Genomic DNA, 144,179 nt, shown 5'->3' with positions numbered 1-144,179 from the left:
ACATGGATTTCCAGGCCAAGGAGAAAGCCTGGCTTTCACATATCGACCAGGTGTTTGGGGGAGAAGGGTCCAACATACAGCAGAGCAGTGATGGGAAATGGGATGATCGTACGGTGGTACTACAAAACATGGTAGTCAAAAGAACTAAACTGTGGTGGGACCGCACATTTTTGGAGAAATATTTGAATAAGAAAATTATCCCTAGGGGCCTGCGAGTCAGGGTTATCCCTACGTTTCCGGTGGAGGACAGTGGATTTGTGTCTCGGTGGGAAGATGTATGCAATGAATGTTCTAGATCTCTTATGCAACTTCTAAGCGAGCATAACACTAAAATTATTACTCAATGGGTCAGATGGGTCTATTCAAAATCTTGAAGAAGAACTCAAATCTATTGGTACGGTTGAAAAATTGAAAACCTTTCATAGTAATATGGATAAGACTTTGGAAACTGTTGTAAAGAAGATACAGGCCACACAGTTGAATAAAATTAATCGTGATCGTCGTGATTACGAAAATAATACAGTGTATTTATGGAGGAAGTTTCCATCACATGGCCAGCAATTAGGTCGTACTCCATCCCAAACGTCAGTCTCATCTTTAAGCGACATGTCAGAAAGATCAGGGTCATCTATGATTACTGGATCAGGATTGATGAGACGGAATCAAAGAGAACGCACGTTTCATCCATATAGACGTCATGATCGCTCTCCCGTATCTACTAGATATGGTAACAAGGTAATTAACCTTAGTGATCATAAATTTACTGTGACTGATTTGAAGTTATTGGAGAAGGGCCTTTCATTTTCTCCATCTGCATCCTTTGATGCATTTTTGGCAATTAAGGACTTACATCTATTTGCCCGCTCATTGATCTATAAAAAACATTTTTTTGATGGCAACCTCTCCAATTTATTTCCCACAGAGGAAGAACAAATAGCGTTGCAGACATTGGAGGATTTAGCCGCCGAACACAGTGTTCCAGAGGGAGGTAAGGTTCCACCCTCGATACGGCCCAAATCTAAGAGGTTTCCCCTTATATCATCATGTCCCAGTGTGGACTTATTTGTACAAATTGTAAGTAAAGAATTTTTGGAAATTCCAAAATATATTCGTGGTGATAACCTTACAAAAGAAGAACGGGAACGTCTGCGTGTCCTTCAGGACTTAAGGGATGTAGTTTTTAAACCGGCGGACAAGGGGAGTAATGTAGTAGTTTGGCCAAAGGTGTTATATGAAAAAGAAGCCTTTCGCCAGTTAGATAATAAAATCTGCTATAAAAAACTCACATTTAACCCCTTGTCCGCCTATTCCCTACAACTACATACTATTATTAATAAAGCAAGGGAAGCAGGAAGCATCACTAAGGAGCTGGCTGATGCCCTGATGGTTGTGGAACCAACTATCCCGACCTTTTATTTACTCCCTAAGGTCCACAAGGACGCGCAGACGCCCCCAGGCCGGCCCATTATATCGGGTAGAGGTAATTACCTGGAGCATGTAAATAGGTGGATAGACTCCAAACTGCAACCGCTAGTGGAGGGGTTGCCATCATTTCTTAAAGATACGGGTGAGCTGTTGAGACGTGTAGATGGCTTGCATTTGGAAGATGACATGATGCTGGTGACAGGAGATGTTGAATCCCTGTACACCAGCATCAGACATGAGGATGGCATTAGGGCTACAACATTTTTTCTTGGTATGTCCAATTTACCTACGGAGATTAAAGAGTTGGTGATCGAGTTATTGCGTTTTACATTGAAGCGTTAACTTTTTTGTTTTTAAGGGGTCTTTCTTCCTACAGCTCCAGGGAACAGCTATGGGGGCATCTTTTGCCCCTGCTTACGCTAACCTGTTCCTGGGGCTGTGGGAGAGGGACCTCTCCCTGCCAGATCAGCAGATGCCGATGTGCCGCGTCCTCTCCTGGACGCGGTACATCGATGACATACTGCTGATCTGGCAGGGGTCTAGAGATGATCTGGAGTCCTTTATGCTATCCTTAAATAATAATGATTTAAATATCTACATCACCTACAAATATGATCCGGTATCAATAGATTTCCTAGATATAGTCTTGAAGAAAGATCATAGGGGTGAGATACAAATGGATATTTTCCGTAAGCCAACTGCTACCAATATGTTGCTCCATGCATCATCTTCCCATCCAGGACATATGGTCCAGTCGGTTCCCACCGGACAATTCCTGCGATTACGCAGGTTGTGCTCGACCAATGAAGACTTTTTCAGGCAGGCGGAAGATTTAAAGGAAAGGCTGCTTGAACGTGGTTTTAGTAACCGAATGATCAAAAAGGCATTTAATAGGGCCAGATACTCGTCAAGAGACACACTTCTATATGGTACAAAATCCAGTAAAGAATCGGGTAAAGTGAGGTTTGTTACCAATTATCATTCACACTTCCCACGTATGCGTAAGATTCTGGATAAATCTTGGCACATATTAAAGGCGGATCCGGTCTTGTCGAGTCTCCTGCCAGATAGGGCTGCTGTCGCGGCCAGAAGATCAAGAAATTTGCGTGACAAGTTGGTGCAAAGCCACTATGTGGGTGAGCCAATGGTCACCTTCTTAGATCAAATGGCTGGTCGTTGTGGTAGTACTCCGTGCGGTCGCTGCGTCGCTTGCCCAAACATTGATCGCACAGAAGTCTTTGTTACCCAAAATGGATCTCGGGAGTTTAAAATAAAAAAATATATTACATGTACCAGTAAAAATGTAATATATTATGCTGTCTGCCCATGTAATATGATCTACGTGGGTATGACTACTAGACAGCTAAAGGTTAGAGTGCGGGAACATGTTCTGGGCATAGAGGCAGCAGCGACCGCGGAGGATATAACATCATTAAAGACCATTCCACACCATTTTCGGAGATATCATGGCTGCGATGGCAGCCTTCTTAGGGTGAGGGGTATCGACATGGTTGAGACAGGAATCCGTGGAGGTGGGATTTCCAAGAAGTTGGCCCAACTTGAGTCCAGATGGATATGGACAATTGGATCAGTCCATCCATCTGGACTCAATGAAAACATCAGTTATGCCCCATTCTTATGAACACTGCTCTGTGGGTAAACATCGCCTATGATGTGTGATATCACCATTTTAATTTTTTTCTTTTAATGTTTTATTCCATTATTTTAGTGTTGGGATCTATAAGGACGGACAAAGTGAACTTTATATATATGGACATCATAGATAATCTAGCCCCTTGTGGGTGAACAATTGTTGCCAAGAAATGAAGAAGTCCAAGAATCAGGATGTTTATATTATATATATCCTTAGGTTAATAATGATATGCAATGATTATTGTTTATGGTGCAATAGCTGTTATATCTCATAAAAAATATATATGGTAGTATCCTTATAGATGTTTGTTGGTCCTTTGTATAATTGATAGTATGTATATATTATAATAAATATGCTTTTTGTATATTTTCCGTGTAGTTGTGGGTTGATGCCAGCGGCTCTGTACGCGCCTGTCCCCTTGTCACCGCTGCCCCTGTCCGCATGTGGCGTCTCTACATGGTGGGGTTGGCCCGCCCCGGCCACTCCCACTGTGTGACGCCGGTGCTGACTGGTGTTGTGGTTGCCTCGGTGACAGAGCGCGTCATTTCCGGGCCGCTGACATCACTTCCGGTAACGCCGACCTCGCGGCATCCGGGCACACTATTTAAGGACGCTGGTGTACATACCGGTCAGGCCCCTTGAAAAAGGCAGGTCCGAAACGCGCATCGGGGCGGACGCGCTACCCAGGCACCTGTTCACCTCCTGACCACCACTGCCGGTAATAATTAATTTAATATGGACCGTAAACTATATATGTGGCGGCCATTGCTGATAATGGCCATTATGGTGTGAAGTGATTTTTTGTACACAGCGGCTATTGCTGGTGATAATCACTACGGCATGTCTAGTGGCCACTTGTTGGCGGTATTGTAGATAACATTATGGGTGATTAGCCAGGATAGTGGCTACATCTAGGTACCACACCATAAAAGGTTTATTGTTATAAGTGATTACGCCCTTTGTATATATAGCGGTTAGTTTCTCGGTGGTGGAGGCATGATATAATAGTCATTCAATATGAATTTTCTAAATTGGCTGTAGGATATGAGGACATAATATTGTAGTGTCCATTCTGAGATTGATGTACTATTTTTCAGCAAAATTGTTAATTGTGGATAGTTATATAATTGGAGGTGTATAGGTTATACCTTCAGGTGCTGGTTATGTGCGTCTTTTTAGATGTGTAATCACATTATACATATGTGTATGTTTACTTCCCCTTAATCCCCTAATTGGTGATATGTAATATTTTATCTGTAGTTCTAAATAATAAAGTTTCTCTTACATTAGTGTTAAAAGCCTTTTAATCATCGTTCTTTTCCGTTCGATATGCTATATTTGATGATAGGCATAACTAATCCGAGTGGACACATGGGGACTTAAACTAATTATATGTAATGACTATTACCATGTGTCCTAGTCATACTTGGTATATTTACCTGAACCATTGAAGCAAGACGACGGAGAACCCATCTCAGAGAAAGTACTAGAATCTGTGGACTCTCCTCTGGCTGTGTATGCAGGCGAGGCAGACCAGATAGAGGATGTTTTAGAAATGCCTGATCTTGAGGTGGCCCGTGGTAAGTTCGGGACCGCTCAGCACCAGGATCCTACTCTAGCAAGGACGTGGGAAAACGTAAAGGTCTCCGAGGGAAGACCATTGTACCCAGGGGCTCAAAACGAGTTCCTACACATGGCAGTGCAGCAGGATATGCTGTATCACATAGACAAGGTGCGAGGAGTGGTGGTAGAACAACTAGTGGTACCTAAGTCCTTTCGCCAGGTAGTTTTGGAGTTGGCACATAAACATCCCTTGGGAGGACACCTGGCGGTAGAAAAGACAAAACACCGTATTCTGCAACGTTTCTTTTGGCCGCGTCTGGTGGGAGACGTGACCCAGTACTGTCGGTCTTGTCCTACGTGTCAATTGACCGCACCTATGTCACATTTTAGAAGCCCTTTAGTGCCCTTACCAATAATAGAGGTGCCCTTCGAGAGGATAGCAATGGATATAGTCGGTCCGTTAGTTAAATCTGCCAGGGGTCATCAGTACATTTTGGTAGTATTGGATTATGCCACGCGTTATCCCGAAGCAGTGCCCTTGCGGAATGCCAATGCGAAATCAATTTCAAAGGAGCTGGTTAACATGTTTTCCCGCACCGGCATTCCGAAAGAGATACTTACGGATCAAGGGACCCCCTTTATGTCTCGTATACTTAAGGATTTATGTAAACTACTAAAAATCTCCCATTTGCGTACCTCAGTATATCACCCTGAGACTGACGGTTTGGTGGAGCGCTTTAACAAAACCCTAAAGGGAATGTTGAAAAGAGTGGTGGATAAGGACGGGAGAGATTGGGATGCCCTACTACCATACCTCCTGTTCGCTATACGTGAGCTACCCCAATCCTCCACAGGCTTTTCACCTTTTGAGTTGGTTTATGGGCGGTGTCCTAGAGGCCTGTTAGATATTGCCAAGGAGACTTGGGAACAAGAGGTGACTCCTTATCGCAGTGTAATTGAACACATAACACTTATGCAGGACCGAATTGCAGCAGTTTGCCAATAGTTAAAGAGTGTTTAGAGCGCACACAACATGCCCAAAGCACGGTATACAACCGAGCGGCTAAAACACGAGTCTTTCAACCCGGAGACAGGGTGTTGGTATTGGTACCTACCGTAGAAAATAAATTTCTTGCGAAATGGCAGGGACCATACGAAGTACTGGAACGAATAGGTGAAGTAAATTATAAGATACACCAACCAGACAAGAGAAAGCCCAAACAAATATACCACATAAACTTGCTTAAGGCCTGGCGGGACAGGGAGAGTCTGGTGGCAGGAGCTGCCCTTGAGGATGGGCCTCGAGGGGCACCACCTTCTAAGGTAAAGGACCCCCAGGTAGCTCTGCCAGAAGTGGGTATTGCAGACACGCTATCCGAAAGCCAAAAACGAGAGACCAGGGAGTTCATACAGAGGAACGCAGATGTTTTCTCGGAACTTCCTGGCCGGACTCACCTAATTAAACATGACATTGTTACTGATCCACAGGCGCGGGTACGGCTAAAACCATATCGAATTCCGGAGGCTCGGAGACAAGCCATTGCCCAGGAAGTGAAGAAGATGTTAGAGCTCGGGGTCATTGAGGAGTCCCGGAGTGATTGGGCTAGCCCTATCGTACTGGTGCCCAAACCCGATGGGACTATCCGATTTTGTAATGATTTTCGGAAAGTAAATGAAGTATCGAAATTCGATGCCTACCCGATGCCAAGAGTCGATGAACTGATAGACTGGGTTCGGCCAGGTACATATCCACTATTGACTTAACAAAAGGTTATTGGCAGATTCCCCTCACGGAATCAGCCAAAGAGAAAACTGCCTTTGTTACACCCCAGGGATTATTCCAGTACCGAGATATGCCATTTGGGTTGCAATGGTGCCGCAGCCACCTTCCAACGTCTAATGGATATTGTCCTAAAACCCCATGGCCAGTATGCGTCCGCATACTTGGACGACATCATTATCTTTAGCGATGACTGGGACACGCATTGGTCAAAAGTACAAGCCGTCTTAGACTCCCTAAAAACAGCTGGGTTGACTGCCAATCCCAAGAAATGTACGTTGGGATTGGAAGAGGCTCGCTATCTGGGATATAGCATAGGGAGAGGCATCGTGAAGCCTCAAGCCAATAAAGTGGACGCCATTCAAAATTGTCCACGACCGGTAACCAAAAAACAGGTTGGAGCTTTTTTAGGGATCGGTTATTATAGGCAGTTCATCAAACATTTTGCGACCATCGCAGCTCCTCTCACAGATCTGACAAAGGGGTCGAAATTAGAGTTGAGCGAAACGGGTCGAAAAATTTCAAAAGTCGCCGACTTTTGGCAAAGTCGGGTTTCATGAAACGAAACCCGACCCTAGGATGAGGTCGGCCACGAAAGTCGCGTTTCAAAAGTTTGTTTTGCGCTCTTTTTCAGCCAATCAGGATCCACGGACACTGTGGGCAACGTGATGACATAGGCAGGGGTCACCACCATCTTTCAGAAGGGCATGCAAGTGATTGGCTTGCTTTGGTGGGCGTCACAGGGGTTATAAAAGGGCGTGCATGCCGACCGCCATCTTACTTCTGCCGATCTTAGCATAGGGAGAGGTTGCTGATTCTGTAGGGAGAGCGTTAGGCAGGGAAGAAGAAAAAAAAATTGCTTCTGCTGCTAGCTATTTTGCCTGTACAACACACCAGTCACTGTGTGTGCAGTGCAAGGGGAGGCTATATTGTGGTGGATCAGCGGTGTTGGTTGTTAGGCTGCCTTCTAAGGCTTCCTGACAGCTGCATTGCTGTTTACCCACTGCTCTGCAAACTACTTTTTTAAAAGCAATCCCAATTTTTTTTTTTGTCCTGCTGAGGTACTGAGCGTGCATTTTTTCACACCATACAGCGTCAGTGGGCCTCACACAATCCAAAAGTGTCCAGTGTCCACTAGTGTCTGCAGAAATTCAAAATCTCCCTTATCCTGTAGTCACTGTTTTCACACCTGTGCCATCGAGCCTGTGACATAGCGCTCTGATATTCAGTGGGCCTCACACAATCCAAAAGTGTCCAGTGTCCACTAGTGTCTGCAGAAATTCAAAATCTCCCTTATCCTGTAGTCCCTTTTTTCACACCTGTGCCATCGAGCCTGTGACATAGCGCTCTGATATTCAGTGGGCCTCACACAATCCAAAAGTGTCCAGTGTCCACTAGTGTCTGCAGAAATTCAAAATCTCCCTTATCCTGTAGTCCCTTTTTTCACACCTGTGCCATCGAGCCTGTGACATAGCGCTCTGATATTCAGTGGGCCTCACACAATCCAAAAGTGTCCAGTGTCCACTAGTGTCTGCAGAAATTCAAAATCTCCCTTATCCAGTAGTCCCTTTTTTCACACCTGTGCCATCGAGCCTGTGACATAGCGCTCTGATATTCAGTGGGCCTCACACAATCCAAAAGTGTCCAGTGTCCACTAGTGTCTGCAGAAATTCAAAATCTCCCTTATCCTGTAGTCACTGTTTTCACACCTGTGCCATCGAGCCTGTGACATAGCGCTTTGATATTCAGTGGCCTCACACAATCCAAAAGTGTCCAGTGTCCACTAGCGTCTGCAGAAATTCAAAATCTCCCTTATCCTGTAGTCCCTTTTTTCACACCTGTGCCATCGAGCCTGTGACATAGCGCTCTGATATTCAGTGGGCCTCACACAATCCAAAAGTGTCCAGTGTCCACTAGTGTCTGCCGAAATTCAAAATCTCCCTTATCCTGTAGTCCCTTTTTTCACACCTGTGCCATCGAGCCAGTGACATAGCGCTCTGATATTCAGTGGGCCTCACACAATCCAAAAGTGTCCAGTGTCCACTAGTGTCTGCAGAAATTCAAAATCTCCCTTATCCTGTAGTCACTGTTTTCACACCTGTGCCATCGAGCCTGTGACATAGCGCTCTGATATTCAGTGGGCCTCACACAATCCAAAAGTGTCCAGTGTCCACTAGTGTCTGCCGAAATTCAAAATCTCCCTTATCCTGTAGTCCCTTTTTTCACACCTGTGCCATCGAGCCTGTGACATAGCGCTCTGATATTCAGTGGGCCTCACACAATCCAAAAGTGTCCAGTGTCCACTAGTGTCTGCAGAAATTCAAAATCTCCCTTATCCTGTAGTCCCTTTTTTCACACCTGTGCCATCGAGCCTGTGACATAGCGCTCTGATATTCAGTGGGCCTCACACAATCCAAAAGTGTCCAGTGTCCACTAGTGTCTGCAGAAATTCAAAATCTCCCTTATCCTGTAGTCCCTTTTTTCACACCTGTGCCATCGAGCCTGTGACATAGCGCTCTGATATTCAGTGGGCCTCACACAATCCAAAAGTGTCCAGTGTCCACTAGTGTCTGCAGAAATTCAAAATCTCCCTTATCCTGTAGTCCCTTTTTTCACACCTGTGCCATCGAGCCTGTGACATAGCGCTCTGATATTCAGTGGGCCTCACACAATCCAAAAGTGTCCAGTGTCCACTAGTGTCTGCAGAAATTCAAAATCTCCCTTATCCTGTAGTCCCTTTTTTCACACCTGTGCCATCGAGCCTGTGACATAGCGCTCTGATATTCAGTGGGCCTCACACAATCCAAAAGTGTCCAGTGTCCACTAGTGTCTGCAGAAATTCAAAATCTCCCTTATCCTGTAGTCCCTTTTTTCACACCTGTGCCATCGAGCCTGTGACATAGCGCTCTGATATTCAGTGGGCCTCACACAATCCAAAAGTGTCCAGTGTCCACTAGTGTCTGCAGAAATTCAAAATCTCCCTTATCCTGTAGTCACTGTTTTCACACCTATGCCATCGAGCCTGTGACATAGCGCTCTGATATTCAGTGGGCCTCACACAATCCAAAAGTGTCCAGTGTCCACTAGTGTCTGCAGAAATTCAAAATCTCCCTTATCCTGTAGTCCCTTTTTTCACACCTGTGCCATCGAGCCTGTGACATAGCGCTCTGATATTCAGTGGGCCTCACACAATCCAAAAGTGTCCAGTGTCCACTAGTGTCTGCAGAAATTCAAAATCTCCCTTATCCTGTAGTCCCTTTTTTCACACCTGTGCCATCGAGCCTGTGACATAGCGCTGTGATATTCAGTGGGCCTCACACAATCCAAAAGTGTCCAGTGTCCACTAGTGTCTGCAGAAATTCAAAATCTCCCTTATCCTGTAGTCACTGTTTTCACACCTGTGCCATCGAGCCTGTGACATAGCGCTCTGATATTCAGTGGGTCTCACACAATCCAAAAGTGTCCAGTGTCCACTAGTGTCTGCAGAAATTCAAAATCTCCCTTATCCTGTAGTCCCTTTTTTCACACCTGTGCCATCGAGCCTGTGACATAGCGCTCTGATATTCAGTGGGCCTCACACAATCCAAAAGTGTCCAGTGTCCACTAGTGTCTGCAGAAATTCAAAATCTCCCTTATCCTGTAGTCACTGTTTTCACACCTGTGCCATCGAGCCTGTGACATAGCGCTCTGATATTCAGTGGGCCTCACACAATCCAAAAGTGTCCAGTGTCCACTAGTGTCTGCAGAAATTCAAAATCTCCCTTATCCTGTAGTCCCTTTTTTCACACCTGTGCCATCGAGCCTGTGACATAGCGCTCTGATATTCAGTGGGCCTCACACAATCCAAAAGTGTCCAGTGTCCACTAGTGTCTGCAGAAATTCAAAATCTCCCTTATCCTGTAGTCACTGTTTTCACACCTGTGCCATCGAGCCTGTGACATAGCGCTCTGATAGTCAGTGGGCCTCACACAATCCAAAAGTGTCCAGTGTCCACTAATGTCTGCAGAAATTCAAAAACTCCCTTATCCTGTAGTCCCTTTTTTCACACCTGTGCCATCGAGCCTGTGACATAGCGCTCTGATATTCAGTGGGCCTCACACAATCCAAAAGTGTCCAGTGTCCACTAGTGTCTGCAGAAATTCAAAATCTCCCTTATCCTGTAGTCACTGTTTTCACACCTGTGCCATCGAGCCTGTGACATAGCGCTCTGATATTCAGTGGGCCTCACACAATCCAAAAGTGTCCAGTGTCCACTAGTGTCTGCAGAAATTCAAAATCTCCCTTATCCTGTAGTCCCTTTTTTCACACCTGTGCCATCGAGCCTGTGACATAGCGCTCTGATATTCAGTGGGCCTCACACAATCCAAAAGTGTCCAGTGTCCACTAGTGTCTGCAGAAATTCAAAATCTCCCTTATCCTGTAGTCACTGTTTTCACACCTGTGCCATCGAGCCTGTGACATAGCGCTCTGATATTCAGTGGGCCTCACACAATCCAAAAGTGTCCAGTGTCCACTAGTGTCTGCAGAAATTCAAAATCTCCCTTATCCTGTAGTCCCTTTTTTCACACCTGTGCCATCGAGCCTGTGACATAGCGCTCTGATATTCAGTGGGCCTTACACAATCCAAAAGTGTCCAGTGTCTGCAGAAATTCAAAATCTCCCTTATCCTGTAGTCACTGTTTTCACACCTGTGCCATCGAGCCTGTGACATAGCGCTCTGATATTCAGTGGGCCTCACACAATCCAAAAGTGTCCAGTGTCCACTAGTGTCTGCAGAAATTCAAAATCTCCCTTATCCTGTAGTCCCTTTTTTCACACCTGTGCCATCGAGCGGTGACAGCGCTCTGATATTCAGTGGGCCTCACACAATCCAAAAGTGTCCAGTGTCCACTAGTGTCTGCAGAAATTCAAAATCTCCCTTATCCTGTAGTCCCTTTTTTCACACCTGTGCCATCGAGCCTGTGACATAGCGCTCTGATATTCAGTGGGCCTCACACAATCCAAAAGTGTCCAGTGTCCACTAGTGTCTGCAGAAATTCAAAATCTCCCTTATCCTGTAGTCACTGTTTTCACACCTATGCCATCGAGCCTGTGACATAGCGCTCTGATATTCAGTGGGCCTCACACAATCCAAAAGTGTCCAGTGTCCACTAGTGTCTGCAGAAATTCAAAATCTCCCTTATCCTGTAGTCCCTTTTTTCACACCTGTGCCATCGAGCCTGTGACATAGCGCTCTGATATTCAGTGGGCCTCACACAATCCAAAAGTGTCCAGTGTCCACTAGTGTCTGCAGAAATTCAAAATCTCCCTTATCCTGTAGTCCCTTTTTTCACACCTGTGCCATCGAGCCTGTGACATAGCGCTCTGATATTCAGTGGGCCTCACACAATCCAAAAGTGTCCAGTGTCCACTAGTGTCTGCAGAAATTCAAAATCTCCCTTATCCTGTAGTCACTGTTTTCACACCTGTGCCATCGAGCCTGTGACATAGCGCTCTGATATTCAGTGGGTCTCACACAATCCAAAAGTGTCCAGTGTCCACTAGTGTCTGCAGAAATTCAAAATCTCCCTTATCCTGTAGTCCCTTTTTTCACACCTGTGCCATCGAGCCTGTGACATAGCGCTCTGATATTCAGTGGGCCTCACACAATCCAAAAGTGTCCAGTGTCCACTAGTGTCTGCAGAAATTCAAAATCTCCCTTATCCTGTAGTCACTGTTTTCACACCTGTGCCATCGAGCCTGTGACATAGCGCTCTGATATTCAGTGGGCCTCACACAATCCAAAAGTGTCCAGTGTCCACTAGTGTCTGCAGAAATTCAAAATCTCCCTTATCCTGTAGTCCCTTTTTTCACACCTGTGCCATCGAGCCTGTGACATAGCGCTCTGATATTCAGTGGGCCTCACACAATCCAAAAGTGTCCAGTGTCCACTAGTGTCTGCAGAAATTCAAAATCTCCCTTATCCTGTAGTCACTGTTTTCACACCTGTGCCATCGAGCCTGTGACATAGCGCTCTGATAGTCAGTGGGCCTCACACAATCCAAAAGTGTCCAGTGTCCACTAATGTCTGCAGAAATTCAAAAACTCCCTTATCCTGTAGTCCCTTTTTTCAGACCTGTGCCATCGAGCCTGTGACATAGCGCTCTGATATTCAGTGGGCCTCACACAATCCAAAAGTGTCCAGTGTCCACTAATGTCTGCAGAAATTCAAAATCTCCCTTATCCTGTAGTCACTGTTTTCACACCTGTGCCATCGAGCCTGTGACATAGCGCTCTGATATTCAGTGGGCCTCACACAATCCAAAAGTGTCCAGTGTCCACTAGTGTCTGCAGAAATTCAAAATCTCCCTTATCCTGTAGTCCCTTTTGTCACACCTGTGCCATCGAGCCTGTGACATAGCGCTCTGATATTCAGTGGGCCTCACACAATCCAAAAGTGTCCAGTGTCCACTAGTGTCTGCAGAAATTCAAAATCTCCCTTATCCTGTAGTCACTGTTTTCACACCTGTGCCATCGAGCCTGTGACATAGCGCTCTGATATTCAGTGGGCCTCACACAATCCAAAAGTGTCCAGTGTCCACTAGTGTCTGCAGAAATTCAAAATCTCCCTTATCCTGTAGTCCCTTTTTTCACACCTGTGCCATCGAGCCTGTGACATAGCGCTCTGATATTCAGTGGGCCTTACACAATCCAAAAGTGTCCAGTGTCTGCAGAAATTCAAAATCTCCCTTATCCTGTAGTCACTGTTTTCACACCTGTGCCATCGAGCCTGTGACATAGCGCTCTGATATTCAGTGGGCCTCACACAATCCAAAAGTGTCCAATGTCCACTATTGTCTGCAAAAATTCAAAATCTCCCTTATCCTGTAGTCCCTTTTTTCACACCTGTGCCATCGAGCGGTGACAGCGCTCTGATATTCAGTGGGCCTCACACAATCCAAAAGTGTCCAGTGTCCACTAGTGTCTGCAGAAATTCAAAATCTCCCTTATCCTGTAGTCCCTTTTTTCACACCTGTGCCATCGAGCCTGTGACATAGCGCTCTGATATTCAGTGGGCCTCACACAATCAAAAAGTGTCCAGTGTCTGCAGAAATTCAAAATCTCCCTTATCCTGTAGTCACTGTTTTCACACCTGTGCCATCGAGCCTGTGACATAGCGCTCTGATATTCAGTGGGCCTCACACAATCCAAAAGTGTCCAGTGTCCACTAGTGTCTGCAGAAATTCAAAATCTCCCTTATCCTGTAGTCCCTTTTTTCACACCTGTGCCATCGAGCCTGTGACATAGCGCTCTGATATTCAGTGGGCCTCACACAATCCAAAAGTGTCCAGTGTCCACTAGTGTCTGCAGAAATTCAAAATCTCCCTTATCCTGTAGTCACTGTTTTCACACCTGTGCCATCGAGCCTGTGACATAGCGCTCTGATATTCAGTGGGCCTCACACAATCCAAAAGTGTCCAGTGTCCACTAGTGTCTGCAGAAATTCAAAATCTCCCCTGTGCTATAGACACCTTGTACCTTGTTTTACATTATGTGAGAATCATGTGGGAATAGTGGATGAGGGCAGGTATATCTCGCCCAGATTCCTTTCCTATGTGGCCTAGTCTGGTCAGTATCGCACCTGCTTACTAATGGATAATGGGAGGTGGATATAAAAGGATGCAAGGTGGTTGTGTGAGTGTCTCAGCCTGGGAACACAGAGAGCCTGTCTGTGTGAGAGACACACGTGAGTGGAAGCAGTGCCCACTGCAACTGTGGTTTGGCTGGACGGGAGAAGCCCGCCAGTTGGTAGTTAGGTTGTCCATTGTTTAGTTAGTGCCGGACAGGCAAGGATTTGTTTTATGTTTTATTTCCTTTTGCATTGCTTTCACCGTTAATAAACCTGACCCAGGGTCAGTTATACACGAATCCCAGCTCTGCGCCTGAGTTTCATGCTGAATGCACGTGACCTTTGACCCCAGCAAAGGCGATCCCGGAGTGTTTTATCACATTGTGGTGGAGAACGCGGGCATCACGTTGCAAGCATGAGCATGGAGGACGTGGTGAAAGCGCTGGTACAGTCCAGCAAGAAGCTAATCGGGTGATGATGGCCCAGCTGAAGGAGTTGGTGGACATGACAGTTACCGATCGTTCGCTTCTCCAGCAGGTGGCGCAGCGCTTGGCAAGCTTACCTGAGCTTAACCTGGAAGCCGAGTCGAGAGTGATTCACGTGAGTCGGTACTGGCAGAAGATGACGACCGAAGATGACGTCGAGGCATACCTGACCACGTTTGAACGGACGGCGGTGAGAGAAAAATGGCCGAAGGCACGATGGGCCGGCCTGATTGCCCCGTTTCTTTCCGGTGAGGCCCAAATGGCTTATTATGACTTAGAACCTGAAGCTGCGCAGGACTTTGACAAATTGAAATCCGAGATCTTGGCCCGGCTGGGAGTGACGACCGCTGTCCGTGCACAGAGAGTGCATCAATGGACTTATCAACCGGATAAACCACCGCGGTCACAGATGTTCGACCTGATCCACGTGACGAAGAAGTGGCTACAACCCGAGGTGTTGACAGCGCCAGAGATAATTCAGAGAGTCGTCATGGACAAGTACCTGAGAGCTCTACCGCCAGCCCTGAGGAAGTGGGTAAGCCATGGAAATCCTACGACGGCAGATCAACTGGTGGATCTGGTTTAACGTTACTCCGTGGCGGAAGGACGCCGAGACGACGCTACCCCACCTCGTTCTTCATCATCTCCACGGGGAACCGGTAAGACTGTTCCAGGGAGTAGGGGAGATGGAAAAATCCCTAAGACAGTGGGGGAGGAAAACGGGACTGCCCGCACTGCGAGTCCGAGAGTAACGAACTATGGTCTAAGCAAGGGGCCCGTTAGGTGTTTCCGCTGCCAAGAGATGGGACATATTGCTGCGAACTGTCCGGTCACTACTGAACCCATGCAGTGCGACGTCACAGACTCTAAAAACCGCATGTCTATGGTTGCACGGGTAGTGAGTGTGAATGCCGGTCAAAAGGATGTGGAAAAACACTTGTGTGATTTAACTGTTAATGGCAAAAATGTGGTGGCATTGTTAGACTCGGGAAGTGTGGTGACTCTGGTGAAGGCCAGTCTGGTGTCCATCAGACAAATTTTCTGTAACGTGTGTGCATGGAGACACCTGTTCGTACCTCACCGCGGTCATATGCATTTCTACTTCCTATGGGTCTGTGCAACATAAAGTGGGACTCGTCCCGGCGTTATTGCATGATGTTATCCTGGGCCGGGATTTTCCCCACTTCTGGCAATTGTGGGAGAATCAGTTGATGCCCTCGGGTAATAGTGTACATGATTCTTCTCCCAGGGCGCGTGTGGGTCCCGAACCCCTGGAAGAGGTCTCCCCGGAAGACTCGGGGGAAGAGTCTGCTGGAAATGACCTACAGTTCCCGTTTTCAGTCATGGCGGGTGATACGGAGGAGACCGGGGAAGAGGAGGAGGCCGACAGCCGTCCACCTCCCCGTTTGCCGGATTTGGAAGTTCAGAAAGATGACTTCCAAAGTGAGCAAATAAAGGATCCTACCCTTTCTCAGGCTAGGACAAATGTAAAAGTGATAAATGGGGTACCCGTTGAACCTGGCTCTAGGCTGGCATATCCTTACATGGTTCTGGAGAATGATTTACTCTATCAGATAGAGAAAAAGGGGGAAGATACGGTGCAACTATTAGTCGTGCCAATACCCTACCGGCGGCAGGTGCTGGACCTGGCCCACGGACATGTGATGGGAGGTCACCTGGGAGTCCAGAAAACCACCGAAAGGATATTACACTGTTTTGTTTGGCCAGGCATGCATCACGATATTCGAGTATATTGCGAGTCTTGTCCTGACTGCCAAGCCTCTGCACCTAAGCCCCGGTTCTGTAGCCCTTTGGTACCCCTACCTATTATTGAAGTCCCGTTTGAGAGGATTGGGATGGATTTAGTTGGGCCCCTTCCACGGTCTGCACGTGGACACCAACATATCCTGGTCATCTTGGATTATGCCACTCGTTACCCGGAGGCCATCCCTTTGCGTAACACGGCCACCAAGACGATTGCCAAGGAACTGGTGCATGTGTTTAGTCGGGTCGGTATACCAAAACAGATACTCACCGACCAGGGGACCCCCTTTATGTCCAGGGTAATGAAGGAGCTCTGCCGATTGTTACAAATTGAACCGTTACGCACATCCGTGTATCACCCTCAAACAGACGGGTTGGTCGAACGGTTCAATAAAACTCTGAAGCAGATGCTGAGAAAGGTGATAGACAAGGATGGGAAGAACTGGGACTATTTACTTCCGTATTTGCTTTTTGCCATCAGGGAAGTACCCCAGTCTTCCACGGGATTCTCGCCTTTCGAGTTATTGTACGCCCGACGTCCTCGCGGACTGTTAGACGTTGCAAAGGAAACCTGGGAGGGTCAGGTCACTCCGTTTAAAACAGTGATAGATCACGTCACACAAATGCAGGACCGTATTGCGGCTGTTATGCCTATCGTCAAAGAACATATGTTACAGGCTCAAGGAGCCCAAAAAAGAATCTATGATAGGGGCGCCAAGATCCGTACGTTTGCACCCGGAGATAGGGTGTTGATCCTGGTCCCCACGGTGGACAGTAAGTTCCTGGCAAAGTGGCAGGGCCCCTTTGAGATCAAGGAAAGAGTTGGTGAAGTAAACTACAAAGTATACCAGGCAGGTAAACGGAAACCTGAACAGATTTATCATGTAAATCTGATAAAGCCCTGGAAGGATCGGTCTGCCTTGTCAGCGGAGCTGGCCCGTCCTGTCTGCTCGCATACCGTACCGGAGGTACGGGTTGCAGAGACTCTCTCGGAGCGGCAAAAGACGGAAGTCAGGCAGTTTCTACTTCACAACCAAAAGTTTTTCTCAGAAAAACCCGGGCAGACTATGCTAATGAAACATGACATCGTAACGGAACCTGGTGTCACAGTTCACGTAAAGCCCTACCGAATCCCGGAAGCGCGCCGTGAAGCCGTTTCCCGAGAAGTGAAGGCAATGTTAGAGTTAGGAGTCATTGAGGAATCGCACAGTGCGTGGTCCAGCCCGATTGTGCTAATTCCTAAACCGGACGGCACCATCCGCTTCTGCAATGACTTCAGGAAACTGAATGCGGTCTCAAAATTTGATGCCTACCCCATGCCCCGGGTCGACGAATTGATAGATCGGTTAGGAAAAGCCCGGTATATTATGACCCTAGACCTAACAAAGGGGTATTGGCAGATCCCTCTGGTGGAGGCTGCCAGAGAAAAGACAGCATTTGCTACGCCGGAAGGTTTATTTCAGTATGTGTATATGCCGTTTGGACTGCACGGGGCACCGGCGACCTTCCAGAGACTGATGGATCGAGTCTTGAGGCCACATAGGCGGTATGCTTCGGCCTATTTGGATGACATTGTCATTTACAGCTTGGACTGGGAGACTCATCTCCAGAAAGTACAAGCTGTGATTGACGACCTGTGGGAGGCAGGTCTAACCGCGAACCCCAAGAAATGTCACATCGGGCTAGAAGAAGCCCGGTATTTGGGGTATGTAATTGGGAGGGGTGTTGTTAAACCCCAGGTTGATAAGATTCAGGCGGTTCAGGACTGGCCACAACCTGTCAACAAGAAGCAGGTGCAAGCCTTCCTGGGGATCGCCGGTTATTATCGCCGGTTCATACCCAATTTTGCAGCCATCGCTACCCCCCTGACGGATCTTACAAAAGGGAAAGACTCCGTCATGATTAAATGGAGTTTAGCGGCTGAAGAAGCCTTCCATAGCCTAAAACGGGCACTTTGCTCTCAGCCCGTACTGGTGACTCCGGACTTCCGCAGTGAGTTTGTGGTACAAACGGATGCCTCTGATACCGGTATCGGGGCTGTACTCTCACAAGTGAGGGACAGAGTGGAACACCCAGTCCTCTATCTCAGCAGGAAGCTGAATAAACATGAGCAAAGGTATGCAGTCGTAGAAAAAGAGTGCCTCGCCATTAAGTGGGCTCTAGAGGCCCTCAAATATTACCTGGTGGGCCGAAAGTTCAGGCTGATCACTGACCATGCCCCTCTCAAGTGGATGCACTTGAACAAGGAACGGAATAGCCGGGTGACCCGGTGGTTCCTTGCCCTGCAGGCCTACACTTTTACGGTGGAGCACCGCCCAGGGGTACAGATGGGAAATTCAGATGCCCTGTCCCGAGTGCACTGTTTGGCGGGTGTCATTGCTCGACCGGAGTGGTCTGAGCAGAAGGGGGGGATATGTGAGAATCATGTGGGAATAGTGGATGAGGGCAGGTATATCTCGCCCAGATTCCTTTCCTATGTGGCCTAGTCTGGTCAGTATCACACCTGCTTACTAATGGATAATGGGAGGTGGATATAAAAGGATGCAAGGTGGTTGTGTGAGTGTCTCAGCCTGGGAACACAGAGAGCCTGTCTGTGTGAGAGACACACACGTGAGTGGAAGCAGTGCCCACTGCAACTGTGGTTTGGCTGGACGGGAGAAGCCCGCCAGTTGGTAGTTAGGTTGTCCATTGTTTAGTTAGTGCCGGACAGGCAAGGATTTGTTTTATGTTTTATTTCCTTTTGCATTGCTTTCACCGTTAATAAACCTGACCCAGGGTCAGTTATACACGAATCCCAGCTCTGCGCCTGAGTTTCATGCTGAATGCACGTGACCTTTGACCCCAGCAAAGGCGATCCCGGAGTGTTTTATCACAATTACTATATAGTTTGTTGGATTTTGTCTACATTTCTACAAAAAATGAGGAAGGCTGGTGGAAGAGGCCGTGGAATTGGGCAGCGGTTGGCAGCTGGTAATGATGGTGTTGGTGGTGGATCTGATGGTAGTGGCAAGAGCAAAATAGGACCGAATGCAGGAGGTGTTGAGCCTGCGTCATCGTCTGGCTCCATAAGGCTTCGAAGGCTTAGTTTTCTAGGAGTTGGCAAATCGCTTTTAAAGCCAGAGCATCAGAAAAAAGTTTTGTCTTACATTGCTGACTCAGCCTCCAGCTCTATCGCCTCCTCTTCTGAAGTTGTAAAAAGTAAAAGCACTGAGTCGTCATTGGAGGCTCGTGTTCATGAACCACACCTTTCCTTGTGTCCTTCACCCCAACCAAGATTGAAGGATGACGCAGGCCATACTACTGATTACTCCATGGAGCTGTTTTCACATACCATGCCTGGATTATCAAGTGAAATGGTGAATTACCCAGGCCAAGATGAATCTGACATGGAGTGCACTGATGCACAGCCGCTGATAGATGATTCTGCTGGTACATTCACTCAGAGCACTACATTGTCCTCGCAGTGTACAGAGCCAGATTCTGACCCTGATGAGACTCAGGTGCCCCTTCCCGCACACTATACCACCATACACGGTGACACAGAGGAAGGTGCACATGACATTGAAGAGGAGGTGATGGATGACCCAGTTGTTGACCCAGATTGGCATCCATTGGGGGAAGAGGGTGCTGCTTCCAATAGCTCAGATGAGGAGGAGCATCCACAGCAGACATCGACATCGCAACAGCTGTTATCTGGCAGGCCCGGAGCACTCCAAAGACAGGTTCCAAAAATCAAAAGAGTTGCTGGACAGCTTGTCCAGACGGTCAAAAGATCACAGCGTGCTAGGCCGCAAAATGTCTGCCAAAGTAGGAAGAGTGCAGTGTGGCACTTTTTTGAACAAAATCCTCATGATCAGGCCAAGGTTATCTGTAAGAAGTGCGCAAAGACCTTTAGCCAAGGGAAAAATCTGAAAAATTTGAATACCAGTTGCATGCTTAGACATTTAACCAGCATGCACTTGCAAGCGTGGACACAACACCAAACCTCAAGTGCCACATGTGCAACTGATCACAAAGAAGGTAGTCAACAACGCTACATTGTTTCCCCCACTGTAAGCCCACCGGTTAGCACAGCAGCAAATGTTGAGGTGTCGTTGCAAGGCCGCAGCAGTCAGGGAATCCCACTGTTATATCAACGAAATACTGAATCTAGGCCATCAGAAAGAACACCAACTCCATCACCATCATCAACCCTCTCTCAGTCCGCCCTGTCCACCGCTACTTCCACCATATGCAGCTCTCAAGTCCAGCTCACCCACCCAGACACTATGAGTAGGTCAAGAAAGTACTCAGTCTCTCATCCGCGTACACTGGGTTTGAACGCCCACATTGCCAAACTAATCTCATTTAAGATGATGCCCTATCGGTTGGTGGAAAGCGCAGCTTTCCGCGAACTCATGGCCTATGCAGTACCACGCTATGACCTACCCAGTCGCCACTTCTCTCGCAAAGCCATCCCAGCCCTCCACCATCATGTAAAAGACCGCATTATCCATGCACTCAAGCAGTCAGTGAGTGGAAAGATGCACCTCACAACTGATGCATGGTCCAGTCGGCATGGCCAGGGCCGTTACGTGTCCATCACTGCGCACTGGGTTAATGTGGTGGATGCAGGGTCCACAGGGGACAGCGGTGGTGGGACAGTGCTGCCTAGCCCACGGTATAGGAAACAGTTGGCTGTAGGCGTTCGACCCTCCTCCTCCTCCTCCTCCAGAAGCGAAAGCTCGTCCACAGAGCGCAGTCATACGAGCACTCCATCTGCAGCTGCCACTGTTGCACACGAGGTGTCCCCCTATCGAGCAGCTAGTGGAAAGCGTCAGCAGGCTGTGTTGCAGATGATGTGTTTGGGCGACAGACACACCGCCGAGGTGCTGGCCGAGTACTTGAAGCGACAAACTGAGTCATGGCTGGGCAGTGTACATCTTGAGGCAGGCAAGGTAGTTAGTGATAACGGCCGTAATTTTGTGGCAGCCATAGCCCTTTCAAAACTCAGCCACATACCTTGCTTGGCTCACACCTTGAACCTGGTGGTGCAGTGCTTCCTCAAAAATTATCCGGAGTTAACAGCCCTGCTCCAGAAGGTGAGAAGACTGTGCGCGCACATCCGCCGGTCGCCTGTACACTCCGTTCGTATGCAGAAGCTGCAGCGATTGCTCCACCTTCCCAACCACCGCCTCATTATCGACATTGCAACAAGGTGGAACTCCACCCTGCACATGGTGGAGCGGCTGTGCGAGCAGAGGCAGGCCTTAATGCATTTGTGGGAGGATACACGGCCAGGCACTTTGAGAGCAGACATGGAGTTGACAGGTGTGCAGTGGTCGAAGCTGAAAGACCTCTGTAAAGTCCTTCAGTGTTTTGAGGAATGCGCACGGCTGGTAAGCGCAGACGACGCCATCCTAAGCATGAGCATCCCACTTATGCGTCTGCTCATGCAAACTTTGACACACCTTAAGGAGCAGGCGTCTGCAGCCAATGTTGATGAGGAGGAAGAGGAGGAGGGAATCCTTGATGACATTCAGCCATTGTCTGCTCAGGGACCTCTCCTGGACGAGGTGGAGGAAGAAGAGGAGGAGGATGATGAAGATGGGGATGATTACTTAGGGGAGGAGGATGCATCTCGTGGGGCAAGTGAAAATGTTGGCGTGGCAAGGTCTGGTGCAGGGTTTGTGCGTGACTGGAGGGATGTGGATTTGCCAGAAAGTGCTCCTCCACCCAGCACTCGCAGTGCATCATTGACACCGGGAACATTGGCCCTCATGTCAGATTATGCCTTGCAGATCCTAAAAAGGGACCCCCGCATTGCCAAAATGATGAACGATGACGACTACTGGTTGGCCAGCATCCTGGATCCACGCTATAAAGGCAAATTACAAAACATCATGCCACAGGAGAACCTTGACCTAATATTGGCTAATAAACAAGCAACTCTGGTAAATCGGTTGCTTGAGGCATTCCCAGCACACAGCAGCGGTGATGGTTCTCACACGAGCCGTACGGGCCGGGGGCAGCTTGGCAGAGGTGTTCATGGTGCACACAGCAGAAGTGGCGTTGGAGACAGGGGTTTCATGACAATGTTGTGGACTGATTTTTCAAGTACCGCTCACACAACTGGTAATACTGCATCGATGGAAAGTGACAGGAGACAGCAGTTGTCAACTATGGTTACAAACTACTTTTCCTCCCATATCGATGTTCTCCCACACAGGTCATTCCCCTTTGACTATTGGGCCGCTAAACTGGACACCTGCCTGAATTGGCACAATATGCCTTACAGGAGCTCGCTTGCCCAGCTGCAAGTGTGCTATCGGAAAGAGTCTTCAGTGCAGCTGGATCAATCCTGACAGAAAAAAGGACCTGTCTGTCAACCCAAAATGTGGATGATCTAACCTTCATTAAAATGAACCATGCATGGGTTTCCAAGGATTTTGTCCCACCTTCCCCTGATGACACATAGGGTGACAGAAAAATGGCTTGCTTTGGTCCACCTCTTTCTGGGACTTGACCTATTTCGCCTTTTGCATCAGCTGAATGTCCAACATCAACATATGCCACTTTCTAAAACTCCCTAACTGTGCTGCCTCCCCCCCCATGGCCGGGGTCACCACCTAGCGCACGACACCGTGCGAGTGCTGTTGCCCTGGACAGGTGGGTAGGCCGACTCTTGGGCGAGGGCACTGGCACAGGGTCCCTCATAGTGCAATCAAGTGTCTCTGACGGTGGTGGTGCACACCCGCCGTCAGACACACCGCCGTACTATGAGGGGCCCAGTGCCAGTACCGACGCCCACGAGTGGGCCCCCCTTGCTTGGGCAGGGCCCCAGCATTTGCAATCTTTACCTCTCCCTGCTCCTCCGCTGTGTAGTCTGGGTCGTCAAATCCATACTGGGCCTGACACCGTCTGAGCCTGCCTCCTGATGTATAGACATATATTTTGAATGTGTACGCTATCCATACATGTTATCCGGGGATACGGTACCCTTTCTCACCTTTGTGCAATCACGTGCAAGCCATACTGGGCCTAACACCGTCTGAGCCTGCCTCCTGATGTATAGACATATATTTTGAATGTGTACGCTATCCATACATGTTATCCGGGGATACGGTACCCTTTCTCACCTTTGTGCAATCATGTGCAAGCCATACTGGGCCTAACACCATCTGAGCCTGCCTCCTGATGTATAGACATATATTTTGAATGTGTACGCTATCCATACATGTTATCCGGGGATACGGTACCCTTTCTCACCTTTGTGCAATCACGTGCAAGCCATACTGGGCCTAACACCATCTGAGCCTGCCTCCTGATGTATATAGACATATATTTTGAATGTGTACGCTATCCATACATGTTATCCGGGGATACGGTACCCTTTCTCACCTTTGTGCAATCACGTGCAAGCCATACTGGGCCTAACACCGTCTGAGCCTGCCTCCTGATGTATATAGACATATATTTTGAATGTGTACGCTATCCATACATGTTATCCGGGGATGCGGTACCCTTTCTCACCTTTGTGCAATCACGTGCAAGCCATACTGGGCCTAGCACCGTCTGAGCCTGCCTCCTGATGTATATAGACATATATTTTGAATGTGTACGCTATCCATACATGTTATCCTGGGATACGGTACCCTTTCTCACCTTTGTGCAATCACGTGCAAGCCATACTGGGCCTAACACCGTCTGAGCCTGCCTCCTGATGTATAGACATATATTTTGAATGTGTACGCTATCCATACATGTTATCCGGGGATACGGTACCCTTTCTCACCTTTGTGCAATCACGTGTAATCCATACTGGGTGTGAGAACGGCTGGCGAGCTGTTAAGCAAGCTACAGCACCTGTGGTTTGCACACGTAAGTTTTTCATTTTTTCAGGAATGACTGTTAGGCCTAATTCCGGAACTGCGGTTGACCTGCACTTACTGGGAAATCATCGTTCGCGGGTAATAATTTTAATAATCAGTGATCCACATCACTAACGTTGTTCAGCGGGTTATCTGCACCTGTAAGCGACAAACGCTGGCCTTTTCAGTGTAGCGCACATGCAGCCACGGACATGTAAGGGCATGACACACCAGTTATTGGCCAATCTCATGTGCCAGAGCCTCACGTGTCCCTCTAGTAAGCCGGACTCGGACCGCGGGGCATGACGGAGTCTCGTTCGTTAACGGAATTAAGCTTGCAATGTGTGCATCTGTTCTGTAGCTGGCATGGTTGAGGTTTCCCAGGTGGAGTCGAATTTAACCGTAGGCTCCACTCCTGGTGGTGCCCTTCTGGACATTCCTTTAAGGTTCAGCTTTGCAACCATACTGCCCACGTAAAACAAACACTTTGCCTTCATGAACGCTGTTTGGAGGGTCATGACCCGTGGGAATAACGCCGCCCAATCTGTTAACCTGCTAGAGAGATCCTTCGTTGCTCCCAAGAATGACATCACACTCCCTAGGAGGAAGGTAATGCCACTGTGGCGACCGTACTCCTGGGGGCGACACAAGTGCACTGATGCCCAGCCACTGCTCGATGAATCTGCTGGTACATTGACCCAGACCACTACATTCCCCTCGCACGCTACACGGCCTGAATCTGACCCTGATGAAACTCAGGTTACCCTTCCCATATACAGTTCCATCTTACACGGTGACAAAGAGGAAGCTGCAGATGAAAGTGCAGGTTCGGCCCACCCGCCATCAGACACACCACCGTACTATCAGGGGCCCTGTGCCAGTGCCGTCGCCAACGAGTGGGCCCCCCCTGCTTGCTCAGGATCACAGCACTTGCAAGGTTGAAATACTGTGCAGTGAGATGGAAGATGGGGACGACGAGGAGTCCAGACTAGTACAGGGATTCCCTAGCGAGGAGACTTATTTGTTTGTTTTCAATGTTGGGACAGCAATTTTTGGGGAGCACTATACTCTGGAGAATGATAGATGGGGCCCACCATACACTGGAACATTCCAAAGGTGGACATCAGACACTGGAGCAGCATTTACAGGGCCCATTATACACTAGAGCATTAGAAATGGGGCCCATTATGTTTGGAGCATTATTTGGGCCCATAAGACAGTGGAGCTTCATCCATGGGGACCAACATATACTGTAGCATTATGTGGAGCTCATCATATACTGTTTCAAACATTATATGGGACCAATGATTCTGTATGGAGAAATAGATGGGCCTCGTCATGAGATGTAAAAAGTGAAGTATTTTTCATTGTACTATACCGCTATTTCTCTGCCGTTTCGGAGCATGATGAGTTGTGGTATGTGTTAAAGGGGCGCTCTTTCGCCCAGGGCACATGAAAACCTGGAGCCAGCCCTACCCCCCCACAACTTTAGCCAAATAACCCCCATTTTTCAGTGCGTAACTTGTATTATGAAGTTAATTAAGGTTAACAAGAATAAGTAAGAAGAATTGATGCTTTTGGCATTCAAATGGGCACTGTAGGTGTGTTTCCTGTCCTCCTCTCACTGCCGACTTCTATTCCCCATTGACTTACATTGGGTTTCGTGTTTCGGGACGACCCCGACTTTTCCCTATAATCGGCCGATCTTGCTCGACCCGACTTTTGGAAAAGTCGGGTTTCACGAAACGAAACTCGACCCTAAAAAAACCAAAAGTCGCTCAACTCTAGTCGAAATCTGTCACAATAAAGTGGAACGCAGAAGCAGAGGAGGCCTTTCAGCGGTTGAAAACAGTCCTCTGTGACCAACCAGTGTTGGTTGCACCAGACTTTAAACGGGAGTTTATTGTCCAGACGGACGCCTCTGGGGTGGGCCTCGGCGTGGTTTTGTCTCAAGAAGTAAATGGCGAGGAACACCCAGTGGCCTATCTAAGCAGAAAACTTACGAGATCAGAAAAGAACTACAGTGTAGTTGAGCGGGAAGCCCTGGCTGTGAAATGGGCCCTGTGCACCTTGCGCTATTATTTGCTAGGTCGCCAGTTTAGGCTAGTGACGGACCATTCGCCCCTAACGTGGATGTCCCGGGCAAAAGAAGGCAATGCGCGGGTGACACGCTGGTTCTTAGCATTACAAGGGTTTAAATTTTCCGTTCAGCACAGGGCGGGCACAGCGCACAGAAATGCAGATGCGTTGTCTAGAACACACTGCTTGGTGACTCGTCGTGTCCAACCCCACGGGCTCGAACAGAGGAGGGGGGTGTGTGAGGTGCCAAGGGGAGAGGTACTAGAAAACAGGTATATTTCTCCCCGTTTCATTTCATATGTCTCCCTGTACTGATGATGAAGCCAGTTTATTTCACTGTAATCCAGTCCAGGTTTCCTTAGTGATCAACATGGAAAGGACTGGTAGTTCCCCTCCACTAATTCAATCCAGGTTTTGGTTTCCTGACTGGTCCAGCTGATATAATCAGGAGGAGCTGGGATCTCCCAGTCTATCTTGTCTGCTGATCTGGGAGTTGACACAGTAAGATTACATGGACTTCTTTGCTGTTATATTGGTTTATTTTGTAGTTAGCCTGCTATTGTTAGTTAGTGGCCAGACGGCCTTAGATGTTTTATTTCATGTTTGGCATGTGTAACATTGAATAACAAGTTTGCACAATAAATATGCCGTGTCAATATCCATGTGGAACTTGCTAGTCTGCTGAAGTGACTCCATAGCCACACGCTTGTGCCAAAGCAAAGATCCCAGCTGAGCTATCTATTCCCACAATGTGTACAGGTATCCAAGTTGTGCTTCTGTCTTAGTCTTGTTTCTCTGGCCTTATATGCAAAATTACACTTATGTGTAACTTGCTTCACCCAACCCTTCCAGTGGCCAGCCTTCAAGGTTGGTTGAAACAGACAACATGGCATCATCAGACAATGGGTCGTAAACCCTTACAATATAAAAGCCACATGGTTTCAGATAAAACCACCACAGACAGAGGTTAAATAAATCTTAATGTTTTACAATGACAAACAACAAACATAGATAAACATAGAACTGTTTGTGAAGTGAAATGGTTTCAGGTAATAAACAATAGTTCTCAAGATTGTATCACTATGAGAATTGTCTCTGTCTGTAACTGTTTGACCAGAAATGCAGCTCTGTCATGGTCTGAATTAATGCATTCTGTATATTTCAATATGGACTCAAAAATAGCCATTTTTATATTCGCACTACAGTACCAAATACCCGAGTATTAGGGTATACTCGGTACGAGTATAGCGAGTCTGAATACTTCAGTACTCGCTCATCCCTACTCGCTCAAGAACCCTGCATAGCTTCCTGTGGCTCAGACGCCTGAACTGGAGATTCCAGAGGTCTGGCGAAGGTGGGAGCCAGCCGAACCCTCTGCCTACACTGGGCTCGCTCCAACCCTCGCTCGTGAAAACGAAGGTCGATGCGAGTGGATACTGCTATTAGCTCCTCCAGTGTGGCGGGAATCTCCCTAGTGGCCAAAGCGTCTTTCACATGGTCAGCCAGCCCCCTGCAAAATACAGGGATAAGAGCTTTATCCGGCCACTCCAGCTCAGATGCTAATGTCTGGAAGTGGATGGAAAAATGACTGACCATGGATGAACCCTGAGACAGTGCCAGCAGTTGGAGTGCCGTATCATGGGTGACTTGATGTCCCAAAAAGACCTGTTTCAGAGTGCTCAGGAAGTGGGAGGCACTCTGCACCATATGATCGTCGCGCTCCCACAGCAGGCTAGCCCACTCCAACACCCTGTCCGACAATAGAGATATTATGAATCCCACTTTAGCCTGCTCTGAGGGGAAACCTGCAGCCAGAAGCTCCAGGTGTATCGCACACTGACTCACGAATCCCCTACATGACTTGCTATCACCAGAGTACTTATCTGGGAGTGGGAGGCGTGATAAGGTCGGAACAGGGGTGGCCATGGACAAACTTGCTGCAGCTGCCCTAGCAGCCTGAACAACTGCAGTGGTAACATCCACAGCTGTGTGTTATAAATGAGTCACCGAAGGAGGAAAAAACAAAAATACAAGCTAAGTCCAGAAAACCGGAGAGGTTGGTAGCTATCGGATTGCAGACCCCTGATCCTATCCACAACAACTAACAGTAGCCGTGGGGGATTCCTACGATGCCCTAGACCCCTCGATCACAGCTGGAGAACTAAATAGGCCTAAAGAAAGAAAGGGGAAATCTAAACTGCCCCAGAGCAGACCCCAAAGCAATAGGCAGCCCCCAACATATAATGACGGTGAAGCAAGATGAAAACACTATCACCGATAGAAAGATAGGTTGAGCAAATGATGGGGCCCAAGCTAACTAAAAAGGACAGGATAGAAAAGCTGCTGTCTGCAATCCGCAAAAAACCCTACCAAAAAATGACCCAACCGTCTGATAGGAAAAACAGGCCCTGAAGTCGCTAGGACTTCAAAAAGACTATATCAGCACTCAGGTAAATTCTGAAGACAGAGCAAAGAGACAAACTGATCAGAGACAAAAATGGAACTCAGCACACCCCCAACCGGGGATGGCTGAACTCCAAAAAACAAGGTAAACAAAACAAAACTAATAAGTTCAATAGCAGAGCAAAAACTTATCTTTGAGAAGCAGGAATCAGACTGGTCTCCAAGAATCCAGCAGAGAAATCACCAGCGACTCAGAAGGGCGTCGGCTGCCTTATATCCAGTCAGCAGTTCCTGTTACCCAGTCATCATCTACCAGATCAGGTGTTTGGAAATCAGCCTCACTACCTTCCTTCACCAGAAGAGGGAGTTCATCAGAGATTGACAGTGAAGGGGAAAATGAACTCACAACAGTACCTCCCCCTTGAGGAGGGGTCACCAAACCCTCATCCACGCCACCAGGACGATCAGGATGGGCCCAATGAAAGGACGAACCAATCTTTCGGCATGAATATCGGATGCAGGGACCCAAGAATTATCCTCCTGGCCATAACCCTTCCATTTAACCAAATACTGGAGTATCCGTCTAGCCAGGCGAGAATCCAGTATCTTCTCAACCTCATATTCCACATTACCTTCAACCAATACCGGGTCAGGAGGTGCCACCACAGGAACTACTGGCTCAACAAACCTCTTTAACAGAGACTTATGAAACACGTTATGGATCTTAAATGTAACAGGAAGAGCCAATCGAAAAGAGACTGGATTAAGAATCTCCAAAATCTTGTAAGGTCCAATAAATCTAGGTTTAAACTTTGGAGAAGCCACCTTCATAGCGATATTCTTTGATGACAACCAAACCATATCACCCACCTTAAACTGGGGACCAATGGTCCTATGCCGGTTGGAAAACCGCTGGGCCTTTTCCTGGGAGAGAGACAACTTATCCACCAATCATCCTGATCAGCAGAAATAAAACATCTCAAATACGACTCCAAAGTCTGGTTTGTTCTCTCCGTCTGCCCATTGGTCTGAGGGTGAAACGCAGAGGAGAAGGACACTGAATTCCCAGCTTGGAACAGAAAGTCCTCCAAAATCTAGACACAAACTGAACTCCTGTCAGATACAATGTTCTCAGGAATCCCGTGCAAGCGAACCACCTGTTGCAAAAACAAGGGCACCAACTCTGAGGAAGATGGCAACTTAGGGAGTGGTACAAGATGGACCATCTTAGAGAATCTATCACAAATCACCCAAATAACAGTCATTCTCTGAGAGACAGGCAAATCAGAGATAAAATCCATTGAAATATGGGTCCATGGCCTCCTGGGCACCGGCAAAGGCATCAACAACCCACTAGAGCGAGAACAAGGTTTAGACCGAGAGCAAGTCCCACAGGACCGCACAAAATTCCTGACATCACGAGACAAGGCAGGCCACCAAAAAGACCGACTCACCAAATATCTACTACCAAAAATACCTGGATGACCAGCCAATGCAGAGCAATGAACTTCAGACATCACTCTCTTCCTCCACTGGTCAGGAACATACAATTTTCCAATGGGACAACGCTCAGGTTTTTCCTCCTGAAACTCTTCCAGAGCACGTCTCAAATCGGGCGAGATGGCAGAAAGAACTACCCCCTCACCTAAAATGGTAGCAGGCTTGGTCACAACAGGAGAATCAGCAAAGAAACTCCTAGAGAGGGTGTCTGCCTTGACATTCTTAGTGCCCGGAAGAAAAGAGACCACAAAATCAAAACGTGTGAAAAACAAGGCCCACCTAGCCTGTCTAGGATTCAAGCGTTTGGCCGACTCCAGGTAAATCAAATTCTTGTGGTCAGTAAGGACCACGACTTGATGTTTAGCTACCTGGGGAGAACTTTAGGGAAAAGAAAGCACAGGGATTCATTTTAGATGTTACAGGATCCTTTTGGGACAAAACAGCTCCTGCACCAATCTCAGAAGCATCCACCTCTACCTGAAACGGGAGTGAGACATCAGGTTGCCACAAAACCGGAGCAGAAGTGAACCTTCGCTTCAGCTCCTGAAAGGAAGAAACAGCCTCCGGAGACCAATTCAGCACATCAGCACCCTTCTTAGTCAAATCAGTCAATGGTTTGGCAATACCAGAAAAATTAGCTATAAATTTACGATAAAAATTAGCAAAACCCAAAAACTTCTGGAGGGCCTTCAAAGAAGTGGGCTGAAACCAAACATAAATGGCCTGTACCTTGACCGGGTCCATTTCAATAGTTGACGGAGACAAAATAAATCCCAAAAATAAAATCCTCTGTACACCAAAAAGGCATTTCGATCCCTTGACATACAGGGGATTCTCCCTCAAAATCCGGGAACACAGTCCGAACATGTTCCACATGAGAGTCCCAATCCTTGGAAAAGATCAAAATATCATCCAGATAGATGATCAAAAATTTATCCACCAAGTCTCGGAAAATATTCATGAAGCACTGTGTTAGCACCGCTCCCCGTTTCGCCGCTCCCGCTGCCATACTCACCGCTTCCGCTTCTGGCCCGACTCGCTCCTCTGACGCGTCCTGGACGTGCGCCTCCGCTCCCCTCGCTTTCCGGCGGCCAGCGTCCCGACGCTCTCCTCCACTTCCCTCGTCCGCGCGCACTGTGCCTCTGCGCACGCGCCGGAGGGATAAGCCGCACGCCTCTGCCATCAGCCACCTGCCTGGCGTGACCTGACCCGGACCGGCCTCCCGACCTATCAGAGGCCACCACCAGGTATTTCAGGCCGCCCTCCCTTAGTGGAGGCGCCTGATTATTGAGTTACCTCTCGGTTGTCTAGGCCGCGCTCTCTGCTGCTAGCTCCTTGCAAGCTGCGCGCTAGTTAACCCCCTTGTGTCTTGTGCCTCCTGCTAACCCCTGTGTCTCCCGCCTGTGTCCCCAGTGTTCCTCTGATACTCCGGCCTGTGCCTCCTGCTAATCTCTGTGTCTCCTTCCCTTTTCAGTTCGCCTCTTCCTGGGCCCCCGCCATCCTCCTCCGTCCTTCTCCTTCTTCCTCAGCCTCTGGACCCTAGTCATCCTGGTTCCTCTCTGGATCTTCCTCTGTTCCTCATCATCTGCTCACCCTCCTGAGCCGACCCCTGGTCATGGCTGCCGCGGCGCTTGAACTTCCCGAGTCTGTTCCCTAATGGTCCCTGTATAGGGGTCGGTCCACTTGGTGCACTCGCTCGGGGAGGGCTCGGCGTCACGGCCCAGTGGGTCCACTCTCACCACCTGCGTCCGCAGTGTAACACACTGGAAGACAGAAGGGGCATTAGTGAGCCCAAAAGGCATCACCAGGTACTCAAAATGTCCCTCCGGAGTATTAAACGCCGTCTTCCATTCATCCCCATGCTTAATGCGAATAAGATTATACTCCCCCCTGAGGTCAAGCTTTGTAAACCAGCAAGCACCTTTAACTCTCGAGAATAGATCAGAAATCAGGGGTAACGGATACTGATATTTAACAGTAATTTTGTTGAGGGAACGATAGTCAATACAAGGCCTTAATGACCCATCTTTCTTAGCCACGAAAAAAAAACCCAGCACCTAAGGGTGAAGAGGATGGTCTAATATGACCCTTCTCCAACGACTCCTTAATATAGGATTGCATAGCCTCGTGCTCGGGTACAGATAAATTGAAAAGTCGACCCTTGGGAAATTTACACCCAGGGCTCAGCTCAAATGCACAGTCATAACTCCTATGAGGAGGCAAAGACGCAGACTCATTCTCACTAAATACATCATAAAAATCAGCCAAATAGTCAGGAACATCATGCGACTGGGGAGAGGTGGAGAAAACAGGAGCATCACTAAGGGCACACCGACAACCCCAACTCACCACAGACACAGACTTCCAATCCAAAACTGGATTATGGATTTGCAACCAGGGAAACCCCAGAACAATGGTATCATGCAAATTATGCAACACCAAAAATCTGCAATTCTCTTGATGGTCTGGGGCGACCCGCATTACCACCTGGGTCCAAAACTGAGGTTTATTCTTCGCCAAAGGAGTAGCATCAATACCCCTCAAAGGGATAGGCGTCCGCAGAGGTGTCATAGGAAATCCACAACGTTTAGCAAAATCCAAGTCCATCAGGTTCAGAGCTGCTCCCGAATCCACAAAAGCCTTAGCGGAAAATGTGGACAGGGAGCAGATCAGAGTAATTGCCAGAAGAAACTTAGGTTGAACACCACCCACAGCAAATGTGTGTGCAAAACGTTTCTCTCGTTTAGGGCAGACAGAAATGATATGCAAGGCATCACCACAGAAGAAACACAGCTTATTACGCCTTCTGAACTCCTGACGCTGCGCCCCAGACAAAACTCTATCACATTGCATAGGTTCAGACATTTGATCAACAGGTGGCAACACCTCTCGTGCGGTTTTGCGTTCACGCAAACGCCGATCAACGTGAATGGCTAATGACATAGAATCGTCAAGACCAGAGGGAACAGGAAATCCCACCATAGTATCTTTTACGGTTTCAGACAAACCCTTCCGAAAGAGAGCTGCCAAGGCACCATCATTCCAGGTAGTAAGGACCGCCCACTTTCGGAATTTTTGACAGTACAACTCTGCAGAATCCTGACCCTGGCTCAATGCCAACAGGGCCTTTTCAGCCTGATCAATAGCATTAGGTTCATCATACAACAACCCCAAGGCTTGAAAAAATGCGTTCACATTAGTAAGAATAGGATCATCAGGTTTCAAAGAAAACGCCCAATCCTGGGGATCGCCGCACAGCAAAGAGATGACAATTTTAACCTGCTGCGTGGAGCTCCCCGACGAGTTAGGCTTCAAGGCAAAAAATAATTTACAATTATTCTTAAAATTCAAAAATTTAGACAGATCCCCAAAAAACACATCAGGAGTAGGGATCTTTGGTTCAGCAGCATGTGAATGAGCAAGATAGGCGGAAATTCCCCGCACTTCAGCAGTGAGCTGCTCCACACGATCAGACAATTGCTTCATCTCCATTGAGAAAGAAAAAAAAATTCCCCCTGCGGCCTCAGAGACATAGAGGAAAAAATATACACAAAAAAAAAATTCTGACAAACTCTTTTTTTACAATTCTGTCCTGCTATTGTGTACCCTAGGATCTGCGGTATGGCTGGTGATTCTGTTATGAATGAGTCACCGAAGGAGGAAAAAACAAAAATACAAGCTAAGTCCAGAAAACCGGAGAGGTTGGTAGCTATCAGATTGCAGACCCCTGATCCTATCCACAACAACTAACAGTAGCCGTGGGGGGTTCCTACGATGTCCTAGACCCCTCGATCACAGCCGGAGAACTAAATAGGCCTAAAGAAAGAAAGGGAAAATCTAAACTGCCCCAGAGCAGACCCCAAAGCAATAGGCAGCCCCCAACATATAATGACGGTGAAGCAAGATGAAAACACTGACACAGATAGAAAGATAGGTTGAGCAAACGATGGGGCCCAAGCTAACTAAAAAGGACAAGATAGAAAAGCTGCTGTCTGCAATCCGCAAAAAACCCTACCAGAAAATGACCCAACCGTCTGATAGGAAAAACAGGCCCTGAAGTCGCTAGGACTTCAAAAAGACTATATCAGCACTCAGGTAAATTCTGAAGACAGAGCAAAGAGAAAAACTGATCAGAGACAAAAATGGAACTCAGCACACCCCCGACCGGGGATGGCTGAACTCCAAAAAGCAAGGTAAACAAAACAAAACTAATAAGTTCAATAGCAGAGCAAAAACGTATCTTTGAGAAGCAGGAATCAGACTGGTCTCCAAGAATCCAGCAGAGAAATCACCAGCGACTCAGAAGGGCGTCGGCTGCCTTATATCCAGTCAGCAGTTCCTGTTACCCAGTCATCATCTACCAGATCAGGTGTTTGGTAATCAGCCTTACTACCTTCCTTCACCAGAAGAGGGAGTTCATCAGACTTCGACAGTGAAGGGGAAAATGAACTCACAACAGCTGTGGTTGTGCACTCAAGAGCCACCAACCTGCCCTCCAGCTGCTGGATGTACAGTTGCAGTCGCTGTTCATCCGCCATTTCTAGCCAGACCCTGGCGCTAGTGTAATGTTAGGCTGACGGAACGCACCAAATAATAAAGAAATGATATTGAGGTGCATTCGCAGCCTTGGGTTCACCGTGCAGAGATGGTAACCTGCTGCTCGGTAATGGCAAATGCTATCGGGCGGTATAAAAGAAGAACACACTCGGCTTAACGTCACCCGGTGAAAAAAAGGGGCGGACTCTGTTTCCTCACAGAGCCGCACTGCCGCAGAACATAAATGCCGGAGCCTGTTGAAGCTCACAGAGCTCGGCAAAAGGGAGTGAACAGAATGTGGTCACAGAATTCTGCCCCAAGGACATGGGGTCAGAGTCCCTCTAGACCTTCTGAGCATGTGGCCTCGCCACTGCGGACGCCACTATAGATGCAGACTACTGTGGAGTGCTGACCAAGTGAGCCGTGGTGTATAGACAAGCCACTACTTGGTGCTGCAGCCGGTCTCTGACTCAGCCTCCTTCCTACGCCTCAGCCTGGGCGCTGACAGGCAAGGCTACACAACACATGCATACCAAGGGTAGGGGTTTCTTAATAAGTCATTCACCAGAGACATTCATACATGCATACAACTCTCACTCCACATGGACTATACTAGCGCACGGCCGTGTGAACCTTTTATAGGCGAAGCCTTCCGGGACCTTCCTGATGGCCCAATCCAAGCTGCTTGAGGACCTGAGCACTTGACCTCTGACCACCAATGAGCGGTCATCTCACGGGCATGCTCAGATGGAGAAAAGCAGAACTTACTCCCAGGATCGTCTGATTGCCTCTGACTCATGCATGGTGCTATAACTGAGCCTGAAGGAGCAGCCAGACATCTAGCATTAGCCTGGAAACGATGCTGGGACTGATGCCTCTGCTAAGCAGGAACCTCTGTGGCTGCAGAAGAATGGGAGACCGCAGAGGACAAGGCTTGAGATTCCCCCTGTGTAGTGGTGGAAACTTGATGCCTAACACAAATAATTTGAACCCTGGAGCAGCGGAAGAAGCCAATAACTGGACTTTACAGATTTTTTTTCTTCCAACTTACCATAGAAACCACAATACCATGAAGAAGACTGGAGGTTCTGGAGAAGAAATTGAATCAAGGCTGCATGATAAAGCATCACTCCTCACATTTTTTAACTACGTCCTGAACGTGATAGAAAAATTAAATCTAGAAAAAAAAAAAGGACCTTCTGGCCTGTCTTGGGGTTAACCGTTTAATTGATTGATTCAATGTAAGCTAAATTTTTACAATCCAACACCACGGGTATTGCTTCATCCAAAAACGTCTTCTTCAAAAGCTAATTTGACAGCAAGCAGTTCGCAATTCACAACATCGTAATTTCTCTCAGCAGATGAAAATTACCTTGAGAAAAATGCACATGGCCGGAAGTTGGTCCGAGTTTTGGATGACTGAGATAATACAGCCGCTACCTGAACCACTGAAGCACACATCTCCACTTTGAATGGTCTCTAAAGATGAGGTTAGATTAAATCTAGTGTGGACATGGAATACTATTTCAATTTATTAAATGCCCCAATAGCATCCAGCGAACAAACCTTAAGATCGGGCACCTTACGTGTGAGATCAGTAAGAGGTTTAGCATCTGAGGAAAACCCCTAATAAATAAATTTTCTATAGAAGGAAAAAAGAGGGAGAGCAGCACTTCTAGTGGCTCAATAAGACAAGGATTTTATTTATCAAGCAATAAAAAAGACAAACGGTTAAAAAGCGTTTCTGGTGTGCAGGATCCTCAGTATATTTCTTGAATCGAAAAAGTACATTTTTCCAATTTAACAAACAAGGAATTTTCCCTAAGCTTTTATAAAACAAAGCAGACATGTTCATAATGCGAATCCAGATCAGAGAAAATCATCAAGGTATACCACCATAAATCTTCCAATACAATCAGAAAAGTTATCATTCATAAAGTTTTGAAAAACTAGATTTGCAGTGGTATTATTCTCCTTCCATTTCAATATGATCACTTGCACAGTGCTCCTTGGGATGTTTAAAGTTTTGGAAATCATTTTGCATCCAAATCCGGCTTTAAACTTCACCACAACAGTATCACGGACCTGCCTGTTGTGTTCCTTGGTCTTCATGATGCTCTCTGTGCTTCAAACAGAACACTGAGACTATCACAGAGCAGGTGCATTTATACTGAAACTTGATTACACACAGGTGGATTATATTTATCATGATTAGTCATTTAGGACAACATTGGATTATTCAGAGATCCACAATGAACTTTTGGAGTGAGTTTGCTGCACTGAAAGTAAAGGGGCCGAATAATATTGTACGCCCCAATTTCAGTTTTTGTATTTTCACAAAAATTTTAAATAACCAATACATTTCGTTCATCTTCACAATTGTGTCCCACTTGTTGATTCTTCACCAAAAATTAACATTTGATATCTTTATGTTTGAAGCATGGTATGTGGGAAAAGGTTGAAAAGTTCCAGGGAGCCGAATACTTTTGCAAGGCACTGTATATGCCCTTCTAAAGGCCCCATCTCACATTATGAGATTGTTAGCGAGATCGCTGTTGCGTCACCGATTTTGTGACGCAACAGCGATCTCCCCAGCGATCTCACTACGTGTGACACATAGCGGCGACCTCCACCCCGCTGGATATCGCTGATCATGCTCGAATGTCTCAGGCCATTTTCTGATCATTGGCATCCCGCTGGACAGCATGCATCGCTGTGTTTGACGCCGACGAGCGACCTCATTGGCGACGCAGATCTCAGGGACACAGGCGTGGGTCGTCAGAATAGCTGCTGTATGACAAGGTACCAACGACCACTGAGGTTGTTATACGGATCGCCGGATCATTGCTGCATCGTTGAGTAGATCTGTCTGTTTGATAGCTTACTAGCGACCATTTAGTGATGCACCAGCGATCCTTACCAGGTTGTATCGTTGTCGGGATCGCTGGTGCGTTGCTTAGTGTAACGGTACCTTAAGATCCAGTTTTGAAAACCATTTAGCCCAAGTAAGCTGATTATATAAGACTAGATGGTGGCCCAGTTCTATCGCATTGGGTATTCTAGAGTCTCTGTTAAAATAAAAAATAGTTATATACTCACCTTCCGACGGCCCCCGGACTCTTTCTCTCCTCTCCATGCTCCCGGCATCTTCCGGTCCCAGTAATGCTTTGCGCGAAACACCGCTGATGACGTCACGCTCACATGAGAGTGACGTCATCTCCGGCCCTTCTCACTAAGCATTACTGGGACCGGAAGATGCTGGGAGCGTGGTGAGAGGCGGGACAGAGTCCGGGGGCCGTCGGAAGGTGAGTATATAACTATTTTTTATTTTAACAGAGACTCTAGAATACCCGATGCGATAGAATCGGGCCACCATCTAGTGTATTATACTCCTGTTACACTCGGAGCTGCTGTCACTGTTCTGCTGTTACCTAATGTATTGCACTCCAGTTACAGCCAGAGCTGCTGTCACTGTTCTGCTGTTATCTAATGTATAGTAGTCCAGTTACACCCAGAGCTGCAGTCACCGTTCTGCTCTTACCTAATGTATTATACTCCTGTTACAGCCAGAGCTGCAGTCACTGTTCAGATCCTACCAAATGTATTGTACTCAAGTTACACCCAGAGCTGCAGTCACTGTTCTGCTGTTACCTAATGTACTCCTGTTACACCCAGAGCTGCAGTCACTGTTCTGCTGTTACCTAATGTAGTGTACTCCAGTTACACCCAGATCTGCAATCACTGTTCTGCTGCTACCTAATGTATTGTACTCCAGTTACACCCAGAGCTGCAGTCACTGTTCTGCTGTTACCTAATGTACTCATATTACACCCAGAGCTGCAGTCACTTCTGCTGTTACCTAATGTAGTGTACTCCAGTTACATTTAGATCTGCAATCACTGTTCTGCTGTTACCTAATGTATTGTACTCCAGTTACACCCAGAGCTGCAGTCACTGTTCTGCTGTTACCTAATGTATTGTACGAAAGTTACACCCAGAGCTGCAGTCACTGTTCTGCTGTTACTTAATGTACTCCTGTTACACCCAGAGCTGCAGTCACTTTTCTGCTGTTACCTAATGTACTCCTGTTACACCCAGAGCTGCAGTCACTGTTCTGCTGTTACCTAATGTAGTGTACTCCAGTTAAACCCAGATCTGCAATCACTGTTCTGCTATTACCTAATGTATTGTACTCCAGTTACACCCAGAGCTGCAGTCACTGTTCTGCTGTTACCTAATGTATTGTACGAAAGTTACACCCAGAGCTGCAGTCACTGTTCTGCTGTTACCTAATGTATTGTACTCCAGTTACACCCAGAGCTGCAGTCACTGTTCTGCTGTTACCTAATGTATTGTACTCCAGTTACACCCAGAGCTGCAGTCACTGTTCTGCTGTTACCTAATGTATTGTACTCCAGAATATATACAGGACTGTGCCTGTGTAATGAGCGACGCAGCAGTGATGCCGTTAACGGCTGTAATGTTCCTGTACAAAAAGCAATGCAGCCGTGTTGCCGCGACGACTAAGCAACTGTCGCTGATTGGTCGCGGCCTAACTGCCGCGACCAATCAGCAAGGCGGGATTTCCATTACAGACAGAATTAGACAATTATATAGTAGATATATAGTAGATGGGGATGAGTGGATGTGGTTAAGTATTCTTAACCGTATTTTTGTTTAATTCACAGAAATTGAGACAAGGACGGAGACCCCCACCTTTCTTTTTAAGGCTACTTTCACACATCCGGTGTGTGGGGTCCGGTGGCGTGCGGCGAAAAGCCGGGCCGCCGGATCCGGCCTGCAGCCGTGACACCGGATGTGTGTGCGGCGAGACGATACGGCTCGGACATTATTAAAGGAGCCGCAGGACGAGGTGGACAGAGGCAGCCAATGAGACAGCTGCTGAAAGGGAGGTGAGGGGAGGAGAGGATAGGAGAGGGGAGGGGAGGAGAGGGGAGGGGGTGGAGAGAGAGAGACATGGGGGTTAACACTTAGTGTCCAGGCAAGAGAATCTCTCTCTCTTGCCGGGCACTTGTGGGTTTAACCCCACAGAGAGATCTCTCTCTCTCACCCAGACACTGTGAGTGTTAACCCCACAAGTGCCCGGCGAGAGAGATCTCTCACAAGTGTCCGGGTGACAGAGAGAGATCTCTCTCTCCCTCGCCGGGCACTTGTGGGGTTAACATTCACAGAGTCCGGGCATGCGCTGTGGAAAAAGCCGGTCCGGCGCTGACAAAAAACGTTGCAGGGAACGTTTTTTGCAGATGCCGGACGGCTAATTTATGCCGTGTCCGGCAACAACCGGACACGACGCATAACCATCCGGCACGATGCGGTGACCATGAAAGCTTATGGGACAAAACCGGATCCGGTGCTGGATCCGGTTATTAAAAATTTCGCCGCATCGTGCCGGATGACAAAAACCGGATGTGTGAAAGAGGCCTAAGAAAGAAAATCCCAGCAGCTACAGGTATTCTTTCATGGCGGTACGTTCAAGATCTGATAAATTATACAGGTGAGCTTTAGGTAATTTGGCATTAGGAATACAATTTATACAATTTTACATGTACAGATGTACAGTAATTCATGTCTGAATTAAGTTTTCACACCTTAAAGAAAAAAAAACTTAAAAAGTTTATTTGCTTTTTATATTGTTGAATAAAGTCAGAAGCACATAACACGTATAATATAATGATGATAATGAACATAATTTCTATGTGTTATACATTAAGAACAAATTGGGAACCAGCCCAGTCTTAGTTTACAGAACAATACAAATCAAGGAATCATCCAACAAAGCAAAACTAATGTCTTAGAAACTAAAAAAAAACCTGTTTAAATAAATGAGGTTAAAGTCGTATATTGCATACGTAACAAATAGGTCAGACCATTTTGGGTTCACTGCTAAAGTAAAGTATTGTGAGAATCCATTCAGTATACTCATGTTGATGCACTTCACATGCAACATTTGTTTTTTTATGGGCACTAAAAAGTGATTTTACTTGTGTTGTGTGATAATAGCCATAATGCAAGCAGTTGTCTGTGCTAAAGAATTTCATATAAGAGGATTTCCATCAATATCTGCTTCCTAATGGGGCACATACAGACATATCTTTATCTTCTCTATTATAGTATACATACTATGTAAGGTGGCTATAGTGTTCATTGATTTAGATATTCTCCACTACTCTTTTTTATTTTTACAGAGACAATCCAACATTTTCTAATAATACCCATAATTATATAGTCACCTACTGATAACCCACAGGTATCCCATTGGTCTCTTTGCTTCCTTTTTTTTTTTTTTTTTACATGGATGTGAAAGCCCTGCAGCCAATTACTCAACACACTTGTCATATGCCAATTTCCACCAAAAAAGAAGCAATGGATTCGTGGTGGGGCAACTGTACAATAGGAGCAGCGAGTGATCTGAAGGTAAGTGATAATCCCATCTAATATTTATTAAAAAATTAACAAATAGATAGTCATTCTACATTATGAAATGTAAGAGTCACACATAACACAGGTTTGATGATGCGTTTTTTGTTTTTTGTTTTTAAACTCTGTCTATAGCCGGAACAACATAGCATAAATTAAAGGCATTCTTGATGCAGTTTTCGATGCAATTTTTTGTAGTTAAGCCATTTTGAACTTAATGGGTAAAAACTGAAAAAAAGCCCCGAAATAATTGACATGCTGTGTTATTTATGTAACGCACCACAGGTCAAAAACGCAAGGTAAAAATGCAGTGTTTCTAAAATCAAATTCATTTTGCTGCTTACTGTCAAATGCTGTGTTTTTTCTGCAAGAAAAAAAACGCTACATGTGAAGAAACCCTAATATCTGTTTATCTGCATTCAGACTATTTTTAAGCATTAGGCTCCTCTATGTTTTTACTATCATTTATTCACAACTTACAAGAATATTTGGACAGTCCATAACACCACCAATAACACTTGATTGACTAATGTATAAAATTAGAGTAAAGAAGAGTTCACTTGTTGACCAAAGCAAACTGCTTTTACCCTGACTACATTGGCCGCTATGGGCAGCAATAGTTTTATATACAGTTCACTAGAAAGGCCAAGCATTTACACCTTATCCAGTTTGGTCTTGCATTTTCATGGTTATCCGTTTGCTAACCAATATAGAAGGCATACAACCTTTGAATACCATTGTGCACTTTATATATTAAATGCATCTACATAAAAAGGTAAGGAACTTTGAAAACATGTTAGTTTACTTGTACTAACTATGAATTACAGTCTATATTTTGGTTCGGAAATATACTCTCAATTTCTGTGGCTTCTATTGAAACTGTCAATAACTCCATTAGTAGTCATGGCCAAAAGTACTGAGATACCTACACATTACACCTATTTGAGCTTTTATGACATCCAAATCTAAATCCATAGGCATTAATATACACTTGTTATTCCTCTTTTCAAGTAAAACAACTTTGCCTCTTTTGAGAAGGCTTTGTACAAGATGTTGGAGGGCGTATGTGGGAATTTTTGCCCATTCATTGAGCAGAGCATTTATGAGGTCAGACACTGATGTTGGACAAAAAAAGCCAAAAATTGCAATCTCTGTTCTAGTTTATCCCTAAGATGCTTGACAGGGCTGAGGGTGGGGCTTTACGTGGGCTTGCAAAGTTTTTCAACACAAACTACAATGTTTTTATTGGGGCATAGTCATGAAGCAGAAAAGGACCTTCCTAAAACTGTCCCATAAAGTTAGAAGCATTCAACTGTCCAAAATGGTGTGCTGAAGCATTTTTCTTCAATGGAAACAAAGGGCCTAGACCAACCTTATCTCTCTTCCACCAAACATCACAGTAGGCACGATGCAGTCAGGCATTCACCAACCCCAGACTGGTCCATAAGACTGCCAGATAGAACAGTGTGATCTATCACTCCATCCAAGTTTCTACTACTTAAGAGTCCAATGTTGAGTGCCTTTTACCACGATATCTGACATTTAAAATTGAGCTTAATGATGTAAGGCTTACATGCAGTTACTCAAGCTTGGAAACCCCTACTATGAAGTTCCCAGTGCAGTTTTTGTGCCATTGGAGGTTTGGACTCTGCAGGTATTGAGGCAGCACAGAGTTGATTATTTTTCTGCAATATGCTTCTCTACACTTGGAAGCTTTGCTCTGTAACTTTGCTTGGTGTGCCACTTCGCGGCTTAGTTGCTATGGATCCTAAATGCTTCTACTTTTCAATAATACAACTCCTAATTGTTGGAATATTGAGTAGAGAAGAAATTTCATCATCTGGCTGGATACAATAGTGGTATCCTAATACAGTGAGCTCTTTAGAAAGACCCATTCTCTCCCAAGTGTTCGTAAAGGCAGACTGAGTGAAGATGAGCTGGATGTTATATAACAGAGTCAATGGGACTGAATGAAAAACCGTTTGATTAGTCGTGCTGGTGCGATCGGGGTGTGTTCCGTAAACAATAGGCCTATTTATGAAAAAAACACATGCTATTCATACGGTCATAGCTTTTAGGCATCTTTTAAATGGTTTAGGTTTTTAAAAACCCCTGTTTGGAGAAATGAAAGCGTGTGTCACGTCATTGAAGCAGCTCCTCACAGAATCATCTCCAAACTAGGCACTGTCCAATCAAAATTCTTCAGGGAAAAAAAAACTCTCCAAAAATCCTTGAGAAACCTTCAAAACTGCTTCTGGACACCCAAACTCCTCCAAAAACTGCCCAAAGAAGGAGAATTTCATTTGGAAAACAGCAGGGAATACCCTAAGAAACATAGCCTAAGAGTCCTGCCGTTTACCCGAGCCATAGCATCCAGGAGACACGTTATAATATAGACTTACTATGTTGGGGGGTTGTGTGAATGTGAGATTAGAGAAACAAATTAAATAGCTGGAATAGGCGTCGTGAAATTTACAAGTTCATGGTGTTTTTCCATAGTGACAGATTCTATCTGACTCTAACAATGGCCTTAGGAGTGACATATCGATCATGTCTTCGAAACAGAAAAGAAATGATAGATCAATTTAATGTAGTTTCCCTTTTTCTCACCCCTTACTATTACTAGCCTTGTACCCAATATTCATACATGAAGAACAATATAAGGACTACAATTAAGACACTCATTTAAACTGACCATTAAAATTCTACTATATATCGTCAAGATAAATTATGTCCATATACATCTACTTTTGTCAAGACAATGTGAAGATTTTTTGGACTAATAAAAACAATGTAAGCTTTACACATGTATCACTATAATGCTGTGAAGCCATATCTTGACCTTTATTTTGGTGATTATCCTAAAAATGGGCATTATTTTGACATTACTCATTTGGGTGTTGACATGCAAATGACAATGAGCAATTATTTAAAACCTTCAGAATGTGACTGGTGGCTGATTTCTTCATATTTTTAAAAGATCTATAGTCAGCTGTACAGGGGAAATGCAGTATTACGTTGTTCCCATTCACAGAAGTATGGGCAAACATATGAAAATGTTGGTGTTTGTGACCTCCAGAGTTGTAGACTATCATTGTTGGCAAGTCTCTATTGTGGCTTACAAGGTGGGTTCACAGCAGAAATCCCCAACTATCTCCCCTCATATGACTTCCATATGCCCTAATAAGATACATGAACTAAGAATAACTTAAGGGATTGAGTATTCAAAAACAATTGTTTATGTAGGTTTGTGTAACAAGGAAGGACAGTGTAGATGTGTCCTAGTTCACATGTTCAGCAATAGTCAGGACAATGAGCACAAAGTCGGGAACATTTGTAATATTGACCTCAGCAATTTTAGATAATCTAAATTCAATTTATAGGGAACCTTCATGTGATTAATGCTGCCGAAAATACAGGCAGCATGAATCAGGAACAGGTTCCCTTATCACGAATACTCTTGTTTTCTACTGAAATGCTAAGGCTTTTCAGAAAAGAACTTGCTTTCAACATTGGACTCTGTACGAGGTGACGGAAATGACTAGCCATTGAGGCCGGCACTCATCACCCCATTCTGCATGATTGATGGGCCTCTCCTTATACATACACACGTGGTGAAAATTGTTGGTACCCTTCGATAAATGACAGAAAAACCCACATTCGTAACAGAAATAACTTGAATCTGACAAAAGTAATAATAAATCAAAAATCTATGAAAATGAATAAATGATAGTCAGACATTGCTTATCAACCATGTTTCTACATAATAATTTAAAAAAAAACTCATGAAATAGGCCTGGACAGAAATGATGGTACCCCTGAAAATAAGGTGACAAAAGGGACATGTTAAATCAAGGTGTGTCCACTAATTAGCATCACAGATGTCTACAATCTTAGAATCAGTGAGTGGGCCTGTATAGAGGGCTACAGATACTCACTGTGCTGTTTGGTGACATGGTGAGTATCACACTCAACATGGACCAGAGGAAGCAAAGGAAAGAGCTGTCTTGGGAGATTAGAAAGAAAATTATACACAAACATGTTAAAGGTAAAAGTTATAAGAAAATCTCCAAGCTGCTTGATGTTCCTGTGACTACAGTTGCACATACTATTCATAAATTTAAGCTCCATGGGACTGTAGTCAACCTCCCAGGATGTGGCTGCAGGAAGAAAATTGCTGACAAATCAAAGAGATGGATAATACAGATGGTTACAAAAGAGCCCAGAAAAACTTCTAAACAGATTAAAGGTGAACTTCAAGCTCAAGGAACATCAGTGTCAGATAGCACCATCCGTCTTTGTATGAACCAAAGTGGACTTCATGGGAGATGACCAAGGAGGACACCATTGTTAAAAAAAGATCATAAAAAAGCCAGACTGGAATTCGCCAAACTGCATGCTGACAAGCCATAAAGCTTCTGCGAGAATGTCCTATGGACAGATTAGACAAAAATGGAACTTTTTGGTAAGGCACATCAGTTCTATGCTCACAAATGGAAAAATGAAGCATATCAAAAAAAGAACACTGTCCCTATTGTGAAACATGGAGGAGGCTCTGTTATGTTCTGTGGCTGCTTTGCTGCATCTGGCACAGGGTGTCTAGAATCTGTGCAGTGAAATCTCAAGACTATCAAGGGATTCTAGAGAGAAATGTGCTGCCCAGTGTCAGAAAGCTTGGTCTCAGTCGCAGGTCATGGGTCTTGCAACAGGATAATGACCCAAAACACACAGCTAAAAACACCCAGGAATGGCTAAGAGGAAAACATTGGACTATTCTGAAGTGGCCTTCTATGAACCCTGGTCTAAATGCTATTGAGCATCTTTGGAAAGAGCTGAAACATGCCATCTGGAAAAGGCAACCTTCAAACACGAGACAACTAGAGCAGTTTGCCCTTGAGGAGTGGGCCAAAATACCTGTCGAGAGGTGCAGCAGTCTCATTGACAGTTACAGGAATCGTTTGATTGCAGTAATTGCCTCAAAAGGTTGTGCAACAAAATATTAAGTTAAAGGTACCATCATTTCTGTCCAGGCCTATTTCATGAGTTTTATTTTATTTATTTTTTTAAATTCTGTGGAAGCATGGTTGAAAAGCAATGTCTGACTTTCATTTGATCATTTTAATAGATTTTTGATTTCTTACTTTTGTTAGATTCAAGTTGTTTCTGTGACCATTGTGGGTTTTTCTGTCATTAAGCGAGGGGTACCAACAATTTTGACCATGTGTGTATATAGACAGAGAGCTGTCAATCATGCAGAGCCATCAATGTCCTTGTCAATTTCACTTGGGCTCCTGTGGCTGATGTGGGTACAAACACAATAGCTGCCCAATCAGAATGACGGATTTAACCGTCATAGATAACTAATTTATCAGCACTCATAATGGATAAACCTATTATATAGCCTTAAAGGGTTGATAATGTAAGCAGTTCATACTTTAAAAGCTAATGTGACAGATCAGATTTAAAGTGAACCAAGAGCAGCATAACTCACTGGCTCTGCCACTTCAAGCAGATATATGTTAAACTAGTCTTAAAAACTGTCCAGGGACCATGCCACCTGGGTGACTATTTCAAGACCCAAGACCCCAGTGGCTTCTCCCCGCCCCGCTCTGCATGAGTGGCACACACCCACATTGGGAGAGACCTGTCACTTTAGTTGAGCACAGAGTGGAGAAGCTGCCAGGGACCGGCCTCTTGGACTAGTCATTATACAGCATGGTCCCTGGCCAACTTTAAAATGTATGTTTTCTGTGAGAAGCCACAGTATTTCAGAGTAAAACATAATTGAATGAATGATGGAGCCGGACTCTGAACCTTGCTGTCCATATTTTGGGCAGCATAATTCTGCTAACAGCTTCCCTTTAGGGGGGCAAAGCTTGTCCAGTTATCTGCTATCATCCCAATTTCCTAAACTCAGGCCATGCTCTCCTTGTCAATACACTTGTAAAAGCAGTTTATCTCTGAATCCAGCCACATCTGCCTCCGTACACATAGGCTTGTGGCTTTGAACCACTTAAGGCCCCGTCACACACAGAGATCTTGCTAGCGAGATCGCTGATTTTGTGACGCCACAGCGATCTCACCAGCGAGATCGCTGTGTGTGACGGGGATCAGCGACCAACCCCCCTGCCGGGTATCGCTGATCGTGCACGGCCGTTTTTTGATCGTTTCTCTCCCGCTGGTCAGCACGCATCGCTGCGTGTGGCAGCGGGAGCCAATGGTCAGCTAGGCTCCCAGCGCTCTAATCAGGCGCTGGGAGCTGGTATCTAAGGTAAATATCGGGTTACTAAGTGACGCGCGTCACTTAGTTACCCGATGTGTACCTTAGAAACCTGCGTGCTCGCAGCTCCCGGTGCGAGCACGCAGGTTTCTAAGGTACATATCGGGTAACTAAGTGACGCGCGTCACTTAGTAACCCGATGTGTACCTTAGAAACCAGCGTCCTCGCTGGTGCTGATCGCTGGTGGAGCTGCCTGTTTGGCAGCTCACCAGCGATCATGTAGAGATGCACCAGCGATCCTGACAAGGTCTTATCATTGTCGGGATTGCTGGTGCATCGTTTAGAGTAACGGGGCCTTTAGATGTCATGGCTATGCCTGTGTTGGCGTTTTACCATCACACATCTTCTTTGTGTTTGTCTTTCAGGATAAGAATTAGTTTCCGATTAATGAAAAGAAGTTTTGTACGCACAGAAGGCTATCCAGGAAAATCTGTCCCAAACGGTCACCGCAGTCAGATTCTCATGGATTAATTTTTTATGACCTATCATAGCAATATTTCCAGTCACACATGGATCTTACAATATATACAGCGGTGGCCAAAAGTATTGGCACCCTTGCAATTCTGTCAGATAATACTCATTTTCTTCCTGAAAATGATTGCAGTCGCAAATTCTTTGTTATTATTATCTTCATTTAATTTGTCTTCAATGAAAAAACAAAAAAAGAATTGTCCTAAAGCCAAATTGGATATAATTCCACACCAAGCATAAAAAAGGGGGTGGACAAAAGTATTGGCACTGTTTGAAAAATCATGTGATGCTTCTCTAATTTGTTTAATTAACAGCACCTGTAACTTACCTGTGGCACCTAACAGGTGTTGGCAATAACTAAATCACACTTACAGCCAGTAGACATGGATTAAAGTTGACTCAACCTCTGTCCTGTGTCCTTGTGTGTACCACATTGAGCATGTCTACCGTGCGCAGTGTCATCAAGAAGTTTAAAGCCCAATGGAACTGTGGCTAACCTCCCTAGATGTGGACGGAAAAGAAAAATTGACGAGAGATTTCAACGCAAGATAGTGCGGATGGTGGATAAAGAACCTCGACTAACATCCAAACAAGTTCAAGCTGCCCTGCAGTCCGAGGGTACAACAGTGTCAACCCGTACTATCCGTCGGCATCTGAATGAAAAGGGACTGTATGGTAGGAGACCCTGGAAGACCCCACTTCTTACCCCGAGACATAAAAAAGCCAGGCTGGAGTTTGCCAAAACTTACCTGAGAAAGCCTAAAACATTTTGGAAGAATGTTCTCTGGTCAGATGAGACAAAAGTAGAGCTTTTTGGGAAAAGGCATCAATATAGAGTTTACAGGAAAAAAAAAGAGGCATTCAAAGAAAAGAACACGCTCCCTACAGTTAAACATGGCGGAGGTTCCCTGATGTTTTGGGGTTGCTTTGCTGCCTCTGGCACTGGACTGCTTGAACGTGTGCATGGCATTATGAAGTCTGAAGACTACCAACAAATTTTGCAGCATAATGTAGGGCCCAGTGTGAGAAAGCTGGGTCTCCCTCAGAGGTCATGGGTCTTCCAGCAGGACAACGACCCAAAACACACTTCAAAAAGCACTAGAAAATGGTTTGAGAGAAAGCACTGGAGACTTCTAAGGTGGCCAGCAATGCGTCCAGACCTGAATCCCATAGAACACCTGTGGAGAGATCTAAAAATGGCAGTTTGGAGAAGGCACCCTTCTAATATCAGGGACCTGGAGCACTTTGCCAAAGAAGAATGGTCTAAAATTCCAGCAGTGCATTGTAAGAAACTCATTGATGGTTACCGGAAGCGGTTGGTCGCAGTTATTTTGGCTAAAGGTTGTGCAACCAAGTATTAGGCTGAGGGTGCCAATACTTTTGTCTGGCTTATTTTTGGAGTTTTGTGTGAAATGTTCAATGATTTGATTTTTGCTTCATTCTCTTTTGTGTTTTTTCCTTGCAAGCAAATTAAATGAAGATAATAATACCAAAGAATTTGTGATTGCAATCATTTTCAGTATTATCTGACAGAATTTCAGGGGTGCCAATACTTTTGGCCACCACTGTACAGGGTTGAAACTATTACCAAAAAGTTATGTTGTCAAAGCTCCAGCTAAGCGTGTTACAGTTAGCCATATAACCCGTCACCTGGAGAAATATGGGGACGTTTCTCATTAACAGATCTTGTGTTCGTGTAATAACCCCATATCTGTGAAAAGATAGCAGTGATGGAATGATTTTTAGCCAACCCAATGTTCCTTTTTTGACTTACAACACATGAGACAAAACACGCCTAGCCTTGTGGTTATCCCTATTACTTTGTTTGACAATTACTATTGTTGAGCTAAAATTGAAAGAGTTGTCAACTTTAAAGGGAACCTGTCATATAAAACAACACTATTAACCTGCATATATGGGGTTAATCTCCAGCGTTCTGACAACGTGCAGCGCAGGTCCTGAGAGCCCCTCTGCCAGGAGGAAATTAACTTTATTCCCTCGGCAGCAGTCGGTTTCTAGTCAAAGTGATGGCAATGACACGGTTTCAGTCACTGCGCTGTGTATAGAGATTGATGGCTGTAACCGTGCCCCCTCCCCGCCACTGCTCCAATGCTGATCCTGCTGTGAGTCAGTGATGGGGGTGAGGTTACAGCCGTCGCTCTCTACACACAAAGCGGTGACTGAACCAGCGCCAGCACCACCACTGTGGCTGGAAGCCAAATGCTGCCAGGGGGGGAATAAAGTTAATTTCCTTCCCGTAGCTGGGCGTATCAGAACGCTATAAACCTGCATGTTAATTGCGTTATTTTACATTAAAGGTTCCATTAAGGAAAGTGTGACTAAACCATAAAATAACAAAGTCAACAGGTACTCGTGATTCCTGGGTTCAGTAGTGGCTTCCAACCACTGATCCGCTCGTGGTGTTTTGACAGCGTGCGTCACCGCTCTAGCCAATCTCTGAATTCAGAGGCTCAGTGACTAGGCTGAGCTTGACATCACGAGCCGCTGAGCTCATTGATTGACTAGACCTGTGACGGGTGCAGTCAAAACAATGACACAAGATCAGTGCTGGAAAGCTGCTGCTGGTCTTAGGGAAGGCGAGTACCTGCTGAGTAAGGGCTCACTCCCACTTGCGATTAAATTGGACAAATGAAATCTGATGTAACATTGTATTGCATTCACACCAATTTAATCCTATGCTTGTGTTCTCAATGGTGTCTCTTTGTTCCTGCTCCAATCGTATTGCGATCAGATGGGGAAAAAAAAAAATTGCAGCATGCTGCAATTGCATACCAAATTTGGATCGCACCCATCCATACAAGTCTATGGGTGCCTGTAAAACATCGCACTGCAGATGAGATGTCACCCGAGTGCAGTGCTTTGCCCTCGGATGCCGGGAATGGAGGAGATGGAGAAATTAATTTCTCCGTCTCCTCCCCACCTGTGCTGTGATTCTGTCATGTGAGAGGATCATAGAACAGAGCATTGACACTCGGCTCCCGCTTGCAGCAGAACAGGAGCCGAGGGTCATTAGCTTATCACATCTGATGTAATTTACTAATGTGACTCTGGCCTTTCAGCTCTTTTGTAAAATTTGGGCCCCACTCTCCTGAAAGTGGACAACTCCTTTATGTGTAAAAAGTTATAACATTTTGTAGTTCCAATATTTGCTTAGTATAAGTAACAGAATCGAGATAGAAAATTATCTGTAAACCAACAATGCAATAACGTTACAGCTATACAGCAAAGCGTCAGTTCTTACTCTCCTTTTATGGTGCATTTTTGGAAGCAGTTTTTGGACCTATACGGACACATGAGAGGTTTGGTACAGGGATTTCTACGACTGTGTGGGGTCGTTTTGGCGGTCTGTGCATTTCTTGCACATAAATGAATTCTGCAAAAAAACCAATCAGCCGTCTGTGAATATACTCTTAATGGAAATGGATCCAAAGAAGCTTTTAGTCATACCCTTCTTCCTTGTGGGCGCCACTCCTGCTTTTGGCTAAAATTAAGTGCAAGAAAAAATGCAAACTGTGAACTGGGCCTACACATACTTTTACCATGAACATATTATATTTCCTCCCTATTTAATGGTCATTTATTTCCGTGTCTGTATCCATCTCCTTGAGCTAAATGAACAACTACAATTGAATGTATTCGTGGTGACAGGTTGGATCAGCAGCATCTGTTTGTAGGCTGTAAGGATTGTCTTCCGAGTTTCATTGCTCCATTAGAGCCATTCTGATGTGGATCCAGTGGAGGGATTCTCTGACCTGAAATATATATGTGTGTGTTAAATATTGCCAACATATTGTGAACTGACTGCAAGAACGGGAGTCCAGAGCTGCCTATCTGAATGGAGTGGTAGGTAGTGAGCTTGTGCGTCCTGTACGTCTATACACCAGTGTTTCCAGCCCTCAAGGCCCCAAACAGATCATGTTTTCAGGATTTTCTAAGTATTGCACAGGTGATAGAATTATGAGCAAAGCTTCAGAACTTGCTGCAGATCGTCTCTTTAGGCTGTGCGGACCCGCAGCAGTTTTTGCTGCGGTGTACAGTACCATGATTCCCTATGGGAATCAAAAACCGCAATGCAGACGGTGCGGAATTTTCCGCGCCGATTATCTGCGGTTTTCAATCCGCAGAAAGAATTGACATGTCAATTCTTTCTGCGGATTCCGCTGCGGTTTGCCATCTCCTCCATTGAGGAGATGAAAAACCGCAGGGCAAAACCGCAGAGCAATCCGCAGGTAAAACTGCAGGTCTTTTAACCTGCGGTTTCACCTGCGGATTTTACAAAATCCGCGCGGATGAATCCGCACCTAATCCGCAGCGTGTGCACACAGCCTTAAGCTATCCTCAAATTATGTCCTGTCAGGGGGCCTTGAGGACTGCAGGTAAGAAACACTGCTGTAGTCATTGGATGGAACAGTAATTGCACATGCTCACTGCTACTGACGTTGGAGCCCCAATATCGAGATTTTTGGTCGTCTTAGAATATACCTTCTGGTTCATAACCAAAACACACAAATTATAATATGTAAACAAATCCTCTATAAAACCATGAGATGTGCATTTGGACATAAAAAAACACTTACGAGTTATTAATTCTCCTGTCAGACTGTCAGAAAGAGCTCACTGACAGATTCTCAGATAACCCCCATTCTGCAGTCAGCAACAGAGAAGCTACAGAAGGCAAACGTTTCAAAATGTATAATGAGACCTAATTGTGAAACTAATTCCTAGCCCAAATACAGGCATTTAAGTCAATAAATTGTCCTCTAAAGTGGATAATCCCTATAGGACATAATATTACTACAATAGGCACACTGTATAATGAGACATTTAGATGAGCCAATGTGCTATTAATCTTTTTAATCTTTTTGTTTTTTCTCATACTGTATTTAATTGCACACTAAAATTTATGCTTTAACATTTTTTCATTGGTGATGGCTTTTATGCATGCCTAATGATTATTATTGGCAGCACATTGCCCTGTGTAAACAGGCGATGTGCTGCTCCCCCATCACTGTTGTAAACGAACACAGATGAATATATAAGGGTCCATAAGCTTACGCGTTCCGGGTTAGCAACCCTTATTCATAGCTGTTAATAAAAGTGCTGGAGCGCAGTCCCACTTCTGACCTGGATACCAGCCTGTATTCCCACACTCCCTGCCCTACACCCTGACCATACAAGACCATACAAGGTCTTCAAGGGTTCTTATGTGAATTCAAGTGGTTTTTCACACTGAATTGTCCTCACAGGAAGGTGAGCTGGTTATTTTTTCTCCTTCACATAAAGATCATCACATCCACCAATCGAGCAAAACTACCATTTGTCAGTGATTGCTGGCTTGTATAGATGGGCTGACAATCGAGTTACACCAATGACTGGCTTGTGTATATGGCCCATTAGATTCAGTTGTATCTGCAAGTGTAGTCTATTTTACTTTTTTTTACTGTATTTTATTATCTGTTTTGATTATTTGATGCTTAGCTGCCAACATAGTCCCCTTTGAAACAGTGAATTTAGTTCTTAGGTTCTCAAGCTTTGATACATGCCATAGGGCACTATCACTCTACTCATGCACAGTGTATGATCATAGTTTTAGCCTTTAAAGAAAACTCAAGGCTACGACATGGCTTTGAAACATTGGGAAAAATTCATTTAGACAGCACTGTGTTTTACAGAGTAGCTGTCAGGAACACCGCACTGCAATTGCTCACTGAGCAGCAGCAGTGACGATGCGTGCTTCAGACTATCCGGACCTGAAGCACGTGACTGCTGGGGGCGTGACCTAAGCTCCACAGAGCTAGGAGCTGCAGGGAAACTCCTAGAAAGGTAACTACGGGACAAGTTACCAAGGGGCATAGGCAGAGACGTTAACCAGATCAAGCCGGGTGAAAGCACGAGATAACAGGACAGTACCAAAGGGTTAGAGCGAATAGTCAGGACGTAGCAATAGATCAGAAAACCAGAACGGGCAATGGACGGTACAATAGGGACAAACTGTAACGGAGTAACAATAGCCCAGCCACGAGGTCAGAACCGGAGAAGACAATAGTACCAAAACGAGAGACGGAGTACAGAGTGAGGGGACAGACCGGGTCATACACGGGAATCAAACAAGCAATGCAGTATACACGCACACTAGGGGGGTCAGACACACAGCCAGAATAACAGTATAGCTGACAGGGAATCCTAGTCTGGAGTGAGTATAAATACCCCTCCCAGATCCAAAGAGAGGACGGCAAAAGTTAACCCTGTGAGAACAGGACATTAACCATGTCCTAACCATGACAGTAGCATCCTCCTAATCCTTACTAATGTAGATGAAATACTCTACAAATATATAGATGATGATAATAGGATGAATATTTACTTATGCCTTGGAAGAGCTCTTCAACATTGATGGCATTCTTTGCACTAGTTTCAACAACAATTGCTCCAATGGACTCAGCGTATTCCTTGGCATCTTTCATTGATACCTCCCTGAAAAAAATGCAGAATATCACAGTTGGAAACACTGAATATATAGAAATCATCCAATATTACCATATGCTATAGAAGTGTGTGAGTAAAGCGGATCATAGACGTCGCTGTCGGCTGAACAATCCATTGGCTGACAGCAGCGGATGTCACAGCCAGTATGTCACAGTCTGTATACCCTACAGCTTGTATGTCACAGCCTGTATACCCCACAACTTGTATGTCACAGATTGTGTACCCCACAGCTTGTATGTCATAGCCTGTATACCCCACAGCTTGTCACAGCCTGTATACCCCACAGCTTGTAAGTCACAGCCTGTATACCCCACAGCTTGTAAGTCACAGCCTGTATACCCCACAGCTTGTATGTCACAGTCTGTATACCCCACAGCTTGTAAGTCACAGCCTGTATACCCCACAGCTTGTATGTCACAGTCTGTATACCCCACAGCTTGTATGTCACAGTCTGTATACCCCACAGCTTGTATGTCACAGTCTGTATACCCCACAGCTTGTATGTCATAGCCTGTATACCCCACAGCTTGTATGTCACAGCCTGTATACCCCACAGCTTGTAAGTCACAGCCTGTATACCCCACAGCTTGTAAGTCACAGCCTGTATACCCCACAGCTTGTATGTCACAGTCTGTATACCCCACAGCTTGTAAGTCACAGCCTGTATACCCCACAGCTTGTATGTCACAGTCTGTATACCCCACAGCTTGTATGTCACAGTCTGTATACCCCACAGCTTGTATGTCACAGTCTGTATACCCCACAGCTTGCATGTCACAGTCTGTATACCCCACAGCTTGTATGTCACAGTATGTACACCCCACAGGTTGTAAGTCACAGCCTGTGTGTCTTCCCCATAGTCTGTATATCACAGTCTGCATACCCTAAGTGATATTTATACTAATATTGTCCAAACAAAGTAATATTCTAGCACTTCAGAAACATATGAAATCAAAAAACATGCTGGACTAACATAGTACCAATTGCCGGAACAATGAAGAGATCCAGAAAAAATGTATTAAAATAATCATTTATTAATAATATATAAAAAACATGAAAAAATGCCCAAAAGAAGGCGCAAATAGCCCTATACCAATCAACTGCTGTATATAAGTAGTTAAATATCTGAATGTGTCAAAATATCCTAAGCAGCACAATACATATAAAGGTTAAATATACCGGCAACATGACATAAATGTCTAAGTCCACATATTAATCAACCTTAGATAAACCACTCTAAACTGGACCTAGAGTGGTCTGCTATAAGTGCCTTAAATGTATAAATGGCACAATACATGTAACGGTTAAATATAACAGCAACATGACGCTAAGTCCTCATACAAATCTACCTAAACTGACCACTCTAAAGTACACACAATGAAGATAATATGGCCAGATAAATATGCCTTAAAAGTACCTGATCTCAATAGACTCAATTAAACATGGGCACCACAGCCTCCTCCACCCCAACGCGCGTTTCACAGCAAGCTTCTTCCGGGGGCCATATTATCTTCTGACACATTCAGATATTTAACTACTTATATACAGCAGTGAATTTTGAAGATTTTTTGTACTTTGTTATTTTTTGGAGTGTTCATTTTCTACCTGTATATGTGACTTTCTGTGCCTTATTACTATGCCTGTTCACATTTGATTGGTATAGGGCTATTTGCGCCTTCTTTGGGGCATTTTTTCATGTTTTTTATATATTATTAATAAATGATTATTTTAATATATTTTTTCTGGATCTCTTCATTGTTCCGGCAATTGGTACTATGTTAGTCCGGCATGTTTTTTGATTTCATACCCTAAGTGATGTCTTCAGCCAATCTTGAGACTTTTGGACAGTCATGGCCAATGTTTTGGTTTTCCCAAGTTTGCTGCTTCAGTGTTTTTAGTTGGATGTTTCTATGGTTACTGAAGTACAATAATCAGAATTTCATAAGTTTTTAAACTTCCATTGACAGACACATCAGGTTTATGCAAAAACTCAATATTTATAGTGTTGTCACTGAGTTTTCAAGATCTCTGCGCTTCCCCCGGCAGCTGGATATCAGTTTCTGGGCCAAATCCTGACTGATGACACCCATTCTTGTCTATTCAGTGCTTGGAGTTTATCACAATTTCTGTTTGTGTTTGCCCACCTACTTTTGGAGGAGTGAAAAATACTATTACACTCCACTCTGCTTTATTTGTTGCAATTATTAAGTATAGTTAAATTATTTACTCATTTTTCTAATCAATAAAGTTTTTATTATATGACATGACATCACCAAATGTGGTTTGTGGGAAATCATTATAGCCAACTGCATAAATTCCAATTGTACCAAGTTTGCAATGTACATTACCACATCAATATTTCTCAACAGATGAAATTTACAGTATTGCAGACAATTCGTAAGCAGTGAATGCATCATGAACCTTCTTAAAGGGCCAGACTGTTGTCAGCTAGGGCCGAGCCTACAAATAAGCAAGAACCATTCAATTCCTAACCGACCACCCAGATCGCTTTGTGTCTTTTAGGCTTCATTTAGACGTCTGTGACTCACGTACATGTTCTATAAGTGATTTCCAGGGATAAAACATTTTACCCAATAAAGTCTGTGTTCGCGAAGAAACAACGAAGGCGGGTCCGTTTTTGATCTGAGTCACAGATCAAAATTACCCATACAAGTCTATGGTTCATAGAAAATCAGTGTGCACTCCATGTACTGTCCGTGATTAATATTCCAAAGTATAAGAAAAACTTAGTTAATGTTTCCTGAAAGTCACTGATGAAATCCGGATGGTAAAAACTGACACACAAATACTGATGAAAATTGGATCCAAAACACTGGTGAAACTCGGACCAATTTTGGTGTATGTGAAAAATCATGGACATCTTTATCTAATATCTGACCGAAGAGATACGGTAATCCCTGAACGGTTTAGGTACGAATAATTCATCTAAACTGTATTCTCTCTAAAGGCCACAAGAGGTCTCTGATACATTGTGAATCTCATACCTGTGGTCGCTGCGTTAAATTTAAAAAAAAAGTTAAAAGAATCAATATGTTTCAAAATTCCAGAAGCTTGAGGTTACCAAGAGTATAAAGTTTCAGGCCGTGTCTCGCTTCCTGTATGAAATAGTTTATTATTTTTAACATTTTTTTAATCATTATTTACCATTTATTTATATTATTTCCTGTTTTTTAAAACTGTGAGTGAACTGGCGACACGGAAACTTACTGACTTATCCCCTTTCCATCAAAAACAATTTCTTTTTTTTTTGCCTTTTTGTTTTTCACACCCCTTATGCCAAAAGCTTTCATTTTTATTTTTATGTCAATAGAGTCATAAGAGGGTTTATTTTCTTGTGGGATGGGTTAAAGTTATACAACATTCGCTTTACCATGTAATGTACTGAAAAATGAAGACAAAAATTCCAAGCAGACTAGTTTAAAAAATTTCAGAACTTTGTAAAACAAATTATTAGGTTGTGTCACTTTTTTTTAATTATTTTTACGCATCGTACATATGATTATTATTTGTTTTACAGTAAGTGACCAAAAACCAGCAATTCTGGTATTTTGATTTTTTTTTTCTTTGCAGCATTTATATTTTTAGAGCTTTAATGTTTACCGATTTTATGATACCGAATATACTTACTTTATGTTTTTTCTTTTCAGAGTACAAAAAGAGAGTGTTGTAAAATGACATATTTTTTAACTATATATACATATTTTTGAGCCTCTAACGACTTGAAAGACTTTGATTGCAGAACATACCGCAATAATTTAGCATTGCACATTATAGTGGCAAAACGATTCTATTAAAAAAAAATAAATCAGAATTTAATCCAAAAAAGTGGAGCGATTTTTCTCTCACTTGTCTTCAATGTGCAGTCCGTATGGAATCTGATATCTTACAGGAGGAGCTGTTCATCATTTACAAGACCATTTACAGTTTCCTATGTTGCAGAATTGCATTGTGTTATGCACCTGTCCCACATCCGCGCTTTGCTCCCCTCACTCCTATCCGCTAGACTCCGTTGTGCTCCACATTCAGCTTTGCGAATGGCCCAGCGTGATTCCATGTGAGCATCTGCTCGGGTCTATATAATGCTGACCAAGACACACACCTGTGTCTTGGTATTAAGACTTCAGTGCTACTAAGACTCTGAGTTTCTTGGTACATCTTGAACTTCTCTGCTGGCTTTCTGTTGTCTCCTGGACATCTCCCATCTTTCTGAGGTGTCCAGCAGCCCTGCTGCTTGTCCGTTGTCTCCTGGATTTCTCATGTCTGCTTGCCGTTTTCAGCATTCTGGCTGTGTGTCTGTGGTTTCTTTCAAGTCCCCTGTCTGCCTGTGGTTTACAGCATATCAGCTCTATGTCCATAGTCTCCTGGATGTTTCCTGCCTTTGGTTTCCAGCAAACTCCAGCTGCCTGTTAGCGGTCTCATAGACGTCTCCTGCTTGCCTACAGTTTACAACATCACAACTACCTGTATGCAGTCTCCTGGACGTGTCCTGCCTGTGGTTTCCAACATCCCAGCTGCTTGTTCATGGTAGCCTCACCCGTTTGCTGTACCGACGCCCGTGGCCCATGTGCCCACCTGGACCTTGGGCTTGGAAGATCCACCTCATCTGGTGAGAGTAACTTGAGACATGGCTTAGACTTTCTGCTTGTCTCCCAATGCTTCTCGCCCTTTTGGAGATGAAGATAATACAGCTCTGATTTGACAGATGGAGGCAGCAGCAGAATGAGGGTCATTAGTTATTTTAAATATACATTAGAAATATATAGTCACATATAATCTCTGAGGTGAATAGTCGCTTTAATGTTCTTCTAAAAAGCCAAGTCATAAACTGCCATGGTAACCCATCAGCACCCCACAATGTAATAATCAGAGTATGCATCATTTCAAAAGAAACACCACATGGTTTACATGTAGGTTGTTTTATAATTCATATATATATATAGTCAACTTTTCAGAATAAGCTCATAGGTCTTATAATGAGGAACAACACCATTTCTGGCAAATTTATGAATTCTATCCTGCTTTTTTTCACCAGTTTTCTTCCCCTCTGAAAGCTATATCTGTAATTGTCAGTTCTCTCTGATGTAGTGGCTGGAAACTAGCTGCTATGGCGTTTCCTATACACAGTACATAGGAAAAATTGAAAAAGGAATTACTATTACTCTCTATGTAAAACACAGACAGAAGCAGCAGCATGGAGTGCCAAAATAAACAGGACTGAGCGGTGTGGCTGTGAATCCAGCACCAGAAGCTACAAAGCTGCAGTGCATTCTTTTTTTCACTTCCTGTGTCTTAGTGTGTTCATCCCATCTCCTCCACTCTCCATGTACAGTACTTCAGTAGGCAGCTGTTACCTGCTCAGTGAGTCGGCAGTTCATCTTGTCTTAAGTCAGTCAGATTTTAGCTGTTTTTCAATGTGAATAATAACACAGGTGGTCAAAATTGTTAGTACCCCTCTTTTAGTGACAGAAAAACCCACAATGGTCACAGAAACAACTTGAATCTGACAAATGTAATAATAACTAAAAAATCTATGATAATGAACAAATGAAAGTCAGAAATTGTTTGTCAACCATGCTTCCACAGAATTTGAAAAAAAATAAAACTCACGAAATAGGCCTGGACAGAAATGATGGTATCCTTAACGTAATATTTTTTTTGCACAACCTTTTGAGCCAATCACTGCAATAAAACGATTCCTCAAACCCTAACCCTAAGGGCTGTTTTACATTTCCGTTTTTTGTGATCAGTTGAAATCCGCCAAAGCTGCAAAAAACGAACAAACGGATGTCAGCGGACCGTTTTTTGGACGGATGCGCGGAAGTTGCAAAGGGCAGGAAATTTAAAGGAACCGCGTCTGGAGGAGAGAGAGAGAGGAGAGAGAGAGACGTTTCAAAGTCCGTCTGCTCCGCCCTAGATCCGCTAAAAATCGAATGGATCCATCCGAAAACGGATGCAACGTACTACCGTCGGTCAAAATCCGCCGCTAATGCAAGTCTATGAGGGAAAAACGGATCCGCCAAAAAGGGGCGGATCCGTTTTTTTCTAAAACTGGCGGATTTTGACTGACATCAAAAAATGGAAGTGTGAAACAGGCCTAAGACTTTCCATAAACTTGATGTATTTGTCAATAAAAGGGAAATTGTTGTGAGTTCATTTTTCCCTTGACCGTTGAGGTCTGATGAACTCCCTCCTCTGGTGAAGGAAGGTAGAGAGGCTGATTACCAAACACCTGGGCAGCTAGATGATGACTGGGTGGCTGGAATAGAGGACTGGATATAAGGCAGTCGACGCCCTTCTGCCTTGCTGGTGATCCTGCTGGATTCTTGGAGACCAGTCTGATTCCTGCGTCTCAAAGCTAAGTTTTTCTGCTCTGCTTTGTACACTTCAGTTTTGTTTTTGTTTTGCCTTGTTTTTTGGGAGTTCTGCCATCCCTGGCCGGGGGTGAGCTGAATTCCATTTTTGTCTCTGATCTGTTGATCTTTTGCTCTGTCTTCAGAATATACGTGAGTGCTGATTTAGTCTTTTGAAGCCTAGCGACTTCAGGGCCTGTTTTTCCTATCAGTCGGTTGGCACATTTTTTATAGGGTTTTTGTGGATGGCAGACAGCAGCTTTCCTATCCTGTCCTATTTTAGTTAGCTTGGGCCCCATCATTTGCTCAACCTATCTTTCTATCTGTGTTAGTGTTTTCATCTTGCTTCACCGTCATTATATGTTGGGGGCTGCCTATTGCTTTGGGGTCTGCTCTGGGGCAGTTTAGATATCCCTTTCTGTCTTTAGGCTATGTAGTTCTCCGGCTGTGATCGAGGGGTCTAGGGCACCGTAGGAACCCCCCACAGCTACCGCTAGTTGTTGTGGATAGGTTCAGGGGTCTGCAATCCGATAGCTGCCAACCTCTCTGGTTTTTCTGGACTTAGCTAGTATTTTGTTTTTTCCTCCTTCGGTGACTCATCATAACAGAATCACCAGCCATACCGCAGATCCTAGGGTACTCAATAGCAGGAGAGAATTGTAAAAAAAAAAAAAAAAAGTGTGTCAGATTTTTTTTTGTGTGCATATTTTTTCCTCTATATCTCTGAGGCCGTAATTTTTCTCTCAATGGAGATGAAGCAATTGTCTGATCGTGTGGAGCAGCTCGCTGCTGAAGTGCGGGGAATTTCCGCCTATCTTGCTCATTCACATGCTGCTGAACCAAAGATTCCTACTCCGGATGTGTTTTTTGGGGATCGGTCTAAATTCTTGAATTTCAAGAATAATTGTAAATTATTTTTTGCCTTGAAGCCTAACTCGTCGGGGAACTCCGCGCAGCAGGTTTTAATTGTCATCTCTTTGCTGCGTGGCTATCCCCAGGATTGGGCGTTTTCTTTGAAACCTGATGATCCTATCCTGAATAATGTGAACGCATTTTTTCAAGCCTTGGGGTTGTTGTATGATGAACCTAATGCTATTGATCAGGCTGAAAAGACCCTGTTGGCATTAAGCCAGGGTCAGGATTCGGCAGAGTTGTACTGTCAAAGATTCCGAAAGTGGGCGGTCCTTACTACCTGGAATGATGGTGCCTTGGCAGTCCTCTTTCGGAAGGGTTTGTCAGAAACTGTAAAGGATACTATGGTGGGATTTCCTGTTCCCTCTGGTCTTGACGATTCTATGTCATTAGCCATTCAGGTGGATCGGCGTTTACGTGAACGCAAAATTACACGAGAGATGTTGCCACCTGTTGAACAAATGTCTGAACCTATGCAATGTGACTTTTGTCTAGGGCGCAACGTCAGGAGTTCAGAAGGCGTAATAAGCTGTGTTTTTTTTGTGGAGATGCCTCGCATATTATTTCTGTCTGCCCTAAACGAGAGAAACGTTGTGCACACACGTTTTCTGTGGATGGTGTTCAACCTAAGTTTCTTCTGGCAATTACTCTGATCTGCTCCCTGTCCACATTTTCCGCCATGGCTTTTGTGGATTCGGGAGCAGCTCTGAACCTTGTGAGAATCATGTGGGAATAGTGGATGAGGGCAGGTATATCTCGCCCAGATTCCTTTCCTATGTGGCCTAGTCTGGTCAGTATCGCACCTGCTTACTAATGGATAATGGGAGGTGGATATATAAGGATGCAAGGTGGTTGTGTGAGTGTCTCAGCCTGGGAACACAGAGAGCCTGTCTGTGTGAGAGACACACACGTGAGTGGAAGCAGTGCCCACTGCAACTGTGGTTTGGCTGGACGGGAGAAGCCCGCCAGTTGGTAGTTAGGTTGTACTTTGTTTAGTTAGTGCCGGACAGGCAAGGATTTGTTTTATGTTTTATTTCCTTTTGCATTGTTTTCACCGTTAATAAACCTGACCCAGGGTCAGTTATACACGAATCCCAGCTCTGCGCCTGAGTTTCATGCTGAACGCACGTGACCTTTGACCCCCGCAAAGGCGATCCCGGAGTGTTTTATCACATTGTGGTGGAGAATGCGGGCATCACGTTGCAAGCATGAGCATGGAGGACGTGGTGAAAGCGCTGGTACAGTCCACCGCCGTCCAGCAAGAAGCTAATCGGGTGATGATGGCCCAGCTGAAGGAGTTGGTGGACATGACAGCTACCGATCGTTTGCTTCTCCAGCAGGTGGCGCAGCGCCTGGCAAGCCTACAGGAGGTTAACCTGGAAGCCGAGTCGAGAGTGATTCACGTGAGTCGGTACTGGCAGAAGATGACGACCGAAGATGACGTCGAGGCATACCTGACCACGTTTGAACGGACGGCGGTGCGAGAAAAATGGCCGAAGGCACGATGGGCCGGCCTGATTGCCCCGTTTCTTTCCGGTGAGGCCCAAAAGGCTTATTATGACTTAGAGCCTGAAGCCGTGCAGGACTTTGACAAACTGAAAGCCGAGATCTTGGCCCGGCTGGGAGTGACGACCGCTGTCCGTTCACAGAGAGTGCATCAATGGACTTATCAGCCGGATAAACCACCGCGGTCACAGATGTTCGACCTGATCCACGTGACGAAGAAGTGGCTACAACCCGAGGTGTTGACAGCGCCAGAGATAATTCAGAGAGTCGTCATGGACAAGTACCTGAGAGCTCTACCGCCAGCCCTGAGGAAGTGGGTAAGCCATGGAAATCCTACGACGGCAGATCAACTGGTGAATCTGGTTGAACGTTACTCCGTGGCGGAAGGACTCCGAGACGACGCTACCCCACCTCGTTCTTCATCATCTCCACGGGGAACCGGTAAGACTGTTCCAGGGAGTAGGGGAGATGGAAAAATCCCTAAGACAGTGGGGGAGGAAAACGGGACTGCCCGCACTGCGAGGCCGAGAGTAACGAACTATGGTCTAAGCAAGGGGCCCGTTAGGTGTTTCTGCTGCCAAGAGATGGGACATATTGCTGTGAACTGTCCGGTCACTACTGAACCCATGCAGTGCGACGTCACAGACTCTAAAAACCGCATGTCTATGGTTGCACGGGTAGTGAGTGTGAATGCCGGTCAAAAGGATGTGGAGAAACACATGTGTGATTTAACTGTTGATGGCAAAAATGTGGTGGCATTGTTAGACTCGGGAAGTGTGGTGACTCTGGTGAAGGCCAGTCTGGTGTCAGCCCCGACTGGACCATCAGACAAATTTTCTGTAACGTGTGTGCATGGAGACACCTGTTCGTACCTCACCACGGTCATATGCATTACTACTTCCTATGGGTCTGTGCAACATAAAGTGGGACTCGTCCCGGCGTTATTGCATGATGTTATCCTGGGCCGGGATTTTCCCCACTTCTGGCAATTGTGGGAGAATCAGATGATGCCCTCGGGTAATAGTGTACATGATTCTTCTCCCAGGGCGCGTATGGGTCCCGAACCCCTGGAAGAGGTCTCCCCGGAAGACTCGGGGGAAGAGTCTGCTGGAAATGACCTACAGTTCCCGTTTTCAGTCATGGCGGGTGATACGGAGGAGACCGGGGAAGAGGAGGAGGCCGACAGCCGTCCACCTCCCCGTTTGCCGGATTTGGAAGTTCAGAAAGATGACTTCCAAAGCGAGCAAATAAAGGATCCTACCCTTTCTCAGGCTAGGACAAATGTAAAAGTGATAAATGGGGTACCCGTTGAACCTGGCTCTAGGCTGGCATATCCTTACATGGTTCTGGAGAATGATTTACTCTATCAGATAGAGAAAAAGGGGGAAGATACAGTACAACTATTAGTCGTGCCAAAACCCTACCGGCGGCAGGTGGTGGACCTTGCCCACGGACATGTGATGGGAGGTCACCTGGGAGTCCAGAAAACCACCGAAAGGATATTACACTGTTTTGTTTGGCCAGGCATGCATCACGATATTCGAGTATATTGTGAGTCTTGTCCTGACTGCCAAGCCTCTGCACCTAAGCCCCGGTTCTGTAGCCCTTTGGTACCCCTACCTATTATTGAAGTCACGTTTGAGAGGATTGGGATGGATTTAGTTGGGCCCCTTCCACGGTCTGCACGTGGACACCAACATATCCTGGTCATCTTGGATTATGCCACTCGTTACCCGGAGGCCATCCCTTTGCGTAACACGGCCACCAAGACGATTGCCAAGGAACTGGTGCATGTGTTTAGTCGGGTCGGTATACCAAAACAGATACTCACCGACCAGGGGACCCCCTTTATGTCCAGGGTAATGAAGGAGCTCTGCCGATTGTTACAAATTGAACCGTTACGCACATCCGTGTATCACCCTCAAACAGACGGGTTGGTCGAACGGTTCAATAAAACTCTGAAGTAGATGCTGAGAAAGGTGATAGACAAGGATGGGAAGAACTGGGACTATTTACTTCCGTATTTGCTTTTTGCCATCAGGGAAGTACCCCAGTCTTCCACGGGATTCTCGCCTTTCGAGTTATTGTACGCCCGACGTCCTCGCGGACTGTTAGACGTTGCAAAAGAAACCTGGGAGGGTCGGGTCACTCCGTTTAAAACAGTGATAGATCACGTCACACAAATGCAGGACCGTATTGCGGCTGTTATGCCTATCGTCAAAGAACACATGATACAGACTCAAGGAGCCCAAAAAAGAATCTATGATAGGGGCGCCAAGGTCCGTACGTTTGCACCCGGAGATAGGGTGTTGATCCTGGTCCCCACGGTGGACAGTAAGTTCCTGGCAAAGTGGCAGGGCCCCTTTGAGATCAAGGAAAGAGTTGGTGAAGTAAACTACAAAGTATACCAGGCAGGTAAACGGAAACCTGAACAGATTTATCATGTAAATCTGATAAAGCCCTGGAAGGATCGGTCTGCCTTGTCAGCGGAGCTGGCCCGTCCTGTCTGCTCGCATACCGTACCGGAGGTACGGGTTGCAGAGACTCTCTCGGAGCGGCAAAAGATGGAAGTCAGGCAGTTTCTACTTCACAACCAAAAGTTTTTCTCAGAAAAACCCGGGCAGACTATGCTAATGAAACATGACATCGTAACGGAACCTGGTGTCACAGTTCTCGTAAAGCCCTACCGAATCCCTGAAGCGCGCCGTGAAGCCGTTTCCCGAGAAGTGAAGGCAATGTTAGAGTTAGGAGTCATTGAGGAATCGCACAGTGCGTGGTCCAGCCCGATTGTGATAATTCCTAAACCGGACGGCACCATCCGCTTCTGCAATGACTTCAGGAAACTGAATGCGGTCTCAAAATTTGATGCCTACCCCATGCCCCGGGTCGACGAGTTAATAGATCGGTTAGGAAAAGCCCGGTATATTACGACCCTAGACCTAACAAAGGGGTATTGGCAGATCCCTCTGGTGGAGGCTGCCAGAGAAAAGACAGCATTTGCTACGCCGGAAGGTTTATTTCAGTATGTGTATATGCCGTTTGGACTGCACGGGGCACCGGCGACCTTCCAGAGACTGATGGATCGAGTCCTGAGGCCACATAGGCAGCACGCTTCGGCCTATTTGGATGACATTGTCATTTACAGCTTGGATTGGGAGACTCATCTCCAGAAAGTACAAGCTGTGATTGACGACCTATGGGAGGCAGGTCTAACCGCGAACCCCAAGAAATGTCACATCGGGCTAGAAGAAGCCCGGTATTTGGGGTATGTAATTGGGAGGGGTGTTGTTAAACCCCAGGTTGATAAGATTCAGGCGGTTCAGGACTGGCCACAACCTGTCAACAAGAAGCAGGTGCAAGCCTTCCTGGGGATCGCCGGCTATTATCGCCGGTTCATACCCAATTTTGCAGCCATCGCTACCCCCCTGACGGATCTTACAAAAGGGAAAGACTCCGTCATGATTAAATGGAGTTTAGCGGCTGAAGAAGCCTTCCATAGCCTAAAACGGGCACTTTGCTCTCAACCAGTACTGGTGACTCCGGACTTCCGCAGCGAGTTTGTTGTACAAACGGATGCCTCTGATACCGGTATCGGGGCCGTACTCTCACAAGTGAGGGACGGAGTGGAACACCCAGTCCTCTATCTCAGCAGGAAGCTGAATAAACACGAGCAAAGGTATGCAGTCGTAGAAAAAGAGTGCCTCGCCATTAAGTGGGCTCTAGAGGCCCTCAAATATTACCTGGTGGGCCGAAAGTTCAGGCTGATCACTGACCATGCCCCTCTCAAGTGGATGCACTTGAACAAGGAACGGAATAGCCGGGTGACCCGGTGGTTCCTTGCCCTGCAGGCCTACACTTTTACGGTGGAGCACCGCCCAGGGGTACAGATGGGGAATGCAGATGCCCTGTCCCGAGTGCACTGTTTGGCGGGTGTCATTGCTCGACCAGAGTGGTCTGAGCAGAGGGGGGGGATATGTGAGAATCATGTGGGAATAGTGGATGAGGGCAGGTATATCTCGCCCAGATTCCTTTCCTATGTGGCCTAGTCTGGTCAGTATCGCACCTGCTTACTAATGGATAATGGGAGGTGGATATATAAGGATGCAAGGTGGTTGTGTGAGTGTCTCAGCCTGGGAACACAGAGAGCCTGTCTGTGTGAGAGACACACACGTGAGTGGAAGCAGTGCCCACTGCAACTGTGGTTTGGCTGGACGGGAGAAGCCCGCCAGTTGGTAGTTAGGTTGTACTTTGTTTAGTTAGTGCCGGACAGGCAAGGATTTGTTTTATGTTTTATTTCCTTTTGCATTGCTTTCACTGTTAATAAACCTGACCCAGGGTCAGTCATACACGAATCCCAGCTCTGCGCCTGAGTTTCATGCTGAACGCACGTGACCTTTGACCCCCGCAAAGGCGATCCCGGAGTGTTTTATCACAACCTGATGGACTTGGATTTTGCTAAACGTTGTGGATTTCCTATGACACCTCTGCGGACGCCTATGCCTTTGAGGGGTATTGATGCTACTCCTTTGGCGAAGAATAAAGCTCAGTTTTGGACCCAGGTGGTAATGCGGGTCACCCCAGACCATCAAGAAAATTGTAGATTTTTGGTGTTGCATAATTTGCATGATACCATCGTTCTGGGGTTTCCCTGGTTGCAAATCCATAATCAAGTTCTGGATTGGAAATCTTTGTCTGTGGTGAGTTGGGGTTGTCGGTGTGCCCTTAGTGATGCTCCTGTTTTCTCCACCTCTCCCCAGTCGCATGATGTTCCTGACTATTTGGCTGACTTTTATGATGTATTTAGTGAGAATGAGTCTGCGTCTTTGCCTCCTCATAGGAGTTATGACTGTGCAATTGAACTGAGCCCGGGGTGTAAATTTCCTAAGGGTCGGCTCTTCAATTTATCTGTACCCGAGCATGAGGCTATGCAATCCTATATTAAGGAGGCGTTGGAGAAGGGTCATATTAGACCATCCTCTTCACCCTTAGGTGCTGGGGTTTTTTTCGTGGCTAAAAAGGATGGTTCATTAAAGCCTTGTATTGACTATCGTGCCCTCAACAAAATTACTGTTAAATATTAGTATCCGTTACCCCTGATTTCTGATCTATTCTCCAGAGTTAAAGGTGCTTGCTGGTTTACCAAGCTTGACCTCAGGGGGGCGTATAATCTTATTCGCATTAAGCATGGGGATGAATGGAAGACGGCGTTTAATACTCCGGAGGGACATTTTGAGTACCTGGTGATGCCTTTTGGGCTCACTAATGCCCCTTCTGTCTTCCAGTGCGTCATGAACGATATATTCCGAGACTTTGTGGATAAATTTTTGATTATCTATCTGGATGATATTTTGATCTTCTCCAAGAATTGGGACTCTCATGTGGAACATGTTCGGACTGTGTTCCGGATTTTGAGGGAGAATTCCCTGTATGTCAAGGGATCGAAATGCCTTTTTGGGGTACAGAGGATTTCATTTTTGGGATTTATTTTGTCTCCGTCAACTATTGAAATGGACCCGGCCAAGGTACAGGCCATTTATGATTGGGTTCAGCCCACTTCTTTGAAGGCCCTCCAGAAGTTTTTGGGTTTTGCTAATTTTTATCGGAAATTTATAGCTAATTTTTCTGGTATTGCCAAGCCATTGACTGATTTGACCAGGAAAGGTGCTGATGTGCTGAATTGGTCTCCGGAGGCTGTTTCTTCCTTTCAGGAGCTGAAGCGAAGATTCACTTCTGCTCCGGTTTTGCGGCAACCTGATGTCTCACTCCCGTTTCAGGTGGAGGTGGACGCTTCTGAGATTGGTGCAGGAGCGGTGTTGTCCCAAAAAGATCCTGTGACATCTAAAATGAATCCTTGTGCTTTCTTTTCCCGAAAGTTCTCTCCATCCGAACGTAACTACGATGTGGGGAATCGGGAACTGTTGGCCATGAAATGGGCATTTGAGGAGTGGAGACATTGGTTGGAGGAAGCCAAACACCAAGTCGTGGTCCTTACTGACCACAAGAATTTGATTTACCTGGAGTCGGCCAAGCGCTTGAATCCTAGACAGGCTAGGTGGGCCTTGTTTTTCACACGTTTTGATTTTGTGGTCTCTTTTCTTCCGGGCACTAAGAATGTCAAGGCAGACGCCCTCTCTAGGAGTTTCCTTGCTGATTCTCCTGTTGTGACTAAGCCTGCTATTATCTTAGGCGAGGGGGTAATTCTTTCTGCCATCTCGCCCGATTTGAGACGTGCTTTGGAAGAGTTTCAGGAGGACAAACCTGAGCGTTGTCCCAGTGGAAAGTTGTATGTTCCTGACCAGTGGAGGAAGAGAGTGATGTCTGAAGTTCATTGCTCTGCATTGGCTGGTCATCCAGGTATTTTTGGTACTAGAGATCTGGTGAGTCGGTCTTTTTGGTGGCCCGCCTTGTCTCGTGATGTCAGGAATTTTGTGCAGTCCTGTGGGACTTGCTCCCGGCCTAACCTTGTTCTCGCTCTAGTGGCTTGTTGATGCCTTTGCCGGTGCCCAGGAGGCCATGGACCCATATTTCAATGGATTTTATCTCTGATATGCCTGTCTCTCAGAGAATGATTATTATTTGGGTGATTTGTGATAGATTCTCTAAGATGGTCCATCTTGTACCACTCCCTAAGTTGCCATCTTCCTCTGAGTTGGTGCCCTTGTTTTTGCAACAGGTGGTTCGCTTGCACGGGATTCCTGAGAACATTGTATCTGACAGAAAAGTTCAGTTTGTGTCTAGATTTTGGAGGACTTTCTGTTCCAAGCTGGGAATTCAGTTGTCCTTCTCCTCTGCGTTTCACCCTCAGACCAATGGGCAGACGGAGAGAACAAACCAGACTTTGGAGTCGTATTTGAGATGTTTTATTTCTGCCGATCAGGATGATTGGGTTTCATTTTTGCCCTTGGCCGAATTTACTTTAAATAATAGAGCTAGTTCTGCCACTTTGATGTCACCTTTTTTTTGTAACTTTGGGTTTCACCCTCGATTTTCTTCAGGGCAGGTGGAGCCTTCTGCCTGCCCAGGTGTTGACACTGTGGTGGAGAGAATGCACCAGATCTGGGACCAAGTAGTGGATAAGTTGTCTCTCTCCCAGGAAAAGGCCCAGTGGTTTTCCAACCGGCGTAGGACCGTTGGTCCCCAGTTTAAGGTGGGTGATATGGTTTGGTTGTCATCAAAAAATATCACTATGAAGGTGGCTTCTCCTAAGTTTAAGCCTAGATTTATTGGACCTTACAAGATTTTGGAGATTATTAATCCGGTCTCTTTTCGGTTGGCTCTTCCTGTTACATTTAAAATTCATAATGTGTTTCATAAGTCCTTGTTGAAGAGGTTTGTTGAACCAGTAGTTCCTGTGGTGGCACCTCCTGACCCTGTATTGGTTGAAGGTAACATGGAATATGAGGTAGAGAAGATACTGGATTCCCGTCTGGCTAGACGGAGACTCCAGTATTTGGTTAAGTGGAAGGGTTATGGTCAGGAGGATAATTCCTGGGTCTCTGCCTCTGATATTCATCCCGAAAGATTGGTGCGTGCCTTTCATCGGGCTCACCCGGATCGCCCTGGTGGCATGGATGAGGGTTTGGTGACCCCTCCTCAAGGGGGAGGTACTGTTGTGAGTTCATTTTTCCCTTCACCGTTGAGGTCTGATGAACTCCCTCCTCTGGTGAAGGAAGGTAGTGAGGCTGATTACCAAACACCTGGGCAGCTAGATGATGACTGGGTGGCTGGAATTGAGGACTGGATATAAGGCAGTCGATGTCCTTCTGCATTGCTGGTGATCCTGCTGGATTCTTGGAGACCAGTCTGATTCCTGCGTCTCAAAGCTAAGTTTTTCTGCTCTGCTTTGTACACTTCAGTTTTGTTTTGCCTTGTTTTTTGGGAGTTCTGCCATCCCCGGCCGGGGGTGAGCTGAATGCCATTTTTGTCTCTGATCTGTTGATCTTTTGCTCTGTCTTCAGAATATACCTGAGTGCTGATTTAGTCTTTTGAAGCCTAGCGACTTCAGGGCCTGTTTTTCCTATCAGTCGGTTGGCACATTTTTTATAGGGTTTTTCCGGATGGCAGACCGCAGCTTTCCTATCCTGTCCTATTTTAGTTAGCTTGGGCCCCATCATTTGCTCAACCTATCTTTCTATCTGTGTTAGTGTTTTCATCTTGCTTCACCGTCATTATATGTTGGGGGCTGCCTATTGCTTTGGGGTCTGCTTTGGGGCAGTTTAGTTTTTCCCCTTTCTGTCTTTAGGCTATGTAGTTCTCCGGCTGTGATCGAGGGGTCTAGGGCACCGTAGGAACCCCCCACGGCTACCGCTAGTTGTTGTGGATAGGTTCAGGGGTCTGCAATCCAATAGCTGCCAACCTCTTTGGTTTTTCTGGACTTAGCTAGTATTTTGTTTTTTCCTCCTTCGGTGACTCATCATAACAGGAAATCATCCCTGCTGGTCAGAGAGCCACGATTCCCATGCTGTCAAAAGAGAGCATGAGCGCTCAGCTGTGATCGGAGGTATAAAGTTCACCTCCAGTCACTGGTGTCAGCTGATGGGACTACCGCTCCCATCAGCCGATGCCTGCTGCCACTAATAACCGAGAGTAGGAGCGGCTGATGGAAGTATTCATCAGCCGGCTCCTGCACTGTAAAATAATTGTACAAAAAAAGGGAAGGCTTCCCCTGTATTTTAGATAACGAGGCACACAAAACTCACAGTTGGAGTCTGCAACCATCAGCTTTAGCAAGGCTGGTTATCAAGAATAGAGGGGCCCCCACGCCATATTTTTTAATTATTTAAATATTTAATTTTAAAAAACGGAGTGGGGTCCCTCCCATTTTTGACAACCAGTGTCGCTATAGCAGACAGCATGGGGATGGTATTCTTAGGCTGGTAAGTGGCCATGGATAATGGCTCCCCAGCCTAAAAATAGCAGCCACAGCCACCCAGAAAAGGCACATCTATTAGATGCGCCAATTCTGGCGCTTTGCCCGGCTCTTCCCACTTGCCCTGTAGCAGTTGCAAGTGGGGTTCATGTTTGTGGGGTTGATGTCACCTTTGTATTGTCCGGTGACATCAAGCCAACGGATTAGTAATGGAAAGGTGTCTTGACACCTCTCCATTACTTATCCTGTAGTTGTATGGTAAATAAAGACACAGCCAGAATAAAGTATTTTATTTTAAATAAAACAAAACACACTTTTACTTTATTTAAAAGTAACAAACATAGTTATACTCACCTAACACCTAATTCCACTGAATCCCTTGTCTCCTTTAATAAAATCAAAATAAAAAAACAACAATATGCCTCATCTGTCCGTTGCTCTGTCCCATGCCGTAATCCATGTCTGGGGAATAAACAGTTTTCAACCTGGACGGTGCCAAGATGCGACCATCCAGGCTGAAAGCCACTGGTGACTGAACTGCTGCGAGTGCAGGCTCAGTGACCGGCGGTGATGTCATCGAGGTTACCTCCCGTCACTGAGGCTGCGTTCCCAGCTGGACTGAACTGCGGTGAACCCAGTGAGATCCCTGCTAGCACCATGAGAATTTTTCTCACAGTGCTAGCGGAGATCTCACCGAGGTTTTTACCATACAACTATAGGATTAGTAATGGATAGGTGTCTTATAGATGCCTCTCCATTACTAATCCATGGGCTTGATTTCGCCAGACAATACAGAGGTGACATCAACCCCACAAATATAAATTCCACTTACCACCTCTATAGGGCAAGTAGGCAGAGCAGAGAAAAGTGCCAGAATAGGCGCATCTAATAGATGTGCCTTTTCTGGGCGTCTGCAGCTGCTATTTTACTGCTGGGGGCCAATATCCAAGGCCCATCAGCAGCCCCCAGCTGTCTGCTTTAGCAAGGCTAGTTGTCAAAAATGGGTGGGACCACAAGCCATTTTTAAAAATTATTTATTTAAATAATTTTTACAAAAATATGGCATGGGGACCCCTCTATTCTTGATAACCAGCCTTGCTGAAGCTGACAGGTGAGGGTTGCAACCCCCAGCTGTGAGTTTTGCCTGGCTGGTTATCAAAACTGCAGGGGAACCCAAGCATTTTTTTTATTTATTTACAGTGCAGGAGCAGGCTGATGAATACTCCTGCTCTCGCTGTTATTAGTGGCAGCAGTCATCAGCTGATCACAGGTGAACAATATACCTCCGATCACAGCTGAACGCTCACACTGTCTTTTGACAGCGTGGGAACTGCGGCTCTCTGACTGGCAGGGATGATTTCATCGCCGATCAGAAGCTGTTTTTGATGCACTGTCATGCACATGACAGCATGGCAAACACTGGATGTTCGGTCCCAGTGGCGTAACTACAAAGTTATGGGCCCGATGCAAACTTTCAAATGGGGCCCCCCATACCAAAATACATGCACATCTCTGCTCTGTACACCTCGTACACACCCGGCTCCGCTCCGCACACCATGTACACACGCGGCTCCGCTCCGAACACCTCGTACACACGCGGCTCCGCTCCGTACACCTCGTACACACGCGGCTCCGCTCCGTACACCTCGTACACACGCGGCACCGCTCCGTACACCTCGTACACACGTGGCTCCACTCCGTACACCTCGTACACACACGGCTCCACTCCACACATCTCATACACACGCGGCTCCGCTCCACTCACCTCGTACACATGCGGCTCCACTTACCTCGTACACACACACGGCTCCGCTTTGTACACACACGGCTCCACTCACCTCGTACACACGCAGCTCCACTCACCTCATACGCACGCGGCTCCGATCCGTACACCTCGTACACACACGGCTCCGCTCCATACACCTTGTACACATGGTTCTGCTCCACACACCTCGTACACACACGGCTCTGCTCAGCACACCTTGTACACACACGGCTCTGTTCCACACACCTCGTACACACACGGCTCTGCTCTGCACACCTCGTACACACGCGGCTCTGCTCCGTACACCTCGTATACACACGGCTCTGCTCCGTACACCTCGTACACACGTCTCCATGCCGTACACCTCGTACACACACGGCTCCGCTCCATACACCTCGTGAACACACGGCTCTGCTACATCCACACTGTAAACCCCTCCTGACCCCACACAGAAACTTTACCTCATCCAGCACCATGACAACCAGCACAGCAGAGTCCTGCAGACAATGATGCCCCTGATCATGTGACCCCTGACTGCTCCCCTCCTGTGATCTCATCACAGGTCCTGTGCGCACAGAAAAGAGAACAGCCTAGGACGCCATTGCAGGCTGCGGTGGGTCTATCTGGGAGGGCGAGGATGGGGTGCATGGGGGGGTGGCTCAGTGCAGGACAGGAAGAATAGACTCCCAGGCGGGACGCGGGGGGGGGTAAAAAACGGGACTGTCCCGCGTGAATCAGGACGGTTAGGAGATATCATGGTCTGACCTGCCAGGCCCCTGACTCGCCCCGGGTCCGGTCGCAGTGGTGATGAAGGGGCCTTATAGCCTGATGAAGGGACCTTCTGAGCCTTGAAAGCTTGCATATATAATTTCTCTGGTTAGCCAATAAAGGTATCACTCCTTGAATACTTTTCTCAATTTTTTGGGGGGGGACATAAGTATTTACATCTATTTTTCTGGCTAACACGGTACCACAATATTATTTTGTATTGTACATGGTAATCCTAACTATGATATTCTCAGGTGTGGACACCAAGACATTATTGTTTAAAATTGGGAACATCACAAAAATAAATGGGTTTCACATACTGCTGTACCTGCTTTTTTTTCCACCAAAAACGCTGAAAACCTGATACCTGCATTTTTTGTTGCGTTTTTGCAATTGCTTTCTATGGGGGGAAAAACACTTGAAAAATGCAGAAAGAAGTGACATGCTGCAGTTTTAAAAAATGCAGCAGTTTTCCAATTCAGTCAGAAAAAAAAACAATGTGTGTACATGAGGTTTCTGAAATTTCATAGCTTTAGCTAGTATTGTAAAACACAGCTTAAAATTTGCATTAAAAAAAGCAGCAAAAATTCAACGTGTAAACATATTGTACTTCAGTAATTATAGAAATATCCAACAAAAAGATTTAAAAACACAGAAGCAGCAAAATGTGTGAAAAACAAAATTTGTGTCAGGCCTAAAACTTATATTCAGAACCATGTAGCCTCCTAATAGTTAGGTATTCAGTAACCCTTCTATACCATCATGCTTATTATAAAACATCATATAACACTATGCCGAGGTTACAGAAATGACTGATTTGGTTACCTGATGTCGGAGAGATCACATTTATTTCCAGCAATAGCCATGACAATATTTTCGGGGCCATGCTCTTTCAGTTCTTTCACCCATTTCTTCAGTGTATGGAATGAGTCCTGTGCACATCAGATCACACTTCATTAATACAGACAGAATTAAGTCAAGAAACATATGCTTATATTTTCAGTTTGACTGTATTCTATTAATAATATAACATTTCATACTTGTCTTGAAAACCCAACCTTATGTAATATGTTTGCAGAAGTATAGAAGTAAGTACAATGTGTGTCCAGTGTATGGAGATACCATAACACCATATACAGGTGCGTCTCACAAAATTAGAATATCATCAAAAAGTTAATTTATTTTAGTTCTTCAATACAAAAAGTGAAACTCCTATATTATATAGAGTCATTACAGAGTGATCTAGTTCAAGTGTTTATTTCTGTTAATGTTGATGATTATGGCTTACAGCCAATGAAAACCCAAAAGTCATTATCTCACTAAATTAGAATACTTTATAACACCAGCTTGAAAAATTATTTTAAAATCCGAAATGTTGGCCTGCTGAAATGTATGATCAGTACATGCACTCAATACTTGGTTGGGCTCCTTTTGCATCAGTTACTGAATCAGTGCGGCTATCAGCCTGTGGCACTGCTGAGGTGTTATGGAAGCAGGGCCGGTTTTAGACAAATTATGACCCTAGGTAAAATTCAAAGTGGGGACCCAGATTCTGAAATATTGCACTAACAACAGCATTACAGTCAATTCAGTGCATTGAAGTGAGTTTTGCGCTAGTAGCAACATCTTTAGGCCCCAAAAAGCCACTCAAATAACAAAGACAACATTTCTGTCCAAGGAGGGAACCATGCATACCAGGATGGGGATGAGGGTGCCATGCATACCAGGATGGGGATGAGGGGGCCATGCATACCAGGATGGGGATGAGGGGGCCATGCATACCAGAATGGGGATGAGGGGGCCATGCATACCAGGATAGGGATGAGGGGGCCATGCATACCAGGATAGGGATGAGGGGGCCATGCATACCAGGATAGGGATGAGGGGGCCATGCATACCAGGATAGGGATGAGGGGGCCATGCATACCAGGATAGGGATGCGGACTATCATTCCTACCAGGATAGGGATGAGAGGGTCATGCATACCAGGATGGGGATGAGGGGGCCATGCATACCAGGATGGGGATGAGGGGGCCATGCATACCAGGATAGGGATGCGGACTATCATTCCTACCAGGATAGGGATGAGAGGGTCATGCATACCAGGATGGGGATGAGGGGGCCATGCATACCAGAATGGGGATGAGGGGGCCATGCATACCAGGATAGGGATGAGGGGGCCATGCATACCAGGATAGGGATGCGGACTATCATTCCTACCAGGATAGGGATGAGGACTATCATTCCTACCAGGATAGGGATGAGGGGGCCATGCATACCAGGATGGGGATGAGGGGGCCATGCAAACCAGGATGGGGATGAAGGGGCCATGCAAACCAGGATGGGGATGAAGGGGCCATGCATACCAGAATGGGGATGAGGGGGCCATGCATACCAGGATAGGGATGAGGGGGACCATGCATACCAGGATAGGGATGAGGGGGCCATGCATACCAGGATAGGGATGAGGACTATCAGTCCTACCAGGATAGGGATGAGAGGGTCATGCATACCAGAATGGGGATGAGGAGGCCTTTCATACCAGGATAGGGATGAGGACTATCATTCCTACCAGGATAGGGATGAGAGGGTCATGCATACCAGGATGGGGATGAGTGGGCCATGCATACCAGGATGGGGATGAGGACAATCATTCCTACCAGGATAGGGATGAGAGGGTCATGCATACCAGGATGGGGATGAATGGGCAATGCATACCAGGATGGGGATGAGGGGGCCATGCATACCAGGATAGGGATGAGGGGGCCATGCATACCATGATAGGGATGAGGGGGCCATGCATACCAGGATAGGGATGAGGACTATCATTCCTACCAGGATAGGGATGAGGGGGTCATGCTTACCAGGATAGGGATGAGGAGGCCATGCATATCAGGATAGGGATGAAGAGGCCATGCATGCCAGGATAGGGATGAGGAGGCTATGCATACCATGATGAGTATAAGGGGGTCCATGTATACCTGGATTGGGTACATATATATACCAGGATGGGGGTATTAGTACAGAATTGATCACAATTTTTGGCTTCACTTTTTATTCTATTTTCCTCCTCTAAAACCTAGGGACATAGCTACAATATGAGGACCTGGATTTGTATACATGGATACGGGGACATAACTATACTATGAGGAACTGGATGGGGACATATCTAAATATGGGGACCTGGATGGTGACACTACAGTATGGGAACATAATTACAATATTAGGACCTGGATGGGGACATAACTACAATATGGGGACATAACTAAATTATGTGGACCTGGATGGGGACATACTGTAACTACAATATGGGGTCATAACATATGTGCACTCATATTGTAGTTATGTTTCTATAATGTAGTTATCACCCCATCCATAATGACTGAAGCTCTAAAGAAATAAAAAAAAACGCAAACATGTTCAAAAAGTTTATAGAAAAAATAGTATCACTAAAAATATCACTTTGTCCTTCAAAGAATGCGGCCCCTCAAATTCAAATTTTTTCTTTAAGCGGTCCATAAACCCAGCCAAGTTTGAGACCCCTATTGTAGAACGCAGTGGTTTTGTGGCTAGCTATCACAGTGACATGATCACTCCTGGTGCCAGCGCACACCACAGAACTGCCTGTGCAGGATCCAAATCAGTGACAGCAGCTATCATTCATTTTTTTTATATCGTTTTTTTTTTCTTCATTTCTTTTTTATGCTTATTACATTGGAGATTAGTGTTGCTGTACAGTGTGTGACTGGTGTGTAGGTGCAGTAAAAAAAAAACTCACCAGTGACTAGTGAAGTAGTTTTGCCCATATGGGAACACTTCTGGGTAGAAGCAGAGCTACTGTACTGTATCCTGACAGACCCTGCTGTGCAGCTCCAGGCAGGGGCATCAATAGTAGCAGACTGCTATGGGGCCCGAGAGGTGAGGGGGCCCTGATGGGTGAGGGGGCCGCGACGGCCGCTGCGGTTTGGCAGCTGTGCTGTGCTGACACAGTACTATCTCCTTTAATTAAATGTAAGCGACGGCCGCCGGCGCTGTATACCCCCTGGCTGGGCCCCTTGAAGCTCCCCTTTCCTATTTTCCTGGTCAGCAGTTGGCTGAAGTCTCTGGCAGGATTTGCATAAGAACGCCATGCCTCCTGGCAGCCAGAGAGCAGCGTGCATTGCAGGAAGCAGAAAACATTCATAATGAGCCTCTCTCACTCAGGGACAGGGACACACACAAGACGGTGACTCGGTGAGCCCGGCTGGGGGTGGATTTTTTTGATAAACGTGTCCCCTCACTGTGCTGTGTGCGATATACAGCGATATACAGCGTCCTGTGTGCGATATACAGCGTCCTGTGTGCGATATACAGCGTCCTGTGTGCGATATACAGCGTCCTGTGTGTGATATACAGCGTCCTGTGTGCGATATACAGCGTCCTGTGTGCGATATAGCGTCCTGTGTGCGATATACAGCGTCCTGTGTGCGATATAGCGTCCTGTGTGCGATATACAGCATCCTGTGTGCGATATACAGCGTCCTGTGTGCGATAGACAGCGTCCTGTGTGCGATAGACAGCGTCCTGTGTGCGATAGACAGCGTCCTGTGTGCGATAGACAGCGTCCTGTGTGTGATATGCAGTGTCCTGTGTGCGATAGACAGCGTCCTGTGTGCTATAGACAGCGTCCTGTGTGCGATAGACAGCGTCCTGTGTGCGATAGACAGCGTCCTGTGTGCGATAGACAGCGTCCTGTGTGCGATAGACAGCGTCCTGTGTGCGATATACAGCGTCCTGTGTGCGATATACAGCGTCCTGTGTGCGATATACAGCGTCCTGTGTGCGATATGCAGTGTCCTGTGTGTGATATACAGCAATATACAGCGTCCTGTGTGCGATATACAGCGTCCTGTGTGCGATATACAGCGTCCTGTGTGCGATATACAGCGTCCTGTGTGCTATATACAGCGTCCTGTGTGCTATATACAGCGTCCTGTGTGCTATATACAGCGTCCTGTGTGCGATAGACAGCGTCCTGTGTGCGATAGACAGCGTCCTGTGTGCTATATACAGCATCCTGTGTGCGATATACAGCGTCCTGTGTGCGATATACAGCGTCCTGTGTGCGATATACAGCAATATACAGTGTCCTGTGTGCGATATACAGCGTCCTGTGTGCGATATACAGCGACTGCTGGCAGCCTGGCACTTTACATTTACAATGGCTCTGGCTGCACTTCGCACCTTAGGGAGGGGGACCCGGCTGCACGCACTATGGAGGGGGCCCTGCATGTGTGTGTGTGTGTGTGTGTGTGTGCGTGTGTGTGCATGTATATATATATATATATATATATATATATATATATATATATATATATATATATATATATATATATATATATATATACACACTACTGAGCCACCAATGATTTATTCTGCCTTGCTAAATGTCTGTGTTATATATATTGACAATCAGCTACTTGTTGGCCAATAGCTGATAGTTTCACATTAGCGCTTTATAGCGCAGCAACGGCCTGCGCACGGCGCCGCTAAGCCCCGCCCCCTGCCGGCTCCCTGCCCGCCCCTTCCGGTCATCGCCACCTTCTAGCGCACATGGGAGCTTGCGATCTGCGCACCCTATCTTTAGCATAGGGTGCGCAGATCGTGCGCTAGCAGGATTTTGCCTTGCGCTGCGCACTTTTGAAGGTGCGCCCATGTGCGCCGAACGCAGCATGTTGCATTTCGGCGCGCACAGCGCACCTTCAAAAGTGCGCAGCGCACGGCAAAATCCTGCTAGTGCACGAACTGCGCACCCTATGCTAAAGATAGGGTGCGCAGATCGCAAGCGCCCATGTGCGATAGAAGGCGGCAATGACCGGAAGGGGCGGGCAGGGAGCCGGCAGGGGGCGGGGCTTAGCGGCGGCCGTGCGCAGGCCGTCGCTGTGCTATAAAGCGCTAATGTGAAACTAGCCTTATGCTCACAGGATGATCAGTGTAGATTGTTTTGTGTGCATAGATTATTATTGTTCTCAGCAGCACATACATGCTGAGAACTGAAAAAAATCAAAGACTAGCTATAAAATTAATTGTTTGACCTATAACATGCATGCCTGGAGTTAAGAGCACCTGTTGATTTTTTTTTTTTTTTTTTTTGGGGGGGGCATTCAGACTTTTGCTATGGGACCCCATGATTTCTATGTACGCCCCTGGCGCCAGGACTACGTCCGTGGTCAGGTGTCACATAGGTCCTGACACTGAACAGCAGCAGTCAGCACACAGTATAAGCGATAACCCTGAAGCTTGTAACAGTGAGGACGGATGGCCATATAGCAGAAGAACAGGAGAACATGCAGAGCGCAGGGCAAGGTCAGTATAAGGCCAGGATCACACTACCGTGTGTGATGCAAAAAACACTCGAGTCTCTCGCATCAACACCCAGCGCTGCCGCCAGCACTCAGGACCGGAGCTGTGTCTGCATAGAAATACAGCCGCAGCTCCGGTCCTGAGTGCCGGCGGCAGCGCCAGGTGGTGATGCGAGAGACTCGTGCGAGTTTCTCGCATCACACACGGTAGTGTGATCCTGACCTAATACGCCTGATTGCTTCTGCCTCCACAATCACCGTCGACAATACAATAAATAACACTAGGCAGCACAGCATCGGGAAAGGCTCGCATTGCAGAACAGATAAGATGCATTTATATCTGCCTCTTCTGCAAAGCTCTGCATTGTGTTATCTGAATTGTGAGCTCCATTTTGAGACCAGCAGGGGGCCCCTTCTGTGCCTAGGTGCCGTAGGCAGCTGCCTGGTCTGCCTGCCAATAAGGCTGGCCCTGTATGGAAGCCCAGGTTGCTTTGATAGCAGCCTTCAGCTCCTCTGCATTGTTGGGTCTGGTGTCTCTCACATTCCTCTTGACAATACCCCATAGATTATATGGGGTTAATGTCAGGTGAGTTTGTTGGCCAATGAAGCACAGTGATGCTATTGTTTTTAAACCAGGTATTGGTACTTTTGGCAGTGCTGACAGGTACCAAGTCCTGCTGGAAAATGAAATGAAATTTCCTTCTCCAAAAAGCTTGTCGGCAGAGGGAGGCATGAAGTGCTCTAAAATATCCTGGTAGACGGCAGCGCTGACTTTGATCTTGATAAAACACAGTGGAACTACACCAGCAGATGACATGGCTCCCCCAAACCATCACTGATTGTGGAAATTTCACACTAGACCTTAAGCAGCTTGGATTGTGTGCCTCTCCACTCTTCCTCCAGACCCTGGGACCTTGATTTCCAAATGAAATGCAAAATTTACTTTCATCTGAAAACAACAACTTGGACCACTGCGCAACAGTCCAATTCTTTTTGTCCTCGGCCCAGGAAAGACGATTCTGGAGATGTCTATTGGTCATGAGTGGCTTCACACAAGGAAAGCGACACTTGTATCCCATGTCCTGGATACGTCTGAGTGTGGTGACTCTTGAAGAAATGACTCGAGCAGCAATCCACTCCTTGTGAATCTCCCCCAAATTTTTGAATGGCCTTTTCTTAAAGGGTACCTGTCAGCAGTATTGGCATACATAAGATGCGGCCATCACCTTTCAGGCTTATGCACAGCATTTTATAATCTATATATATAATTGCATTAAATTGTCCGTCATCCACTTCCGTCTGGATGTCCCCGAATCCCACAATCCACCGCACCGGAAGTACGCCCACCGCCATTTTGGAACACCCAAGTGATGCCGCTCAGATCCAGGGCGCAGCTGCGATCCCGACCTCCGCTCGGATCCAGGCTGCCACTGTGATCCCGACTGCCCCTGGGATCCCAGCTGCCGCACGGATCCAGGTCGCCGCTGCAATCCCGACCGACGCTGGGATCCCAGCAGCTGCTCAGATCCAGGCCGCTGCTGCAATCCCGACCGCCACTGGGATCCCAGCTGCCGCTCAGATCCAGGTCGTCGCTGTGATCAGGAGGCTGTGAAAGGGGTGTAACAAGGGGGTATAACGAGAGGTGTGTAATGACGCGGGGGTATAATGAGAGGGTGTAATGAAGGGGGAGTAATGAGAGGGATGCCGCTGCCGGACCACCGCCAGGATCCCGCCGCTGCCTGCCCACCCACCTCCGTGCAGTCACAGCCGGCAGGAAAAACCGCGGCTTGAGGCCTGTGCTGGAGACTGGGTGCGGCCACCCTCTGGTGGTGCTGCACACCATCTCCAGCACAGGCCGCAAAACACCGTCTTTCCTGCCGGCTGTGAGAGGAGTATAACGAGAGGGTGTAATGAGGGGGGAGTAATGAGAGGGATGCCGCTGCCGGACCCCCGCCAGGACCCACTGCCTGATTACACGCGCCGGATCCTGCCGCTGCCTGTCCACCCACCTCCGTGCAGTCATAGCCAGCAGGAAAGACCGCGGCTTGAGGCCTGTGCTGGAGATTGGGTGCGGCCACCCTCTGGTGGCACCGCACACCATCTTTAGCACAGGCCACAAAACACCGTCATTCCTGCCAGCTGTGAGAGGGGTTTAACGAGAGGGTGTAATGAGGGGGGAGTAATGAGAGGGATGCCGCCTCCGGACCCCAACCAAGTCCCACCGCCTGACTACACGCGCTGGATCCCACCACTGTCTGCCCACCCACCTCCGTGCAGTCACAGCTGGCAGGAAAGCCCGCGGCTTGAGGCCTGTGCTGGAGATTGGGTGCGGCCACCCTCTGGTGGCGCCACACACCATCTCCAGCATAGGCCACAAAAAACACCAACTTTCCTGCCGGCTGTGAGAGGGGAGTAATGAGAGGGATGCCGCAGCCGCCGGACCCCCCCCCACCAGAACCCACCCCCTGACTACACGCACTGGATCCCGCCGCTGCCTGCCCACCCACCTCCGTGCAGTCACAGCCAGCAGGAGAGACCGCGGCTTGAGACCTGTGCTGGAGATTGGGTGCGGCCACCCTTTGGTGGCACCGCACACCATCTCCAGCACAGGCCGCAAAACACCGTCTTTCCTGCCGGTTGTGACTGCATGGAAGTGGGTGGGCAGGCAGCGGCGGGATCCAGTGCGTGTAGTCAGGGGGTGGGTTCTGGCGGGGGGGGCCGGCGGCTGCGGCATCCCTCTCATTACTCCCCAAAGCTGCCCCCATCGTGATGTTACTGCCCTCCCGATGCGATAGCATCGGGCACACATCTAGTGCTGTATATAAGCACCCAGCCCAACCTGGAAGAACTGAAAAATAAGTTTTATCATACTCACCTGCGGGGCGGTCTGGTTCCATGGGTGTCGCTGGTCTTGGTCCAGTGTCTCCCATCTTCTTATGATCGCTGCCCTCCTGCTTGCTTCTTGTGGATGACGCAACCCTGCATCATCCACACAGGCTCCCCGGCATGGTGCTCCTGCACAGGAGTACTTCTCTGCCCTGTTGAGGGCAGGGCAAAGTACTGCAGTGCGCAGTTGCCGGAAAAGGTCAAAGAGCCCCAGCACCTGCGCATTGCAGTACTTTGCTTTGCCCTCAACAGGACAGAAAAGTTGGCCTGCGCAGGAACGTGATGCCGGGGAGCCTATGTGGATGATGCAGGGTTGCGTCATCCACAAGAAGCAAGCAGGAGGGTGGTGATCATAAGAAGATGGGAGACGCCGGACCAAGACCAGTGACACCCATCCAACTGGACCGCCCCCCAGGTGATTATAATAAAATGTACTTTTCAGTTCTTCCAGGTCAGAATATATGCTGTTGATAAGCCCTGAAAGGTTATGGCTGTATCTTTTATTGGCCAAAACTGCTTATAAGTTCACTTTAACAATCCTTTCAATGCTGTGGTTATCCCAGTTGCTTGTGCAAGTTTTTATACCAAACTTTTTCCTTCCACTCAACTTTCCATTAATATGCTTGGATACAGCACTCTGTGAACAGCCAGCTTCTTTAGCAATGACCTTTTGTGGCTTACCCTCCTTGTGGAGTGTGTCAATGACTGCCTTCTGGACATCTGTCAAGTCAGCAATCTTCCCCATGATTGTGGAGCTACTGAAACAGACTAAGGTCCAATTTTAAATGCTTAGGAAGCCTTTGCAGGTGTTTTATGTTAATTACCGTATTTTTCTGATTATAAGACACACTTTTTCCCCCAAATTGGGGAAAATGGGGGGCGTTTTATAATGTGGATATACCTTTCCGGCCGCGGAGAAGCAGGGTCCTGGGGTTGCTGCTGGAGGAGGCAAGAGTGGAGCGCTGCTGCAGGTCACAGGCTGGGATGAGGGGGCGTTCCGATGTGCGCCGCTGCGGGTCTTCGGGGGTGGGGGGCTCTGCTGACATTTTGTGAAAGCCAGGAGACCCGCACTTACATGGTTTACGGTGCGGTGGACTCCGGGAAAATGGCTGCCTGGGGCGGTGCATGCGCAGATGGAGATCTAGGCACCAAGATCTCAGGACATGAGATCTCAGCGCTGTGTTTAAATTATACATGTAAAGTGCTGTGAAATATAAATTGATTGAACCTTGTTTTACTACAATTCAATGAAACTATCACCCCAACAAAACAGTGACCATTGAGATTTATCACATATTAAAAGAAACGTGATTATATACCAGTAATGACATTTTCGTCCTAGCTCCGATACATGAGTCATCCTCTCCTAAATATGTTAATGGTAAATCCTGTAATGTCTCATGGTGGAATTGTGCCATTGATTTACCATATGTATGTGTCTCTGTTTTAGCAGTTATTTTATATTAAGCGTCGTCAATTAAATACCAGACGGATAAAATATGAGGTGATATTCCTTACCTGCTTTGTTATGTCATATACAATAACAGCAGCTGCTGAGCCTCTGTAATACATTGGTGCCAAAGAGTGGAACTGAAAAAAACAATTGAAGTTTCCAGTAAGCATTTTGCAGGTCCTTGAGAACTGCTAATTATGTTGTAGATAAATCGTGTTATTGTTATATATTGTGTTAGAATTGAACCGATCTGTCCCCAGATATCACAATATAAGCTGCATGCAATATTAAATAGATCCTCTAGGCCTGATGAGGCTTGTGTACTTCCTTTGAACTTTCATATAAATAGAATTTGTCTGCAGTAGTGCACAGGGCAATTGGTTACATCAATGATGTTTGTTTTTACCCTCCTCTTACTCCACATTCCATGAGAATAATTAGATCTAGATGATATTTTTGTCTTTCTCCAACTTTTACAATATGCCATCAGACCAAAAAATAATCTGCAAATCACCAAGGAAATGAGTATATTATACATTCAAGATGAAAGGGTTATTAAATATGTACTGGCCATAGAACTTAAAGCCATCAACAAGCAATCATGCCATTCTGAGTTTTTTTTTTATAAAAGTGCATTAGTTAAATATGTGTTTGTAAATTAATTAGCAGAAGAAAAAAACGATCTTGCATGAGCAAGCGAGGAATGGTAAGTAATCTAACCAAACCTGTACCGAGCTTTGCAAAATAGCCAGGGATAAATTCCAAGCTAGAAAATCATCAATTTTTTTTAATGTGTTTGCCCCCTATTAGGCTAGTTTCACACTAGCGTTTATTCAACGCAACGCATGGCGCTGCTAAGCCCCGCCCCCTGCCGGCTCCCTGCCCACCCCATCCGGTCATCGCCGCCTACTATCGCACATGGACGCTTGCGATCTGCGCACCCTATCTTTAGCATAGGGTGCGCAGATCGTGCGCTGGCCGTGTGCTAGTAGGATTTTGGCGTGCGCTGCACACTTTTGAAGATGCGCCGTGCGCGCCGAAATGCAACATGCTGCGTTCGGCGCGCACCTTCAAAAGTGCGCAGTGCACGCCAAAATCCTAGTAGCGCACGGCCAGCGCACGATCTGCGCACCCTATGCTAAAGATAGGGTGCGCAGATCGCAAGCGTCCATGTGCGATAGTAGGCGGCGATGACCGGATGGGGCGGGCAGGGAGCCGGCAGGGGGCGGGGCTTAGTGGTGTCGTGCACTGTGTCGAATAAGAAGCAGAGTCTGCCTGGCTGATTACGACACCCACAAACACCCCAAAACAGAACCAGAGTGCCTGTCATGTTGCAAAATTTGTTAAAGAGTCGGACATTGATTTACAGCATACTTTTTTTTCCATTGTAGCATTGCCTTTAAAGACTCCCATACTCATCTGGACACTTTATGGAGAACTGGTACTTCTCTCACGTTAACATTATGTTGCCTCTGCCTAGTTCATATGAAAGCAATTATGTTGTCATTATGAAGTCTAGACGTGTGGAGGCAATGCATTTACAAATTAAGCATGGATAAACAATGTTATTCACAAATAGGTAAAGTCATTTGCAAAAAAGAACCAAAAGTTTGGGAATAAAACTATTGTAGTCGCGGCACTATAGTTAGCCAAGAAGGACATCAACAATATCGCTCCTAAGTGTTGACTTCATTTGTATATTTCTTCTGTAAATATAGTGCTGCCTGCCAACATGAAGCATCAGTGGCATAACTAGAGTCTGATGGGCCCCGCTGCAAGATTTAGACTGTGGGATTGTGGCCCTCTCCCCCCGATATATATACTGTATGTCCCCGATCCTGGTATACTGTATGTATATGCCCTCCATCCTGGTATTTGTCCCTTCTTTTGGTGCCCCATCTTGGTATATATATCCCCACGATCTGCCACTGTTCATTAACCCCTTAGTGACCAGGCCAATTTTTTTATATCTGACATGTGTCCCTTTATCTAGTAATAACTCTGGAATTCCTCACCATATCGCATTAGTTTTGAGACTGTTTTTTTCGTGATATATTATACTTCATGATAATGGTAAATTTAGGTTGATATGTTTTTCATTTATTGATAAGAATATCAGAAATTTTTCAAAAAAATAAAAAAATTGCACTTTTCGAAATTTGAATGATGTTCCCTGTAATCCAGATTCATACCACAGAAAAACCATTAATAAATAATTCCATTATGTCTGCGTCTACTTTACATCATGTTGTTAGCATTATAGAAGGTTTAAAAATGTAGCAGCAATTGACGGAATTCATTGTTTTCAAGGAAATTTACAAACCTTTTTTTTTTATGGACTTGTTTAGTTTGACAGTGACTTTGGAGGTCCTATATATTGGAAACCCCCAAAAGTGATACCATTTTAAAAACTGCATCCCTCAACGTATTCAGATTTGCTTTTGGGTAGTTCACTAACCCTTCAGGTGCTTCTCAGGAGTTAATGCAAAGTGACATGACAGGAATGAAGACGTTTATTTTTACCACCTAAATTTTGATAACTTTTGAACAGGCTGCTATAGTTGGAAGACTTTAAGGCTGTTATTTTGCAGTGAACTGCCATGGCAAACATCAGGACCACACGATCAAGATCTCAGGGTGCCAATGGGGTTAAACACATACACTCATCTAAATGCCATAGTCACTATTGATAGCTGCATTTAAAGGGTTAAACGACTATAGTCAGTACCAACACTGATCGTAGCTGATGCAGCAAGTTGTTAGCTATAGTTTACAGCTGACAGATACAGGATTGTCACCCGTCGGGGGGTGCTAGTCTTTTATATCACAGGTCAGTAAAAAGACGTATTGGTGGTCACTAAGAGGTTAATGCATAGAAAAAAGTAAACCATTATACTCCCCAGGTGTGAACATAGAAATCATGGGAACAAGTATAATGCAATTCCCATAGGACGTACATTCAGTTGAAATGGAAGCTGACGTCGGCTGGCCTCTCACCCACGCCGGTGCTGGTTGCAGCGGCGACCACTACAACCACTGTCATTATGCCTCTGTTAAGCACTATGGGCTTTGACAGCACGCACATTAGTGGATGTCTAATGTTTTCAGCAGGGGTGTAACGATTTCCATCAAGCCTATGTGGGAGGGAGCCCGCCAATGCCAGCTCCTATTTCCGCTGGATGTTCTTTCAAAGATCGATTGAGACTGCTGGCTCCCTACACTGCAATACATGCCGCCGGTCAATGAGAGAGCGACAGCTGACATCAGCATGCCCATCACAAGAGGTGCATGGCAGTGATGTCATGCCTCGTCTATGGCTGACAAGCCGAAATTAGCTACAGGCTACTGAAGAGGATGCCACACATTGTGGGAGCAGAGGAAGGTAAGAAGAATACATTTTTTGCATGTGCTGGAAAAGATTGTCAGAGCGGACATTATATCAGGAAGAGGCCCAGGATGGGGACATTACACCAGGAAACAGCACAAAATAGGGGGTCATTTTACCAGGATGAGGGTCATTATACCAGGATGGAAGGGGCCCAGGATGGAAGACTGTAAACCATTGTACAAAGTGCTGCGGTGTTCTTCTTTTTTGTATGTTGTGCAGTAATTGCAGCTTGCACCTATTCACACTATATGGGGGTGCTAGTCAGGTTTTTTTTTTTTTGCAGTTTGCCATTGGAGGTTGTGACTGCCACCTTTCTGACTCTGCACTCCTCCCATCAACCCAAGGGTGCTTTTAATTAGTGATGGTTCCTACCTAGCCATTTAAAGGTTTATAACATGAGAGAGGTATGTTTAGGAGGCTAGGACCCATCAGAGAAGTGTTACCTTGCTGTGGTTGATGGACACACATGAATTTGCCAGTTTATGCGCTCAGAACCTTCAATTTTTGTAAGTAATTATTTTTATAAGTGTATTTTATTCAACAATAATGTAGTTTAGATATTGTGTTTATATATATAGAGGTCCTTACAGAGTGCTGCTGTGTCCCTCTTTTTTTTAGTATACCATTATGGAGGACATTATACCAGGAAGAAGGACATTACACCAGGAAGTCTCAAGGTGTACATTACAAAAGGAAGGATCCCAGGATGGGGAACATTATAACAGTATGGAGACATTGTTACAGGAAAGGGCAAGGATAGGGGACATTTTTAAAGTAAGCGGCTCAGGACAGGGGACATTATACCAGGAAAGGGCCCAGGATGTGGACACTATTACATGGAGGGTAAACACATATGTCTTTATATGATCTATTGTTCTCAGTGTGGGAAACAAAATAATAATTTTGTAGTTATGATAAATTTTAAAGGCTAACAAAAATAAAGTAAGTGATGTTACAAAGCTAGCTTTCGAGACTAGTTAAGTCTCTTCATCAGGCATCGTATAACAAAGTACTGTATTTTTCAGACTATAAGACACAATTTTTTCCCCAAATTTCAGAACAAAATTGGCTTGCACCTTATATTACAAACGAAGCTTACTTGGGGGCAGCGGCGGTGGAGCAGGGTCACTGCTCTAGGACGCCAAGGGCCGCAGGGGTGGGATGATGCTGTGGGCCCAAGTCTAGGAGGAGCGGAGTCCCCGCTACACACACTGACCTCACGGTGAGTTCAGGAAAATGGTAACCTTGCTCCTGCCTCCTGTGGCCCCGCCTCACCCCTGCCAAGCCCCCAGTAAGCTACATTCTGAGTTAGATAAGTGGTCTCTTCACTGTCTCTGGGACAGATTTCTCAGATGTTGTAGTAATTTGTCATCTCACAAACCCACTAATCTATAGCATGGAGTACTTTCCAGAGTTCTCAAATGTTGTCATACAAAAAATTTAGGGAATGTGCTCACGATCAGTAAACGCTGTGGGTTGGATGCTACATAATTGTGCAGTGTCCAACCCACAGTGGCCAGTTGATACAGCATAGTGGATGGAATTTCAAGAAATCCCATGCCCACTATGCGTCCACAGACGCCCACGGATCACCCGCAGAGATGGACATGCGGCGTGTCTTTCCAGACAATAGAATGTTAATTTGTCTTGTGGAGACACCATGCGCCGCAAGAGAAATTTCACCCACACAGTGTATTGGATGTAGTGAATCCACACGATTGAGTGATCACATGCGGATTCACCTGTGTTCAATGATCGTCAGCAGAACATGCACATCCAAAGCGCTGCCAGTGCCAGATTGTGGGCATATACCCTTAGACAAAACAGAACCGTGTAGTGAAATGGAACAATACTTCAGGAGACTGAGACTAAAAGAGTTCTTGTTTGGTGGTAAAAGTAACTTGGAGCTTTTAAGCAGCCAAACACAAGTCATACTAGAGGATAAAAAAAATCTGACTGAACACCTCCAGACTGCAAGACCACTTTGGACCAATATATTGACTCTCTTAGGCATTCGGTTCAGACCACAATATTGGATAAACAGAAAGGAAACATCTAATATCAGTGTGCAAGAGAGAAGGGCACTTCATAATCTGAAGAACAACAAGGAGATCACTATTAAGCCTGTGGCTAAAGCAGGTGCCATAGTCCTCCTCAATACAACGGACTACTTTAAAGAAGCACACAGACAAACAGTACTACACCGAACTGGATGATGGCCCAACTCCAAAATATTGAAAAGGGTCATCAGAAGCCTGTCTACAGATTTCACAAAACTTTTTGACTTTATAACTGATAACCTAGGATAGGAATTTGCTATATGCGTCCCAAGATTCATAAATCAGGCAATCCAGGGAGGTCAATGATCTCAGAGGTGAGAACACTCACTGAAAAAATCTCAGGATATAGAATGTTATTGAACCGCTGGTAAGAAAAACAGCTCTTTACAGGACACAACTGACCCTTTAAAAAAGCTATCTACAATAGGTCCCCTTCCTAAAGGTGCCATCTTAGCCAACATGGATGTGGAATCCCTATATTCTAACATCTCACATGAAGATGCACAAAGCGCCAGTCAAATGTTTCTGGAATCTAATGGAATCCCTTCTGATGTATTAAAACTCACCAGTGCTATGATTGGGCACCGAGGAGGATAGCAGGCCCAAGCTAAGCCACAGAAAACCAGAGAGGTTGGTAACTAAGCGGATGCAGACCCCTGATCCTGTCCACACACCTAGCAGTAGCCGTGGAGCGTGCCTATGATGATCCTAGACGCCTCGGCACAGCTGGAGAGCTAACTAAGCCTAAAGCAAGAAAGGGGAAATCTAAACTGCCCCGGAGCAGACCCCAAAGGTATAAATAGCCTCCAAACATATATTGTCGGTGAGAAAAGATGAAAACACAAACACAGGCAGAAAAATAGACTGAGCAAATGATGGGGCCCACACTGCCTAGACAGGGCAGGAAAGGAAAGACTGCAATCACACAAAAAACCCTGCAAAAAGTCCAACACGTCTGATGCACAAAAACACTGAAGTCGCACGACTTCGCCCCCACTATATCAGCACTCTGGCATAGTCTGAAAGCAAAGCAAAAAGAGACCAATATAAAAGGGGACAAAACAAAATGGCACATGCAGTAACATATGGGTGGTGATTCAGCACAGCCCCAGCCGGAGCTGGCTGACACACAAAGCAGAGATAAAGCCAGATCAAATGCAAACAGAAGAACAAATGAACCACTTAGCTGAACATGCAGGGAAATAGCAGGAGACATCAGACCTCAGCAGGAACAGAAAGAAAATCACCAGCAGGGATAGAGGGAGTCAGCTGTCTTAAATCCCAATCAGAAACCCCAGATCTCCAATCGTCTTCCTCATTATCAGGTGGCAAGCCTCTCTCAATTAGATCAGCTCCACTACCTCCTGTTACGACGGCGGAACACGCTTAAAAAAATATAAATAAACGTGTTCGCCGCCCGGGGTCCACCGTGCGGCAGGTGAAATAACTGCTGCTAAAATGGCAGAACACAGGGACGATAATGTGCACAAGGTTTAACTGCACCTGGTGCACAAAAGTAGCTCTGTTGAGGCCACAGAGCTGTTTCACAGACAGAGCTGTAAGCAAAACAAAAATACAAAGAACGCTGAGTCTGTATCAGCTTCACAGACCATCAGCGGCACACGTGCGGTAGCCAGGGATCGGAGTAGTTCAAGAAAACACTACAACCAGATAGACTTACCGTGGCAGACTGTGTGCACGGCGTCGCAACTGTGGACACCAAAAACGACTGCAAGCGCGAATTTAGCAGGCACAATTCAGAACACTGGCTGCTGTAACGAATTATGCTTGAGCGCGCTGGCGCCAGCGCAATACTGGCTGTCCCAATCACTCACACAAACGTAATATCCGAGGGAAGGGGTTTCATAATAAGTCATACACCAGACTAAGCATCCATCACCAAGCACACAGCAGCAAGTATAGAAAATACTAGCGCATGGCATAGCGGCCATGCGCACTTTTTATAGCGTACAGGACCTGCCGGAAATCTCCAGAGCCCCGAGCATAACCAATCAAATCAGGAGCAGGACCTGAGCACCTGACCCCTGAACTCCAGTGACAGCTCGTCCCGTGAGCATGCTCAGTAGCAGGGAAAAAGGACTTAGCCTCTGGAGACAAATGTGAGAATCTGGGTTGCTGCATAAGCATAGACTGACCCAGATTCCTAACATTACCCCCCTCCTAGGGCCCCCTCCTCCCTGAACCCTCCGATCCACCAGCCTGTGCCCGACAGCAGTACAGGTCTCAGACTCGTCAAAAGGCAAGCCTGATCTCCTGGTAGGTGAAACCGAGAGCCGGGAGATGCGGACTGTATCGGGGGAGACCAGATCACCAGGTCTCAGGAGGGACACCCGGGAGACAGTGAGAGTTTTTGGAGAAGGCCGCCATGTATCAGCGGGCGTAGCCACTCTCCGTTCGGGAAAGCTATCCCGAGCACACAGGGTGCATGCCCGAATAAATTTTTTTACATCCCGAGCCCTGTGCGGCCAGCAATACGAACTGGCCAGTGACTTTGTGGTCTGCATATAGCCACGATGGCCGTCTGCATTGGGCGCGTGTGCCCACGCGAGAACTTTAGGCCGCTGGCGAGGAGGGACAAAAGTCTCGCCTACCGATTCGCAATCAGACCATTGTGGGGCGCTGTCTTCCGTGGAAGCAGCAGGCAGATGGTGACAACCGCACATGGTTTCCTGCGCCGGAGATGTCTCCGAAATGGCACGAGACACCTCCATGGGCTCGGGGGGTGGAAACTCTGGCTCGGGCAGATCCAAAGGCTCAAAAAATTTGGGAGCCGGAGTACCTCTACGTTTGGTGTGAGCACGTTCCAAACCACGCTCCGAAAAACGGAGATCGATACGGGAGGAGATGGCGATTAATTCCTCCAGAGTGGTAGGGATCTCTCTAGTGGAGAGAGCATCCTTCACGTACTCAGCTAGACCTCTCCAAAAAACGGAATAAGTGCCTTGTCAGACCACTCTAACTCAGACGCCAGTGTCCGAAAACGGATGGCGTATTGACTCACTGAGAGTGAGCCTTGAGACAAGGCAAGTAATTGGAGTGAGGTATCGTGTGTAACCCGAGGACCGAGAAACACCTGCTTGATAGCGGTAAGCAGATTAGCCGCGGTACGAACATCCGGGTCGAGATGGGACGGCTTACACCTAAAACACATTAAAAAGTCCATTGTCTACAGCCAGGCCGTAAGATATAATCATATCTGCTCCTACCCAACAGACAGGGACGGATGAACAACACTTAACTCATCTTAAAAAGACATAGTAAAGCTAGGCTACCACACCACCTCCATTGATGATCAGATCAATAGAGCCACAAGGATCCCTAGAAATTAATTACTTCAATATGGAGAAGAAGAGGAAAATTACTGTGTTTTTCTGGTGATGACCTACAGCCCACAACTGTGCTCATAAAAATGTCACCATATCTTACACAAAAATGACCGGCTAAAAATAATATTTCAAGACCCTCCCTTATTATGCTACAGGCGACCTCCAAATTTAAGAAATTTTGTGATGATATTCTCATTGCTCTCTGATACATCAAGAGAAACCTATCCTTGCAATGTGAAGAGTTTTAAAACCTTCACTCGTGTAATGACCATAGACCGGATACAGATCCACAATGCTCTGCAGGACTATAGTATTCCTGAGACATTCACATGTTCCTTTTCCAATGTGGTTTCTAATTTGTCCTACTGGGGGTCTCTATGTTGGAGAAACAGGACAGAAACTGAGGTCAAGGATGACGTCTCATAACCACATGATTACAGACTGTAGTGTGAATATAAAAATGGCTATTTTGAGTCCATATTGAAATATGCAGAATGCATTCAGACCATTACATAGCTGCATTTCTGATCACACAGAAACTGAGGTCAAGGATGACATCTCATAACCACATGATTACAGACTGTAGTGTGAATATAAAAATGGCTATTTGGAGTCCATATTGAAATATGCAGAATGCATTCAGACCATTACATAGCTGCATTTCTGATCACACAGTACAGACAGACACAATCTTGAGAACTATGTGTTTATTACATGAAACCCTTTCTGTTAGGCGTCGGGTTCCTGCCACTGCACAGCAGGAATCCAGAGCCTTGCACCCAGCGGTCTCCCATTCTTCTTCGGCCGCAGTGGAGCCTGCTCAGCAGATTCGTCGGTCCCGGCGCTCTGCCAGGCCAACTCCGTGGGTTTGCTTGCTGCTGCCACCTCTGGCATAGCTATGACAATGCATGCTGCTCAGCAGCGACATTCTCCAGGGACTAAGTCCTCATGTCGGGTCACTGAGCATGCCCGTGGAGTGATCTCCCATTGGAGATCGAGGATCACGTGCTCAGGTCCTGCTCGCGTTCGGATTGGCCCATCCGAGAAGCCAGGAAGGTCCCGGACGCCCGTGGCTATAAAAGGTTGGCATGGCCGCTCGCCCATGCGCTAGTATAGACTGTATTTACAGACTATGTGGAGTGAGTGATGTATGCACGTATGAATGTCTCTGGTGAAGGACTCATTAAGAAACCCCTACCCTTGGTACGCATGTGTTGTGCAGCCTAGCCTGCTAGCGTCCAGGCTTAGGCGTAGGTAGGTCTGAGGTTGAGTCAGGCATCTGGCCTCACCAGGGACTCGGCACACCTCAGTGCACGTGCTCCATAGCCAGTGTCTATAGCGGCGCTCGCAGCAGCGACGCCGCGCGTTCAGTGGGCCTAGAAGGACTCTAACCCTGTGTCCTTGGGGTAGAGTTCTGTGGCCGTACACTGTGCGCTCTTTTGGCTGAACTCTGTGAGTTAACAGGCTCTGGCATCTACTTTCAGCGGTGGTGCGGCTCTGTGCAGTAACAGAGTTCGCCCTGTTCACATTGGGTGACGTAACCCACGTGTGCCTGGTTTCACACCACTTAATTCTTCTGCCATTACTTAGCAGCAGTGTACCACCTCTGCACAGTGGACCCCGGGCTGCGAACGCACCTAATATTTTATAATTTGGTGTGTTCCGCCAGCCCTAACATTATACTAGCGCCAGGGTCTGACTAGTAATGGCAGATGAACAGCGACTGCTGCAGTACATCCAGCAGCTGCAGGGCAAGTTGGCGGCTTTCGAGCGTTCAGCCTCAGCTGCGGATGTTACTGCGGTCGCTGTTCAGGCAGCCACAGAGGCTGTCTCCAGTGTGACCATAGCCATCCCTGCCCCGACTTTGTCCCACCTCCCGCTACCCGAGAAGTTCTCGGGTGATAGTGCTTGTAGGGGTTTTGTAAGCCAGTGCTCTATACAGCTGGAGCTGCTGGCCGCACGATTCCCCTCTGAGCGGGCTAAAGTGGGATTTATTATTTCCCTCTTGTCGGGCAGGGCTTTGGAGTGGGCCACACCGCTGTGGGAGCGTGGTGATCATGTGGTGCAGAGTGTCTCGCGGTTCTTGGACACTCTAAAGCAGGTCTTCCTGGGGACACAAGTCACCCATGACACCGCGCTCCGGCTGCAGGCATTATCACAGGGCTCGTCCATGGTCAGCCACTTTTCCATCCAGTTCCGGACGCTGGCCTCAGAGTTAGAGTGGCCAGATAAGGTCCTCATTCCGGCATTCTGGAGAGGTTTGGCTGGCCATGTGAAGGACGCTCTGGCAACCAGGGAGATTCCCGCTACACTGGAGGAGCTTATCACTGTCTCCACCCATATTGATCTTCGCCGAGCGAAGGTTGGAGCGGGCCCAGTGTAGGCAGAGGTTTAGGTTGGCACCTACCTTTGCTAAACCTCTGAAATCTTCCGATCCGGCGTCCGAGAGTCGGGGGCTTCCCGTGAGGGATCCAGGCCCCGGTCCGCTCAAGCTCCTTTGAGCTGTCATGTTTGCCGGCAGTCCGGTCACTTTGCCAACCGGTGCCCACAGCAGCTGGGAGAACGCTCGCGCCTAGTGGCCGTAGGAGGCGGCGCACTAGAATGTGCGGCGTTTTCCTCCAAGCTGTCCTTTAAGGGGGCACTTGAGGTTGATTCTTCCACTCTGGTGGTGGTTTGCGTGGATTCCGGGGCAGAGGGCAATTTTATGTCGTCAGCCTTCGCTCAATGGCAAGCTATACCTCTGGTTATGATGTCTACACCAGTCACCGTCAGAGTGGTGAACGGCGCCACTCTACCCTCACAGATAACCCACCAGACCGCCCCCTTGTTACTCTCAGTGGCTCCATCTCATCAGGAGACGATATCCCTCCTCGTCATGCCCGAGGGTATTGACCAGGTACTTCTAGGGGTCCCCTGGTTTCGGTACCACTCCCCCCATATAGAGTGGTCCTCAGGGAGGATTATTGGGTGGAGTAAATCATGTGAAGGTAAATGTCTGAGGGAGTGCATTCAGGTTGCCTCCACCGAGGTTCCCGCAGATCTCTCCTCGCTCCCCAAACACTATCGACAGTATGCGGACGTGTTCTCCAAAAAGGCGGCGGAGACCCTTCCACCGCATCGCCCCTATGACTGTCCTATTGACCTCTTGCCTGGTGCTGAGCATCCCCGGGGTCGAGTCTATCCCCTATCTCTCCCGGAGACAGAAGCCATGTCTCAATACATCAGGGAGAATCTGGCAAGACGATTCATTAGGAAGTCAGTGTCACCAGCGGGGGCGGGATTCTTCTTCGTCCAGAAGAAGAGTGGGGAACTACGTCCTTGCATTGATTACAGGGGTCTTAACGCCATCACAGTTAAGAATAAGTATCCTCTGCCCCTGATATCAGAGCTGTTTGATAGGCTACGGGGAGCGAGAGTGTTTACCAAACTTGATCTGCGGGGGGCTTACAACCTGATTCGCATCCATGATGGGGACGAATGGAAGACGGCATTTAACACCAGGGATGGGCACTATGAATACCTGGTGATGCTCTTCGGCCTCTGTAATGCCCCGGCCATCTTCCAAGACTTTGTGAACGATATCTTCTGGGATATGCTTACCACCTCGGTTGTAGTCTATCTGGATGATATTCTCATCTACTCACCAGATATTGACTCCCACCGGAGAGATGTTTGCAAAGTTTTTGATCGCCTGCGGGCAAACTCCTTCTATGCCAAGTTGGAGAAGTGTGTGTGTTTGAGCAGGAGTCCTTGCCTTTTCCGGGCTATATCATCTCCGCCCAGGGGTTGGCCATGGATCCTGCCAAGCTACAGGCGGTGATGGATTGGAAGGAACCTCATTCTCTCAAAGCGGTGCAGCACTTTATGGGGTTCATAAATTACTATCGCCAATTCATCCCCCACTTCTCAACTTTGGTAGCACCCTTGGTAGCCCTCACCAAGAAGGGTGCAAACCCCAAGTTGTGGTCGGAACCGGTCTCCAAGGCCTTCTCCTTTAAGTCCCATTTCGCTAGCGCTCCCATTCTACATCGCCACGATGTAGATAAGCCCTTCATTCTGGAAGTGGATGCCTCTTCCGTCGGTACTGGAGCGGTCCTGTTTCAGAAGGACACGCAAGGTCGGAAGCACCCATGCTTCTTTTTCTCCAAGACCTTCACACCGGCGGAGAGGAATTATGCCATCGGGGACAAGGAGTTTCTAGCGATGAAGTTGGCCTTCTCGGAGTGGAGACACCTCCTGGAGGGGGCTCGCCATCCTTTCCAGGTGTTCACCGACCACAAAAACTTGGTGTATTTACAAACAGCCCAGCGGCTAAATTCTCGCCAGGCCAGATGGTCTTTGTTCTTTTCCCGGTTCCACTTCACCCTCCATTTTCTCTCCGGGGAGAAGAACGTCTGGGCCGATGCTCTCTCCCGCTCCGTTGTGTCATCGGAGGAAGAGGAGGAGGAGCCTCGGCTGATCGTCCCATCCAAGAGCCTGAGGACTGTGGCTCCAGTTGCCCTTGAGTCAGTACCTCCGGGCAAGACATTTGTCCCTGCCCATCTGCGACCGGAGGTCCTCTCTTGGGCTCATTCGTCCAGGGTGGGTGGACATTTTGGGATAAAACGGACCTCTGAGCTTCTGGCGAGGATGTACTGGTGGCGGCATATGGCCAGAGATGTCAGGGACTATATTCAGGCGTGCGTCTCTTGCGCCCAGAATAGGTCCTCTCGGCAGCCTCCCACTGGGCTTCTTTTTCCTCTGCCAGTAGCGGACAGGCCCTGGGAGATGGTCGGTATGGATTTTGTGGTGGGGCTACCCAAGTCCAGTGGCAGCACGGTCATTTGGGTTGTAACCGACCATTTCTCTAAGATGGTGCACCTGGTACCTCTCTCCCGGTTAACTTCTGTGCGGGGCCTGGCAGTGTTGTTCATTAAGCACGTTTTCCGCCTGCATGGCATGCCGGACAAGATTGTCAGTGACCGGGGTCCTCAGTTTGCATCCCGGTTTTGGAGAGAGCTTTGTTCCCTGCTCAGCATTGAGCTGAATCTCTCCTCGGCCTATCATCCCGAGACGAACGGGTTGGTAGAGAGAGCCAACCAGACCCTGATCACATATCTTCGACATTTTGTCTCGGCCAGGCAGGACGACTGGGAATCCTTGCTGCCGTGGGCAGAGTTCGCTTTGAACAATGCTGTGGCCGACTCCACCGGTCAGACCCCATTCCTCCTAAGTTACGGCCAGCATCCACGCGTCCCTGTGCCCATGCCCGTGTGATCCACCGACTTCAGGGTGGCAGACTGGGCGGTGGAGGCACGCAACATTTGGGATTGCACCCAGGATGCTATCCGGGCTTCCAAGGAGAGAATGAGGACCTCCGCTGATGCACACCGGCGCCCTGCTCCGACTTTTGCCCCGGGCGACTTGGTGTGGCTCTCTGCCTGAAACATCAGGCTGCGGGTAGAGTCCGCTAAGTTCGCACCGCGCTACATTGGCCCCTTCAAGGTCCTCGAGCAGATCAGCTCTGTGGTCTACCGTCTGGCCCTCCCACCACACTTGGCTATCTCTGATACATTCCACGTGTCCCTCTTTAAGCCTGTTCACTTGTCCCGGTTCTCCGAGTTATCTGTCGGGACATCAGACTTGTCTTCTGACGAGTTTGAGGTCAATGCCATCGTGGGATGCAAGGTGATGCGAGGCAAAAAGTTTTATTTGGTGGATTGGAAGGATCATGGTCCAGAGGCTCGGACCTGGGAGCCAGTGGAGAACATCCACGCTCCGCTCCTCATTGCGGTGTTTGAGCGTAGCGAGGCTCAGAGGGGAGGGGGCCCTAGGAGGGGGGGTAATGTTAGGTGTTGGGTTCCTGCCACTGCACAGCAGGAATCCAGAGCCTTGCACCCAGCGGTCTCCCATTCTTCTTCAGCCGCAGTGGAGCTTGCTCCGCAGATTCGTCGGTCCCAGCGCTCTGCCCAGGCCAACTCCGTGGGTTTGCTTGCTGCTGCCACCTCTGGCACAGCTATGACAATGCATGCTGCTCAGCAGCGAGATTCTCCAGGGACTAAGTCCTCATGTCGGGCCACTGAGCATGCCCGTGGAGTGATCTCCCATTGGAGATCGAGGGTCACGTGCTCAGATCCTGCGCGTGTTCGGATTGACCCATCCGAGAAGCCAGGAAGGTCCCTGGACGCCCGTGGCTATAAAAGGTTCGCATGGCCGCTCGCCCATGCGCTAGTATAGACTGTATTTACAGACTATGTGGAGTGAGTGATGTATGCAGGTATGAATGTCTCTGGTGAATGACTCATTAAGAAACCCCTACCCTTGGTACACATGTGTTGTGCAGCCTAGCCTGCTAGCACCCAGGCTTAGGCGTAGGTAGGTCAGAGGTTGAGTCAGGCATCTGGCCTCACCAGGGACTCGGCACGCCTCAGTGCACGTGCTCCATAACCAGCGTCTATAGCGGCGCTCGCGGCAGTGACGCCACGCGTTCAGTGGGCCTAGAAGGACTCTAACCCCATGTCCTTGGGGTAGAGTTCTGTGGCCGTACACTGTGCGCTCATTTGGCCGAGCTCTGTGAGTTAACAGGCTCTGGCATCTACTTTCAGCAGTGGTGCGGCTCTGTGCAATAATAGAGTTCGCCCTGTTCACATTGGGTGACGTAACCCGCGTGTGCCTGGTTTCACACCGCTTAATTCTTCTGTCATTACTTAGCAGCAGTGTACCACCTCTGCACGGTGGACCCAGGGCTGCGAACGCACCTACTATTATTTTATAATTTGGTGCGTTCCGCCAGCCCTAACACTTTCACACACAAACAGTTCTAAATTTCTATATGTTTGTTGTTTATTATTGTGGTTTCATCTAAATCCTTGTGGCTTTTATATCTAAGGTTTATGGCCCATTGTCTGATGATTCCATGGTATCTCAGTTTTATCCGATCTTGAAAGCTGGCCACTGGAAGGGCAGGGTGAAACTAGCGTTGCTACATAGTGTAAATCACTATATAAGGCCAGAGAAACATGACTAAGACAGAAGCAAAAACTTGGATACCTGTACGTGTACAGTGTTGATACCTGCAAAATTGGGGATGCCCGTGCAGTGTTGTGAGTTTCCCAGGGGTGGTCTGTCTTGGTGTTGCTTCTCTGAATTTCAAGATGGATGATGTTTAAAAGTCTCTTGGTGACGGATGATGTGAGTATATGTACTTAATCATTATATGTATTTAATCTTTGTATGTACTTAATCTTTGTATGTTAAAATATACAAAAGTGTACGCAATCATACTATTCAATCATACTATTCCTTTAATTTTGTACTTTAATTGTGTTATATCGCAAGTAGTAGCTTTCTTTAAAGCCGTATCCGAACCTTAGTGTTAAAAACTTGGCAATACACAGACCAAAAAAAATCATCAACCTGTGACTAAACATTTCTGTGGTCCAGCACACAACATAAACAATATGAAAGCTGTTATATTAAAAGCCAACTTCAAATAATAAAAACACCAAAAGGTCTGTGAACAAAAATTGATGGCATTCTTTGATACCCTCCACACAGGACTAAATCACAAGGATTTACTATGTCATGTCTCTGATCTTTTTCTGCTTATATTTGTGTTTCTTCAGATACTTTCTTATACCATGACTGATAAAGGTACCAAACTAATCTCGAAAGCTAGCATTGTAACATCACTTATTTTATTTTAGTATTTAGCCATTAAAAGATATCATAGCTGCAACATTATTATTTTGTTTCCCCCGCTGAGAACAATCAATGTTTTTTCAGCTGGCTAACATGGTACCGAAACTTTTTTTTTTCTTCATATGATCTAGAACGCTACAAAGACTCATACATCTGACCAACATGGAGGTGTGGGCCCAGGTCCAAATTTTTCACCAGGGACCATGGGAGTTTCGCCACTGGTTTTGAGATTACAGTCATAGTAAAGATCCTGGAAGAAATGCTACTGGATGAATTCAGCAAATGTAGATGTAATGCATAAAGGTACATACACAACCTGTCCATACAGATGTATTCCGCATCCATAAAACAATTACTAATCATCTTCATAACTATTATTACGAATCTCTTGTATGTACAGTATATGGTGATACTCACTCGTTCCTGACCTGCAGTATCCCATATCAAAAATTTATGGAGCTCATTCCCACAAGGAACTGTTTTAGTCATAAATGAAGCTCTGAAAAGACAAAAAGTTGTACAGTTAAGGTACACATGTCATAATAAATCTAAATCTGGCCAAAAGAGGTTCAACATTGTACTACATAGATTTCTCTTATAAAGTCGCCATTTACAGTATACATAATTGAATTTTCTATTCTCGGTTCACTTACCCAATAGTGGGGCTTATATTATGATCAAAATGGTCTTGGACAAATCGGCAAACTATGCTAGATTTCCCAACTCCTGTGTCCTGAAACAAGACAATAAGATAAGTCGCTGTATCATTCACCCTAAGCCAAAATCAAATATTTTACCAAAACTCTATTATGGATTGAAAATGTATAGTTTATGTAGCACAAAACCTGCACAGGTAAATAATTGCAGGCAAGAAACCTCAATTAAATTGACAATCAGAGGTGGTAGATACTTTCAGAGACTTAAAACATGGAAAGGTCACAAAGTTTGTAAAAGAGGGAAATATAATCATGACAGAATTATGGAAAATTGTCCCTTTGTTCCTCTTATTGCAAATCAGCACATTTGTGTGCCTCAGGTGCCACATTTTTAATTATGGTTGACCTTGATATCTAAAGTATTAAAGGGGTTGTCTCATGAACCCCTTTTCATTTGCTCAAAGTTATGTAGCAAACCACCTTCTTTGGACCTTCCTCTCTGAGACACGCTATGAAAGTAACTCCCATTCTGGTGAATGCCTACAATAATTTTTATTTATATACAATATTTATTTATTTTACTCATTTATATAGCGCCATTAATTCCACAGTGCTTAGCAGACATTATTGGCACTGTCCCCGATGGGGCTCGCAATCTAAATTCTCTATCAGTATGTCTTTGGAATGTGGGAGGAAACCCACACAAACACAGGGAGAACATACAAGCTCCTTGCAGATGTTGTCCTTGGTGGGATTTGAACTTTTTCCTGTTTGTTTCTCAGCACATAGAAATCACAGGACGCCTTTGCAAAAGGCGATTCGCCGACACAGAGGCATGGTCACAAAAGGGCAGACTTCCCACCTTTAAGACACAGAGAAGGACATGTATTGCGGCATTGTTAGTTATTTCGCCCATTCTAAAGCCCCTTGGGGTTCTTGCCAACTATGATACTCCTTTCATGGCCCCAATACAGTATGATGCCCCCAAAAATACCCCAAAACAGAATGATGTCCCCATTTCTCCACGTACGCAGCATGGAGGCATAACAAACCCCACACAGTAAGATGGACACCACAACTCCCCACACAAATGCAACAGTATTGGCCTACCATTATACTAATAGAGGCCCAATTGATGTGGCCTACAGCCAGACCATCCCCAGCCTTTGCTGGGGCTTTATGTAGTGCTCTGTTTACATATGCATTTGTATTTAGTTATGCATTTTAGGATGGTTTCACACTTGCGTTTTTTGCACTGCTTTTAGCGCAAAAAAAAGCATGCGTTTTTCCCCCCATACTTTAACATGGGTGCGCATACACATGCGTTTGTACGCGTTTGTGTGCGCATGCGTTTTTTTGTAGTGTGCGCTCGGGCGCACAAAATGCATCCTGTTGCATTTTTTGTGCGTCCGACTTGTCCCCAAAAAACGCATGCGCACACAATGCGTTTTTTTTACAGCAAAACACCCATTATAGTCTATGGGTGCGCATACGTGCGCATTGTAATGCGCACGTATGCGCAAAAAACGCATGCGTTTTTTTAAAAACGCACCAAAACCCGCAAAAAAACGCACACAAACGCATGATGCATTTTTTCATGCATTTGTGTGCGCAAAAAACGCACAGCAAAAAAACGCAAGTGTGAAATAGCCTTACTCATTTATATAGCGCCATTAATTTCACACGCTTTACAGACATTATCATCACTGTCCCTAATGGGGCTCACAATCTAAATTCCCTATCAGTATGTCTTTGGAATGTCGGAGGAAACCCACGCAAACAGCGGGAGAACATGCAAACTCCTTGCAGATGTTGTCCTTGGTGGGATTTGAACCCAGGACCACAGCGCAGAAAGGCTGCAGTGTTAACCACTGAGCCCAACGTGCCGCCCAATACAATACTAATATATCAGATGTGCTCGGACATGTACTGGCTTAAGCAGGGGGACACGTCTGGCACTGCAGGATCTGAGTCCCTGGCGGCGTAGTGTGATACTGATGGTAGCCTTTGTTATGATGATCCCAGCTCTATGCAGGTCATTCACTAGGTCCCCTCATGTGTTTCTGGGATTTTTTATCACCGTTCTTGTGATCGTTTTGACCCCACGGAGTGAGATCTTGCGTGGAGCCCCAGATTAAGGGAGATTATCACTGGTCTTGTATGTCTTCCATTTTATTATTGCTCCCACAGTTAATTTCATCACACCAAGCTGCTTGCCTATTGCAGATTCAGTCTTCCCAGCCTGATGCAGGGCTACAATTTTGTTTCTGGGGTCCTTGACAGCTCTTTGGTGTTCACCATAGTGAATTTTGGAGTGTGACTGTTTGAGGTTGTGGACAGGTGTCTTTTATACTGATAACAAGTTCAAACAGGTGCTATTACTACAGGTAATGAGTGGAGGACAGAGGAGCCTCTTATAGAAGAAGTTACAGATATGTGAGAACCAGAAATCTTGCATGTTTTAGGTGACCAAATACTTATTTTCCACCATAATTTGCAAAATAAATCTTGCCAAATCAGACAAGGTGATTTTCTGGATTTTTCTCATTTTGCCTCTCATAGTTGCGGTCTACCTATGATGTCAATTACAGGCCTCTCTCATCTTTTTAAGTGGGAGAATTGCAGAATTGGTGGCTTCTAAATACTTTTTTTTTCCTCACTGTATGTTCACATGGAGCCGAATGGCTGTGGAAACCTTTTACCAGAAAGCAACTAAATATCCGCAGCTCCAACATTTTCACCAAATTTTGCAGTGTCCGAGGATTTGCTGCTGTTTAAAGCAAAAGAAGCACTCAACTCCAGATGTTCCTGTGCCTCCCTTTCCTGGTCTTCTGGTGACCTACTGTAATGACATTTCATCCCATGTGACCACTTTATTAGTGCTATTGCCTGGCACCAGACCTTATCACAGGAGGCCAGGATACATAAATTTTGCTGCTACTTTGCTGTGAATTTTCCATCTGCAAATCAGTACTAAAAATCCATAGTTTATCCGCCCAGTGTGAACATACCCAAAAGGAACACTCTAGACCAACCTGAGGAGCTTAGCCTGATACATGGATTCAATAACGGTAAAAAGAATCTCGCTGTCATGCACTGCTCCAGAAAAAAGATCTGTGCTATTTTTGTTGTAAATTTGACAGAATGTGTGATGGAGAGACTCCAAACCAGACTTCCAATGCAGATGTGAACTAAAGGAGATAAAAGGTGGTTTTAGTGTCCTGGCATTGAAAAATCTATCCAGCATTCAGACAGGCATATGGGGAGTAGTAAGTGCTAGGCAGGCAGGAATTTATCTTTGCTACATTATTTCTGTAGAGTAACTCTCACAATAACATGTACATGAAATGTGGAATAACTTTATAAATGCAATGTTTTACTTCCACTGAATCTGAGATTGAGTTTGTATTAGGAGTCCAAAGTTGCATTCGCAATTTTGATGGTTCTTATGGAAAACAATCAAACATTTTAGCTGAGCTTTTTTAATTGGAATAGGTTAGTTTTTCATACATTACAATGCCTGGCGATTTTAGGTTTGAAGACTACAGAATTGTGATAGCCGCTTTGGAGTATAACACATACTGTAAGTCAGGATGGGTACAATTATAAGTAAAGCAGTAAAACAGCATTTATTTATTGTAGATGTAGTGCAAATCAGGGGCGGACAAATCACCGCTGCAGCTGTACTAGGGACCAGAGGTGGAGGGGGCTCGCTAACATCGGTAACTATTCCAGCTGGATGTCCGTCCTTGGATGCACATTTAGTGGAAATGTATTGCAGTGCAGGGAGCTGCTAGCCAATCAAAGGCCTGCAGCTAACGTTGGGGGAGCATGGCTGTGACGCAGAAGTCAGCTGCAGGCTCCTGTTCCGGCTGTAGAAGAGAACCCCGTGTTGCGTGGAAGCATGGGGGAAGGTGAGTAGTATGGTTTTTTTATGTACTGGAGAACAGAACAGGGCACAGAATACTAGGATGAGGCACAGGAAAGAAGAATGAGATACAGTATACCACGATGGGGCACATTATACGAGGATGACGCAGGGCAGAAGGATGAGACAAAGTATATCATGATGGGGCACATTATACCAGGATAAGGCACAGTATAGAAGGATGAGGCACAGAATACCAGGAAATGGACCAGAATGGGGCATATTATACAAGAATGGGGCACAGTATACAAGGATGGGGCACAGTATACAAGGATGAGGCACAAGAAAAAAGAGGGGGAGAAGCCAGCGCTGCTAGTGGTCAGAACATAATACAAGAAGTGTGAAAACACACATAGGTTTCAATCTGTATTCAAAAATGAGACATTTAGCAAAAAATTGATCAATTGTTTGAGCTACCCCGCCACGTCAAGGCAGTCTCGTATGGGGAGTCCTACTCTACGTTTTTTATATTCGCTGTGCCATTACGGCCTCCTAAATGTATAAAAGCAAGACCTCATTACATGCACACTGTACCTCAAGCATTTCAGAATCGCTCCTATGGCACCAGAGAGGACAAGCGCAGATAAAGATTAGCCAGGTCCATGCAGACATTTCAGGTCCAACCTCCACACTGCCTGTCCAGCACCACATGATAAAGGACGATCCAGGCCCAGATACAGGTGCGTAATCAAATAAAGCCTAGGGCAGGGCAGGGCTGCCGTTTAATGTGAACAGCAGCCTAGATCAATCACTGAGAAAACAGAAAGAATGGCGTACATGACCCAGCGCGCACGGCTACAGTGGTGGTCAGCCACAAAACCAATATCAAGAAAAAAGAGGGGGAGAAGCCAGCGCTGCTAGTGGTCAGAACATAATACAAGAAGTGTGAAAACACACATAGGTTTCAATCTGTATTCAAAAATGAGACATTTAGCAAAAAATTGATCAATTGTTTGAGCTACCCCGCCACGTCAAGGCAGTCTCGTATGGGGAGTCCTACTCTACGTTTTTTATATTCGCTGTGCCATTACGGCCTCCTAAATGTATAAAAGCAAGACCTCATTACATGCACACTGTACCTCAAGCATTTCAGAATCGCTCCTATGGCACCAGAGAGGACAAGCGCAGATAAAGATTAGCCAGGTCCATGCAGACATTTCAGGTCCAACCTCCACACTGCCTGTCCAGCACCACATGATAAAGGACGATCCAGGCCCAGATACAGGTGCGTAATCAAATAAAGCCTAGGGCAGGGCAGGGCTGCCGTTTAATGTGAACAGCAGCCTAGATCAATCACTGAGAAAACAGAAAGAATGGCGTACATGACCCAGCGCGCACGGCTACAGTGGTGGTCAGCCACAAAACCAATATCAAGAAAAAAGAGGGGGAGAAGCCAGCGCTGCTAGTGGTCAGAACATAATACAAGAAGTGTGAAAACACACATAGGTTTCAATCTGTATTCAAAAATGAGACATTTAGCAAAAAATTGATCAATTGTTTGAGCTACCCCGCCACGTCAAGGCAGTCTCGTATGGGGAGTCCTACTCTACGTTTTTTATATTCGCTGTGCCATTACGGCCTCCTAAATGTATAAAAGCAAGACCTCATTACATGCACACTGTACCTCAAGCATTTCAGAATCGCTCCTATGGCACCAGAGAGGACAAGCGCAGATAAAGATTAGCCAGGTCCATGCAGACATTTCAGGTCCAACCTCCACACTGCCTGTCCAGCACCACATGATAAAGGACGATCCAGGCCCAGATACAGGTGCGTAATCAAATAAAGCCTAGGGCAGGGCAGGGCTGCCGTTTAATGTGAACAGCAGCCTAGATCAATCACTGAGAAAACAGAAAGAATGGCGTACATGACCCAGCGCGCACGGCTACAGTGGTGGTCAGCCACAAAACCAATATCAAGAAAAAAGAGGGGGAGAAGCCAGCGCTGCTAGTGGTCAGAACATAATACAAGAAGTGTGAAAACACACATAGGTTTCAATCTGTATTCAAAAATGAGACATTTAGCAAAAAATTGATCAATTGTTTGAGCTACCCCGCCACGTCAAGGCAGTCTCGTATGGGGAGTCCTACTCTACGTTTTTTATATTCGCTGTGCCATTACGGCCTCCTAAATGTATAAAAGCAAGACCTCATTACATGCACACTGTACCTCAAGCATTTCAGAATCGCTCCTATGGCACCAGAGAGGACAAGCGCAGATAAAGATTAGCCAGGTCCATGCAGACATTTCAGGTCCAACCTCCACACTGCCTGTCCAGCACCACATGATAAAGGACGATCCAGGCCCAGATACAGGTGCGTAATCAAATAAAGCCTAGGGCAGGGCAGGGCTGCCGTTTAATGTGAACAGCAGCCTAGATCAATCACTGAGAAAACAGAAAGAATGGCGTACATGACCCAGCGCGCACGGCTACAGTGGTGGTCAGCCACAAAACCAATATCAAGAAAAAAGAGGGGGAGAAGCCAGCGCTGCTAGTGGTCAGAACATAATACAAGAAGTGTGAAAACACACATAGGTTTCAATCTGTATTCAAAAATGAGACATTTAGCAAAAAATTGATCAATTGTTTGAGCTACCCCGCCACGTCAAGGCAGTCTCGTATGGGGAGTCCTACTCTACGTTTTTTATATTCGCTGTGCCATTACGGCCTCCTAAATGTATAAAAGCAAGACCTCATTACATGCACACTGTACCTCAAGCATTTCAGAATCGCTCCTATGGCACCAGAGAGGACAAGCGCAGATAAAGATTAGCCAGGTCCATGCAGACATTTCAGGTCCAACCTCCACACTGCCTGTCCAGCACCACATGATAAAGGACGATCCAGGCCCAGATGCAGGTGCGTAATCAAATAAAGCCTAGGGCAGGGCAGGGCTGCCGTTTAATGTGAACAGCAGCCTAGATCAATCACTGAGAAAACAGAAAGAATGGCGTACATGACCCAGCGCGCACGGCTACAGTGGTGGTCAGCCACAAAACCAATATCAAGAAAAAAGAGGGGGAGAAGCCAGCGCTGCTAGTGGTCAGAACATAATACAAGAAGTGTGAAAACACACATAGGTTTCAATCTGTATTAAAAAATGAGACATTTAGCAAAAAATTGATCAATTGTTTGAGCTACCCCGCCACGTCAAGGCAGTCTCGTATGGGGAGTCCTACTCTACGTTTTTTATATTCGCTGTGCCATTACGGCCTCCTAAATGTATAAAAGCAAGACCTCATTACATGCACACTGTACCTCAAGCATTTCAGAATCGCTCCTATGGCACCAGAGAGGACAAGCGCAGATAAAGATTAGCCAGGTCCATGCAGACATTTCAGGTCCAACCTCCACACTGCCTGTCCAGCACCACATGATAAAGGACGATCCAGGCCCAGATACAGGTGCGTAATCAAATAAAGCCTAGGGCAGGGCAGGGCTGCCGTTTAATGTGAACAGCAGCCTAGATCAATCACTGAGAAAACAGAAAGAATGGCGTACATGACCCAGCGCGCACGGCTACAGTGGTGGTCAGCCACAAAACCAATAAATGCTAAATGTCTCATTTTTGAATACAGATAGAAACCAATGTGTGTTTTCACACTTTATGTATTACGTTCTGACCACAAGCAGCGCTGGCTTCTCCCCCTCTTTTTTCTTGATATTGGTTTTGTGGCTGACCACCACTGTAGCCGTGCGCGCTGGGTCATGTACGCTATTCTTTCTGTTTTCTTAGTGATTGATCTAGGCTGCTGTTCACATTAACAGCGGCCCTGCCCTGCCCTAGGCTTTATTTGATTACGCACCTGTATCTGGGCCTGGATCGTCCTTTATCTGTGGTGCTGGTCAGGCAGTGTGGAGGTTGGACCTGAAATGTCTGCATGGACCTGGCTAACCTTTATCTGCGCTTGTCCTCTGGTGCCATAGGAACGATTTTGAAATGCTTGAGGTACAGTGTGCATGTAATGAGGTCTTGCTTTTATACATTTAGGAGGCCGCAATGGCACAGCGAACATAAAAAACGTAGAGTAGGACTCCCCATACGAGACTGCCTTGACGTGGCGGGGTAGCTCAAACAATTGATCAATTTTTTGCTAAATGTCTCATTTTTGAATACAGATAGAAACCAATGTGTGTTTTCACACTTTATGTATTACGTTCTGACCACAAGCAGCGCTGGCTTCTCCCCCTCTTTTTTCTTGATATTGGTTTTGTGGCTGACCACCACTGTAGCCGTGCGCGCTGGGTCATGTACGCTATTCTTTCTGTTTTCTTAGTGATTGATCTAGGCTGCTGTTCACATTAACAGCGGCCCTGCCCTGCCCTAGGCTTTATTTGATTACGCACCTGTATCTGGGCCTGGATCGTCCTTTATCTGTGGTGCTGGTCAGGCAGTGTGGAGGTTGGACCTGAAATGTCTGCATGGACCTGGCTAACCTTTATCTGCGCTTGTCCTCTGGTGCCATAGGAACGATTTTGAAATGCTTGAGGTACAGTGTGCATGTAATGAGGTCTTGCTTTTATACATTTAGGAGGCCGCAATGGCACAGCGAACATAAAAAACGTAGAGTAGGACTCCCCATACGAGACTGCCTTGACGTGGCGGGGTAGCTCAAACAATTGATCAATTTTTTGCTAAATGTCTCATTTTTGAATACAGATAGAAACCAATGTGTGTTTTCACACTTTATGTATTACGTTCTGACCACAAGCAGCGCTGGCTTCTCCCCCTCTTTTTTCTTGAAGGATGAGGCACAGTATACAAGGATGAGGCACAGTATACAAGGATGAGGCGCAGTATAGAAGGATGAGGCACAGTATACCAGGAAATGGACCTGAATGGGGCATATTATACAAGGATGGGGCACAGTATACAAGGATAAGGCACAGTATACAAGGATGAGGCGCAGTATATATTGGATGTTTGTTGCTGGAACCTTTTTGATTACCACAGCCGCTTTTTCCGAGCACCATCCTGGAGTCCACACTCTAAACAACAGGAATTCATCTAAGGGCAGTTTCACACGTCAGTGTCTCCGGTATGTGTAGTGACAGTTTTCTCACGCACCGGAGACACTGACACACGTAGACAAATTCGAAGGAATGTGTCTATGCAGATGTCAGCGTGTTTTCACGGACCGTGTGTCCGTGTGCAAAACACGATGACATGTCCGTTTTTGTGCAACAGCACGGATCACACGGACCCATACAATTCAATGGGTCCGTGTAAACACGTACCGCACACGGATGCTGTCCGTGTGCTGTCCGTGTGCGATCCGTGTGCGTTTTTAAAAGTCAAAGGGTTAACATTGAAAATAATTTTTCAAAAACAGAGACATGGACACACGGACAGCACACGGACATACGGATAGCACACGGATGTCACACGGATGGCATACGTATGCACACGAACACGGATAGCTCCGGTACCGGTTTTTCCGGTACCGGAATTATCTGGACGTGTGAAACTGCCCTAATAGTGAGCTGAATAACCTTTTTTTCCCAGGATGAGGCTCAGTATACCAGGAGATGGACCAGGATGGGGAACATTATACCAGTATGGGGCACAATATACCAAGATGAAGCACAGTATACCAGGATAGGGCACAGTATACCAGGATGGGGCACATTATACCAGGATGGGGCACATTATAGCAGGATGGGGCACAGTACACCACGATGTGGCACAGAACCAGGATAAAGTACAGTATACCAGGAAATGGACCAGGATAAGACACATTATATCAGGAAATGGACCAGGATGGGTGACATTACACCAAGAAGGGGACGAGGATAGGACACATTATACCAGAAAGCGGACAAGGATGGAAGACTTTATCCCAGGAATTGGCCCAGTATGGGGGACAATATTACTGGAAGGGACGTCCCTTATTACGTACCATCCTCTCTAGTTATGTAGTGTTCTCTGTTAAGTACAGTGCTGTCCAATTATTACATACTGTTATGTCTTGTTATATATAGCACCGTCCCTTAAATAACGTATTCATGTTATTTTTGTTAGTCATAGTGCTCTCTCTTTAGTAATATGTTAATACAGTGCTCTCTTGTCAGATATATAATGACTGCTGATGGAGCAGCCGGTGATCAGAAGACCAGTCCATCAGCCTCCTCCATTAGAAAAAAAGGGTTCCCATGCTCCATCAGCCATCATTTCATTATGTACAGTGGGTGCGGAAAGTATTGAGACCCCTTTAAATTTTTCACTCTTTGTTTCATTGCAGCCATTTGGTAAATTAAAAAAAGTTTATTTTTTTTCTCATTAATGTACATTGTGCACCCCATCTTGACTGAAAAAAACAGAAATGTAAACATTTTTTCAAATTTATTAAAACAGAAAAACTGAAATATCACATGGTCATAAGTATTCAGACCCTTTGCTCAGATACTCATATTTAAATCACATGCTGTCCATTTCTTTGTCATCCTCCTTGAGATGGTTCTACTTCTTTATTGGAGTCCAGCTGTGTTTATTTAAACTGATAGGACTTGATTTGTAAAAGCACACACCTGACTATATAAGACCTCACAGCTCACAGTGCATGTCAGACCAAATGAGAATCATGAGATCAAAGGAACTGGCCAAGGAGCTCAGAGACAGAATGGTGGCAAGGCACAGATCTGGCCAAGGTTACAAAAGAATATCTGCAGTACTCAAGGTTCCTAAGAACACTGTGGCCTCCATAATCCTTAAATAGAAGAAGTTTGGGACCACCAGAAGTCTTCCTAGACGTGGCCATCCAGCGAAACTGAGCAATTGTGGGAGAAGAGTCTTGGTGAGACAGGTAAACAAGAACCCCAAGATCACTGTGGTTGAGCTCCGCAGATGCAGTAGGGAGATGGAAGAAAGTTCCACAAAGTAAACTATCACTGCAGCCCTCCACCAGTCGGCCCTTTATGGCAGAGTGGCCCAAGTACAGAGATATCCTGGATGCTCTGGACCTCACACTTGGCAGAAGGTTCAACTTCCAACGAGACAATGACCCTAAGCACACAGTTAAAATAACAAAGGAGTGGCTTCAGAACAACTCTGTGACTATTCTTGACTGGCCCAGACAGAGCCCTGACCTAAACCCAATTGAGCATCTCTTGAGAGACCTGAAAATGGGTGTCCACCAACGTTCACCATCCAACCTGATGGAAATGGAGAGGATCTGCAAGGAAGAATAGCAGAGTATCCCAAAATCTAGTAGTGAAAAACTTGTTGCATCATTCCCAAGAAGACTCATGGCTGTGTAGGAGGGTGGACTGACATGTGGACCTGTCTGATGAAGAAGGAACATGTAAAATATGTTGTGTTCACTGTTTGACGAGAATTCATATACATGTCTAAGGGAACAGCTAGAATTAATAAGAGATGTGTAGCACCGGGTTTTGGCCATAAGATGGAGACATAGGATAACGAGTAAAGGACGTAACAGCAGCTAAAGCTGGGAAACGCAGAGTCATGGTGGGCGAAGTTACGGGACTGAGGAAGGGAATTCCCAAGAAAGGGGATAAAAGGAGAGAGACTCCCAGGGTCAGGGAGAACCCCCAGGAAGAGACAGAGGAGAGAAGAGCTCAGGCGAAGACGGAGGACGGAAGAGCTCAGGAAGAGACAGGGGAGAGAGAGATGGATAGTCGGGGGGGTGGCCCTGATAGGACAGCCGCAGACCAATGGACGCTGTCTAAAGGACGCCTGGGGTACCGGACAGCTGGACACCGAAGGGGCAGTAAGTGTCGCAGCGGGCAGACTCGGTCGGGAAAAGCGCTGTGGCCGTGAGCCTAACGAGCCTGCGGCTCATCGTGGTGGGGGGGTATGCTTTTCCTGTGGGAAGCCTGGCCATTTTATGAGAGCCTGCCCAGTTCATGCCAAGTGTCCAGGCGAACCTATGCAAGTAGGAGGAGCTAGTTTGTATTCGGAGCTGCCTACGGTTTGGGGAGTGGTGACGGCATGTTTGTACTGTGGGCAGACTGGTCATGTCCTGAAGGCTTGCCCATTGTGCGCCAAATTATCTGTGCCATCTGAGAAGCCGCATTCCCCTGGTCGCTTGGAGGGAGGCGACCAGGGAGAATACATTTCCTCCATTTTGCCCTCCCAAGGTACCATGTCAGTAGAGGTCTTGGCTGGCGGGGTACCGGAGGTGATACCGGTGCTTGTGGACAGCGGAGCAGGAGTCAGTCTGGTGGATGCTCGCTTTGTCCAGACTCATGGTCTGAGGTGTAGGACGCTAGCCCAGCCTTTAAGCGTCCACGCCATAAACTCTGTTCCACTGAGCCAGGGGAGCTTGACCCAAGTCGTAGAGAATATCCATCTGCGTATAGGATATCATGAGGAGTCCTTGTCATGCTACGTCTTGGAGGGAATGCCAGTACCTATTGTTTTAGGCCTCCCTTGGCTGAAAAGACACAACCCGGTAATAGATTGGCGGGCGAGGGAAGTGGTCAGCTGGGGGCACCCGTGTGAGGGTGCTGCCTAAGAACTACTGTCTCTGTCGTCTCTCTTCAATGGACCCCTTCCTCTCTGGTGAGAGCAGCAGATGTGCTGCAGGAGAGTAGGGGCAAGTCTCAACCCTCGCCATTGGCCAACCCTGGGAGGCGCAGACCTCATGGTGGAAGGGGTTGGAGGGGGGTGTACCCATTGGTGAAGTGCGGGGGTGTGAGTGTGGTGACACAGGGGCACGCCTCTGTTGTCAATCCCAGAAAGAGTTCTCCAAATGGTGACAAACGAACGAGTGGCAATAAACGTTCAGGTCCGGACCTGTGTGTGAACGAGCGTGTATGGGTGGCCACCAAAAAACATCCAGTGGAAGTATGTTGTGGAGTGTCACCAGCTCATACCAAACATACACATACACAACTCGTTCCCCAGGTCAGCGCTTTGAAGATGTGTGGTGCCTCCAGAAACATTGCCAATACCAGCGGGCTCGTTTGTCTTCTACCTGACATGCAGGTAGTTGCTGGGGTGAACTCTGGATCTGGGCGTCCCCGCTGTAGGTGGTTCCCTGTTGAGGAGCGGTCTTGAGGGTCCAGAGGCCCCTCATTAAGGGGAGGGTACTGTCATGATCCGTGCTGGATGAGGACTGATAAAAAGCACAGGTAACCTTTTTTTTTTCTTAAGCTGTGCTTAAGTTTGGTTTTTGCCCCCAGTGGCCATTAGGATTATTGCAATGTGGTGTCGTTTGTCCTAAGTTTGCCCCGGTGGTGGTGAGCGTCATTGCACTCTGGTTTCTTTAGTTAAGTGCACATGATTATAATGCAGGTGTGATTGCTCTGGCTGCTATAAAAGAGTCACAGGTGTTGCAATCAGTGTTGGTGATAGTGTTCATTTCAACCATCCTTGGTGGAGGAAGGAGCTGGAGAGCGTTCCTTGCAGCACTGTCTTAGCCCTGGTGTGGAAGGAGTTATAGGGGATTTCCTTGTAGCTCTGACAGAGCTTGGTGGCAGCGATTCAGGAGGAGAGCTGCATTCTAGTGGTGGACTCTGTTGCCAGGAGCAAGTGCAACAGAGTAAAGCTAAGTGGTGTTTCCCTGTTTGTGTTTTTCCTTTGTGTGTATTAGTACAGTGGTGGGGCCAGTGCCTGCGTCACCCAGCTCCCTAGCAAGGGATAGGTGTAGGGTGTGCTAGGGCGACAGGTTCCTGATCGGCGTCCGGTGCGGAACTGGCATAGGGAACGTTAGGAGCGTTAGGGACACTGACTCAGGGGAGTGCAGGAGGTCTCCACGTCCCCTTTCCCTATCGCAGGGCCCACCGTTGTAACTGTTTCCTCTTTCCCCGTGTCTTGTTGTTTTAGTTACCGGCCTGCGGGTCGCGTCACACAGGACGGGTCATCGTGACATTCTTACATCGTCAGAATCGGGCCACCATCTAGTATAGAAAGATAATTGGAATCACTATTTCTGTCCTGGCACTTATCTTTTTTTTTTTTTTCTTTAATTTATACAGTGCCTTCTGAGACACTTACATTCACCGGGATTACAAATTTCGGTAGCTTACCATGTACAAATGCCTATTCTTTTATCCAACACCAAATGTACTATTTTCACAAGTTCATCTCATTGTATGGAAATATTCAGCTGACTAAGAAGTTTCTTTAACAAGTCCAGCCCAGTACTTCCTATTACACCAAGTTCCATTATGCAAAACCATCCAGTGTCTCTTCTGCATTTTCCCTGAACGTTTTACCACTAGATACTGTGTAAGACGTTATTCTAGCTTTCCATTTTTCATGTACAGTATGTGTTATTGTGGTAAAGAAAAATAGAAAAGAGACAACGATCCAGTTTATCTGGCATCCAGGAGGGAGTAATACTTCCCAAAGTAGACCAATATCTGAATAATTTATATAGATTCAAACTGAAGATCTTTAAACAGTGATTATTATGTAGAATGGAACTAATTATTATGTAGAATGGAACTAATGTGCCGCATCATAGCAGAACACAATCTGTTGGAACTCCATTTGATCACAGGTCACATAATGATATCATAGTCATTATTATTATTATGCATTTATATAGCGCCATTTATTCCATGGCGCTTTACATGTGAAAAGGGGAAATACAGACAAGTATAATAAACGTGTGTAAGACAAGGGGCACACAAGTACATAAGGAGAGGGGACCCTGCCCGCGAGGGCTCACAGTCTACAGGGATGGGTGAGGATACAGTAGGAGAGGGTAGAGCAGGTCGTGCGGTGGTTCAGTAGACCAAGGATCATTGCAGGCTGTAGGCTTGTCGGAACAGGTGGTATCTATAATGTAACACAAGTCATATGGCATCATCATCATTTCTTTTCAGAAATTTTGACAACTTAATGGTTCATCCCATACAAGTGAATGGAGATGTATATACAGCATGTATATTGATTTTCTCCAAACCTCCTTAAGATGCATGAGACAGGTATACAAATGTACAATCATGCTTGAAAGATTGTGATGCCTTCAGAATTTTCTATATTCCTGTATACATTTCTCCGAAAATGTTAGACTCAGTTTTTAGATGAGGAAAATTATCCAATATCATATGTTGTGTGCATGGCAGGATTGCAAGGGGAAAGCCACTGCTCTCCAAAAAGAATAGTGATGCCAAATGCAATTTGTTAAAGATCACCTGGACAAGCCAGAAAACTATCGGAACAATGTTTTGTGAGGAATTAGACTAAAATAGAGATATTTTTTATTTAAATGAGAAGTGCTATGTTTGAACAAAGAAAAGCACAGCATTACAACATTATAATATAATCTGTAAAACATGGTGGTGGTAGTGTCTTGCTTTGGGCTTGTTTTATTACATCTGGGCTAAAACAGCTTGCAATCATTGATGGACCAAGACGTTCTGATTTATACCAGCAAATTCTAAAGGAAAATGTCATGACATTTGTCTAGGGGAGAGAAAAACTGGGGCAACAATGTGCAATAGTGTATTATCTGGTATAAATGGGAAAGAATGAAACATAATTTGTGCTCACCTTGTAGGGCTGTGGCAGTCACAAATCATTTTGTTAGCTTGTGGAGGGACAAAGCTGCTTTGGATCCATCAAAACGGGTAGCATATAGATAAGTGGAAAAAAATGGATATAATGCCAACCTGTCAATATTCCACCAGGCGATGAGAAGACAATGAAGTATATGTAAGTGCATTTTTGATTTGTCATTTGTTATTTGACAAATAAAAAACACATTTAACTATACTTCATTGTCTTCATTTTTTTCCACTTATCTACATGACATTGGTCTAGGAGCCGAATATCAACAGAAAGTAAGTCATGCAGCAATACAACGACCCAAAGCACACAGGTCATTCTACGAGAGAATAATTAAGAAGAATAGCGTTAAAGTTTTTGGAATATTTCAGTGCCTTTGGAAATGCCCAAGAATTCAGGAAGTATGTCAGACAGTAGTTCACTTTTTAAAAGAGACATTTGTTATTCCATTTCTATTGTTTGAATCAAAATTAACTGGACTGGATAGAGATGTTATTAGATATAGAAAAAATAACCAAACATTTCTTCAATGTATGGAGACATTCCAGGAATTGACAATGAGGCAGGCATTGCATTCACTTTTTCCCTGTACCAACAAGTTCATGAGGAAACCCTTAGCTGGCAGTATGCCAATCTGACAAAAATCATTTTTTATACCTTGCTAATTACTATTCTAATACTAGAGATGGGACCGTCTCAAATAGGGTCACCTTGACGTCGTGGGATGGCTTTTACATTTTTATTTTATCAAAACAATGTTAACAAGTACCCTAAGTTATCTTCATTCACTATTGCTATTTATTTACTTACTGCAGAGTATTTGCTCATTTTGTTTTTTATTTTAGGTTATAATTATAGCAATAATATCTTTACACTTGATTTATTTGCCTTTTCCCACATGTGGTATTTTCCTACATGTTGTTCTGGATTTGATGCATAGTAGAGAGGAGGGGTCAAGGGTTGGGGTATTATTGGCTTTGGATTATAACTCTAAAATGGTTATTGTATCCTAGGTTTATTGGTATGTGCGGAAAGAGGCCAGCTACTGCAAGAATTGTTGTACTGTAATCAATGACTAAGTAATGAAAATAAAAAAGATACTTGTTTTGCAGTAATCCAATGTAGAGAAACAAAGCTTTGAATCCACATGTAAATGAGACTAGCAGTGCATTTGGGCACGTGTTGATTCCCTTGGAGTGCTTTGACATGTTCCCAATACACTTCCAAGCTAATTTGTGTATGGTTTAATGTTTCATTTCTCAGCTCCAGCACCTTGGGATTACTATAGAACAGGTATCAGTTTTATTGTTGTTCTGGGACCTACACAGCAATACCACTAGTTTGATTAGTAAATTCATTCTGACAGGTTCCCTTTAAAGAATGGGTAACATTACTCCAAAACAACACAACAACACAGTATAATCTCCATACTAATGTCCCAACTCATTTACCAAAAATACACATATTCTTATACATAAGTATTGAAACATGACATTGCCATACCAAAAAATGATCAATCTAATGTCCACTCTGTTATGGCCACTTAGCACTTATCCGTCCATGGTGAGAACACCTCAATCAGACTGTGAGAAGTATTCATACCAATACCAGATTCTACTGACTGACACTTGAGTTTTAATAGAGGAATACGTCTTGGCAGTAAAATGTACTTTTCAGTTGGCTGTTCACTATGGGCTGTCGGCAGCCAGCTGTTTCAGTAATGGATGGTGTCACTTGTATAGGCCAAAAAATTGACAGACTAAATGATTAAAATATGAACCATTTTTCTAGACAACTTAAGTGCAAAAACTAGTATTTTACAGGTAAATGAAATCTGACTAGTACAACGTCAATGTTGTTTTATAGTGAACTATATATTTAATTGATATGGTAGCAGAATAGTATAATATTCTGTGTCTCAAAATGTAGTGTAAATTACAGATTTCTCTGTAGATGCAGAAGTAGTGGGTTAATAGCAGTTAGATATTTTTTTACTTCTACATATTTGTGGACCAAAAACAAGATTCCAAATTTCCATTTTCCAGTTATTGGCCTAAAGCTTTTCTGTCCAACCTAGTATTGTAGCACAATGGCCGGCGTCCCTGCATTATGTCCACTTCTCCCTCCATTCAGGGACGCCGGTTTATTCATCGCCCCGACCGTGGTCCCCGGTATACTCCCTGTCCTCTGCTGCTGTGCACGCAGCAGTTCCCAGTGTCATTTCTAGTGCGCATGAGCTCCCCTGCTCGTAAAGGGCAACACGCGCAGATATTAAATGCCCTCAGCTTGTAGCTTAGAGGCATTTAGTATAATTAGTACACCTGCAGGATGTCTCTCAGCCTATTGCTGGGAGTCATCCTGTATAAAAGGCTCCCTCTCCCTTTGGGTGTCACCAAGCAACATGTTTTGTCATTAGGTAGTGTGGACCAGAGCAGTTGTGAAGACCCCTGGTCCCGATGGGGCCAGTGTGCTGAACCCAAATCCCTGGTCTTGGTGTGGCAAGTGTCCTGAACCTTAATCACTGGTCCAGGTGTGGCCAGTGTCCTGAACCTGAATCCCCTGGTCTGTGAGCTGTCAGGGCTTGAACATTGTCCCCTGGTCCGTGTGCAGACATTTCCTGATTCAGCATCCCAGATCGGTATGTCTGAATGTAGCCCTAATCAGTGTCAGCGAACCTGACCCCTGGGGTCAACAGCTGTAGTACTGAGATCTGCCTAGGAGTGGAGCCTTTCGGCTACCTGAAGCCTATTCTGTCCCCACCATCAGTAGTTCCAGTGAAAACCAGGTAACCGTTTAGCTACACCCCTTTCTAGGCAGGTCTGGTTCTCTGGCACAGTGGGTTCACAAATCTACTTGCACCACTGTTGTGCGTAACACTTATAAATAAGCTACACATTTGATTCAGCCTGTCATGCATGTGTTTTCATTGAGAGTGGGTTTAGCCACTGGTAGACATCTTTGGTGAGGACTTGCACTCCCAAGAACAATGGCAGCCTATGTGAACTGAGCAATCTAGTATAGATCACTCAGTGCACATTGTGTACTTTTGTCACCTGTGTAAACAGGTATTCAAACAACAGCCGATAAGTTTACCACTCGGCAGTCGTATCATGTCGCCAGTCAGTCTGTGTAGACAGACTCTTATTTGTCCTGAAAAAAAAATAGATGGATAGTTAAAATTCAACATACTCGATCCTTCCTTCCCCCAAGGAATTTTTAGGTGTTGATTAAAAATGTTTAAAATGATTGGTGCCAGAATATTGATGCAACTAATGTAGAAATTTGGTTGCTACAATAGGAAATTTGTCCCGGTGTTTTAAGAAACACCCACAAAATTAGGGGGATGTCTTTTGTCTTTAGAACGTGTGTAGGACATTATAAAGGGTAAAAGATTGTACATAAAAATGGTCAAAACTCACAGTATGAACATTGATCCAAGGGTCATTATTTATACCATTGAGGTAGAACATAAAACACAGATAAGCATTAGTTCAAAAAGTATTCTGTCTTTCTCAATAAAACAAAGTAACTATGAAGAATCTTTGTATATAGAAGAGAAAGATGTCCCGCAGACATGTTTATTTTTTAGGCCTTATGCTGTAATTGTTGGCTGAAGGCCCAACAGCCTTGTCTGCTGATTTTTCATTGGTTTCTGTAAATAAAAGCCTGAAAAACATCCAAAGGCCAGGTATCTACAGCCCAGTGAAGATGCATATTAGGCCATGTGCACACATTGAGTATTTGGTAAGTTTTTTACCCCAGTATTTGTAAGCCAAAACCAGGAGTGGAACAGTCAGAGGAAAAGCATGATATAAACATTTGCACCACTTCTGCATTTTTCACCCACTCCTGGTTTTGGCTTACAAATACATAGGTAAAAAATTCACCAAATATTGAATGTATGCATGTGGCCTTAGTGGGGCATACACATGAATGGATACAATTCGCTATATAACAGTACTAGAGAAGTACATATTGCCTCAGTGGTCAGTGCCATTGCAAAAAAGGCACCATCTGTGCTCAGTATGTACAGTCGTAACTGAAAGTGTTGACACCTTTGAAATTGTTCCAGAAAATGAAGTGTTTCTCCCAGAATATTATTGCAATTGCACGTTTTGTTATACACATGTTTATTTCCTTTGTGTGTATTGCCACAGCACAAAATAACAGAGAAATTGAAGGCAAAGTGGACATAATTTCACACAAAACTCTAAAAATGGGCCGGACAAAATTGTGAGTAAACGACTTTGTTTCAAGCATTTGATGCTCACTCAAACTCACCTGTGGCAAGTAACAGGTGTAGGCAATGTGAAAATCACACCTGAAACCAGTTAAAAAGAGGGGAGAAGTTACTCAATCTTTGCATTGTGTGTCTGTGTATGCCACACTAAGCATGAAGAACAGAAAGAGTAGAAGAGAACTGTCTAAGGGCTTGAGAACCAAAATTGTTGAAAAATATCAACAATCTAAAGGTTACAAGTCCATATCCAGAGATCTTGATGTTCATTTGTCCATGGTGTGCAACATAATCAAGAATTTTACAAGCCCTGGCAGTGTAGGTAATCTCCCTAGACGTGGATGGCAAAGAAAAATTGATGAAAGGTTTTAACGCAGGATAGTCCATATGGTGGATAAGCAGCCCCAATTAAGTTCCAAAGAAATTCAAGGTATCCTGCAGGATCAGGGTGCATCAGTGACAGCGCAAACTATCCGTTGACATTTGAATTAATTTAAATGCTACGGCAGGAGACCGAGGAGGACCCCTACTGCAGTCACTGATACATAAAAAAGCTAGACTGTAGTTTGACAAAATGTACGTAAGACAAAATCCTTCTGGGAAAGAGTCTTTTGGACAGATAAGACCAAGACAGATCTTTTTGGTAAAGCACATCATTCTACTGTTTACTGAAAATGGAATGATGCCTACAAAGAAAAAACACAGTACCTACAGTCAAATAAGGAGGAGGTTCAAAGATATTTGACATTGTTTTGCTGCCTCTGGAATTGTGTGCCTTGAAAAGCATCATAAAATCTGAACAATACCAAAGGATTTTGGGTCGCAATGTAGTGTCCAGTGTCAGAAAGCTGGGTTTGCATCCTAGACTGGTCTTCCAGCAGGACAATTACCCCAAACATACTTCAAGAAGGATCCAGAAGTAGATGAAAACAAAATGCTGGAGAGTTCTGAAGTGGCCAGCCATGAGTCTGGATGTAAATCCCATTGAACACCATCGGAAACATCTTAAAATTGCTTTTGGGAGAAGGCACCATTGAAATATGAGAGACCTGGCGCAGTTTGCAAAAGAAGAGTGATGTAAACATGTATACCCTCAAAAAGAGACCATCTCAGCCTGTGAGTTTTCCATCATGAATTTGCAGCCATCATTTATATTATCCATCAACTGAGCCCCGTGATGAACCAAATGGATGACGAAACAAGTTGAGACATTTTGTACAACTAATGATAAATTTATTCATCTATTTATATATGTTCATTTATATGTGAGAAATATCTCTCTATTAGAATAGGCTGTCACTCATTTTTTGTCTTTAGCTCACTATATCAGGGCATACAAGAGAGAGTGAGGGAGAGCCACTGAGGAAATTTGAGGCATTTGTTTTGTATGGTGGTCCTCTTTGGATTAACTTCTATTTCCACACCACAGTATATTGTTTTTAGAGTGTATTTGTGTTCACATTACTCTTTGCTCCTCTACAATTTGGATAGTTTTTTCTGCAAAGAAAAGTGGTCCAAAATTCCAGTTGAGATGTGTAAGAAGCTTGTTGATGGTTATAGGAAGCGATTGATTGCATTTATTTATTCCAAAGGGTGTAAAACTAAATATTAAGTTAAGGTTGCCAACATTTTTGTCCGGACCATTTTGGGGGTTTTGTGTGAAATTATGTCCAACTTGTCTTTTTTCTCAATTTTATTTTCTGTTGTTCCAGTGCACACAAAGGAAATAAACATGTGTGTAACAAAACATGTGTAATTGCAATAATTTTCTGGGAGAAATACTTCATTTCAGAAATAATTTAAAATGTGTTAACACTTTCGGCCATGACTGTATGTTTTCATGAATGCAGAAATTCCCATATTTCAAAAACATATTGATAGGTAAACTTAATGATAAACCTCACTCTACATAGTAAAAGATATTAGAGGATACATTGTGGCCAGTATATAATAATGGTGTACAAAAAAATAAAGACTGCTGTAAATGAAAGAATTTGTGTCAGCTCAGATATTCCTGTACTGCAGAGAAATCACTAGTCCGGAAGATTTTCAACAGCCCATTGATGCCCTTCTTTGTGGTGACACGGGGAACATCAGATTAAGGTTCTTTGCACCCACAAAAAAAATATTTTTAGGGCCCAAGTTCAATTTATACAGAATTAACATTGAAAAGGTGGTGTTAGGAATCTGAGTTCTGCCATACCTATGCAGAAACCCAGGTCCTCACATTTATCTCCAGACGCTAAGTCCTTTGTGCCAGCTACTGAGCCTGCTCACAGGACGAGCTCCTATTGGAGTTCTGGAGTCAGGTGCTCAGGTCCTGCTCTGAATCCTATTGGCTCCTATTGGAGTTCTGGAGATTTCCGGCAGGTCCCGTACGCTATAAAAAGCGCGCATGGCTGTTCCGCCTTGTGCTAGTATAGTCATACTTGTTGCTGTATGTTTGTTGATGGATGCATGGACTGGTGAATGACTCATTTGAAACCCCCATTCCTTGGTTATTACGAATGTGTGAGAGTTTGAGTTAGATCCAGTACTAGCGCCAGCGCGCCATTGCTCCAGCGCTCAGCAGCTAGCGTCAGCTTGAGCCTGCTTGACAGCGGTGTTTCTTCAGCGGCTTAGTTATCGCCGCGCTGCAGTTGCAGTACTAGGTGCGTTCTCACGTGCAACGCCCTATTTTCCAGACGTCCACGGTATGTCTAGACGGAGTTGGTGCCATCAGCTAGGGCCACTCCTGTGACCAGATACCGCGTCTGTGTCGCTGAGCTTCTGTGACATTTAAACAGACTCAGCGTTATTGCACATGTGTATATGCTTGCAGCTCTGTGAGTGCAACAGAGCTTGTGTATGCTTGCAGCTCTGTGAGTGCAACAGAGCTTGTGTATGCTTGCAGCTCTTTGTGTGCAACAGAGCTTGTGTATGCTTGCAGCTCTCTGTGTGCAACAGAGCTTGTGTATGCTTGCAGCTCTGTGTGCAACAGAGCTTGCTCCTGCGTTATCTGTTCATATGCTTATCCTTGCAGCTCTGTGAGTGCAACAGAGCTTGCTCAGTGCACCTGGGTGAAGTCTGAACCCTGTGCACTCTACCGCCAGATACCTTCTGCCACCACCTAGCAGCGGTCTTACTATCTACTACATGGTGGACCCCGAGCGGTGAACGCACTTTATTTATAATTTTATTTAGTGTGTTCCACCACTCCTAGCATTATACTAGCGCCAGGGTCTGACTAGTGATGGCAGAACAGCAGCAGCTCCTGCAGTGCATTAAGCAGCTTGGCGACCGGGTGGCCGCTCTTGAGAAGTCTCTCTCTGCTGCTCAAGCCACTGATGCTGCTGTCCAGGCTTTAACCGATGCGGTAGCGCGTCTGTCCGTGTCCACCCTTGCGCTGACAGTTACCCGCCTCCCGTTGCCCGCCTCCCGTTGCCCGATAAGTTTTCTGGCGATGGCACCTCCTGCAGGGGTTTTATCAGCCAGTGCTCAATCCATCTGGAGCTGCTGGCTGAACAATTTCCTTTGGAACGTGCCAAGGTGGCATTTATTATATCCCTACTGTCGGGCAAGGCTCTGGAATGGGCTACGCCTTTGTGGGAGTGTGGCGATCCCGATATTCGGACCGCAGCTTGCATGCTTATGGCCATCAAGCAAGTGTTCTTCGGTCCTCGGGTCACGCACGACACCTCTCTACAACTACTCGCACTCACTCAGGGATCCCTCTCGGTGAGCCAGTATGCCATACGTTTTCGGACACTGGTGTCCAAGTTGGAGTGGTCTGATAGGGCCCTCATCCCTGTATTTTGGAGGGGATTAGCGGCACATGTCAAGGATGCTCTCTCTAGAAGAGAGATCCCTACTAGCCTGGAGGAGTTAATATCGATCTCCTCACGCATTGACCTCCGTTTTTCTGAGCGCGGTTTGGAGCATTCCCACTCCAAACGTAGAGGTACTCCGGCTCCCAAATTTTTTCTGCCTCTGGAATTGCCTGAACCAGAGGTTCTACCCCCAGAGCCCATGGAGGTGTCTCGTGCCACGTTTAATACACCTTCGGCTCAGGAGTCCGTTTGCGGTTGTCACCGTTTACACGCTGCTTCCCAGGAAGACAGCGCCCCGCAATGCTCGGATTCCGTGCCGGACGACGAGACCTTTGTCCCTCCTCATCTCCGGCCTAAGATTCTCATGTGGGCACACGCATCCAATGCGCACAACCATCGTGGATATATGCAAACCACGAAGCTGTTGGCTGGTGCATATTGGTGGCCACACAGGGCTCGGGACGTTAAGAGGTACATTCAGGCATGCACCTCATGTGCTCGGCATAGCCTTCCAAGGCAGAGTGTGGCGACGACCGTCGACACACGGCGGCGTCCCACTGTCAATCCCGCTCCTGCCATCTCCCAGGTGTCCCTTCTGAGACCTGGTGATCTTGCCTCCACCGATGCCTTCCACGTGTCCTGGGTTATCGTGCCACCTACCAGGACACCAGCCTCGCCTTTGGACGAGTCTGAGATCTACGCCACTGTGGGGCACAGGCTTGGGGGTCGGAAGGCTCAGGGAGGGGGGCCTTAGGAGGGTGGGTAATGTTAGGAATCTGAGTTCTGCCATACCTATGCAGAAACCCAGGTCCTCACATTTATCTCCAGAGGCAAAGTCCTTTGTGCAAGCTTCTGAGCATGCTCACAGGACGAGCTCCTATTGGAGTTCGGGAGTCAGGTACTCAGGTCCTGCTCTGAATCCTATTGGCTCCTATTGGAGTTCTGGACATTTCCGGCAGGTCCCGTACGCTATAAAAAGCGCGCATGGCTGTTCCGCCATGCGCTAGTATAGTCATACTTGCTGCTGTATGTTTGTTGATGGATGCATGGACTGGTGAATGACTCATTTGAAACCCCCATTCCTTGGTTATTACGAATGTGTGAGAGTTTGAGTTAGAGCCAGTATTAGCGCCAGCGCGCCTTTGCTCCAGTGCTCAGCAGCTAGCGTCAGCTTGCGCCTGCTTGACAGCGGCGTTTCTTCAGCGGCTTAGTTATCGTCGCGCTGCAGTTGCAGTACTAGATGCGTTCACATGTGCAACGCCCTATTTTCCAGACGTCCACGGTAGGTCTAGACTGAGTTGGTGCCGTCAGCTAGGGCCACTCCTGTGATCACATACCGCGTCTGTGTCACTGAGCTCCTGTGACATTTAAACAGACTCAGCGTTATTGCACATGTGTATATGCTTGCAGCTCTCTGTGTGTAACAGAGCTTGTGTATGCTTGCAGCTCTGTGTGTGCAACAGAGCTTGTGTATGCTTGCAGCTCTGTGTGTGCAACAGAGCTTGTGTATGCTTGCAGCTCTGTGTGTGCAGCAGAGCTTGAGTATGCTTGCAGCTCTGTGTGTGCAGCAGAGCTTGTGTATGCTTGCAGCTCTGTGTGTGCAGCAGAGCTTGTGTATGCTTGCAGCTCTGTGTGTGCAGCAGAGCTTGTGTATGCTTGCAGCTCTGTGTGTGCAGCAGAGCTTGTGTATGCTTGCAGCTCTGTGGGTGAAACAGAGCTTGCTCCAGCGTCATCTATTCGTGTGCTTATCCTTGCAGCTCTGTGAGTGCAACAGAGTTTGCTCAGTGAACCTGGGTGAAGTCTGAACCCTGTGCACTCTACCGCCAGATACCTTCTGCCACCACCTAGCAGCGGTCTTACCATCTACCGCACGGCGGACCCCGAGCGGTGAACGCACTTTATTTATAATTTTATTTAGTGTGTTCCACCACTCCTAACAGGCGGAATGTTCCGATAGCACATGAGAAATATCAACAACGAGGTCTTATTAGTTATTGGTGACAGATGATAAATTCACGCTAGTGGCAACTGATTGGATAAAAGTCAGCTCCTAATAATGTTGTCTTCTGCTGTACCCTTTGGATCCGTCATTGTGCTGAGCCAATAGGAGGATCTTTGGGCATTCTAATAGGCCAACTTAATTCTGGCCCCTGTTCAAAAAAAAGAGCTATTCTCTGTCCTACTCACAACTGTGTACCATCTGGTACACCTGGTAAACATCCTCTGGTATTTGTTGAATGCAATAAAAGCATAAGGCGGAATTTACTAAGACTGACGTTTCATACAAACACAAGCTTCCTGTTGTAAGATGTACCAAATTTATTGTGAGGTGCAAGTCTTTTGGGTTTATAAAAATGAAATGAGCTGGCACACACTTCCATGATCTTTACACTAATTTCAATCTGTTGGGCTGTGGTATGACATGCTTTTCCCACTATGCTCCATGCACTTGAAGAAAAATGGCAAGGTTAGATCAAAATTGAGAAAAGGTGCATATTTTCTGCATGAATGTGGCTTAAACAAAAATTTACAATAATTTTTTGTCAGTTTTCTGGTGTACCTGTATTAATGAATTATCCTCTTTATGTTTTTCAATATTTAATACTGCATAGTTGAGGTAAATAGCAGAAACCTTTTTTTATGTTTAAAGTGCTACTAGGGGGTATTTTTTTTAATTTCATTACTGGACTGGTATCAATAATCTTTGTTCACAGTATCCACACCATTCTGGTCCCTCTCTGCTATCTTGTGACTGCAGCTCTGACTGGCTGGAAGTCACTGTGGTTACTATTTCTCTTAAAGGGGTTGTCCACAACTCAGACAACCCCTTCTCATTTACTATATTCCTGTCACGCTTGGACACAGGTAAGGCCGGCAGACGACACAGCATATAAATACGATGGGATGAAAAAAGAAGAGGAAGACCTTAACGGTAGGGACCGGAGGATGAGACACCTCCTGACACCAACCTATGCCTGTCCCTAAGCTTCCCTAATGCCCTTCCCTTTTCCCCTGCCGCCATCATGTGCCTACTTCCTGGCTGTCACCTCTATGAGTGAAATGGCCAGCTAGGTCCCTAGAATCATCAATGGAGATCATAACACACAGGGGAAGAGATGAACATGGGACAAACAAAAGGAAATTACTCATCTCAGACCCTGCTGCTATGCTCCACAGCAAAAGAGAAAAAGGCATCAGAATAGCAGAACTCCCAGAGCAGCAACCCCACAGTCACAGGAGAGCTCCACTCACCTAGCTGGTCTGCATAAAACAAAGACACTGTAGCTGACAATCAGCTGATGGGTCATGTGAAGTGGGAATGGTTACCAACCAACATCAGCTGACCAGCCTAAAAGAGACTACCAGCAAGAGACTGACATTGACTCTTGCTGGACCAAATGCACCTCTGTTGCCATTTCTGTAAAATCGACTCCAGGTCTCCCGGGGCTCGTTTAACATTGTTATGTCATGCGAGCCCTGAAGCCAATTAGTGGCCACTTCACTCTCACTTCTTTTAAATGTACCTAACACCCAGAGGAAGTCAGAGAGCAGCAGCAGCAGCTCTCACTTTTTCTAGGTTTCAGCTTCATCACAAAAAAATGAGAGCTCCTGTGAGCTCTGGGTTTTATTTTATTTGAGGGAATATACCAATTGAGAAGTGGCTGACAGAGATTTAGACAACTCCTTTAATTTAAGTCTATGAGAGACACGTTCGGAGAAGTGACTTCTAGTCTACCTAGCAAAGACTGGAAGTCATCCGGCCAGTCACAACTCCTGTCAAAAGGCGCAAAAGAGGATCGGAGCGGTGCTGAGAGCAGAAGAAAGTGGCTGCCAGTAAGTATTTTCCTACACACAAGGAACATACCTGAGTGATACCACTCTGGTGGTAATTTAAAAAAATACTCCATAGCGGTACTTTTCATGAATTGATCTGTATTTTCTTAGAGCCTCTTGTTGACATCCACTAGCCAGAGAATTTATGGTGTTCTTGTGTAAATCAGTTTTGCAATTAGCAAATACCACTGTGCTGAGGTTATAATAAATTAACTGATGAGTTCCACAGAATTTCAGTATAGTTCTATACACTTTAGCATGTCATATTAACTTCTGATATTACTCAGGCTTTTATTTATTTTAGTTGGTCCACATTTTTGCAAGAAGCGAAACTCTGGATTCGGCTGCATTTCATACTTTCTCTAAGAAGTTCAGTCCCAGATGGAAATGTTATCTGGAAGAATTTCCAGGAAGCTCATCATTCGCCTGCCTCCTCTGATTGAAACAAGAAGGACAGGGGTTAACAAGTGGAGAGGGGGTGGTGAACAGACAGAGAACTTGGATGTTGCCAGTTAAAGCTCTCTGGCCTTGACTTCACTGTGATCTTATATGTTTGTCCTTGGACAGTGGCACAATTATTTACATATGTTGTTGCAAAAATGCCTTCTTCTCTTGTTTTTTCCATTACATCTCCAAATCCGTGCACATCTTACAAAAGAAATTGCTCACAAACATAAACAGATCTGTCATTTCCTAATTCTTTGCTATCAGAAGTGAGGAGTATTCTCAGCAAAACTCTCATCATGTGATAAGCTATACATCAATGTAAGCAGTAAAATGTATTTTTTATCCATAGAGAAAAGACAAAATATACTCATAAACATACAATATTTGGAAAAATTACTGTTAGAAAATACCAACACAACTTTTGCTACAGATATGTAAACAGCAGGAACCATGAAGTGACATCACTTTCCACAGGAATGCTGGAGTTACCCAATATCCGCTATGCCTTTGTGATACAAAGCCAATGCAGTTTACTGAACCCTTTGTGTAATATGTCACCGGTGCAATAACAGCCAAACACTATACAAGACAGGCTAACATGAGTGTACGAAAAATCGTCCTTTTTTCAATCCAAAAAAAATTGCTATTTTCCGTCTGCACTGTCACTTGTATACCATTCTATCCATATGTCCAATTTTACCATCCATATGGCATCCATTTAAAAAAAAAAATTAATAACTAAAAAAAGTATACAGGGCCCAATATGTAAAGCAGATCATGTTTTTGTCATGTTTTACTAATTAACTTGTATTAACTCTTAACGCTGTTGGGTTTTGTCTTTTTGCATTTAATGGCAAAATAGTTTTTTCTTTTCTTTTAGTTTTTCAATCTTTTTACTTTATATAATTCTTTTTTAACACTTGGGGACCTAGACTCCTATGAGTGTCCACATAAAACACTGCAATACTTGTTTCTTACAATGACAGACATCAAAGCTAACTCCGATTCTGGCAGTTTACCCCCTAAGATGCCATGGTAGTTAGTCACCCTACAGTGGGGAAAATAAGTATTTGATACACTGCCGATTTTGCAAAGAATGGAGAGGTCTGTAAATTTTATCTTAGGTACACTTCAACTGTGAGAGAATCTAAAAATAAAAAAAAATGAAAATCACATGGTATGATTTTTATATAATTAATTTGCATTTAATAAGTATTTGATACAATAGAAAAACAGAACTTAATATTTGGTACAGAAACCTTTGTTTGCAATTACAGAGGTCAGACATTTCCTGTAATTCTTGACCACGTTTGCACACACTCCTCCATACAAATCTTCTCCAGATTTTTCAGGTTTTGCGTCTGTCGGTGGGCAACATTGCGTTTCAGCTCCCTCCAAATATTTTCCATTGGGTTCAGATCTGGAGACTGGCTAGGTCACTCCAGGACCTTGAAATGCTTCTTACAGAGCTGCTCCTTACTTGCCGTGGCTGTGTGTTTCCGGTCATTGTCATTCTGGAAGACCCAGCCACAACCCATTTTAGTGCTCTTATTGATGGAAGAAGGTTGTTGGCCAAAATCTTGCGATACATGACCCCAGCCATTCTCTCTTCAATACGGCGAAGTTGTCCTGTCCCCTTTGCAGAAAAGCACCCCCAAAGTATGATGTTTCCCCCACCATGCTTCATGGTTGGGGTGGTCTTCTTGGAGGTGTACTCATGCTTCTTTTTCTTCCTCTAAATACAGCAAGTGGAGTTGATGCCAAAAAGCTCTATTTTGGTCTCATCTGACCACATGACCGTCTTCTGTTATGATTGAGTCACCGTAGGAGGCAAAAACAGAAATGCTAGCTAAGTCCAGAAAACCAGAGAAGTTGGCAGCTATCGGATTGCAGACCCCTGAACCTATCAACACAACTAGCAGTAGCCGTGGGGGGTTCCTACGATGCCCTAGACCCCTCGATCACAGCCGGAGAATTAAATAGGCCTAAAGGAAGAAAGGGGAAATTTAAACTGCCCCAGAGCAGACCCCAAAGCAATAGGCAGCCCCCAACATATAATGACGGTGAAGCAAGATGAAAATACTAACAGACAGAAAGATAGACTGAGCAAAGAGGGGCCCAAGCTAACTAAATAGAAAAGGACAGGAAGGCTGCTGTCTGCAATCCATGAAAAACCCTATGAAAATAAGAGCCAACAGACTGACAGTGAAAAAGGCCCTGAAGACGCTAGGCTTCAAAAAAGCTATGTCAGTACTCAGGAATATACTGAAAACAGAGCTACAGGCAAAAGGAGATTCAGCTCACCCCAGCAGGGAATGGCAGAATACTGAAAAGCAAGGAAAACAAAAAACAAAACAAAAAGCTAACAGGCAAAAACAGAAACTTAGCTTTAGAGGAGCAGGAATCAGACTGGTGTCCTAGAAGTCCACAGAGAAATCACCCGCAGGGCAGAAGGGCGTCGGCAGCCTTATATCCAGTCCGTGACTCCACTCAGCCAATCATCCTCATTAGACTCAGGTGCCTGATAATCAGGCTCATTACCTTCCTTTACCAGAATAGGGAGTTCACCAGACCCCAGTGACGAAGGGGAAAATGAACTCACAACAGTACCTCCCCCTTGAGGAGGGGTCACCGAACCCTCAACCACGCCACCAGGGCGATCAGGGTGAGCCCGATGAAATGCACGCACCAATCTTTTGGCATGAATATCAGAGGCAGAGACCCAGGAATTATCCTCCTGACCATAACCCTTCCACTTAACCAAATACTGGAGTCTCCGTCTATCCAGACGGGAATCCAGTATTTTCTCTACCTCATATTCCATGTTACCTTCAACCAATACAGGGTCTGGAGGTGCCATCCCAGGAACAACTGGTTCAACAAACCTCTTCAACAAGGACTTATGGAACACATTATGGATTTTAAATGTGACAGGAAGAGCCAAACGAAAAGAGACCGGATTAATAATCTCCAAAATCTTGTAAGGTCCAATAAATCTAGGCTTAAACTTAGGAGAAGCCACCTTCATAGCAATATTTTTTGATGATAACCACACTATATCACCAATCTTAAACTGGGGACCAATGGTCCTATGTCGATTGGAAAACCGCTGGGCCTTTTCCTGGGAGAGAGATAACTTATCCACCACTTGGTCCCAGATCTAGTGCATTCTCTCCACCACAGTGTCAACACCTGGGCAGGCAGAAGGCTCCACCTGCCCTGAAGAAAATCGAGGATGAAACCCAAAGTTACAAAAAAAAGGTGACATCAAAGTGGCAGAACTAACGCTATTATTTAGAGCAAACTCGGCCAAGGGCAAAAACGAAACCCAATCATCCTGATCAGCGGAAATAAAACATCTCAAATATGACTCCAAGGTCTGGTTTGTTCTCTCTGTCTGCCCATTGGACTGAGGGTGAAAAGCAGAGGAGAAGGACAACTGAATTCCCAGCTTGGAACAGAAAGCCCTCCAAAATCTAGACACCAACTGAACTCCTCTGTCAGATACAATGTTCTCAGGAATCCCGTGTAAGCGAACCACCTGTTGCAAAAACAGGGGCACCAACTCAGAGGAAGATGGCAACTTAGGGAGTGGTACAAGATGAACCATCTTAGAGAACCTATCACAAATCACCCAAATAACAGTCATTCTTTGAGAGACCGGCATATCAGAGATGAAATCCATTGAAATATGGGTCCATGGCCTCCTGGGGACCGGCAAAGGCATCAACAACCCACTAGAGCGAGAACAAGATTTAGACCGGGAGCAAGTCCCACAGGACTGCACAAAATTCCTGACATCATGAGACAAGGTGGGCCACCAAAAAGAGCGACTCACCAGATCTCTAGTACCAAAAATACCTGGATGACCAGCCAATGCAGAGCAATGAACTTCAGACATCACTCTCTTCTTCCACTGGTCAGGAACATACAACTTTCCACTGGGACAACGCTCAGGTTTGTCCTCCTGGAACTCTTGCAGAGCAAGTCTCAAATCGGGCGAGATGGCAGAAAGAACTACCCCTTCGCCTAAGATGGTAGCAGGCTTGGTCACCACAGGAGAATCAGCAAAGAAACTCCTAGAGAGGGCATCTGCCTTGACATTCTTAGTTCCAGGAAGAAAAGAGACCACAAAATCAAAACGTGTAAAAAACAAGGCCCACCTAGCCTGTCTAGGGTTCAAGCGTTTAGCCGACTCTAGGTAAATCAAATTATTGTGGTCAGTGAGGACCACAACTTGATGTTTAGCTCCCTCCAACCAATGTCTCCACTCCTCAAATGCCCATTTCATGGCCAACAGTTCCCGATTCCCCACATCATAGTTACGTTCAGATGGAGAGAACTTTCGGGAAAAGAAAGCACAGGGATTCATTTTAGATGTTACAGGATCCTTTTGGGACAAAACAGCTCCTGCACCAATCTCAGAAGCATCCACCTCTACCTGGAACGGGAGTGAGACATCAGGTTGCCGCAAAACCGGGGCGGAGGTAAATCTTCGCTTCAGCTCCTGAAAGGAAGCAACAGCCTCAGGAGACCAATTCAACACATCAGCACCCTTCTTAGTCAGATCAGTCAATGGCTTGGCAATACTAGAAAATTTTGCTATAAATTTCCGATAAAAATTAGCAAAACCCAAAAACTTCTGGAGGGCCTTCAAAGAAGTGGGCTGAACCCAATCATAAATGGCCTGTACCTTGGCCGGGTCCATTTCAATAGTTGACGGAGACAAAATAAATCCCAAAAATGAAATCCTCTGTACTCCAAAAAGGCATTTCGATCCTTTGACATACAGGGAATTCTCCCTCAAGATCCGGAACACAGTCCGAATATGTTCCACATGAGAATCCCAATCCTTGGAGAAGATCAAAATATCATCCAGATAGATAATCAAAAATTTATCGACAAAGTCTCGGAAAATATCGTTCATGAAGCACTGTAAGACAGAAGGGGCATTAGTGATCCCAAAAGGCATCACCAGGTACTCAAAATGTCCCTCCGGAGTATTAAACGCCGTCTTCCATTCATCCCCTGCTTAATGCGGATAAGCTTATACGCCCCCCTGAGGTCAAGCTTGGTAAACCAGCAAGCACCTCTAACTCTAGAGAATAGATCCGAAATCAGGGGTAACGGATACTGATATTTAATAGTAATTTTATTGAGGGCACGATAATCAATACAAGGCCTTAAAGAACCATCCTTTTTGGCCACAAAAAAAAAAACGGCACCTAAGGGTGAAGAGGATGGTCTAATATGACCCTTCTCCAACGCCTCCTTAATATAGGACCGCAAAGCCTCGTGCTCGGGTAGAGATAAATTGAAGGGCCGACCCTTGGGAAATTTACACCCCGGGCTTAGTTCAATTGCACAGTCATAACTCCTATGAGGAGGCAAGGACGCAGACTCATTCTCACTAAATACATTATAAAAGTCCGCCAAATAGTCAGGAACATCATGCGACTGAGGAGAGGTGGAAAAAACCGGAGCCTCACTAAAGGCACACCGACAACCCCAACTCACCACAGACACAGATTTCCAATCCAAAACTGGATTATGAATTTGCAACCAGGGAAACCCCAGAACAACGGCATCATGCAGACCATGCAATACCAAAAATCTGCAATTTTCTTGATGGTCTGGGACGACCTGCATGACCACCTGGGTCCAAAACGGAGGTTTATTTTTAGCCAAAGGAGTAGCATCAATCCCCCTCAAAGGGATAGGCGTCTGCAGAGGTGTCATCGGAAATCCACAACGTTTAGCAAAATCCAAGTCCATTAAGTTTAGCGCTGCTCCCGAATCCACAAAAGCCTTGGCGGAAAATGTGGACAGGGAGCAGATCAGAGTAATTGCCAGAAGAAACTTAGGTTGAACACCACCAACAGAAAACGTGTGTGCAAAGCGTTTCTCTCGTTTAGGACAAACAGAAATAATATGCGAGGCATCTCCACAGAAAAAACACAGCTTATTACGCCTTCTGAACTCCTGACGTTGCGCCTTAGACAAAACTCTATCACATTGCATAGGTTCAGACGTCTGTTCAACTGGTGGCAACACCTCTCGTACAATCCTGCGTTCACGTAAACGCCGATCAACCTGAATGACTAATGACATAGAATCGTCCAGACCAGAGGGAACAGGAAATCCCACCATAGTATCTTTTACGGCTTCTGACAAACCCTTCCGAAAGAGAGCAGCCAAGGCATTATCATTCCAGGTAGTAAGGACCGCCCACTCTCGGAACTTTTGACAGTACAACTCTGCAGAATCTCGACCCTGGTTCAATGCCAACAGGGTCTTTTCAGCCTGATCAATAGCATTAGGTTCGTCATACAACAACCCCAAAGCTTGAAAGAATGCATTCACATTAGTCAGAATAGGATCATCTGGTTTCAAAGAAAACGCCCAATCCTGGGGATCGCCACGCAGCAAAGAGATGACAATTTTAAACTGCTGCGCGGAGCTCCCTGACGAGTTAGGCTTCAAGGCAAAAAATAATTTACAATTATTTTTTAAACTCAAAAATTTAGATCGATCCCCAAAAAATACATCAGGTGTAGGGATCTTTGGTTCAACAGCATGCGAACGAGCAAGGTAGGCGGAAATTCCCCGCACTTCCGCAGCGAGCTGCTCCACACGATCAGACAATTGCTTTATCTCCATTGAGAGAGAAAAAAAAATTCCCCCTACGGCCTCAGAGATATAGAGGAAAGAATATACACACACCTTTTTTTTTTTTTTTTAAACACAATTCTTTCCTGCTATTGAGTACCCTAGGATCTGCGGTATGGCGGGTGATTCTGTTATGATTGAGTCACCGTAGGAGGCAAAAACAGAAATGCTAGCTAAGTCCAGAAAACCAGAGAAGTTGGCAGCTATCGGATTGCAGACCCCTGAACCTATCAACACAACTAGCAGTAGCCGTGGGGGGTTCCTACGATGCCCTAGACCCCTCGATCACAGCCGGAGAATTAAATAGGCCTAAAGAAAGAAAGGGGAAATCTAAACTGCCCCAGAGCAGACCCCAAAGCAATAGGCAGCCCCCAACATATAATGACGGTGAAGCAAGATGAAAATACTAACACAGACAGAAAGATAGACTGAGCAAAGAGGGGCCCAAGCTAACTAAATAGAAAAGGACAGGCAGGCTGCTGTCTGCAATCCGTGAAAAACCCTATGAAAATAAGAGCCAACAGACTGACAGTGAAAAAGGCCCTGAAGACGCTAGGCTTCAAAAAAGCTATGTCAGTACTCAGGAATATACTGAAGACAGAGCTACAGGCAAAAGGAGATTCAGCTCACCCCAGCAGGGAATGGCAGAATACTGAAAAGCAAGGAAAACAAAACAAAAAGCTAACAGGCAAAAACAGAAACTTAGCTTTAGAGGAGCAGGAATCAGACTGGTGTCCTAGAAGTCCACAGAGAAATCACCTGCAGGGCAGAAGGGCGTTGGCAGCCTTATATCCAGTCCGTGACTCCACTCAGCCAGTCATCCTCATTAGACTCAGGTGCCTGATAATCAGGCTCATTACCTTCCTTTACCAGAATAGGGAGTTCACCAGACCCCAGTGACGAAGGGGAAAATGAACTCACAACAGTCTTTCATGCCTCCTCGGGATCATCAAGATGGTCAATGGTGAACTTAAAATGGGCCTGGATATGTGCTGGTGTAAGCAGGGGGACCTTGCGTGCCCTGCATGATTTTAATCCATGACGGCGTAGTCTGTTACTAACGGTAAAGTTTGAGAATGTGGTCCCAGATCTCTTCGGGTCATTGACCAGGTCCACCCATGTAGTTCTGGGCTGATTCCTGACCTTTCTCAGAATCATCCTTATCCAACGAGGCGAGATCTTGCATGGAGCCCCAGACCGAAGAAGATTGACATTCATCTTGTGTGTCTTCTATTTTCTAATAATTGTGCCAACATTTGTTGACTGCTCACCAAGTTGCTTGCCTATTGTCCTGTAGCCCATCCCAGCCTTGTGCAGGTCTAAAATTTTGTCCCTGGTGTCCTTAGACAGCCTTTTGGTCTTAGCCATGGTGGAATGGTTGAAGTGTGATAGATTGAGGTGTGTGGACAGATGTATTTTATACATGTAGTGAGTTCAAACAGGTGCAATTAATACAGGTAATGAGTGCAGAGTAAGAGGGCTTCTTAAAAAGAAACTAACAGGTCTGTGAGAGCCAGAATTCTTTCTGGTTGGTAGGTAATCAAATACTTATTTCATGCAATAAAATGCTATTTAATTATTTAAAAATCATGTGTGAATATCTACTTTGACAAACATTAACAATATATTCCGATTCTTGCAAAAATTGAGCATCTCTTTTATTTGTAATGTAATGGGCATCTTATGAATGGCATGATGACAGTAATATAAACACATGGCACAAGTTGTTCCATTTCATCATTTCACGTGATTTGCTTTTCTAGTGTTTTCACAGAGATGAAATGATTGGCAATGGATGCTACTTCTTCATTTCATTAGAGGATCCTCCACTACTCGGACAACCCCTTAATAAATACCATATTCCCCATTGTCAAATAAAAATAACAGATAGTCACCATCTACTCCAGCACCATTCCAGCAATATTGGCATCGGGTATTTGACATTGTTATTTCATATGAGCACTGCAGCCCAATAAGCAACCACTAATGGGTTGCTTTGCTCACACTTCCTTCAGAAGAACCTCAAATGTCCAAAGGAAATGTGAGCGAAGCAAACCATTAGTGGACGCTGATTAGCTGCAGTGCTCACGTGGCATAACAATGTCACACAAGCCCCCCAAGAATCTGGTGCGGACATCGCTGAGATGACACTGGTGCAGGAGATGAGTATCTGTTATTTTTATTTTGAACTGGGGAATATAATATTTAAGAAGGGGGTTGTCCTAGTAGTGGACAACCTCTTTAAGGATCAGCACTTTCCACTATCCAGAATGAATGCTAAGAATGCAACAAAGCAGGATGGAGCTTTCTTTGTTTCAAATCTGTAGTGTCATCCTTTTCTGCATCTCTTTCCTCTTACCATTTGACAACATTTACAGCTAGCCACAGACTGATTCTAGCCGGTTGTTGAGATATTGCGGAATGTATGTACGTTTTTCCAAAGCTAAAATTAAAGCATAAAAGCAGCACACATCTACATGGCGGACAGGACAGGAACCGTTGTAACCTATAGTTCTTAATCATCTGAGATAATCACATACTTTGCAGTTATCAAATCTGGATAAAAGTTCTATTATAACATCAGCTGCAGATTACAGATACATCCATAAGTAACTAAACTAGAATAGGAAGATTTTATGTAAGTGAGTGAAATTAAGTCTTTGTAGTCATCTTTATGACAGTCCTTTCCCGTTTTCTTTTGTCCATCAGAAAACTATTTCCTCTGGGATTTGTAGTTGTGCACGAAACAAATAGCATCACAGCACATAAACCAATAACTCGGTTCAGCGTGACACTTCTAAACGGAACTGAGAACATAATGAGGCGCAGCACAGAATTCTGGAGAGGAATTTACCAGCTTTTTTCCATTGTATAATAGAATCCCTCCCGCATCCATATATCGAAAAAAATCCGAGCAACACTTACCCCCAGAAGGCAAACTTTCAGCTCCCGAATAGCCATCCTTTAAGAGGAGTTTGGTTTCCTATAACACATCATCAGGAGACAAGAACTTTAACACACAGTCATTTCCCAGGCTGTGCCTGTCTGCTCATGTGGATCGCATGCAAATAATTTCCTGACCTAACAAAAAGAAAGAGACCCAGAGAGAAAGAGGAGGTTTTAATTCCTACAAAACAAACGGAAACCAGTCTGGGCTATTTATGGGCAGTCCTGTCACATGGGCTGCAGACAACTACTCATTTGCTGCTTTCGTAATCTCCCAAAAATGCTGCATATTATACAAAAAGAGGTATACGGGCACACAGTGTTCGGTGGATAGTTCATGTATAGAACAGATGCTTAAAAAACGCACAGAACGCTAATAATTATCATTTCTTATGGTATTTTTGATATTCATTCTCACTTTCAGATGCAGTGGAAAGTCACTGTCCTCCAGGATAAGGGTGGAGAAAGCATTTCTATGGAAAACATTGCATATCCCAAGTTTTCCTTTCCCTTTTTTTCAATTACTGCCAAAATTTCAAGAAAATATATGCGATGTACGCATTTGTGCATATTTCATATGAAACTTGGAGGTTAGTATTAAAATATTGTCGAATTAGATAATCATCACACCGTGGAAAAATAGGTAATAGATGGCAGTAGTACTTTTCAAAAAGGGTTTCCACTCAGCATTTTTTTTTTTGAAATGTTGCATATTTTCGAGTGGTTATTTTTATAGCAAAAAAAGTATTGCCTTTAAGCAAATAGGTGTTAGTCCTCATTCCCACGTTCAGTATTTGGTCAGTATTTTACATCAGTATTTGTAAGCCAAAACCAGGAAGAGGAACAATCAGAGGAAAAGTATAATAGAAACATGTCACCACTTCTGTATTTACAAATACTGACCAAATACTGAACGTGTGAACGTGTCCTTAAATGAACTACTGTGGGGGAAATGGATCATCCCATCTAGGGCAGAAAACTGGCATCTAAAAACCAAAAAATTTCTCAGAGGTGGAATTTGAGCAAAGCTTTGCAACTTCTTGCTCATTTGCAACAGCCCCAGCACTTTTTTCTAAAGAGAGCACAGCTTCTCTATAGGAACTTAAAAAAATGCCTCCCACATTAAAATCATAATATGGTTTCCAATTAGAAGCTTAATTATAGCCTAAAGTTTACATGAAACATGATGTTTAGCCTCTGCTTGAGTCTTTCTTAAAGGGGTTGTCCACTACTCGGACAATCCCATCTCAATCCCTATGTTTCCCCCTTATAAAATAATAACTGCTATACTCATCCCTGGTGCGGGTGTCGTTCCAGTGTTGTTGGTACTGGCTCTCCTTGGGCTTGCGTGACATTGTTCACAATGTCACACGATCACTGTGACCAATCAATGGCCGCTAATCTTTTAAGACAAGTCAGATATTTGGAAAAAGAGAGAGAACAGCTGTAGCTCTCACTTTCCCTGGATGTCAGTTACGTCCGAAGGAGGAAAGAGTGAAGCGGCCACTGATTGGCTGCAAGGATCACGTGACATTGTTATGAGCCCCAGGAGAACAAGTGCTGACACTACTGGAAAGGTGCCAGCACTGGGGATGACTATAGCTGTTATTACTTCATAAAGGGGAAACCTAGTAATTGATCCAAGTAGTGGATAGCCCCTTTAACCCCTTCACCCCCAAGCCTGTTATTACCTTCATCACCAGGCCAAATTTTACATTTCTGACCAGTATCACTTTTGGTGGTAAAAACTCTGGAACTCTTCAATGAATCTCAGTGATTCTGAGATTGTTTTTTTTTTTTTTTTTTCATTTTTCATGACATTTTGTACTTCATGATAATGGTAAAATTTGTTCAATATGACTTGTGTTTATTTATGAAAATATCAAATATTTGGAGACAATTTAGCCATTTTTACACTTTTAATTTTTGTGCCCTTAAACCAGAGAGTTATGTCACGCAAAATAATAAATGGCATTTTCCATTTTACTTCTGCATCATTTTTGAAACATATTTTTTTGTTAGGAAGTTAGAAGGGTTAAAAGTTGAATTTTTTTAGCGACCACATCACATTTGAAGTGACTTTGGGGCCGTCTGTATGACAGTAAATATCCAAAAATGACACCATTCAAAAAAAATGCACACCTTCAAAGTCCTCAAAACCACATTCATAGACTCATAGAATGGTAGAGTTGAAGATAACCATTGATAAATAAAGAGTTGAAGATAAACATTGAAGATGTTTATTAAGCATTCAGGTGCTTCAAAGGAATTAAAGCAATGTGGATGGAGAAAATGAACATTTTACTTTTTTTCACAAACATTTTAGTGAAGCTCCAAATTAAACCCTCACTATTTGGGCGCTTGACAGTGCTCGAAAGGGTAGGAGTGATGTTTTGGAATGCAGACTTTGATGGAAAGATCTGCAAGCGTCATGTCGAGTTTGCAGATGCCTTGATGTGCCTCAACATAGGAACCCCCCGCCCCACAGATGACCCCATTTTGGAATCTAGACCCATCAGGAAATGTATCCAGATGTGTGCTGAGCACCTTAAACCCCCAGATACTTCACCGAACTTTAAATTGTAGAGCCGTGAAAATAAAATATTACAACACAAAAAGTTCTCTTAGCCTCATTTATTTTTCACAAGGGTAACAGGAGAAAATGACCATATAATTTGCTGTGCAATTTCCCTTGAGTATGCTGATACTTCATATGTGGGGGAAAACTACTGTTTGGGCACACAGCAGTGCTCGGAAGGGAAGGAGCATCATTTGACTTTTTGAATGCAAAAATGTGTGGAATCAAGAGTGGACACCAGGTTGCATTTGGAGAACCCCTGATGTACTTAAACAGCGGAAACCCCCCACAAGTGACCCCATTTTGGAAACTAGACCCCTTAAGGAATTTATCTAGATGTGTGTTGAGCACCTTGAACTCCCAGGTGCTTCACAAAATGTAGAGCTGTGAAAATAAAAAATCACATTTTTTCCCACAAAAAAATTTTTTAGCCCAAAATTTGTTGTGCAATTTCTTCTGAGAATGAAAATACCCCATATGGAATAAAACTACTGTTTGGGCACATGGCAGGTCTCGAAAGGGAAGGAGTGATGTTTTGGAACACAGACATTGATAAAATGGTTTGTGGGTGTCATATCCTGCTTGCAGAGCCTCTGATGTGCCTAAACAGTGGAAATTCCCCACAAGTGACCATATATTGGAATTATTTAGTGTTTTCCTGGTATGTAATTTTTATAAGGTGGCATACTTGAGTTGTGTAGAGTGTATCAGGTTGGCATAAGCAAATTGTGTAGAGTGCATCAGTTTGGCATATATGAGTAGTGTAGAGTGCATTAAGTTGACATACGTGTGTCGTGTAAAGTACATCAGGTAGGCATATGTGAATTCTGTAGAGGGCATCTGGTTGGCATATGTGTTAAGTAGAGGGCATCGGGTTGTCATGCATGAGTTATACATATTGGATCAAGGTGGCATACATGAGTTGTGTAGAGTGCATCAGGTTGTCATACGTAAGTTGTGTAGAGTGCATCAGGCTGGCATGCGTGAGTAGTGTAGAGTGCATCAGGTTGGCATACGTGAGTTGTGTAGAGTGCATCATGTTGGCATACATAAGTTTTGTAGAGTAAATCAGGTAGCATATGTAAGTTGTGTAGACTGCATTAAGTTGGTATGCATGATTTGTGTAGTGTGCATCAGGTTGGCATACGTAAGTTGTGTTGAGTGCATCAGGCTGGCATGCCTGAGTAGTGTAGAGTGCATCAGGTTGGCATACGTGAGTTGTGTAGAGTGCATCATGTTGGCATACATAAGTTCTGTAGAGTAAATCAGGTAGCATACGTAAGTTGTGTAGAGTGCATTAAGTTGGCATGCATGATTTGTGTAGCGTGCATCAGGTTGACATATGTTAGTGTAGAGTGCATCAGGTTGGCATACGTGAGTTGTGTAGAGTGCATCAGGTTGGCATATGTGAGTTGTGTAGGTGCATCAGGTTGGCATATGTGAATTATGTAGAGTGCATCAGGTTGGCATATGTGAGTTATGTAGAGTGCATCAGGTTGGCATATGTGAGTTATGTAGAGTGCATCAGGTTTGCATATGTGAGTTGTGTAAGTCAGAAATTAATTTAGTAGTCCATGGTTGTGTGATACAGTTTGAAGCATTCTTTTATACACAGACTAGGTTTGTCAGGGCAGGTGTTGCATTGATAAGTGCTGCCCTTTCGTATCCCCCTTTTGTAACATACTCTGCACCTTTTATGAGACCTTACTTTCTTTGAGGTTCAAGGGACTTCAGCTGGGAAATGTTGCCCTGGTAAAATACGGGCATCTTACATTCCAGAAGTACTGGGGCTCGCTGCTTCCTGACTTCCAAATATTAGGGCCTTGATCACTATCTCCTGGAACTGAAGGAATGTACTGGTCTGACCTGCACATCGTGATACTGTATTTTTCGGATTATAAG

General features: G+C 45.6%; 1 protein-coding gene across 2 annotated transcripts; it reads right to left on the bottom strand.

The window, feature by feature from the left end:
* Positions 1 to 50,949: 50,949 nt before the first annotated feature.
* RAB31 (RAB31, member RAS oncogene family) lies at positions 50,950 to 139,861 on the bottom strand. Of its 2 annotated transcripts, none has more exons than XM_073550972.1 (7): positions 139,679 to 139,861; positions 102,344 to 102,423; positions 102,108 to 102,189; positions 85,281 to 85,352; positions 75,361 to 75,467; positions 54,223 to 54,332; positions 50,950 to 51,610 (listed from the first exon to the last, which is right to left on the bottom strand). In XM_073550972.1, the coding sequence occupies exons 1-7, from the start codon at positions 139,712 to 139,714 to the stop codon at positions 51,513 to 51,515; spliced, it is 585 nt and encodes a 194-aa protein (XP_073407073.1). In that variant the 5' UTR covers positions 139,715 to 139,861; the 3' UTR covers positions 50,950 to 51,512. The 2 variants fall into 2 exon arrangements, with proteins under 2 accessions (XP_073407073.1, XP_073407072.1); XM_073550971.1 differs by lacking the exon at positions 139,679 to 139,861 and adding an exon at positions 106,809 to 109,610.
* Positions 139,862 to 144,179: the final 4,318 nt, after the last annotated feature.

Source organism: Dendrobates tinctorius, unplaced genomic scaffold (assembly GCF_039654945.1).
Source record: "Dendrobates tinctorius isolate UK_male_01 unplaced genomic scaffold, ASM3965494v1 ptg000171l, whole genome shotgun sequence".
In the NCBI taxonomy this organism is placed as follows: Eukaryota; Metazoa; Chordata; class Amphibia; order Anura; family Dendrobatidae; genus Dendrobates; species Dendrobates tinctorius.
This window is presented reverse-complemented; position numbering and strand designations above follow the sequence as displayed.

Coding starts and splice junctions, on each gene's coding strand:
- RAB31 (XM_073550971.1), bottom strand. CDS start 106,925: ATGTGGTGCTGGACAGGCAGTGTGGAGGTTGGACCTGAAATGTCTGCA. Junction 102,424..106,808: donor GCGATTCTGAAATGCTTGAG/GTACAGTGTGCA, acceptor GTCTTGTTTCAG/GACACAGGAGTTGGGAAATC. Junction 102,190..102,343: donor AATATAAGCCCCACTATTGG/GTAAGTGAACCG, acceptor TTGTCTTTTCAG/AGCTTCATTTATGACTAAAA.